We start from the raw sequence: 144,179 nt of genomic DNA on the forward strand, positions 1-144,179 counted from the left end.
AATGTTTCTGATCATCAAACACATTTAACCATTAGTCAAATATAACACAAGTAAACACAAAATGCAGTTTGTAAATGGTGGTTTTTATTATTTAGGGAGAAAAAAAATCCAAACCTACATGGCCCTGTGTGAAAAAGTAATTGCCCCCTGAACCTAATAACTGGTTGGGCCACCCTTAGCAGCAATAACTGCAATCAAGCGTTTGCGATAACTTGCAATGAGTCTTTGACAGCGCTCTGGAGGAATTTTGGCCCACTCATCTTTGCAAAATTGTTGTAATTCAGCTTTATTTGAGGGTTTTCTAGCATGAACCGCCTTTTTAAGGTCATGCCATAGCATCTCAATTGGATTCAGGTCAGGACTTTGACTAGGCCACTCCAAAGTCTGCATTTTGTTTTTCTTCAGCCATTCAGAGGTGGATTTGCTGGTGTGTTTTGGGTCATTGTCCTGTTGCAGCACCCAAGATCGCTTCAGCTTGAGTTGACGAACAGATGGCCGGACATTCTCCTTCAGGATTTTTTGGTAGACAGTAGAATTCATGGTTCCATCTATCACAGTAAGCCTTCCAGGTCCTGAAGCAGCAAAACAACCCCAGACCATCACACTACCACCACCATATTTTACTGTTGGTATGATGTTCTTTTTCTGAAATGCTGTGTTCCTTTTACGCCAGATGTAACGGGACATTTGCCTTCCAAAAAGTTCAACTTTTGACTCATCAGTCCACAAGGTATTTTCCCAAAAGTCTTGGCAATCATTGAGATGTTTCTTAGCAATAATTGAGACGAGCCCTAATGTTCTTTTTGCTTAACAGTGGTTTGCGTCTTGGAAATCTGCCATGCAGGCCGTTTTTGCCCAGTCTCTTTCTTATGGTGGAGTCGTGAACACTGACCTTAATTGAGGCAAGTGAGGCCTGCAGTTCTTTAGACGTTGTCCTGGGGTCTTTTGTGACCTCTCGGATGAGTCGTCTCTGCGCTCTTGGGGTAATTTTGGTCGGCCGGCCACTCCTGGGAAGGTTCACCACTGTTCCATGTTTTTGCCATTTGTGGATAATGGCTCTCACTGTGGTTCACTGGAGTCCCAAAGCTTTAGAAATGGCTTTATAACCTTTACCAGACTGATAGATCTCAATTACTTCTGTTCTCATTTGTTCCTGAATTTCTTTGGATCTTGGCATGATGTCTAGCTTTTGAGGTGCTTTTGGTCTACTTCTCTGTGTCAGGCAGCTCCTATTTCAGTGATTTCTTGATTGAAACAGGTGTGGCAGTAATCAGGCCTGGGGGTGGCTACGGAAATTGAACTCAGGTGTGATACACCACAGTTAGGTTATTTTTTAACAAGGGGGCAATTACTTTTTCACACAGGGCCAAATAGGTTTGGATTTTTTTTCTCCCTAAATAATAAACACCATCATTTAAAAACTGCATTTTGTGTTTACTTGTGTTATATTTGACTAATGGTTAAATGTGTTTGATGATCAGAAACATTTTGTGTGACAAACATGCAAAAGAATAAGAAATCAGGAAGGGGGCAAATAGTTTTTCACACCACTGTAAATCCCACTGCTGACACCATGTAACTATGAGCAAGTCACTTCACCTGTCTGTGCTCCAATTGGAAAAACAAAAGAAATGGAACCAATCATATCTCAGATATTGTAAATCCTCTTTGATAAGGGCATTGGTCCAATAAAAAGTAAACAATATGATGCCTTTAAAGAGATTACAGTACACCCCCAAAATTCACAGGGGTTACGTTCTTAGAGCACCTGTGAATTGTGAAAAACCGTGAATTTTGGATGTGGTTAAAAAAATGCCTATAACTGCCTATTTCTATAGTTTAAACCCTAAATATTCCCCTCAAACATTTTCATTTTATTTTAAACTTAGCTTAATACATTACAATAGAAGAAAAAAAAAGAATGTACAGGTAAACCCATATACTATACAGTACTGTACTGCTATGTCTCCTGCAGTGCTAGAATGTAAAATACCGATGTTACCGCTATACGGTATGTACTGTAATTCATGCAAGCGCATTTTCTTTGGTATGCGCTGTTGTTTTTTTTGTTATAAGTAGGGTAAATACATAATGATTTAATTTAATTTAATAAAAATACAGTAAAACAAAACACAGAGAGGAGGAGAAAGCAAAATAGACAATACACAAGACAGCAGCTATTCATCTCAGTCCATAAATAAGCTAAATAAGCTGTGTAGTTGATGTGTAAACTGGTGTCTTTACACCATCATCCACTTCTCCTGATCATCTTTGACCTAGTGAAGGCATTTCACAGTATTTTGCACAAACTTTTTGGAATATCTTCTGCAAACTTTGAGTTCCACCAAAACTGACTGGAATTACAGTATTTGTGCCTTAAGCAAAAGCATGAAAAGCCAAATCCCGTTCAGGTAAAGAGTATCCTCTACTTTTCGCATCAAGATTGGTGTCAAACAAGGCTGTGTCCTCACTCCTATCTTATTTTTTTTTGCTGTGGTCTATTACTGCACATCTAAGGAAAATATTCCTCCACTCCCCTTAAGAACCCAAATGTCTACAGGTGAAGACAAAGATGGCTGTGGTGGGAAACACTAACATGCAGAACACAGATGATAACACAGTTTGTGGTCATTTGAGGGTTCATCTTAGTCTACACTCTTCCACCATGCACTAGGTGATGAAGCTCATGATGAACTCATCACAATGCAGGACACCCCTTTGGAGCTGGTCTCATATTTTCCTTACATTGGCAGCATCTTTCATCATCCATTGATGGAGACATCAGAAACTGGATACATTTTGGCCACCAATTGTTTGGGAAGATATCCACATTTCTAACCGAGAATGCTAAACCGGATGGACGCAGGGACATCCGGCCATGGGCCGTAGCCGCAAAAAGACGTACTGCGCAGGCGCCCCAAGAAATGAGGCGCCGCGAGAGGCGGACAAGACCTCAGAAAAAAGGAGTGAGCACAGAAAAAAGGAGTCAAACGCAGGCGACGCACACAGCGCCACACGAGCAAAAACACACACACAAGCAACGGACGGGACACACACAAAGAGGACGATTCAACAAGCCCCTGGCACACAAAAAAAGAGCCCGCAAACCCCCCCCCCCACACACACACACACAAGCAACGGACGGGACACACACAAAGAGGAGGATTGAATCCCATTGCACACGAAACGGGACGCACACAAAGAGGAGGATTCAACAAGCCCCTAGCACACAAAAAAAAAAAGAAGCCGCGAGCACCACACAAAGCCCATTGGACACGAAACGGGACAGACTACGGACATAGCACACGAAACGTACACAAAAACGACGATTCAGACCCTCGACCACAGTAACATAAATAACAAATGACACACAAAGCCCCATTTCTAAATGAACCGTCCGTATTAAACATACGTCATCTCAATACGTTCACACTATGCAGCATAGGTAGATCTCATTACAATGAGGCACTATTAACTGTTCAACCGCAGAAAAGGCTCCATATTAACAGTGAGTGCGATCCTCCTTATTACTTATCCATATTTCTCGCGCTCAAGAACAAACAAGTCATGAATTCACAATCACAGGTACAAAACGATGCCGCTCGGATAACGGGACCAAACACAATTCACACTATGCAGCATAGGTGGATCTCATTACAATAAGGCACTATTAACCGTTCAACCGCAGAAAAGGCTCCATATTAACAGTGAGTGCAATACTCCTTATTACTTATCCATATTTCTAGAAGAAAAAATGTCTCGGCTCCAAAAACGCAAAGCTCAACTAAAGCTTCTAACTAACGATGTACCTAAAAGTAAAAACTTTATGAACTGCATTAGATCCTACAATAGTTCATTTGCTTTTGCATATACCAGAGTAAATATCAGGCCACCAAAAGGCAATGGCCCATACTGCTTTCGCATATGTGCACAAATACTGCATCGCATTGGAACAGTGCACCCTGAAACAAATCAACAACGCAAATATGCACAAATCTACATCCTAGATCCACATGACGCAATCTATCAATCAAAGTGCTGCATCGCAACAGACACGGATTCAAAACGAAACACCTCCCGTCTCAGACATACGATAACGGCAAGGAAGGCTACAACGGGCTTCTCACACAGCACAGGCAAATCGATTACAGCTCCAAAACAACACGTCCCAAATACTACACATGCAACAACGCGCATCTCAAACAGCACAAGCAAAACATACACCAGGAAAATTCATTCGGATTAATGACTGTCATTTGCAATCATTGTCATTCAGTTCACTTCCCTGAAGAAACAACTGGCAATACAAGTTATACATTTACACGTTGTTGTCAAAAGGGTCAAATTAGACTGCCTTCTTTACATTCATATACTGAATATCTACAGAAGCTTCTAACTAACGATGTACCTGAAAGTGAAAACTTTATGAACTGCATTAGATCCTACAAATCGGTATCCACTATGAACATTAACGGTGGCACTGCACATGACATCCGTCTTGCAAAAATGTTAATTATTGATGAATGTACAATGGCATCCAGTCACTTACTCAACACCATTCATAAACTTCTACAAACGTTTATGAATAATAATATTCGATTTGGATGAAAGGTACTTTTATTAGGAGGAGATTTTAGACAGTGCTTAGCTATTCTTCCACATGCCATGCGCTCAGCTATTGTTCAGTGCACCTTAAAATATGCAGACAATTGGCATCGCTTTCAAACAATACAGTTAGTACAAAACATACGATGTCCAGAACCAGATCATAACAATTGCTTATTACAACTGGGAGATGGTACACTCACCAATACAGATGGACTTCACCCATATATTATTACAATTCCTCAAGCCTTTATCTGCGACGACTTAGTTACAGACAGATTTGGAACAGCAATCTCATTAGACCAAATGCCCCTTTTAACACAACGCACTATATTATGTCCAAAAAATATTAATGTGGAAAACATAAATACCCAAGTCATTCCATTACTTCCTGGAGAGACACAACTCTTTCTAAGCTCTGACAAACTTGACTCTGATCACAACAATAACCATCTTCATTGACATTACAAGTTCTGACCTGGAATTACCTTTTACACTTAAACGGCGTGTACAAAGAAATTTTCAAATAAACCTTTACACTGTGCCACACACTTTATTGTTTGCTTTCTATTTGCATCATCTACACCTTCACACTATTCTATATCTCATTCATACATCACGCTCTTTGTCATTCCCAACACCAGGGGTTGGTGAGCGAAGCGAGCAGGGGGCAGAGCCCCCTAGTATCAGAGAATTCATGAACTATGCATTGTGGATAGAGACAAAGCTTGCAGTTTACCATTCGATGTTCATCAGAAGGACATATCCCTAACTTGACCAGTAATGAGATCATGATTGTTTGGTACCAGCTCCAGTGGGTCTGATATGTGACTTCCGAAAACTTGTGCTCTTTTCTATCTATCTATCTATCTATCTATTATATAGTGCCTTTCACATCTATCTATCTATCTATCTATCTATCTATCTATCTATCTATCTATCTATCTATTATATAGTGCCTTTCACATCTATCTATCTATCTATCTATCTTTTATATAGTGCCTTTCACATCTATCTATCTATCTATCTATCTATTATATAGTGCCTTTCACATCTATCTATCTATCTATCTTTTATATAGTGCCTTTCACATCTATCTATCTATCTATCTATCTATCTATCTATTATATAGTGCCTTTCACATCTATCTATCTATCTATCTATCTATCTATTATATAGTGCCTTTCACATCTATCTATCTATCTATCTATCTATCTATTATATAGTGCCTTTCACATCTATCTATCTATCTATCTATCTATCTATCTATCTATTATATAGTGCCTTTCACATCTATCTATCTATCTATCTATCTATCTATCTATCTATCAACAATAACTGACCACTTTATTAGGTACACCTGTTCAACTGCTTGTTGCCTTAAATATCTAATCAGCCAATCACATGACAGCAATTCAATGGTCAATTCTCCTTAACTATGAGAATATACTATAGATCATTTCACAACTCTCTGTTTATTTCATATACTGTCTTTTATATTATTAACCTTTCTATTTATCTGTTTTTATTTGTTTGTTGTTTTGTACATTTCCCTTGTGTTTATCTATTATATAGTGCCTTTCATATCTATCTATCTATCTATTGTTCATTTAATTTCCTCCTAACCACTCAACAAATCAATTTCTTACTGTATATAGTGCCTTTCAGATATTTTCAACTTCTGAGTTTTATTGAGCTTGCATACATTAAATGTTTTAAAGTTAAAAATACTATATGAACACCCCACCGCCTACTCTTTAGTTCAGAAAGCTTTGTGAACAAAAAGCCCTTTTATAAGACAGCTGCTCACGCGTACTTAAACATCAAAAGAATTACTGAGCAGAAGCAGAGGCCCAGCAGGCTTGTTTTTGAATGGCACTAAAGACTTCTTGTTAAACTCTGAAGAAGCTTTGCACTGTTGCTTTCTTGGAAAATTTCCACTTTTCTCCTGTAATAGATAATATAAGACTTTGCTTTCCCATTCAGTTATGGATTGTGAGTTAGGATTCCTGCAGTTGACTAAATAACTTCAGCACGCGAGTAATGTAGTCAGTGAGATGAAAGTAGATCTTTCATTGCATAGTTCTGTGCTGCCAGGCATTAATTGAAATGATGCTCTTAAGTGATTATAAATGACTGTGAATCCAACACATATTAGTAAATATTTTCCAAAGTGCAGTGCAATCCCAAAACACTTGACCTACTGGTTCATTGTGTTTGTCATGGTTGACAGGTATCATACTTGTGGAATAAGCGCTCTATAGTGCCCCGTTGAACCCACCAGACAGACGTCCCAGACACACGTGTAAAAGCACAAGGAGATTCTTTAATATTTCCTCTTCAATAAAGTGCACAAAGCACCGCATACTCCACAATTCATAATACTCAATAATAATCAATAATCACAATCCTCCAACTCCTAGCAGCTCCGTCACACTCCCACCCAACTCCAGCTCCCTCTGCTGGGGTTTCCCACAGTCCTTTTAAAGTCTATAACCCAGAAGTATTTCTTCTCCGCGTCAACACCACATCTCACTTTATCAATTGTCCCAGAAGTACTACAGGCTTCTGTCCTCGTGACCCTGGAGTACTTCCAGGGTGGTGTAATTGTAAAAGTCCCCGGGATCATGGTGAGCTCCCCCTGGTGGCACCCACAGCACCCAACAGGGGTAAAGAGACGGACTCCATGTCCCATGGTGCCCTGCGGGAATCCGAGGAACCATTTCCATCCAGGGGAGCTGCCATCTAGCGTCCCGGGGGATGTAGTGCCCTAAAAAAGCTGTCTTCCTTTGTTGAGGGACATCCCGGCCGGACTGAAACACCGGCTGTCCATCACATACTTTAAACAGATTTATTTACTGTAAATGTGCATAATGCACAGTTTTAGCCTGAATTACACCATGATTTGCACAGGTTGAGGAATAATGTATCTCTCTGTCTCCTTCAGGCTGTTAAATCCCTCACTGTGGAGGGTCTTCTTCTCCATTCACTTCTGTCTGCCAAAACTTCTGTTCTGAGATGGAATGCCTTCATAACTTTATTTACTTCATCCATCCATCTTATGTTTGTCATGCAGGGGCACGTAGGAGGACTTTGTATGGACCAAGCAAAGATAATTCCATGCCAGACCAGGGGGTGATGGGTTGCACTAAACCTTCTCCTGTTATCTCTGCAGACCAGCTGCGGGAAAACCTGTCTGACTCAGCATTGATGACGTCACTTCCGGTTCCGGCGTCTTGACTGATGTCAGAAGATGGTCACTTCCAGTTCCCTGATGTTACTTCCGGTCTGATCACTTAAAACTGCCATCTTTCTAACCCTTCATCAGTTCATGTCTGGACTCCAACAGAGACACATCTCTCTAAAAAAACAAACCCATTGCAGCCAGGGATAATATACGGGTGGCTGCCCCAAACCTTTTTAACTGTGTCGAGTCTGATCCTTTCATATGTTCTATGTTCCACAGCTCTGGTGTCCATATTTCTTAAACTTCATAATCATCTTGACCTAGTCACTTTCCACTTTGCCCTGCAAATGATCAAACCAGCTCATTCGTGCTTCACGTGTCTGTAATACAGGCAACGTCAATAGTGCTGCCAATCTCCTTGTTCCTTTTCTTTTCCTTCAGCGATACTCCTTGAATCCACTTCAGCACCCTGATTTTGTTTTTTGTCCAGAAGTGCCTCCTATTTTCTTCTCAATGCCCATGTTCCTTCTCTGTAACTCATCACAGGTCTAATCGCTGTTTGGATTAACTCTGATTGGCATTTTCTTCTCACACAGAACTCCAGTCAGATCTTTCACTTCTCCAACCAGCATTAACCTTGAAATTCACATCCACTTTACATGCTTCTTTAGCACTAAAAACCGATCCCAGATATTTAGATGTTTCCACTTGTTTCTGTGTATTTGCTCTGCAGTCGATGGTTGTTATGGGATTTGTCAATTTTTAATACTGTTTGCTATCGGTTGAACCAAAATAGAAGTTTAATGGTGAAATGTTCTGCTACAGTCAGTCCGTCAGCATATAGCATGTGCCATGGAACTTCTCTTATTTATTTTTATTTATTTATTAATGCTATTTCAGCTTATTAGTATCTATTCATTTACCTATTATTTATTTAAATATTTATTTATCTAGTATCATATAGTATAGAGACCTGAGACCTGTTAGCTTGATAGCTGATAGCTGATAGCTTCCCAGGTCCTCCCAGTGTGGAGTTTGCATGTTCTCCTCGTGTCTGCGTGGGTTTCCTCCCACAGTCCAAAGACATGCAGGTTAGGTGCATTGGCGATCCTAAATTTTCCCTAGTGTGTGCTGTGTGTGTGTCCTGCGGTGGGTTGGTGCCCTGTCTGGGATTGGTTCCTGCCTTGCACCCTGTGTTGGCTGGGATTGGTTCCAGCAGACCCCCGTGACCTTGTGTTAGGATTCAGCGAGTTGGAAAATGGATGGATGGATGGAGTATAGTATAGTATAGTATAGTATAGTATAGTATAGTATAGTATAGTATAGTATAGTTTGTTACTTGTCTTGTGTCCTGTGTTTATGTTGTGGCCTATAGGGGGCATCTTGTTACCCCTGACACCAACCCAGGAGTCCAAGATAACAAAAAAAACAATGGCTTTAATAAGAAAGTCTCAATAAGTGATACAGGAAAACAATAAAGTCCAACCAAAACAGAAAATAATCCACCTAGGCCTAACTAAACAATGGCAACCCCTATCTACTTTATGAATACGTTTCCCCTGCTCACTTTCCACTACTTGGGTCTCCTTCCTCCCTCTCTCCAGCTGAGCTCTTGTTGCACACTGCCACTGAGTTTGCTTCTGAATAAATATATTATTAGTTGCTCAAATGTATATTGCTTGGCTCTAGTTCAATCAGACCCATTCTGGAAGATAAGGCAGACAATATGACATAGTGGATTAAGACTCTAGACTTCAAGCCCTGATGTTACATGTTTTAATCCCACCTCTGACACCATGTAGAGCAAATCACTCTACATGCCTGGGCTCCAATTGAAACAATTAAAGAACTGTAACCAATCATATCTCAGATGTAAATCCCCTTGGACAGGGGCATCAGTCGAATAATAAGTAAACAACATGAAGTCTTGAAAGAGATTGCAACAACATTAGAAAGAGATCTTGTAAAATACAGGGCTATTCAAAATGAAAGAGCAGATTTCAAAAATGCATTTGAAACAAACTGTATAGGGTGGCACAGTGGCGTAGTGGTAGCGCTGCTGCCTCGCAGTAAGGAGACCTGGATTTGCTTCCCAGGTCATCCCTGTGTGGAGTCTGCATGTTCTCCCTGTGTCTGCGTGGGTTTCCTCCCACAGTCCAAAGACATGCAGGTTAGGTGCATTGGCAATCCTAAATTGTCCCTAGTGTGTGCTTGGTGTGTGTGTTCTGTGGTGGGCTGGCGCCCTGCACCAGATTTGTTTTTGCCTTGTGCCCTTTTTGGCTGGGATTGGCTAAAGCAGACCCCCGTGACCCTAAGTTAGGATATAGCAGGTTGGATAATAGATGGATAGATGGACAAACTTGTATAAGACAGAAACACATTCCACACATCACTGGATAGAGGAAAGTTCAAAGTTTGGTCCTATGGTCCTTGAGGTTGCATTCACTCAACATGAGCACCACGTCTAGTGCGACAAACCTCAAAACGGTAGACCATTTCTTACCACACACGAGTCAACTGGTCCCTAGTTACTGAGTTCACAGCTTCCTCAATTCCATGTCGCAAATCTTGAAGATTAGTGGGTGGAACAAACGCTCTTTCTTTAATCTACCTCCATAGATAAAAATTTCAGGGGGTAAGGTCTGGAGACCTGGGAGGCCATAGACAATGAGCAAGATCTTGTTGTCCACCTCTTTCAATCCATCGTCCTGGAATGGTGTCATTCAGGTAACGCCGGACCTCCAAGTGGAAATGAGGCAGGGCACCATCTTGCAAGAAAATGAAGTCAGTGCTCGGTGGCATACACTGCTGCTTTTAGATGGGCTTTTAAACTTTAAACTTTCCTCTATCCAGTGATGTGCGGAATGGGTTTGTCTTATACAGTTGGTTTGAAATGCATTTTTGAAATCTGCTCTTTCTTTTTGAATTGTCTCACATATCATGCTTTTCAAACCAAATTCTCAATTTTAACACCTTTTATCTCAATCATTTCTTGTGTCTCCTTTCTGTCTGAAGCTTTTTCTACAAAGAAGTTCAAGGAGAAACATCTGTGACAAAGTTGATTCTTAAATGAAACATAAATGAGAATCTCTTTAAAATCCCATCAGCCATCAAAGATCGATCAACCTTACAGCAGTAACATTTTCCTATGTGACTACAGAGGTGTACGCAAAGGGCCAGATTGGTTGTCCTGCCCAGTATGTCTATGTGCCAACAACACATTGCCCTCTAGCTGTCTGGGGAACCTCAAGCCTTGTAATAGGGCTTATATTATGACCTTCATGATGTAGAGGTAAGGGTAGCATCCTCTGCTGGTCAATAAGGGTACTGCATTAACATCATAATGTTTATGTTGGGTGGATGGCGCAGTGGTAGTGCTGCTGCCCCGTAGTTAGGAGACCTGGGTTCGCTTCCCGGGTCCTCCCTGCGTGGAGTTTGCATGTTCTCCCCATGTCAGCGTGGGTTTTCTCCCACAGTCCAAATATATTCAGGTTAGGTGGATTGGCGATTCTAAATTGGCCCTAGTGTGTATTTGTGTGTGTGTCCTGCGGTGGGTTGGCACCCTGTCCGGGATTGGTTCCTGCCTTGTGCCCTGTGTTGGCAGGGATTGGCTCCAGCAGACCCCTGTGACCCTGTGTTCGGATTCAACGGGTTGGAAAATGGATGGATGGATGTGTATGTTGGTGTTGCGGTCCTTGTGAATGTTATTTTCATACAGTGTGAGGATGGTATAAGAATAAAGTCTCTTGACTTGACCAGAGTTGACTATCTGAAGTGTAGCACTTGTTTAAAGAACAGCAACACACTTTCCATAAATAGGCCACCAAGAGTCTGGTGACAAAAACACTTCTATCCATCCATCCATCCATCCATCCATCCATCCATCCATCCATCGTCTCCCGCTTATCCGAGGTCGGGTCACGGGGGCAGCAGCTTGAGCAGAGATGCCCAGACTTCCCTCTCCCCAGCCACTTCTTCTAGCTCTTCCGGGAGAATCCCGAGGCATTCCCAGGCCAGTCGAGAGACATAGTCCCTCCAGCGTGTCCTGGGTCTTCCCCGGGGCCTCCTCCTGGTTGGACGTGCCCAGAACACCTCACCAGGGAGGCGTCCAGGAGGCATCCTGATCAGATGCCCGAGCCACCTCATCTGACTCCTCTCAATGCGGAGGAGCAGCGGCTCTACTCTGAGCCCCTCCCGGATGACTGAGCTTCTCACCCTATCTTTAAGGGAAAGCCCAGACACCCTGCGGAGGAAACTCATTTCAGCCGCTTGTATTCGCGATCTCGTTCTTTCGGTCACTACCCATAGTTCATGACCATAGGTGAGGGTAGGAACATAGATCGACTGGTAAATTGAGAGCTTCGCCTTGCGGCTCAGCTCCTTTTTCACCACGACAGACCGATGCAGAGCCCGCATTACTGCGGATGCCGCACCGATCCGCCTGTCGATCTCACGCTCCATTCTTCCCTCACTCGTGAACAAGACCCCGAGATACTTGAACTCCTCCACTTGGGGCAGGATCTCGCTACCAACCCTGAGAGGGCACTCCACCCTTTTCCGGCTGAGGACCATGGTCTCGAATTTGGAGGTGCTGATTCTCATCCCAGCCGCTTCACACTCGGCTGCGAACCGATCCAGAGAGAGCTGAAGATCACGGCCTGATGAAGCAAACAGGACAACATCATCTGCAAAAAGCTAGAAATAATAACACTTCTAGAAATAATTTATTTACCCTAAGTTCTTGTCTATAAGCCGTGGCTTATCTAAGGAAAAAAGTTGTGAAAATGAAAAAATAGAATATCGGTTTATACATAAGTCCGGCTTATACAGTAATCCCTCCTCCATCGCGGGGGTTGCGTTCCAGAGCCACCCGCGAAATAAGAAAATCCGCGAAGTAGAAACCATATGTTTATATGGTTATTTTTATATTGTCATGCTTGGGTCACAGATTTGCGCAGAAACACAGGAGGTTGTAGAGAGACAGGAACTTTATTCAAACACTGCAAACAAACATTTGTCTCTTTTTCAAAAGTTTAAACTGTGCTCCATGACAAGACAGAGATGAGAGTTCTGTCTCACAATTAAAAGAATGCAAACATATCTTCCTCTTCAAAGGAGTGCGTGTCAGGAGCACAGAATGTCACATAGATAGAGAAAACAATCTCTAGCAAACAAATCAATGGTGCTGTTTGGCTTTTAAGTATGCGAAGCACCGCGGCACAAAGCTGTTGAAGGCGGCAGCTCACACCCCCTCCGTCAGGAGCAGACAAGAGAGAGAGAGAGAGAGAGAGAGAGAGAGAGAGAGAGAGAGAGAGAGAGAGAGAGACAGAGTTTGTTTTTCAGTCAAAAATCAATACGTGCCTTTCGAGCTTTTAAGTATGCGAAGCACCGTTCAGCATGTCGTTTTAGGAAGCAGCTGCACAAAAGAATAGCAACGTGAAGATAATCTTTCAGCATTTTTAGACGAGCGTCAGTATCGTCTAGGTGTGCGAACAGCCCCCCTGCTCAATCCCCATACGTCAGGATCACAGATAGTCAGCGCAAGAGAGAGAGAAAAGTAAGCAATCTAGCTTCTCAGCCATCTGCCAATAGCGTCCCTTGTATGAAATCAACTGGGCAAACCAACTGAGGAAGCATGTACCAGAAATTAAAAGACCCATTGTCTGCAGAAATCCGCGAACCAGCAAAAAATCCGTGATATGTATTTAAATATGCTTACATATAAAATCACAATTTAAATGACCGCTACGCGCGCGTGTTGACTCGGCGACGCCCAGAGCAGAAAGAACGCGCTCCGGCCGCTCCAACCGCGCCATGCGGGGAGTGAGAGAGACGCCAATATCTCACACTCTCTCCCCCCTTAAATAAATTAAATGGGTGCGTGTGAGACCACTGACCTCCCTCCCTTCTATTAGTTACAGGTTATAGTACGTTCGGCTTATCTATGAGTCCGGCTTGTCTATGATAAGATTTTATTTTAAAAATTCGTATGATTTTTGGTCTCCGGCTTATACACGAGTCATGGCTTATAGACAAGAACCTAGGGTATTTATTTATTTTATATTTTATTAATTTTATTGTAATCATTCCCTACCAATAGATCAATTTTTACAAAAAATAGGATTGAAAACAAATCAAACCCCACCCCTGAGAAGGAGAGCATGGCAAAAGGAGTAATACTTAAAGCTTGTAAACATACCTAAATTGTTGAGTTTAATAGGTCAATAAAGATAAATGGAGAAGGAAAAGAAATGCGGAGATAATTATTTCTTCTTATTCTAAAATATTATTGATTACATCCTGCCAGGTTTTGAAAAAATTCTGCACAGATCCTCTAACTGAGAATTTGATTTTTTCCAATTTCAAATAATATAAAACATCGGTTTCCCACTGACTTATAAGAGGAGAGTTAGGATTCTTCCAATTTAACAAAATAAGTCGGCATGCCAAAAGTGTAGTGAATGCAATCACCGTTTGCTTGTCCTTCTCCACTTCAAGTTCGTCTGGAAGAACACCGAACACAGCTGTTAATGGGTTAGGAGGGATTGTGACCCCAAGGCTGTCTGAAAGACACTTAAAAATTTTGATCCAAAATGATGTTAGTTTGGTGCAGGCCCAGAACATGTGACCCAGTGAGGCAGGAGCTTGGTTGTAGCGTTTGCAGGTTGGATCCTGCCCTGGAAACATTTTGGACAGTTTTAAGCGAAACAGATATCCTCGATATATAATTCTGGGTTGAATAATTCTATGCTTTGCGCCTATGGAGCTCGAGTGAATTCTCTGCATTGCTACCTTTCACTCCTTTTCTGATATATTAATTAAGAGATCTTCTTCCCAATGTCCTCTTGAATCTTTGAAAGGTAGGGACTCTAATACAATTTTATATATTGCAGAAATGGTGTCTAAGTCCTTGAAATTGAGCAGTATTTTTTCCAGCATGGTGGAGGATACGAGATGAGGAAAATCGGGCAGGTTCTGTTTAACAAAGTTTCTAATTTGAAGATAGTGAAAGAAATGTGTAGCTGGGAGGTTAAATTTGGAATGTAATTGTTCAAAGGATGCAAATATGTTGTCTATATAAAGATCTCTGAGCAATTTAATCCCAAATCTTTTCCAGATATTAAAAACTAGATATGTTTGCGAGGTTTGAAAGAGGTGGTTCTCCTGCAGAGGTGCCACAGATAAAAGATTTTCCATCTTAAAATGCTTTCTAAATTGGTTCCATGTTCTGAGTGAATGAAGCACAATTGGGTTATTAGTATATTTGCGATAACTTTCATTTATTGGAGAGCAGAGCAGGGAATATAAAGAAGTACTACAGGATTTTACTTCTATTACAGACCAAGCCTGTGTGTGTTCATTTATTTGTGTCCAGGTTTTTATAGCTTGTATGTTTGCTGCCCAGTAATAAAACTGAAAATTAGGTAAAGCCATGCCACCTTCTGCCTGAGGTCTTTGTAGGGTTGCTCTTCAGATACATGGGTGTTTTGAGTTCCAAATAAATAATGGATAGGTTAAGGCTGGATTATACAGTATGTACTAGGCACCAGAGCAGAACATCATAGCACCTCCATCTGACTTGTTTAATTACTTTGTTTAAATGTAGGTTCTGAAGGCATCTACTGGGGGCCACACTAGAATGTTTAAACCAAGGGGGACTGAATGTGATTACAAGCACACAGCACAAAGAGAATAATATCTGAATACATTTGGAGATTTCAGTCTATGGCAGATTACTACAAAACTGGTCTAAACTGGGAGAAATTCAAAAAAAGAAAATGTCATCAGAAATTATAACATCCAAACAAAAAAAAAAAATAAAGCAAGTAGTGGTGAACTTTCCAAAAAGTCACCAAGCTGTAACTGCTGCAAAAAAAGGGCTTTTTATAAGCCACTTAGTGCTTACTCAGCCAGCTCATTTCAAAACAGGCATTTCCTTTTCTCTATTTTTTGCATAAATGATAACCCCATTCAATCACTCTTTGTTACACAGTGCCCTCCATAAAGTTTGGGACAAAGACACATTGCTCTTGATTTCCCCCTCTGCTCCACAGTTTAAAATGACCAATCAAACCATTCAGACATCGTGATTAAGGTACACATTGCAGACTTTTATTCAGTGGCGTAGCTAGGGACGGGCGGAGGGGTCGGTCGGCATTATTGGGCAAAAGGCTCAGTACAATTAGTGTGTAAGCAGCCGGGTTCGGAAAAATATCACTCATGAATGCAAAAGTAAAGTTCTCTGATTTTTTATCCACAAATGCTTCAAAAATAATTTTCAGACTGTCCTTCTGTGACGGCATCAGACACAGAAGTTGACATGTATGAGGGAATAACAGAAATAAACATTACACCGATAATAATTTCTAGGAAGATGAACAACTAATTTATAATTTGTAATTTCATTTCGTTATCAATCCGAATGCGTTCTTGCTCTGCGCAGAAAACATCCCCACATATCATTTGTACACTACACTGGTGCTGGTTTTCGAAGCGTAATTATATTAAAATAATAATTAGAAAACGGCTTATCAGTGCGTCTATACTATATTCTTGTCTAGTTGATGCTTATAAATAATTATATGTTAAAAATGATTGCTGTTTTTCTATATATGAATAAATCTATGCAAAATGTATCTTAATTTTTCTCCATACGTCATTTTAATTTTCTATTTAAATAGCTTAACATATTCAGATACGTTGGAGGGCGGCAAATTGAAGCCACGCCCCATCTCGAGCGGCACGAACTCGAGCTCTGCCACTGCTTTTATTGCAGATATTTCGTTCATTCGACACTTTTTCTACGTGATTCCTCCCATTTCAGGGCACCATAAAGTTTGAGACACAGCAATGGCAGGTCTATTAAAGCCGATGTCATATTTAGGACTTAGTCGCAAATCCCACAGTGACTGCTTCAAGTCTGTGATTCATAAATATCACCTGGTTCTGGGGGTCTTCTCTGGTGATGCTCCGCCACCTTTATCTCAGCACAGGGGGGAATCAAAGGAAAAAATGCCTTTGTCCCACATATTATGGAGGGCACTGTACAGTATGGACCAGTGCCGGACTGACGTTTACAATATGCGGGAGCTTTCCCGGTGGCCCGCTGCCTGGCCTGGCCTGACATTCAGAGCAACCAGTGAAATAAACTAATGGTGAAAGTATATGATGCTTTTATACTGGAAACAAGCAGGCGCTATTGTTCTGTAGTGGGCGCAAATCCTTTCGGTTTAACGTTGGTGGGTTTCTTTTATGGTTTCTTATTTTTGTTCACGTCAGGTTTTGACTTCACGCGCGTCTCGCGCTCTGACAGTTAAACAGGAGCGCAGTGATGAGAGGTGCTTTTGTGATTAAAGTTATATGTGAAGATTGTTTAAAACTTAATAATATTCTTTGAATTATATTTGGAAGTTGTATGGGTTTTGGTCTTTGTTAATGTGTATTTATTTTGTTTTATTTTCGTGTCAAATTTTGATGAAGTGTAGCGTATGGTCACATTTTTAACTTTTTTTTCCTTTTTTCCTCAGATTGAATAGGCTACACGAAATCTATCCATCCATCTATCCATTATGCAACCCGCTATATCCAAACTGGGGTCTGCTGGAGCCAATCCCTGCCAACACAAGGCGCAAGGCTGGAAACAAACACCGGGCAGGGCGCCACACCCACACACCAAGGACAATTTAGGATCGCCAGTGCACCTAACCTGCAATCTTTAGACAGTGGGAGGAAACCCAGGCAGACACGGGGAGAACATGCAAACTCCACGCAGGGAGGACCCAGGAAGCGAACGTGCCGCGCTACACGAAATATTTTTTTTTATTATTATTATTATTAATGAAACACGTATGTGAGTGGAATGATTTGCGTTTTTAAATGTACCTGTTGTTCTTTATTTCATGATAAGTTTGTTAATGAACGTGTCTTGTTTTTACTTTATTTAAATATTTTTAAAATGAGTCTGTTAGCGCTATGATGAGAGAGGGACTGAATAAACCACACGAAATGTTTCATAGTGCATTCTTAAAAAAATGCTTGACAGAATTCTGCGGCACTGAGACATTTTTTGAATCTTTTGTCTATTGAAGAAATTCAAAGTGGTTTTTTTTTTTCGACCAACACTTCAAACTTTGTGAAAGAGTATTCAGCGCGAAATTGCAAACATAATCTCTGCACTGCGGAGTCCGCTGACAACTTTTTGTGGTTCAGTGCTTTTAGCACCTTTGTTTTTTACATAAATATTGTAGCGGGGCAACATAGTTAGTGTTAAATGTCAGTTCTGAGTGCGTCTCGTTTCATTGTCCCGTTTACTGTTTGTGTACCAGTTAATGCCGTCCCCGTAAAGGGGGACGGATGATGAAAGGAGACCACAGCCACAAACCTGGAAAACACCTGTTTACAATTAATCAATCCCAGCCGTCACAGGATTGTTTAAGCCAGCAGGAGGAGAGAAGGAGATTTTTTTTTTCCACAATCACGACCACACTGTACCTGTTATTTTCCATATCGCGCTTAGCCATCCAGTTTGTTTTTCCATCTGCCGAATTTACTTCAAGGACCTCACCACGAGAGACCCCGGGGTAGGACTTAATCATCCACCACACACACGAGGATTCACGGTGAGGCTGTTCCATTTTTTCCGGGGAGAATCAAACAACGCAATTTCACTAATTCAGTCATCCGCTTTCAGGACAGTTTCTTTATTACCGGACTCACGTTCTCATTCATTTTCAGTTTATCAGTCATTGTTGTTATTCGTGTTGTGTGTTTATTTGTTACAGGGACAAGGGAGGGTTTTTGTTGTATATATATATATTTGGTGGTGTCTTGTTATTGCTGGGGTGGAGGGATATTTATATGTTTCTATTTTTTGCATGTCTTATTTTACTTAATACATTTAATCCGTTTAAATTTTACATCCTGTTTTGTGTACTTATCTTTTCACCGTCGATTGTGGGGAAAAAGTTTAATTGATTAGAAGTACGGCTTGATAATTTAGATTATTTCTCAGTCAATCATCCAAGCCACAGGTCTTGGGAGTGTAGCTGCCGGCTGGATAAAAGGGGTCGGCCGTTACAATATTATAGAACTACATGGTTTATTTATTTATGAAATGTTTACATTTATGAAGTGTTGTTCCACATTTTATCAGAGGTTGTCTTGAGACTAATATTTAAGAGTGAAATGTATGTGTAAAAGCTGAATCTACGGTCTCCTCGGTCATAAGAAATTCCAAGACAAAATGTTGTTTGTTGGTTTTTTGGGTCTGTGCCTGTACAAGAAAACTGATGCATATTGTGTGGCCTGGCCTGGATCAGATTTGGGATTCCAAGCCTGATAGGCTTTTCCAGTCCGGCCCCGTCTACAACCACATATGAGAGTGACTTAAATCGGATTTGAACAGATCAGATTTTTTCCCAGAAAACGTAACATTTATGTCACATTAAAGCAAAGAATTGAGTCTGCGTTCACTTCAGATTAGTAATGTGAACACAATCATAAAGACAATACAGTAGAAGTGATTATCCATCTGCTGACTGGATGACGTGAAAAACACTGAGGGCTGAATAACGTATTTATGTGCAGATGTAGGATATAGCGGGTTGGAAAATGACTGACTGACTGCTGTACACTACAAATTTCAAATTCAAGTCAACTGAAAGCAATAGATCACAATTTAGAAAGTTTAGCGTTTGACCAGAGCCGGCCCTAGACAATTTCGGGCCCGATGCAAACTGATACCGAGGGCCCTGACCCCTGCAGCTAGGGGGTCCGGGGCAGAGTCCCGGCCGCCAAGCGATTTCCTGCATTCTGAGCTGCAGAAATGCGTTTTCCCGGCATCTGCAACCATCACTTTTTGACGATTTCCGTTTGACACTGACAACCGTAACCGTAACCGTAACACACTGACAGGAGCCAAATTCGCAGGCTGTCAGCGCAGACTGTCGTACAAGGCCCTGAGTGATGGAGGTCGGAGTGGGCCCGCATAAATGTCTTTAGTGACGACTTTGGGCCTAACTACTATCTACAAGACGTCGTTTCTAACAAAATGGAAATATATTGATATGAAGGAAAGTGATGGCTTTACGAAGAGAAGGGCCCCTTTTACGCTCTGTCGAGAATGCAGTGCAGCGGAGCGGCCCTGACTGAAGCGTAAGTGGCCGCCTACTGAGGACAGATGAGCCGTGGAGAAGGCAACAGGCGCGCGGGCCTGAGTGAAGCGTAATGAAGACTGGAGTGCCGAGTGGAGATGTCCACGTGGAGTAATTAGGTGATGGAATATGTTGCCCGTGAATTATATATATAAAAAAATAGTAACAGAGGTTGGAGTGAAGGAGTCTGTTGCTCCATTGGGCCCTCCGCAGCAGCGTCGCATCACAGGAAAAATAAAACCTTGCGCAGTTGTGGGCCCGAAGCGGTCGCTTCACCCTATAAGGCCGGCTCTGGTTTGACTGAACTCTACGTGTATCGTGACGTGTGCGAACAGGGAACATTCCAGAATGTGCTACACTGGGGCTTCAAACGGAGGTCCAAAAGAAAGAAACAAACATAAACGGGGGTTGAAACTTTATTATTTTGTTGACATTTTTTATTGAAAACACGAAGTGCTAAATGCAAATAAGTACTCCTTATATGCACATTCCAATCCTAATCATGTTAAAAATGAACTCTTTCAATTTACAGAATTGGTTTAAAACGTCAATTTCTCGTGACATTGCTAAGTGCAGCATTCCGCAGCTGTACGGTGTTTCTCTGAGGTTTTTATAGTAAACGAAGCGTACAGAAAAAAGATTTATTACCATCGTCAACTGTCTTTTGACCCTGGATCACCAAGTGTTTACGGTATATCTTTATGCAAATACACACGTAAACAAGCAAATCAATAATTACAAAGTAAACTGTAAAGGACAGATGATGGGGAAAGCTGAGGAAAGGAAAATTAAAGCAGAGTTTTTCATTTGAGCTCGTCCGCGCACTGCAAAGCGCTGTTGCAACAGTCTGTTTCAACATCTCAGAGTCCCTGTGGGAATTATGGAATGTACTTTCTTCCGCTGCTATATTTCCAAAATTTTGAGAAACAAATTTAGGCAGAAGTAATGAACTCCAGCTCTTGAGTCTCTCATATGTACAGTTACATAAAAGATACCACCGAAGGGTCAGCTGTGTTTGAAATCAGTTTGTGCCTCCGCGTTATGTCCGAGCGGGCAGCCTCACATCGAGGAAGATGTCACTGCAGTCCTTGGACTTGCCGGGGTCATTGATCACGCTACCAAATGAGAACGTGTACTTACTGTAATAAAGGAAATTCCAGGAATCCCATGACAGCTGACTAGAAACAACAGCCACTTGTATAAAGAAAAATTCTTGGTGTAACTCCATAAACAGTTTGGGGTATGCGGGCAAGCGATATGAGCAAACTCCCCTCGGATGTTAGTAAACGTTTGCACTGAACTGGCACCCATGTTGGTCCTGCGCGTCTTGGTTTTAAAATCTGATAGCAACTACTCTTGAAATTGCACAAGCACTGCCGCACGCATACTGGACACCGTCCACGTTTAAAGGAGTTTAGTCTGATAGCTCGCCATTAAATATACTGTACATGCTAAAATTGTATTAAAAAGTTTATTAAAATAGTTTCTTAATTTGACAGTAGATACTATTTACATTGTAATACATGAAGAGAAACATAGAAGTAAAGATTGCCACTTTGTTAATTAATATGGATAATTCACCATAGAAATTATGGGAGATTCTGCAGAGATCCTCCTCCCATCACGAAATGGAAACGGTTGCTTTCGTCTTCATCTGAAATGTTGTGAAAGCACATTCACAATATGACTAGGTGGTCGCTGGGGTCATCGTTACTGTCACCATCTGTAAATATTTAACACTTTTGTTATTCTGATGATCTGAAAAACACTGAGATAAAATAAAGAACATCTCTGCCAGTCTTACATGATAGATAGATATATAGTGCCTTTCCTATCTATCTATCATATAGTGCCTTTCATTTCTATCTATCTATCATATAGTGCCTTTCCTATCTATCTATCAATTATATAGTGCCTTTCCTATGTATCTCTATCTATCTATCATATAGTGCCTTTCATTTCTATCTATCAATTATATAGTGCCTTTCCTATCTATCTCTATCTATCTATCATATAGTGCCTTTCATTTCTATCTATCAATTATATAGTGCCTTTCCTATCTATCTATCTATTATATAGTGCCTTTCCTATCTATCTATTATATAGTGCCTTTCATTTCTATCTATCTGTCTTTACTAAAATTAACATCTATCTATCTATTAATTATATAGTGCCTTTCCTATCTATCTATCTATTAATTATATAGTGCCTTTCCTATCTATCTAATTAATAGATAGATAGATAGAAATGAAAGGCATTATATAATAGATAGATAGATATTTTGACACACACTTTGAGCAGCCTCCCCTTCACTATTTCTTCAACATCACAAAGAGCTATCAGTTCTTGGAAAACAAAATGGCTACTCCAGCACTAATATTCGAACCATTACTGAAATAAATGTCCCCTTTCCAATCCCTACTCCACTCCCATTGATTTGTGCTGTCTGTATGAGTTTCCTGTACAAAGATAACTTTTAAATCTTTTTGCTTTATGAATTCAAAAAAAGCCAACCTCTTATTATTTCTTCCACCATTAATATTCAAGCTTCCTACATTAAAGCAAGCCATGTTAACAGAAATTATAAAAATATTCAAGACAAACCACAGATCCCAGTATATACAGGACCTTGTAAATGTTCCAGTTGCCCTCTCCATTATTGCTTATTTTGTTTTAACTGTTTCTTCAGTCTGCTTGACAGATTCTTTAATCTGAGAAGCTCTTTATCAGTAAACAGGACAGATGAGGACTTTTCTTTTCTTAGGCTTTTGAATTGATGAGATAAAAAGTTCCACATCAGGAAAGTAATCGGTCACATCTACTCCCCTTCTGCCCTCAGTTTCCGTCACAAAAGTTCTAATACTTTGTGCACTGTACCCCCCTCTGCCTTTACATTCTTGCCGGTCAGACACAGTTGAACTATCCGACATTTCCTCCTCCGCCTCCTCATCTTCCTCACTCAGCCCAGCCGCGTTTTCACTGTCTGCCTCAGCTTGGGCCGCGTACCTGCCCTGTGTAACCGGTGGGGCTGCAGCAGGACCCTCGCCTTCCTCAGCAGCACAAGCCGTAACATTACTGCGTTTTCGCGCGGTTCCTTCCTCCTCCCCGGCTTGTCTTTTTTTAGCAGGCCGTTTAAACCCATCGTATTGCTCAGGGGCGTTTTCGTCCCCTTCCTCCATTTCGATCTCTCCCCACACACTTCCCTGTGCTGTACCAGAATCTTGTGCAGCACTTTCATCCCCGGCAACTCTCATCGATACTGGTCTGTGCATCTCCCCATTAAGCAACTCATTTTCCTTATTTAAAAGTTCAGAAACATTGACACTCTCCTCGGCCCGCGCTTCCTCTGGTACTTTTGGTTTTTCATTACCATTGAGTACTAAAGGTCGATCTTGTAAATCGTCATGAGTTACATGTAGGTTATCAAGAGCAACTGCTCTGTTCACTTTGTCTGGACAATTTTTAACCAAATGCTCCTCACTTCCACACCCAAAACATTTCATTTCATCCGAACTCAGGAAAATCACATAATCGAAACCATCAATTTTAAACCTCATAGCAACATTTAAACTTTCGTCCATTCTGTTGAGTACCATGTAAACTTGTCTCCTAAAAGACATTACATGTTTTAACTCCGGAGACCTACACCCCAAAGGAATATAGCGGATTTTTGACACCAAACGACCGTGACGCACTAATTCCTTTTCTATCGTCTCATTTCTCAAAAATGAGGGGGGACATTTGATAAAGTTACTTTACGTGCCGGCGCCGCCAACGGAGACACCTGCACGAATGAGCCATCGATCACTACGCCCTTCTCTACAATTGTCTGCACCAGATCGACAGAACTCAAAAATAATACGATCGAGCCGTTCATTCGTGAGGCGGACTTAATATTCTCACAACCGATCACAGTGCCTACCGCCAACACCGCACTTTCTTAGGGGAAAAAAACATCACAAAGAAGTTTTATCCCATGGCGGCGGCCCAACCGTTCTAAATTCGCAGCCATTACGGCTGCTGTGGCCAGATGCCACTTCACACAAAAGTGAAAACCTTGCAAACAATTCACCAAGAAAAAGAAAATGAAAAAGTTAGGAAATAGAAGGGAAAAATATTCAACAAAACACTGCACTCACCAAACTTAGAGCCCACCACCAGCACTCGCGCCAGAGCAATCACCCACCATGCACTGCGACAGTGAAACAGGAAGGAAGCAGATAGATAGATAGAAATGAAAGGCATTACGTATATGATAGATAGATAGATAGATAGATAGATAGATAGGAAAGGCACTACATAATAGATAGATAGATAGGAAAGGCACTATATAATAGATAGATAGATAGAAATGAAAGGCATTATATAATAGATAGATAGATAGATAGATAGATAGATAGGAAAGGCACTATATAATAGATAGATAGAAATGAAAGGCATTATATAATAGATAGGAAAGGCACTACATAATAGATAGATAGATAGGAAAGGCACTATATAATAGATAGATAGATAGATAGATAGAAATGAAAGGCATTATATAATAGATAGATGTTAATTTTAGTATAGATAGATAGATAGATAGAAATGAAAGGCATTATATTATAGATAGATAGATAGATAGATAGATATCATGGTCTGAAGTCACCCCAGAATCGGACTTGGCATTATGGACTACCTAACTTTCTTTTCTTTTCACTAAAATCAGTAGCACATGGTAGATTCGTTCAGTCCTGGCCAACAATAAATTAATTTGTTGCATTTTTGAAATTTACTTTTATCCGCAAGTTAGCAGATGAATGAGCTTAACTTCTTGACTTTAAGAATATTCTACACTACGCTGATAAATATATGTATAAGTACGGGTTTTAAGTGCTTTCCTGGTTAAAAACAGATCCAGTTGTCGTATCATTAACATGGCTCTTATCCACAAGCTGTGAAGTGAATGAACTTCACTTCTTGACCTGAAGTGTGGTCTGCATTGGCCTGATAAATATGCCTTAGTTTGCTTACAGTAAATAAGGTCTTGGTGAGCTGCTGGGAAATGATCATTACTGTTGCCCTTATGCTGTACATTTATGTTGCATTTTTATTTGTATGAGCTTCAATAAATACCACATTTATGTTGTTATGGTATTTTCTTTGCTTTATTCAATAATTTCCTATCTATTAACCCTTCACTTAATCTTATCAGCTATACAGCTGCATAATTCCCTTTCCCCTATGTAAAATAAAAATTAATTTTAATTGAAAACACATGTACAGAGATTCTGTGTAAATCTCCAATTTGTTCCTCCCTCCCACAGTCCACAGATGTGCAGGGCAGGTGGAGTGACGATGCTTAACTCTCCTTAGTATGTGTGTTGTGTGCGTGTGTTCACACTGAGATGGACTGACTCCTTGTCCAGGGGATTGATCATTCCTGCCTTGTGCCCAGCAGGATTAAGCCGGCTTAGATAATGGTATTTTATGGTATATTCTGTAAGTGTTTAAAAACATAAAACCTGGTAACTGTCAGATCCTTCTGTGTCCTCAATCTGCCTCCTTCATTACAGACAGGAAACAAAGCCCTCTGAGACACTGAATGCAAACATGTGTCCTGGAGAATAAATCAATCATCTCTTGAAACCTGCAGACTGCTTACATTAATTTTGTTCAAACATACCATGACAAACTATAAAAAGGAACTAATTTATAGAGGAATTCATAGGACCCTTAAGACAATTTAACTAACTAATGTACAGGAGTAATTTACATTTAAAGAATTCTATCATGGCCTAATAATTTATTATCTAAACACATTTTTACATTCCTTCTGTATTGTACCAGTAACTTATAATTTTAATGCATTTGTTTTGTTTTTCAAGGAATTTGTGGCCCTTTTAGTTAAAATGTTTTATAACTTACTGGTAAAAAGAATGGAGACAGTAACAGATTTTGCAGATATGCACAGAATCAAAGCTTGTGGGCAGAGCCTTCAATCACCAGGATAGCTAGCCAATCACACGTGTGTAATGTCACATGTCCCAGCATCCCACATGTTATTTTTCACATAAATAATGGCCCATCTGTAGGTCCGAGAGAACAATGACACAGCAAGTGATGTCAGAGACCGAGACACATCAGAAAGAAACAGGAAAAACTTGATCATTTCTGGACGTCGAAGAACGTAACTCATGCTGAATCAAAAAGCCACCCAGGACAACATCCACCCTTGACACTGTTGATTTTCAGCTTTTTCTATGACTGTACATATATCCAGAGTACCAATTTTATTTTCTATTATACTTTTTTCTATTGGTATTATTATATGTTAATACGAGTTCCATCCAAATAGGAACTGAAATTCTTAAATAGGACGCCAACACAGCAGAGATGCGTGTAGCATCGGCCTTGACCTTTAAAATCCTTACTTGCTCAATCACACCACATCAATTGGTCATCGAGCACAATTTTCAATGCATTTTGTATCAAAGCATTTCAAATGTATTTACAGTTTAGTTCACATAGTCTACTGATGTGGTGCATGTGTTAAGTGTTTTGAAAAAGGGGACATGGCATTGAGACAAGTCTGAAAACAATTGTAAAAAACTGGAAGCCACATGCAATGTTACAAATGGTGCCAACATTTCAAAAGTGGGCAGTGATGACGTTGAGATAGTATGTGTTTTGACTTGTGAAAATCATTGGGGTAACTGTCCGTGAAATTGCTGAAGAAGCAGACATCAGTATAACTCCATGTCGCACAATTTTGGCTGAAAAACAGCAGATGTATCGTATTGCTGCAAAATTTGTGTCACAGTCAGTCAGGAGTTGCTGGATTGGTCGTAGGCGGATGAAAACTTTTGAAAACATTTCATAACAATTGATAAAAGGTGGGTGTATAGCCCCTCTGGAAGTTGAAATCCATCCTGAAAGGTTGCCAATTTCAAACAATTGAAGATTTTCCACAGGACCTGCATGACATTCCATAAACCAAAATCCAGAATGCTTTCCAGAAATGGAAAAACTGTTGGGAGCGGCACATAAATAGAGGAGGGAAACATTGTGAAGGAGACAAGTCTAATTGAATTCTAAGCAAAATAATTAATTTTTTCTTAAAAATAAAAGTTTGGTTTCTTTTTGGACAGACCTACCATATTGTGTTTACATTTCTATACTTGGTCTTTTATCTGGAGTGACTACAGTAATAAAGTAAATATTAGCACACCTGGTGCAGGGAGGACTGCCATTTGCTCATCCCATAGGGTGAATCAAGGCTGAGAGGTTAAACCTCAATAGGAAGAACAAGTGCGGTAGAAGTAAGACACCCTTGGTTGGTACGTGTCATAAAACCAAAAGGTGAATGATCCCCCATGTGTCTTAGGGACACCCGTACGTTGTCAGTGGCAGAGACAGAGAGTCCATATGTGGTGTACTGTGGAGTGACAGGCATTGTGGGCAGCCATACTCATATATACAGATGTGAATATATGTTTTGGTACCCCTCAGCGAAAAAAGAAGATCCCACAGTTGTCTCTGTAATAACTGGAAACTGACCAAACAGCACCCATCACTCTTTATTGCGTATTCAACAAAAATCAGACTTTGCTTTAGAGTTTGGATTCAACACAACATTTCTAATAACCAATAACACAAATGAAAATTGCATGGACAAAAATGATGGGACCCTTAACCTCATGTTTTGCTGGACAACTTTTAGATTCTGCAATCACTGCCAACAAGTGATACTTGGAGCTCTCCATGAGATGTCCACACTTGTCCACAGGTAGTTTGGTCCACTCTTCCTGAACAAACCGCTCCAGCTGTGTTAGGTTTGAAGGGGGTCTTCTCCAGTCTGAATGTTTCGGTTCTTTCCATAGATGTTTGATGGGATTCTGATCAGGGCTCAAAGAAGGCCACTTCAGATTAATCCAATGTTTTGATCTTAGTCATTCTTGGGTGCATTTAGCTGAGCGTTTTGGCTCATTATCCTGCTGGAGGATCCATGACCTGTGACTGACACTTTCTGACACTGGCACTACATTCCACTCCAGAATGTCTTGATACTCCTGAGATTTCATTGTTCCCTGCACAGACTCAAGGCGCCCTGTGCAAGCAAAGCAAAGCAGTCCGAAAATATAACCGAGCTTCCTCCATGCTTCAAAATAGGTCTGGCGTTCGTTTCTTTGAAAGCTTCAGTTTTTCATCTGTGGACGTCGAGGTGATGTGACTTACCAAAAAACTCCAGCGTTGTCTCCTCTGTCCAAAGGACATTCTCTCTGAAGCATTATGGCTTGTCAATATGAAATTTTGACAAATTCCAGTTTGGCATTTTTATGTGGTGTCCTCCTGGGTCTTCTTCCATTGAGCCAACTGTCACTCAAAAAGTAATGGATGGTACGATCAGACATTGATAGACCTTGACCTTGGTGTTCAGGTTGGATCTCTTCTTTATTTTTTGGCTTTTTGTCTAATATGCTCACTATCCTTCTGTCCTTTTTTCCTCTTGCGGCTGCATCCAGGGAAATTCGCTTACAGTCCCATGGACCTTAACCTTCTCCATAATATTTGCAACTGTTGTCACAGGAACATCAAGCTGCTTGGAGATGGTTTTCTATCCTTTGCCTTTAACATGCTGGTCTATGATTGTCCTCCTGATCTCCTCAGACGACTCTCTCTTTTGCTTTCTCTGGTCCATGTTCAGTGTGGGACACACGATGACACCAAACAGCACGGTGACAACTTTTCTCCATTTAAATATGCTGAATGACTGATTGGAGACACGTGTGATTATGAATTCAGGAAAACAGCTAGTTTGAAAAATCACTCCAATCTATCCAGTCATTGTCCATGTTTGATTACCTTTGTTATTGTTTGCTAATTTTTATTTATTTTTTGGATAGCATGGATATCCAAAGATGGGAGAAAGGACTTGCACTCACATGCGACAATGACTGCTGGACCTATTCCCTTTGTCTACCAGACACTGTGTGGTTCCACTGCCAAAGAAAGGGCTTTCCAGTAGTCTCAAGGACTTCAGACTCCTACATTATACATTCTGAAGACCTTTGAGAGGCTGGTCCTAAAACAGTTAGGGCCCCAGGTTCCGGAACATTTTGATCCTCTGCAGTTTTCCTACATGCTGCGCCTGACCTTACTACCACTTGGACAAAGTCACAGCCAGGATCATGTTCTTTGATTTTTCCATTGCCATTAACACCATTCTGCCTCACTGACTGAGGAAAAAGCTCAAGGCTTTGCATCTCGATGCCCCTACAGACTCCTGGATCATGGACTACCTGACCAACAGTCAGCAGTTTGTGAGGTTCAGGAACTCTGTGTCAGAAATGGTGTTGTGTAATACTGGAGAACCTCAGGGACCTGTCTTGTCACCCCTCCTATTTACCTTCCACATAATGGATTTCCAGCATAATACCAGTGTTTGCCATGTACAGAAATTCTCGGATGACTCCTTCATCAGAGGCTGCATTAATAATGGAGGTGAGTCAGAGTACAGAAAGGTTGTGAAGGACTTTGTCTTGTGGTACAAGGACAACAACTTGCAACTCAACATTAGCAAGACAAAAGAGCAGCTGGTGGACTTCCAACATGCTAAGAAGCCTCTGAGACCAGTCACCATTCAGGGAGAAGACATGGAAGTGGTGCAGAGCTACAAAGACATGGGTGTTCATATAAACGACAAACTGGACTTCTGTCTGACAACACAGTGGGGCTGGACAAGAAAGACCAGATCAGACTGGACTCCCTGAGGAGACTCAGGCCTTTTGATGTGTGCAGCAAGCTACTTGAAAAGTTCTATCTGTCCATAGTATTCAGTGTGATGTTCTACGCTGTGGTCTCCTGGGAAAGTAACCTCAGCTCAAAAGATGCACAACTCCTGAACAAACTTATCAGGAAAGCCTGGACACACTGGAAGCTGTTGTGAAAAAGATGATGGTGGCAAAATTGGATGCCATCCCCTCCAGGGGGCGCTTTCTTGGAGCACTTTTAGCCTGAGGTTCATTCCACCACAGTGTGCTAAGAAGCACCTCTGGGGGTCTGTTATGCCCACGGCTATCAGGCAATTCAATGTTTCCTCCTGATGTACTCTAAGTTCAAGATTGATTGATTGATTAGCTGTAATTTTTTTTGTCCTGTCAGTCTGCATTCTTGTTTAATATGTTTCTGCTGCTGTATGTATTGGGATTAATAAAGTTTATCTAATTTAATGTAGGGTGGCGCAGTGGGTAGCACTGTGTTTGCTTCCCGGGTCCTCCCTGCGTGGAGTTTGCATGTTCTCCCCGTGTCTGCGAGGGTTTCCTCCGGGTGCTCCGGTTTCCTCCTACACTCCAAAGACATGCAGGTTAGGTGCATTGGCGATCCTGAATTGTCCCTTGTGTGTGCTTGGTTTGTGGGGGTGTCCTGCGGTGGGCTGGCACCCTGCCCAGGGTTTGTCCCTGCCTTGCGCCCTGTGTTAGCTGGGATTGAATCCAGCAGACCCCCGTGACCCTGTAGTTAGGATATAGCAGTTTGGAAAATGACTGACTGACTAATTTAATGTAATAAATTTAATTTAGTAAATGGAGGGATGGATAGTCATAAATAGGTGATGCTGAAGTTGATAAGCTGAAAATGAATGGATGCCCACAATTATATTTACATGTATTTGTTCAACAGATAGTTTTCAAATGGTTCAAGAGAAATGCAGGTACTAACACAAGAAGAGAGCAACGTGAAAAATTATAGCAACCATGAAACTGCAGTGAAGCCAGATGAATTGGTGGCCATATTGTGAATTTGTTTTAATTGACATTCAAGCCATACTTCCTGTATAGAAGGCAACCTACCATTCCTCCATAAGGCTACAGGAGGCTTATGACTGACAGGTGTCATGTCGCTTGTGACAGCCTGGTTTAAATGTATGCTCCTTTGTTTTACTTACCTGAGTTTTGATGGATTTCAGTCCAATAATTGCAAACACAGACACTGTGACCTGTAGAATTACTCCTCCTCCAACGGTGATGAACATGACGATTGCTATGCTGTAAAGTACGTCCTGGAGAAGAAATGGTAAAACATGGAATTTTCATTTGAAGTAATATGTGAAGTCAATCACACAGGTCTATTAGATAAGGAGTATAGCTCACCAAATGGATGTCCCAACAGAGACCACTGCACAGTTCCTCTCCGTTGAGCCCAATAGCTATATAAAGTACCTTTTGAAACTGATAGACGAGGTCACTGGTATTCACCACTGCCCCAATGATATTCAAAGCTAAGCAGGTTATCACCTAGGGAAATATCATAAACTTAACATAAACTAAGGACGCATAATTCATAAGAACATTGAGCATTTAAGTAGATTGAAAGACCTTCCTGGAAACAGATTATCATACGGCAAAGACTCTGTCATAATTTTATACATTCCATAGGAAAAAAGACACCTGAATGGGACTGCCAGGGCTAAGACAGAACTGTTAAATCCAAGTTTGAACAATTCTGACTCTAAATAAGAGAATGCTTCCTTACTGATGGTGGGAATTGTGGGTTATTCTCTTGCTGATGTAGAAAAGTATAGGCACAACAATATACTGCACAATAATCCCAATGTTCTCCAGCCAAGATGACCTCAAAGGTGAAGTCAAATATTTTCTTCCTATTTCACACCTGAATGACTGACACAGCTAGTGTGACAATTTAGTGATCTACTGCCTTGGTCAGACTGGGCATTACAAAGAAAATAACAAAGCAAAAAAGACTCACCATTTTTTTAGTTGGTTTGCGTTCAGATACTATGCAAAGGATTCCTGATAGTACCAGCTACAAAAGTAAGCAGAAAGAAATTGCAGTTGTACCATCAAGTTGATAATGAAAATGTACAATTCAGTTATGACAGGACCAACCATTTTTTGCTTCATTTTACTAAACCAAATGAATCAGTGATTAGGAAAATAGTTATTTTGTACTTATCTTGGACTCTGAACAAATGTACTGGTACAGTGACATTAAAGAACGAATCTTGTCGAGGCGTACGTAGTGCGTGGTACGTTTTATATTGCATTTAGCAACAGTCCGAAGCTATCATCTTAACTTTACTTAAACGATTGTTGTCTTTGAGAAATGGCCGATTAATAAAGTATCTATCTATCTATCTATCTATCTATCTATCTATCTATCTATCTATCTATCTATCTATCTATCTATCTATCTATCTATCTATCTATCTATCAGTTATCTGCTTCAGCAAGACAGCTAGCCAATAACTGACTTGGCAGATAACACCAAGCACCTCCCACTGATCAGTTCACTCTGACTGAGTGACTATGACCGTCTCACTACACTGATTGATTGAATGAACCAGTATGCCCCCTACTGATCTGGAGAACGACTGCAATTTAATTCATGGACTGCAGACAAGAGACTCACAGTAAATTGAATCTCAGTTCAGTTCACTGATGTTATATGTATGGGAGATTGCATCAGACAGGACTGGATTTTAAAGAAGGAAATTGTGGGAGATTAATCCAAAATTGAAATCAATTTTATTTAGTCATATTTCAGTGTTCTCATAGTTTTATCATGGTGTGTGCACCATTCTAAGTTTCTATTTGCATAATTGTTTTTTTTTTCTATTTATTATTGAAATTTTATTTATTCTCAAAATTCAACAAATTATTATTATTATTATTATTATTATTATTGTTATCTTTCTTTAAGTGTGTGATGGTTCATTTGATGGATAAAGTCCTCCTCCTCCTCCTTATTATTATTATTATTATTATCATCATCATCTTTCCTTAAAGTCCTGTTCTATTCACTCATGAAGCCGAGTCCATTCCTTGAGCTTAGGGTTACCATGAGGATGTGATGGTTCATTTGATGAATAAACTTCTTCTTCTTCTTCTTCTTCTTCTTCTTCTTATCATCATCAACATCACCTTTCCTTAAAGTCCTGTTCGATTCACTCATGAAGCCCAGTCCATTCCTTGAGCTTAGGGCTACCATGAATGTGTGATGGATAAAGTCCTCCTCATTATTATTATTATGATTATGTATGAATTACTTATTTTGTTGCTTGCTTTTTACATTGTTTTGTATTGTTTGGTGGTTAAAGTTGTTACACTGTTATGATGCTATTCTAGATTTTAAACTAGAATATGGCCTGTATTGTTATTGAAGTAAATGAATCAGTGATTAAAGATTCAAATCACTTTATTAAACTGAACAAAATTAATCTAATCACTAAAAAGAATAATTTTGCACATTACTAATGTAAATGCTAAGCCACCTTTTTATTTGCAGCCACTACTAAGCATATCTGAGCAACTTCAGTGGCACCAAACCTGCAAAATCAGTGAGCCACAAAGAAAATGTTACAAATTGACAAAGAACAGCTCTCCATGCTTGTAAGGCATTTAAATGGGAGGTCTGCTTTTTTGTTCTACATACATACAGTACATGAGCAAAATTATTTTTCGTGAACTGTCCTAATTTTCTGAAAAAAAAAGGCATAAAGGTAAACAAAACAGTGTCTGTCACTCCTGACAGAGATCTGCTCATGGTTGAACAACACACTAGTTTTAACTTGCATGTTCCTCCAACACACTACATGTCACTTGCACCGTGATCAGTAAGTACTAATCACTAAATGTATACTCACATGTATGCAGTATAGTGTACACAGTAACATGAAACATGTACTTGCATGTCTCCTCAGAACAGCTGACAGCAATACAATATCAAGAAAAAGATACAAACAAAAAAACAATTCATGGCATGCAATACCTAAATACAAGTATATCCAACTGGGGGTCTTCACCTCCGGCCCTGAAGCACTACTGTGACTGCAGGTTTTCATTCTAACCCATTTCTTAAATAGTAACAAGTCTTTGCAGTTAATTAACAACTTTTAACTTCATTTTAATTGATTTGTTTTTAAGATTCAGTCCTCCGAATTGCTTCATTTTTTTTATAAAGATAAATAGATAGATAGATAGATAGATAGATAGATAGATAGATAGATAGATAGATAGATACTTTATTAATCCAAAGGGGAAATTCCCATACTCCAGCAGCAGCATGCGGATACAAAAAACAATATTAAATTAAAGAGTGATAATAATGCAGGTAAAAACAGACAATAACTTTGAATAATGTTAACGTTTACCCCCCTGGGTGGAATTGAAGAGTTGCATAGTGTGGTCGAGGAACGAACTCCTCAGTCTGTCAGTGGAGCAGGATGGTGACAGCAGTCTGTCGCTGAAGCTGCTCCTCTGTCTGGAGATGACACTGTTTAGTGGATGCAGTGGATTCTCAATGATTGACAGGAGTCTGCTCAGCGCCCGTCTCTCCACCACAGATGTCAAACTGTCCAGCTCCGTGCCTACAATAGAGCCTGCTTTCCTCACCAGTTTGTTCAAGCGTGAGGCGTCCTTCTTCTTTATGCTGCCTCCCCAGCACACCACCATGTAGAAGAGGGCGCTCGCCACAACCGTCTGATAGAACATCTGCAGCATCTTATTGCAGATGTTGAAGGACGCCAGCATTCTAAGGAAGTATAGCTGGCTCTGTCCTCTCTTGCACAGAGAATCAGTATTGCCAGTCCAGTCCAATTTATTATCCATCAAAAGCTTGGCTCGAGGGCTAACTTTCAATAGATCGCAGCAAGGGAGCTGCTCTGCTACGTACGACACCCCGACCCAGAATCAGGTCGTCTACGAATAATTTAGCACCGAGTTCCCCACGAACGTGCGGTGCGAAAGAGGAATAGGGAGCGGCTACTCATCCGCGCTGCTCCCCGGCCCCGTCTCGAACGTATCTAAATGGCACTCAAACAGAAATGAGATGTGATGTGATGTGAGCCAATAGATGACCGGCTAAATCAGGGCCTCAAACTCCAACCAGTTCCTTAATTAGAAGGTGATTCTTTTTGTTAATGAAACCTGTTATTTAATTCCATGGCTTGGTGCTGCTCTCACTCTACCACAACAAACAGATCCAAAACTGTTGGTTTTCTTTTTTCTAAGACCACCAACAAAATGTTTTGTGGACTTGAGCAGGCCTTCAGTTTTTTTAATTTTTATATATCGTATGATGGACACTGAATAGCTCGTTTTATATTTCATTATTATTTGGCTGCTAATTAAGAAAAAAAGAAACACTTAAGATGACTCAATCTTAAATAACAAGTCGATTAAAGTTAAGGCAAAAAACGTTAATTAGCAGCAAAAGCTGGTCTTGTGTAGAGAGAGAGAAAGAGAGAGAGACAGAGAGGGAGTGATACACCAAGGGACATCACAGGCCCCACTGCTGAAAAATTACTAAATAGAAACACATTTTTGAAGGGATAAAGGAATATCCATCCATCCATCCATTTTCCAACCCGCTGAATCCAAACACAGGGGTCTGCTGGAGACAATCCCAGCTAACACAGGGCACAAGGCAGAAACCAATCCTGGACAGGGTGCCAACCCACCACAGGACACACACAAACTGGCCAATTTAGAATCGCCAATCCACCTAACCTGCATGTCTTTGGACTGTGGGAGGAAACCCACGCAGACACGAGGAGAACATGCAAACTCCACGCAGGGAGTACCCGGGAAGTGAACCCAGGTCTCCTAACTGCGAGACAGCAGTGCTACCACTGCGCCACCGTGCCGCCCAATAAAGGAATATTATTATTAAAATTAATAGCAGTTTTTTACCAACATTAACCTAACTTGGAATTGTTATGATGCGAAGTGTCAACTCACCAATACAGCAGCAATTATCGGTGCCAACGACAGGTTGTCAGAAACAAGATTATCTGTCCAAATGGATACTGAGAAGAAGAAGTTGGTTACACCCAGCATGAAGATGGCAATCTAGTGAGACAGAGACATCAGGGCAGTAAACGTGTTTTGCTTTTAACGCATCATTAATTTCAACTGTGGTCTTTGCCACTAATTGTACTAATTTTCTTGATCACCTGTCAAGCTACCATTGTTTATACACAGCATTTTGATTAAACTATTCTTTTTTAAAAATATTTTATTAATTTTATTAAAATCAAATAACATTCCATACAAGCAAGTCAAGTTTAACAAAACTAGGTTCGAAACAAATCGCTCGCCACCCATGAGAAAGAGAGCTAGGTCAGCAGATTTAAACTTTAACAAGAGTAAAAATATGTAAATAAATAAATGAATAAAAATAAATAGAATAAAAAAGAGGGGAGAGAATCTGCTTCCTCAATTTAAATGCTTATTCTAAAATGTTATTGATCAGATACTGCCAAGTTTTGAAAACGTTTTGTACAGATCCTTTAAATGAGAATTTGATTTTTTCCAATTTTAAATAATATATAACATCTGTTTTCCACTGACATAAAAAAGATGTGAGTTAGGATTCTTCCAGTTGAGCAAGATAAGTCTACATGCCAAAAGTGAAGTAAAGGCCATTACAGTTTGTTTGTCCTTCTCCACTTTAAGCTCATCTGTGAGCCCACCAAACACAGCTGTTAGTGGATTAGGAGGAATTGTGACACCCAAGGCTGTCTGATAAGAATTTAAAAATTTTGGTCCAGAATGATGTTAATTTGGTGCAGGCCCAAAACATGTGGCCCAATGAGGCTGGAAATTGATTGCAATGCTCGCAGGTTGGATCTTGCCCTGGAAACATTTTGGACAATTTTAAATGAGACAGATGCACTCTCATATAATTTTAAGTTGAATAATTGTATGCTTTGCGCATATGGAGCTCGAGTGAATTCTGTGTAATTGTTTTTGCATTGTTAGACATCATCGCCCCTGTAGCAGGAGCCCTATCTAGGTCTGGATTTAAAACACAATTAAAGTCCCCAGCCATTATAATTTTATGAGTGTTCACATTGGGAATGGATGCAAATATGTTTTGGATGAAGTCCCTATCATCTACATTGGGTGCATAGATATTTATCAAACTCACTTTACAGTTAAATAAATCACCCATGACAATCACATATCTCCCTTCAGGATCAGATACTACAACTGTTACTACAAATGTTATTGTTCTTTGTATAAGAATTCCCACACCTGGAATGGAATATTTGGCCAGTCCAGTCTCTGTGCAGCCAAAACTGATCCTTGCTTAATAAAGGGGTCTTCTGTAAAAAATACTATTTTAGCGTTTAGACCTGTTAGGTGGGAGAATATTTTCTTTCTCTTTAATTCGTGATTGAGTCCTTTAACATTCCAGCTCACAAAGTTAACTGTTTGCTCATGAAGATATTGCTTCTGAACTTTTGCTGTAATTTTGTAGTCTTAACTTAAAATAAGACAGCTTTGACCTTAATTTTCTGTTTTCCCAGAAGTTATTGCCATGAAGCTTAATGTTACATTGGCACTTATAATTATAAGGATTAAAACTATAGATTAGAAATAGCTTGCTCTTTTTCTCTCCCCCCTATTAAACTATTTCGTCTACTATTCACCCCAAATGTCTTCTTCTTTTCAGACCAGGTTCTTTGTTGGTGATATCCCACTGAAAATTAATTTTAGATTATTGATCAGGGAAAGCAGGAAATTTAGATCACATCTCTTTGGGGGGTCCCTATAACATGAAGTAGTTTTTTCATTTTGTTGCAGTCTACCATTCATGATGTGCTCTTCAGGGTGTAATGCAGTGACTGGCTTCATCTCCCATCTTAGGTAGTTAAAAAGCAAATGGTTGTATGTTGTTTTGGAATCTTGTCTTCAATTGTGCGCTTTCCCCTGCCTTGGTTACTTCATTTCCTTCCCCCTTTGTATTTTTAAATCCATTTAATCCTATTCAGTGTTACAGGGTTCGGGGGTCTATCCTGGCAAGATGGAGCTCAAGGCAGAAACCAAACCAGGACAGTGTGCCAATCCGTTGCAGGGGACACTTAGTGCACACATGCACAATAAAATGCCCTGGGAGAGTTTAATGTTGCCAGCTCTGCTAAAATGTACATGTTTAGAATGTGACAGAAGAATTTTGTCAAGTCAAGTGGCTTTAATGCAGAGATGATAGAGACACACGCAGTCACAGTCACTTTAAACTGTGCTGTGGTAGTGTTGTCAACTGATTATATGGTGAATACCAGGCCAAAGAACTTTAAATCAAAATTCACAAACATCCATTTGTGGAAATGGAAAACATGACGGTTTATGACATATTTGGTGTAACACAGTGACATGAAACTGCAATGAGCTGGATGCAATTTCAGCTATCAGTTGTATTCATTGTAACTGTAATCTGTGAGGGACGTTCAAAAAGTTTCTGCACTTTTGTAAACTCTATTAATTAAGAATTTCAAAAACAAATTACATCTCTTTTCTACATAGTCATCTTTATTTGTGATGCAATTTTCCAAATATCGTACCAACTTTTTAATGCCCAATTACTACTCCTCCTCCCGCTTTTGCTGTTTCCAACGAAAATATGAAAGTGTGGAAACTTTTTGAACATCCCTCATACAATGTATCTAAAAGCTGGATTAACCTGTGTTGCTTACTCAAACCTGCAGTATGCAGTAAGATATTTTTAATTTGATTGAAATCCACTAATCTTGTCTCAACCTGCTTTAAGAATCACCACCCTAAACATCTGTGCAGCCAAAGAGATCCAGCATTTTTAAAGCAGGGCTGTGGAGTCAGATTTGGAGTTGGAAGCAATTATTGGGTTACAGGAGTCAGAGTCGATCAAAATGTATTGACTCTGATGAAACGTAAATTGTAAAATATTGTGTTAAAATTTCCAGTTTCACCTATATTCAATTAAACTATTTTTCCTTCTAGCCTTTTGGTAAAAATACAGCCTCTTTTTTAACTTTTGACATCACTACAGCCTTTAAACCTGAACTTTAACAGGTTAGTGTGCTGAAAAGTGGTCTGATGATTTATGATGGCAGCAATGAAGTGCCATGTGTCTTGTATGTTGTGTTCTTTCTAGCAACATAGTAACTGCATTAGTCTAATTCGTCAAATTGAGGGATTGGGGTTGAGTCGGAGTCAATGGTACAATAAATTAAGTATTTGGATTTGGTGGTACTATACTGAAGAAGCCGAACTGAGAATTAGGAATTGAAGTTGGTGGTACTATTCTGTAAACTGAGTAATCAGAGTCAGTGGTACAATAAATCGAGGAATAGGAGTTGGTGGTATTATGAATTGAGGAGTCAGAGTCAGTGGTACCATAAATTAAGGGGTCAGAGGTACAATAAATCAGGAGTTGGAGTCAGTGGTACCACAAATTGTGGAGTCGGAGTTGGTAGTACAATAATTTGAGGAGGAGGTGTCAGAGGTACTATGAATTGAGGAGTTGGAGTCGGAGTTGATGGTACTATACTGTAAATTGAGGACTCTGAGTCAGTGGTATAATAAATTGAGGAGTTACGGTTTGTGGTATTAAAAATTGAGGAGTCAGAGGTACAATAAATTGAGGAGATGGAGTTGGTGGTACTACAAATTAAGGAGTCAGAGTTGGTGGTACCATAAATTGAGGAGTAGGAGTCAGAGGTACTATGAATTGAGGAGGAGGTGTTGGAGTTGGTGGTACTATACTGTAAATTGAGGATTCAGAGTCATTGGTACCATATATTGAGAAATCAGAGCTTGTGGTAATAAAAATTGAGGAGTCAGAGGTACTATGAATTGAGGAGTAGGAGTTGAAGTTGGTGGTACTATACTGTAAATTGAGGACTCTGAGTCAGTGGTATCATAAATTGAGGAGTTACAGTTTGTGGTATTAAAAATTGAGGAGTCAGAGGTACAATAAATTGAGGAGATGGAGTTGGTGGTACTACAAATTAAGGAGTCAGAGTTGGTGATACCATAAATTGTGGAGGAGGTGTCAGAGGTACTATGAATTGAGGAGGAGATGTCAGAGGTACTATAAATTGAGGAGTAGGAGTTGAAGTTGGTGGTACTATACTGTAAATTGAGGATTCAGAGTCATTGGTACTATAAATTGAGGAGTCAGAGGTACAATAAATTGAGGAGATGGAGCTGGTGGTACTACAAATTAAGGAGTCAGAGTTGGTGGTGCCATAAATTGAGGAGTAGGAGTCAGAGGTACTATGAATTGAGGAGTGGGAGCTGGAGTTGGTGGTACTATACTGTAAATTGAGGATTCAGAGTCATTGGTACCATAAGCTGAGGAGTCGGAGTTGGTGGTATTACAAATTAAGGAGTTGGAGTGGGAGTCGGTGGTACCATAAATTGAGGACCTTGAGTCAGAGTCATTGTCCTAGGTTTTGTGTACCGACTCCACAGCCTTGTTTTAAAGCTTCACTAAATTTATAGGCATAAGCTGTTGAGCACCTTCTCAATTGGCCCACTGCAACTGTGATGTGAACATTTTATTTCCAAGCTTCTCACTGTTAGCAACGTATCCCTCAGCTTCAACTCACCCCAATACACATTGGTTCTCCTCGTAGGAAGATATAGAGTTGCTCTCCTCCAAGTTTAACCACTTGATTTCTGTTTAGCTCCGGGGTACCTCCTTGGTGCTGCTGTGGTGGTGATGGTGCAAGTTCTGCCATTGTTGCAACTGCCAGAGAATAAAATACAGAAACAAATTAGTGGTGCTGTTTCTCAATCACATGGCCCATCACATGTATTATGTTTTACTCAGCGGAGTGGGTGGCATTGCCACCTCACAGGTCCAGAGTCCTGGGTTCAACTCCTCCAGACAGTCATTATCTGTGAGGAGATGTGCGCATTCTCCTCAAGTCTGCATGGGTTTTCCCTCTGGGTACACCTGTTTTTTTCCCCCATTCCCAAAGACATACTCTGGTTAATTGACAATTCCAAATTAGCTCTGGATGACTGGGGAAAGGGGTGGGGGATGAGTGGGCTTTGAGGTGGACTGGCACTCTGTCCATTGATATTTTTTGCTGTGTGCCCGATTTTGCCAAGATAGGCTCCAGCATCCAATAACCCTGAATTTAAATAAATAGCAAACAAACTGACAATGGGCCAGTGTACGCCCAGTTTGTGCAAATATATTGGTCCTAAGTGGGCAGCCAGTAATGTCCCAATTTGAATTTGCACCTTGGAACAACACTGCTCCAGTGAGGGCAAACAGAAATTTCATTATGAACTTGAAAAATGTCCAAACCTTTCATTTTATGTACTCACTTATGCAGGGTAGGGTTTTACTGGGCACCTGGAGCCTACCCCAGCAAACAGCAGGCTCAGCAGGAACAACCCCAGGACAGGGCAGCAGCCCATCAGTGGGTGAAAATAATCACACACAGAGCATAGGGCCAGTTTAGCACCACCAATCCACAGAACCTGCATGATTATGGACTGTGGGTGGAAACCAGAGCCCATTCAGAAAACCAACATGAACCCAGGGAAGACATGTAAACTCCACGCAGGGTGGACCCAGAATGTGAACCCTGGTCTATTTATGATGAGGCATACAACTGCACCACCCCTTACTGGTCCATCACTTGAAACCCTTTTAGTGTTTAATTGATTTTTATCAATTAAACCATGTGTATTTATGAAGATTTGTTTATTTTTATTTAATAAGAGATAGTAGGGTGTTGTACCATGTTAGCCATTATGGAAGTAGTGAGAAGTCAAGCAAAATGACACCTTTTATTGGCTAACTAAAAAGAATATTACAATATGTGAGCTTTCGAGGCAACTTAGGCTCCTTCTTCAGGCAAGATGTAATCAATCAATCTTCTTGTCTGAAGAAGGGGCCTGAGTTGCCTTAAAAGCTTGCATATTGTTTTATTACAATACATTAAAATACATGTATTATAATAGTTATTCTTAAAATAGTCTTCCACATGGAATCAATTAATTAATATTGACTGCTTAATAAATACTGCTTAAATGTACGTCTACAGTACATGCATTTGTCTGTTCAGAAACATTGGTTTACCCGTTTTTTGGATTACAGTTTTTTACTGTAAAACTATAAATGTACAGTAATGTATTTTACAGGATCTTTAACAGTGCACCCCACCCATCAATATAATAAATCAAATAGCAGAAATAATAATAATAATAATAATAACTGACAAAAGTAAAAACAATGCTTCAACATTTATTGTATAGCTTTTTTACTGCATGCACTGCGAGGTATTTAACAACATTCAACATTCACGCACACTAGTAAACCAAAATTATTTTTCCAATTTACTGAAAACGTGTCATAAATTAAACTACGCTTGATGAAAAACAAAAGCTAGACGAAAATGAAACGAATACTGACTCCCTGGCACGACACCACCAAACTCCGTTATGTACAGTACGTCAGTGGCGCATCAAGCAGGAGGCTGCTGAGCAATTCAGGACTTCCACTAAGTTTAGCAGGCGCTATAATCTTCGTCTGTTTTTCTTTGAAAGCGATAGCGCCGAGGTAAGCATCCAGTAAGAAGAGAGCGACAAACACAAAGGGGAGTCTCACCGCGTCGCTAGTCCGTTTGCTGTCCTCCGTCGTGGCGTCCACTCCGCTCGATTTGGATTTCATCGGGTAAAAACGCGAGTCCACTGGGCTGCGCCTCGGGGCGGGGCTTCGAGAGGGGCGGAGACACCATACTTCAAAAGAGAACCACAGCGCCAGGGTTACTTACTACTCACGTTTTCTTTTACCAGGACGGTCGCTCTCTTTCGCCAATACAATAAGCGTCAAGGCGGATTTTCATAACCAATACAATTGTCTGGGTTTTCATTGAAAAATTATTAATTTCTGAAGGATAAGATAACATGGGCGCTAGGAATTTATTTAGTTTCAAGAGGTCGTGCCACCCGTAGTCGTTCCGCATCCCTGGTGCTGCGCAATCCTGCTAGAATTCGGTTCTATCCATACAAAGCGGATGCAAACCAAACAGCAGCCACCGTTAACGTGGCGTGATCTGCAGATCTGAGCGCCTTTTAGATACTGTAAACTTCTGTAGGAATGATAGCGAGATTTCGGAGCCACAGGAGGATTTCTGGTGTATGTAATTTTACGGGGACAAACTTAAAAAGAAATATAGCTGTTTTCGAAATGGCCGTAAAGAATTCGAGACGGTATGCACCGTTTGTAGTGCACGCACGTTTGTTTCAGCTGCAAACAGAGGTCCTCTGTGGATCTTGAAATAACGTGCGGAAACAGCAAGACGTACAAATAAGTGAAAATAGATTGTCACAAACTTCATCGTGCACCCTGGATCCAATGAGGAGATCATTCGTGCAGCTGGAGGGACTTCAACATTTAATTGTGGAAAACATCACAGCAGCTATAAATCAACAGACCGTACAAGTCCTCTAATGAAAAACATTTCAAGTACACACAGAAAAACAGAAAAAAAAATCAGTAAAGTCTGTGATTTTCTCCTCATGCAGTTAAAACTGTACAGTATTCGACAGAATGGCAGGCATTTATTTTTGTGGTTTGGCTGCTGAGGCACGCAATTATCTTGCAGTCAAGATGTTTCATCCAACGATTAGGCATTTTGATAGGGAAAGTTGTGGAATACACACTAAACTTCTGGACATTCAAAGAAAACCAAACGAGACAGTGCGAACTATTTTAGATTATGTGTTTATCTCATTCACAAAGTTTGGCATTGCAAAAACGGTTGCTTTTTCAGGTGATAATTAGAAATTCATGGGTGTACAAATGGGGCATGCTAATAAACCCCCAAATTATGGGTGCAAATACATGGCCGGGAGAGGCTGTTCCCTCTGTCCTTCCACAATAATGCCTCCTGGCCAGGAAAGGCACCTGCAACCAAATTGGCCGGGATCAATGTCATGCCCAATTGGGCTATTTTTAATTGAAGAAAATGAATCCTATTTTTTTGTAAAAATTGATCTATTTGTATGGAATGATTACAATAAAATCAATAAAATAAAAAAAAGAAAGAAAATGGCGTGTGCGTGAGTGACTTTTCATTTTGGGCTATTTTACTTGACGTTGTGCTTGATTTTGTAAAGACTAAAAATGTTGCCATGCATCTTTATTCCTACGAAAGCACGTCATTTTCTTGCCTCTCTGAGGCCCTGAAATGCCCAATATATTCTGTGGATCTCCAGAGCTACACTCCATAGAGGAAGCTGTCACTTTATATTATTTGTGTCAGTGATAACCTCTGGCTACTCTATGATTAGGGTTAGAGGTGGGCTATCGGACTCCAGTCAAGTAAAACAAGTGACAAAACCCTGAAATCCAACTGGCTGCCCAGCGGTGCTGCGGAGGTCTGCAGCTGAATCCATCTCGAAATGTCACTCAGCCGTCTTCACTTAAAGTTTAAAACTTGTCAGTTTCATAGATAGTTACATGTCATGAAGTCAAAGACCTGTCAGTCACAGTTATTTCTACCCAATTGTCGAAAATTTGGACATTGCAGTAGGGATCGACCAATTCCAGCTGATAAAACAGTTTGTCTAAAAAGCAGAAACACTAATGGGTGTTGAAAACGGGAATCCCGAAATGGGATAACCGCAGTACAGAAGATAAGTTAATGGTAGCGCTAGTGTTGTTGCACCAGTTCGTAAACATGTGGGAACAATATAAAACATATTGCAAAAAATATAAAAGTATTAAAATGAAGGGAAGATAATGATAATGTAAAACAACTGATCATTTGTTTTATTTGAGACAATACGAAGGTTAAAGCCATGTGGCATATTTAGTAAGTAGTTCTTTATTATTTTACTGCAATTTAAAGTGATAAATACACGTATGAACAAAGTGTGTCGGGTTCCATCATCTTCTTTTTCTTTTTCCTTTTCTACTTCCATGTGGTGTCGATATTTCACTGATTTCGGCGTGAAGTTTGTAACTACATTGCTTGAGTTTAGCGGGGTCGTGTCTTTCTGATATGGAATAAATAAAGGTTATATTCATGCTGAAGAAGAAAAATATTAAAGAGACCTTGACATATCTGTAACACCTTATGAAGGCTCTAACAACCGAAACGCGGTCTCTCTTGCCTAATTTCCCTTTTAGCCAAATAACATTTTTGCACAATCACCCTAACGCAACATTTCATTACCTGTTGTGATGTCTCACCTGAAATGTTCAAATGGACTCTCGTCACATTTTTTTTTTCCTACCGTTCGTGATAACTATTTCAAGAAAAATATTTAAAGCCCTGCGGTGGGCTGGCACCCTGTCCAGGGTTTGTTTCCTGCCTTGTGCCCTGTGCTGGCTGGGATTAGCTCCAGCAGACCCCCGTGACCCTGTAGTTAGGATATAGCGGGTTGGATAATGGATGGATGGATGGATATTTAAAGCCTCCGTTCTGTGAGTTGTATCCTCGCATCTCAGCCTTTGGAGAAAGGCCCGCCTACTCATGCAAATTAAAATCCAAGTGGCCAATCCGAGACGTGAGCGTCAGGGATATTTACAGCAAGGAGTGGGGGGAGGTGATTGCTTGAAGTGGACCAATCACTGTTGGCCTAGAATTTGTAGGATTGGGCGGGATTTTGACTGTCTTTGAAGTCTTTGAAGTGTCTGTCATCATTGGCAACCTCGGGCACAGCGCCAGCTCCATCGCTGGGTCTACGAATATACAGATTAGAGCAACTGGTATGACTACTACAGCTTCTAAAATGTACATATGAGCGACTACACGGGGCTTGTAACTACAGAAAACGGTGCCGGTGCTAAAGGAATGGACGCACTTTAATGCGATCCATACTGCTTACTAACACGTCAATTTGTTTTGATTTGGCCAGTTACGCATGAGTACTAATCACTTCAGAAACTTTTCAGAGTGAGAGCCCAAGAGTGAAAGTGAGAACCGGCAGCACTTAACACTGGAAGAAAGCCGAGTGGCCATTGCGACACACAGCGAGCCGTTGCCATGGTCGAGAACTTTGTGTACAAGAAGGCGACACGGGTCAGTGCCATCGTTACTACGCTTTTTTATTCCTCTTTCTATCACCCTGCCTTTTTCGTTAATAGTATATATATATAGGCCTATATATATTTACCGACGAACAATTATCCAGAAAATCGGGATGTTCTAGTCATCCTTCTGACACCCATTTTTATGTTTCTGAGGTCAGGTAGGCTTTAGTACGATTTTGGAATTGGCAAATTTACTAAAGTGATTGATGGATTTGTAACAACACATTAGGAACGACATGCTCAAAATAGTGGAATGGAAGAGCAATGTATCATAATATCTAAGTCGTGTTTATTGGCCAAGAATGCACGCTTACAAAGAATATGGCTCTGTTTTTTTGTTTTTGTTTATGACTCACCACGTGTAGTTACACATCAAAACATACACAGGATGCAAAACAAGGAGTTTAAAACATGCCCGCATAATGCAAGGTAGACCAAGGAATCTGGAACAATTTTTTTTTGTTATACTTTGTTAATCCCTGAGGGACAATTGTCGTTTTGCATGCCTTTTCGCGGTCAGAGCGCTCGCAGTTTTCAGATTAAGGGCCTTGTTCATGCACCCCATCTCAGTTCAGCGCGGCTCATTATTGCTAACATCTATACAGGTCTGTAGGCAGCCTTGGGGTGTTGATCCATGACCAGCTCTCCTTCATTGCACCACATTGCAACTGTGTCTCGGTCTTGCAGAATCATTCAATACAACATCCGCAAGATCTGAGAGTTGTTGTCAGCACAAATTCTGGTCTGAATGCCACTCTCCGCAGGTAGGAGTACTGGCATGTGCCACCGAGACACCTCAGAAGATTAAAAATGCAGTGGCACGTCTGTTGTTCAACCAGCTGAGGTGGGCACATGTCACTCTTCTTTTCAAATCACTACATTGGCTCCCTGTAGCAGCACATATCGAGTTCAAATTATTGATGCTTGCCTGCATTCTTACCAATTCTTTCTTTAATTTGTTCTTTAATGGCACTATATGGCTCTTTACTGGGTTGTGTGCTTCCTTCTAGAACTGTCATTTCATTATTTCATTCTGGGAAGGGTTCTTTGCATACAATATTCGTTCTTTGTGCTTTGAAAATCTTTCCAGCAGGGCCGGACTGGCCATTAGGACATTTGGGCTATGTCCAGTGGGCCGCGGACTCTGGTCTGGTCATGGGCCGGCCATTTCATGAAATAAATTTTATGTACTGGTTACTGTTTGACATTAAAATTAATTTTCTAAACTACTAAAAATTATCTGTCCGGTACTGCGATTTCTATAGTCCTATATAATATACCGTATTATGTCATCAAGTTGTTTTAGTTGTCAGTACACAACGTTGCAACGCAAAATTTGGTCAAAACTGCCTTTTGCCGATTTCTATTTCAATACCACTACATTTAGGTTAGAATATACATTATTGCAATTTATTTTATCTCATATCTAGTAATTCTTTGGTACTAATAATTAGTTTAGATTATGTATTATGCATTTTATTTTTCTCTGGTCGTCAGCGTGAGCGATAATTAGTGGTTTTGAGCTGCGATTACTAATATGATGAAGTAAAGTTATAAAGCACAGGACAGGATAGGAAATTTTCATATTAGGACGGAATATTTATAGTTTATCGTTAAGTTAATGGAACATTTCAATCATGTGAGATTATCGTTATAACGTTGGTTATAATTTATTCCATTGTAAATGAGCAGCTACTAGCCAACTTGGGTACTGGCACTTGGACATGACATTGACATCAAATTTTAAGCTGTGTCTAAACAACAGTGTACAGATTAAATTTGGCAACAGTTTAGATAGAGTTCATATCATAGGCTCATAGCAAGTAGTGAGCCACGTAGTCATCACAAATTTTATGAAAATTACAATGAATAATGGGGGTCGACCTTGTCACCTCACTCGTTGAAGGATGCCCGAGCCGGTTTTGAGACCCAATCCGCCCCTGCTTTCCAGCACTCGTGTGTTATAACCCCACCACAGGCACAGAAAAGGAAAAAAATTCATTTTTTACATTCGTTTATTTACAAAACAAAAACAAGAATACATAAAATTTGATTTTTAAGTACTTTTGAAACATGACTTCTGTTGCAAAGTTTCTAATGTTGTTAAGTTTAACATTGAAAGGGTCATCACCGTTGAGCTTAGAGAAGCACTATCTGGCTTGAGTGGCAGGATTATAACACACGAGTACCAGCCTTTCCAATATGTAGAAAAAACATGAAATTTTTAATGTATGGTAACCCTAACCCTAACCCTAACCCTCTATGATACTAACAGATAAGGAAACCTGGACTTGGCCTGTGTTATGATATTGTCTGTAGCCGTAGTTCTTTTAAAATGAGGAACCCATTGGTATTTCGCAAATCTGTCACCTTCTCTTCGTTGTCATTTACTGTTTGGAATCTGTTACACATCTAAATAAAGAAAAGACTCTTTCTGGAACCTTCATGTGAATGAGTCTTATGGGAACCAAAAGTAGTTCCTCTGTGGCACCTCTTTTACCATCTATTCATTGTTATTTGCTGTATGGAGCCTGTTACGGATATAAATAAATAGTTTTTTTCTGGAACCTTCATGTGGATGGGTGTTTTTGGAAACCAAAAGTGGTTCTTCTATGGCATTGCTCTGAAGGACCACACTGGCATCTTTATTTATTACTAGCTGTGTAAGCTCGTGCTGTAAAACACCCAGGCTCCTAGAGACTATTGAAATTGTCAGAAAAAAATTTGAAATGCAGAGTCGGCAGTTTCATTTTGCAATCTCACTTTAGCGACGGAGTTGCTTTCTTTCAGCTTCATGCTGTAGTCTTAAAATTCTTTCTTCTTCTGACTCGTTAACTTGGGGCCGCTTTGCCGGCTCTTTGAGCTTCATGCTATAGCCTCGCACTTCCAGACTGGACAGACAGACACACATACACTTCCACACATAGACATTTATATATAAGTAGAGTGTACAGAGTAGTCAACAGGTCAGCACCGGTGTATACGGAGACACTTGTAAGGTCCTATGCTCTTTCTGCAGGTCTGCTGGTGAAAGGCCTCTCTGCATGGCATCAAATCTCAATCCGGAGTCTTTTCGTGTGTAGCTCCTCTTCGTGAAACAAGCTGTCGTCCTCCATTCGAAAATCCCGACTCCCTCAAAGTATTTAAGAAGAGTGTGGAGTCTCTTCTGTTTGATGAATTTAGCTGTTAGGTTTTTGTAGAAAGTGTAACTCATTTGCATTTCGTTGTGAGCTCTTCACTTGTGATGATCGGTTTTGTCCCATCACACTTGTTCCCAAGACTGATGCGTGCTTGACTATGTTAACCTCTTTTGTGGGGTCGCTTTGAATAAAAGCTTCTTCTTAGCAAATAAATGTGAATCTGATTGGAAGTAAGTGAGGTAGGAGTCGAGGGATGTACCGTGTTAGCCATTTATGGATGCTTACATGAAGAAAGGGCCTGAGCTGCCTTGAAAGCTTTCATTTTGTGATCTACTAAGGCAGGTGGCATTTTGCTTCACTTCCTATTGGAGTCGACATGTCTGACAACCTCATCTCCTCTGCTTTTGTTGTGTCCTTCACAGAAGTCGAGTGAAAAATGGAAGAACATCCTGGAGGAGCCCAGCATCTTAAGAAGCCCCATGTGCCCAAATCTGAGAAGAACACCTCTCTGATGAAGGTTGAATTTTTTTTTTTGTTTGAGGGAGGACTTGTCCCGATATATATTTTGTATATTTTCCAGGAATCTTTTAGACAGGATGACACTCAAGACAGATAATTAAAAGTGGTCTGTGATCATTTCATTCTTGCAAGAGCCACACTGAAATCCAAACTGGTCAGGATTGTGTTGTGTTATACCTGAATTAAAAAAAAAAGATGGAATCAAAGCTTCTTATTATTAAGGTGTTTTATTATTGACACACCTTGTGTGTGAGGTCATCATCTAGTCAACTTGTTGGTTTCCATTGTGTAATTCGAAAATGCCATTCCATCAGCACTTCCCATTCTTTAGTACTCTCAAGGCTCTTCAACTCTTTCAGGGTGGATGTTGACTTCTGTGAAATGAAGGTGGCAATCAACTGTAAATGGTGACAAGACACACCGTTACGTTTTACTTGTACTCCAGTTGCTAAGCTTAATTGGTATGATGGAGATTCCCTGTGCGTGCATGATTAGTGAGGAGAAAACGATGGTGAAAACGGTATCAACCTCTGGCAAGAGATCGAAGCGAATCCATAAAGCAATATACTCCATGGACGACGCTTTGCATTTTATCTCTGAATTGGACTCTGACTTGTCAGACTCTGAATTTTGATACAAGCGATCAAAAGTGAACGTGAGGTACCAACATCAGCTGATCACAGTGCTGAACAGGTTTGTGTAGCTAATGCACCTATGGCAACGTTTGCCTGGTAGGACCACCACTTACAATGACAAGAGGTACAAACCCTATCACGACACACTATGACTGCATACGGCTCCAGCCGGGCACGCATTCCTGACGAACTGGTGGCCACAGCATGTAGCAACAAACATTTTATGTTGATATCTGTGTGAAACCACTGTTTAGGGTGCTTTTGAGAAAACTGTGTTTTTTTGGAAAACAATATTCAGCCTTCAAAGAGTTAATGGCATTTTATGGTCCTTTACTGGGTCACATGGTCCCTTGTTGAACCATTGTTTGACCAAGCACCATTTGATTCTGGGATGGGTTCATTGCATACAAAGATGGTTCTTTGTGCTTTGAGAAACTACCAAATACTGTATGTGGAAGAAACCTGAAATATTTAATGTTTGATGGGCTACCTAGCTCAACACTAACAGATTAAGAAAACCTGGCTTGTGTTTGTTGTATGCAGCAAGTGTTGTATGAAAATCATGACCCATTGGTACTCCACAAATCTGTTACGATCTATTCTTGGTTATTAACTGTATGGAGGATAAATAAGTGAAGGTTCTTTCTGGAGACCATCATGACCCATTGGTACTCCACAAATCTGTTATCATCTATTCTTGGTTATTAACTGTATGGAGGATAAATAAGTGAAGGTTCTTTCTGGAGACCTCGTGTGGATGAGTCATTTGGGAACCAAAATTGGTTCCCCTATAGCATCATCTGAAGAGCCACTCCGGCACCTTCAATTTCAAGAGTGAGTGCTTTGTCCAGCAATAGTTCATGGTTGCTTACTTTATATAGCCTGTTACGGATTTAAATAAATTAAGGTTCTTTTTGGAACCTTCATGTAGAGGGTTCATTTGAAAATGAAAAATGGTTCCCCTATGGCATTGCTGTGAAGAACCGCTCTGGCACCTTTAATATTTAGGAGTGTGGGGCCAATTTAGTGATGCAGATCCTCCTAACCTGCACGTCTTAAGGACTGCGAGAGGAAACCGAAGCTCTCTGATGAAGACCACACATAAAACCTACACAGCCAATATCAGTTAAAGACAAGCAAGAGACTCTTCAAACACGGGGAGTCCTTTTCATGTAGAAGATGGTTCTTTTGGAGGTACACTTTTGAAAATGTAGCGTCGACATAGCCATAGCTGGACAAGGATACGTTACTAGCTTGGTGCAGCTTGGTAAACAGGTCAGACTGGCGAGCACTGCTGCACCCACCACATCACAAAACAGCTCAGGATCCTGGTTGGCAACCCCTACAGGCAGACATGCAGTCCAATCCCACCCTCCGGAAATGACCCTCTATCTGCCGCAGCCAGGTGTTATGTGGATATACCCTTGGCCTGGTCCAGCCACTCAAGTCCTCAACAATTGAGGGTCCTGTGAGCCTGATCACCCTCGGGGAATCCCGCCACAAGGTTGTAGTGCCGTAACTGACGCTCCCTCACAATGCTGGTAATGTGCCTCATTCGTGACTCCATGAAAAACACAAAGTCAAACCAGCAGTACCCAAACATTCTCTAAAGAGACACAGTACCGAAGGAGTCCAGTCTTCATCTCAGGCCACTGGATAGCGCCCACATCTCACAACCACATAGCAAGACAGGAAGGACCAGGACTCTAAAGACTTGGACCTTCATCCTTTTGCACAGATATCGGGTGCTCCACACACCCCTTTCAAGCGACCTCATGACCCCCCCATGCTCTCCCAATCTGTCTACTGACTTCATAGGAAGAGTCACCAGAGACATGAATGCCACTGCTGAGGTACACCGTCTAATTTAATTTTGGAATCAATTTTGTTGTTACCCCATAGTCCAAACCTCCAAGATCAGCTACATTATATAGTTGAGAATGAGTGACTTTCCAGGTTAAAAGTAACCGCTAGAATTAAGAGTTGATATCAAAATGTCAGAAATTTCTGTTTTAACAACTTCTTTGTTTTTGGTTTAAAGGGCTTAACCCCAGGTCAGAAGAGATACCTCTACAGTGTGATGGCAGTGTATGAGACCAAAGGTCAACTTCAAGCACTACAGAGGAGATATCTTCATAGCCTTCAAATGCACAGACAGCTGGGTAGGTTACACGTTGTTCATCATCATCATCATCATCATCGCTGGTTTAACCATCATTTTCTGGGTTGACCTACGCTCTTAAAAATAACAGTCCAAGAAGTGGTTCTTCAAAGTGATGCCACAGGGGAGCCATTTTTGGTTTCCACAAGATCCATCCACATGAAGGTTCCAGAAAAAACCTTTGCTTATTTATCCTCCATACAGTTACTAACCAAGAATAGATATTAGCAGATTTGTGAAAAAAAACCAATAGGTCATGATTTTAAAACGACTCTTACTGCATACAACAATACAGGAGAAGTTCAGGTTTTCTTAACCTGTTAATGTGCTCCTAGGTAGCCTAACAGACATTAAAGATTTGAGGTTTCTTTCTTCCTATTAGGAAGTTTGTTGAAGCACAAAGAACCAACTTCATTCGCAAAGAACCTATCTTGGAATGAAAGGGTGCTTTGTCGAGTAATGGCTCGATGAGGAACCACACAACCCAGTAAAGAACCATTATTTTTTTGAAGAGAGCAGGTTGGCCTGATAAAAGACCAACTCCCAAGTCGTTTTCCTCCACTCACTTTGGTCCCGGATATTCTTTTGAGGTGAGGGCCATTATTTCAATCTCATCTGACAACACTTCCATCCACATCTCCTCCACCTAGGTCTATCTTGCACCTCTTCACCCATTGAGGTTCATTGTTTCAATATCATCTGGCAGACAACATGTCCAACCACATTCCCTCTGCCTCCACCTCTGTATGTTCTGCTCCATATGCCCAAATCACTTTAGTCAGTTACTTCTCAGCACAACACCTGTCAACCTCGCCACCAAGTCTTTCTCGCACCTGTGACGCTCAACACATCCATCTTTAGTCTCCTCTGCGTTCTTTCCATCTTTGCTTCTTGTTGCACCTCCATTGGCCATACCTCACTTCCACAGAGCATACTATTCCTTGCCCAGCTTTAGTAAGCTTTACCCTTCATCATCAGCGAGACTTTGACCAACATGTATACTGTATACTAATATATATATATATATATATATATATACATATATACTAACATGTATACTAATGTCTTGTTGCTCTGCTTGATAATTTTGAAGCATTCCCATCATTCTCTTGTCATTATGGTCCATATTGTTTTCCACATCTAGACAAGCTTATCTAAGAACAAAGCTTATCTTAGAAAAAATCAGTACTGAGGAGCACACCATCACTTCCTAAAGTTGTCCCCAAGGCCATGTCTCATTATATGACTTTTCCTGTTGTAGCCTTCACTTAGAAAATCTTAATACATCAGTAGGCAGTCAGCACTGTACTCCGGTGTCCTGCAGTCGAGTAGAACATATCCAGTGAGTTGCTCAGACAACATGAAACAGATTTTTATTTTGTTTTTAGATGAAGAGGGGATACTCTGTGTACATGAGGGTGGACAACTGATGAATGCTCATCTGGAAGTACAGTGTGTATAATGCAGTGATGAGGAATAAGAAACACGTGTTTTGGACCTCACAAACAGAAGAGAATCCCGTCTGTCTGATGTCTTGTGTTTTATGTACCGCGACCGAAATGAAAAAGAAATTAAGGGCTGAGATTGCAGAAGAACTTGCCATACTTGTTAACCTTTCATACAGCACTGGCTCGATCAGACGGCAATCAGATAGTATTGGCTTTCAGAGCAGAAGACGAGAACAACCTTGTTGAAAAGTAGGCACGTGGTCGCTGACTCGCCCAGTGGTTTCTAGTCATGTAAATTATTGTGGTCTGGCAACGAGATCTGTGAGGGCAGTCTCCAACCATGACATATCCTATGACAAGACAACATGTAATTTGACATCGGCTTAAGTTCTCTTTAGATTGTGGCATGGCGTGATACACTTATTGGCATGGTTGAGACCAAATCAACTCCTTTTCTTACCGTTAAAGCACTGGCTTCTCAGAATGGATTATGGGGTACACAACTTGTCACACTTACGTTATTGCTCCAAGCAATGAATCTTGCTGTTATTCACTTCTGCACATTAAGGCCATTATTATTTTCCCTTCATTTTTTATAATGCATACACCATTTCCCCCCCGAGGGTGATACAGCTCATAAGATCCTCATTGTTGGGGACCCGAGTGGCTGGGCCAGACCAAGTAACACCTGGCTGCGGCAGATGGAGGGTGGGACTGGACTGCGTGTCTGCCTTTGGGGTTGTTTTGCTGTGTAGTGGGGTGCATGCTCCCTAACTTGACTTGACTTGATACACCATTTCCTCTAAGTGGGTAGCACTGTTGTTCTGGGACCTGAATAGTGTGGGCCCTGCTGGTCACTGATAGTGAGTGTGGATAGAGTTTTCCAGGTCTTCCACAGTTGTCTAGGGAAGTACGGGCATTGGTGAGCTGTCTTTTTTACAGACCAGACATGTTACGCCCACTTAAGGTCACAACAAGAAATTTTAAGTTGCTCACCTTCCCTACAGTATCTGTTCCATTGTAAATGCCTTCTGGTTCCTAAGGGCCAGGACCAGCTCCTTGGTTTTGCTTACACGTTCCAATTGTCATCCTGGCACCACTCTGTCAGAAGGCATAACTACTTGTTCCCTAGATCCATCGCCAACAAAACTAATAAAGAGCTCAATGGATGTTCTTGTAGCACCTGTTGTTAACATTATCGATGGGTCATTATTGAATGGTGCAGCTCCTCATGAACTAAAAATGTCAGTTACCACACTTTTGTTTAAAAAGTCAGACCTAGACCCACATACAATTATAGACACATTTCAAACTTACCTTTTCTCCCTAAAATGCCTGAAAAAGTAGTTGCCAATTAGCTTCAGTAACACCTTACACATCACAATTTCTTTGAGAAATTCCAGTCTGGTTTCTGTACCAGTCATAATACAGAGACAGCGCTAACAAGTTCCCTGTGTGGATAACGCTTTGAGTACTGAGAAAAGCGCTATATAAATGTAATGAATTATTATTATTATTATTGTAAATGACTTTCTGATATCCTTTGATGTCAGTAATTCCACTCTAATCCATATTACTAACCGAGAATGGTAAACCGGAAGGCATGGACGCAGGTACACGGCGATGGGACCATGACACGTAGTGCGCAGGCGCCTACAGCGCGCGTCTCATAAACCGCAAGCGCGAAAACGAAGGAGTCACAGCCCAAAAACGAAAGAGCTCAACTAACGTGAATGAGAAATGAAGCAACAATGCGCCCATCGCTAATGACTAACGACACAGCCACACAAAAAAGCGGATTCTCCGCTGCACCCCAAAGTCAAACGGAAGAGGCTACGGAGGCCCCACAGGTCCACAAAGATAGTACGGAAGGCGCGTGAAAGTACGAAAGGCGCATGCGCCTACAACGCGCTTCTGAACTAAATGGCCACACAAACGCTCCGTATTAACAGTAAGTGCAAATATCCATATTTCTAACGGTAAACAACTTATAAGCAACGGAGACACGGTCACGGCTCCATGTACTCACGGAAAATACAAACAGAAGAGGCTTTGGCGTCCCGCCCCACAGTCAAACCAGACAAAGTATGGAGTCCCCAAACGTCCACAAAGCACAGCATAGTCACACCCGAGATAGTATGGAGGGCACATGCGCCTATACACCACGGCTCAGAAACGAAAGAGCTCAACTAACGTAAATAAGTGATTTTAACAGTAAATGCAACACAACATATGTGAATCACATTACAGTAATACAATATTAACAGTACAACCACAGAAAACACAGGCTCGACACCAGATGGGTAATAGGAATAAACGAACGCTCCGTATTAAACATACGGCATCCTCACACATCCAAAATACACAACGTTTGTGAATCACATTTCGGTGATGCATTACTAACAGTACAACGACAGAAAACGCTCCGTAGTAACAGTAAGTGCAAATATCCATATTACTAACGGTAAACAACGTATAACTAATGGAGACACGGTCATCCTATGTACGTCATCTACACCTTTACACTCCAATATATCTCATACATAGATCTGCGCAAACTCAAAAAGACATTCTATACTTGCATAACCTAACACTTACACTGCTATTCTCATTTACATATATTACATAGACCTACAGATATCGTGACAGTGGACATGATACATATGTAACAATTACCGAGACAGACAGTAATCTCTTTCAAATGTATTTCGGGTTACCCAGGACCAGGGGTTGGCGAGCGAAGCGAGCAGGGGGCAGAGCCCCCTAGTTATGTAAGATTTAAGTGCGGTGTTTGACACCCTTGACCATTCTATTTTACTACAAAAGGCTTACAGGCACTATCCTTGCCTGATTTAGTTCTTATTTATCAAATTGATTCCATTATGTGCAGACGTGTGCTGACAGTACTGCATCATTATACATAGAAGTTAAATATGGTGTCCCGCAGGGTTCAGTACTGGGACCTTTACTGTTTTTCACTTTACATGCTTTCACTGTGAACTTTTATAAGAATGCAATGTCAATTCTCACTCATATAGCAGAGGACACACAATCATACCTGTCTGGAGTCTGGTAGCTAAGTTGTCAAAATTAAGTTGTAGAGGGTGGCACTGGGTCTCCAGATGCTTGGTGACAAGCCTTGATTGTAAAACCATGTTAAACTGCTTTTGTATATAAACCGTACTATGAGAGCAGTTTTAAAATTATCCAGGTGTACCAGGATGGTACAAAGTGCAAGATATATGGATATGTGACAAGTACAAATTAAAGCTCCGTCATGTATTATATGTTTCCAGGTCACCTAACTGCAGAGGAAGAAAAACAATTTGCTTGCCGGATACAGTCGTCACAGACCAGAGGCGGCAGCTCTCTGAAAGACAAGAAGTAAATAACTTTGGGTACAAAAGAAGATGGAAACTGTTTAATCAAGGGAAGATCACAGAAGATTTAGCTGAAGCAAATATCCAGAGGGTTGAAGTGTAACCTTGAATTGTATTATGTTGTTTGGAAATAAATTGAAAAGTGCAAGCTATGATCAAAAAATATGTTGAGTGGGCAGATGTTTTATTGAAAACAAACATGTTGCGCTCGTTGAACTGATAACGCAGCAAACATAACCAAAACAAATCAGCAGGAACAGTAGCTATTTCATTACATGAAAACATTGTGCTTTTTCCCCCCCCTAAAACAATTCCAAATAATGCAGTCCTTTCTTTATATGGCTAGGTATCTAGATTGCATTAGCTGAACGAACAGAAAATGTACATCCTGAACACAAATTTAAATGACTGCATTTTCCTTCCATTAGTTTGTTTCAGTTGCGTTTCTCATTTAGCTGAAAGGCGCCGGTTTGTTATAAATGAACATACTGGAATGTGAGCGCAGACACAATACAAACACAATAGTAGCACCACTTACAGGTCAGGATGGGAGTACGGAACTTCTTACTCTTCCCTGCAAGTTAGTTCTCTCTGTGTGTGTGTGTGTCAGAAGTTGGCAGTGTCTTGCTCACTGCGACTTGATGTGGGATGCTTCACAGTGAGAATACCAAGCACCATGTTGAAATAATGGCAGATCTGTGCTACTCACTTGGGTGCCACTTCTTTGTGGACAAATATCAGAGGGCCCAGCTGTTGTAAAGAAAGCCTCGTCCTCGATCTCTTGATCATCTACATTCTCAACAGGTCGCCATTTCTCTCTCCTCTCTCTCTCTCAATGCCTCTGCTCCGTGGCAATAGCCGATACCCCTTTTCATTAAATACCCAATGTCTTTTGCTACCCAATGTAGATGCGATGAAAATCGTTAGCTCCAAAGGCAGCGTTGCACTTGGGACACTTGCGCTGGCGTGTGTCGTAACGGGTCTTCACACACTCAAAACAGAAGACGTGGAAGCACTTGGTCAGCACGGCATCTTTTACTCGGGAATTACAGCAGGGGCAGGTCAGTCGCGTCTACAAGGAAGAAAGATGACAATAAAACAATACACGTGGAGAAAGAACGCAAACCTACAAAGGGAGGATTGGTTGGCGGGGGAACACACCTTGAACTCTTTGATCTCCTCATTCAGGATATCATCACAGTTGGGTACAGTATCAGGCTTCTTGGTCTTCTCAAGCTTCCGTCGCAGTTTGAAGATGTCTTCCTGTGTGGGATTATACACAAAAAAATGCCTTTTAATTCTGCTATTGCTATCTGCCTACATCCTGAAGTTTATAGCAATTACATCTGATGGATTTCTGCTAGTTTCCAGCACAGTGGTTAGTGTAGTTGGCTCAAGACTCTAATCAATCCACATCCTGTGTTAAGTGCACACATTCTCCCCGAATTTCTTTAAGCACTTCTGCTTCCTCGTGTTAAGATAATTGCTGATTCTAAGCCAGTGGTCCCCAACCTTTTCCATGTGCCACATCCCTAGAAAATGTTTGATTTATGTTCCTAACCTCTACAACATTAATATCACTTTTGCAGATGAAAAAAGTTACATTTCTAATTTTTGAACCACAAAATAAACCACATAGAGTATTGTGGGTGAATAAATTGAACTAAACAAAAATAAGCTTTTAATTTAATGCATAAAATTTAAATACTGTATAAATTGAACAATTTACCTTTATGAATCTCAGTCTTGCAAAATGTCTTCCCTATGAAGCTTAGACACTTGATCAACGAACTGGGAGTCGGGGCATCCCGCAAAGCATCAAGCGGCGTGAGGAAAATGACAAGTGATCAATGATCGAGGGGTTTGGGGGATTGGAGCCCCCCCCCCCCCCCCGTAAAGCAACAGGTGCTGCTGTGCTAAGCTAAGCAATGAAACACAGTCGGCGAGCTTTCTCCCCCCGATAACACTGCACTTCAAAATCAGATGTCGCACAGCTAAAATGGCTGCCCTACTGCCGGGACCCCCAGCAGGAGAGACGGGTCGAGAGTAAGTAGCAGATGTTCCATCCAGTTCAGCCTCCCTTATTGTAAATGTCAAACCTCAAAATCGGCGCTGTTTCACGATCAGGGCTTGTACAGAAATCACTACTAGACCTTGTCCAGGTTATTCCATCCATCCATTTTCCAACCCGATGAATCCCAACACAGGGTCACGGGGGTCTGCTGGAGCCAATCCCAGCCAACACAGGGCACAAGGTAGGAACCAATCCCAGGCAGGGTGCCAACCCACCGCAGGCCCAGGTTATTGCAAGGTTCAAATTGCATTCTCTTAAAAAAAGCTATTTGCTATTACAGGAGAAGCAAAATGCGCACTCATCGATTATTTGAAGAAACAAAAACAAAAAAAAGTTAACACAATACTTCTATTATTTCATATTTAAACTTCTTGTTAAAAAAGTGTTTGTCAAATTGAATAAAGTCTTGGGGTAGTGTGGGGGCTGCCAGAATGATACATTAATTCTGTCCCTCACTAGAATTCCAAAAATTCCTACACCTGCTTTAGGCAAATTTTTGTCATAGATTATGTCCGATCACAATTGCTGATCTTGTTGCTGTAGCATGTCAGATTACACAACTGAAAATCGCAGCCCATATCAGATTCACCAAATGACTGCCGATTTTCCAGCACAGTTGTGCTCACCCCATTTTCTGACAGTCAATAGCGCGTTCCCGGACGGAGCCAACACTTTACGTAGTATTAACAGCTGCAGCAGATTCAGCAGCAATCTCTGCCCTTTATTTGTTTTTGTCCATTCTGTTACGATATTTAAAATACAAGATATCAAACAGACAGGCTTCCCTTCTGCTTGTGAAGTCCACAGACCCCATGTTGTCTAACTGAGCTAGTGCTTTGTGATGGGTTAACAGCTATACTGCATTTAGCCTCCTTGTTGCTACATTGTGTGATTTGTGCTGGTATCTGGAAGGCTGCTGGTTCAAATCCCGCTATTGCCAGAAGGGGTCTTACTCCATTGGGCTCTCGAGCAAGGCCCCTTAGCCTTAAAATTACTCCAGGGGAGCTGTAAAATGGCCAAGCCTGCGGACATGCAAAGACAACTTCCCCTTGGGGACTAATAAAGTACAGTGGAACCTCGAGATACGATCACCTCTGTATACGAGAAATTCAAAATACGAGGAAAGTATGAGCGAAAAATTCAGATCTAAATGCGAGCATTGGCTCGCGTAACGAGCCACGAGCTAGGCTGTGGGTATAGCTCGCGGCTTAGCGAGGGGGCGTGGTAGCAGTTGCGAGCCGCGATCTGCGGTGTCTGCGTTTCTCACTTAAGTGCACAGATGGGAAACTGCCAACATCCATGATTGTTCCTGTGGCTGATGGGCTGCAGCTGCCATGTCCTCCCCGCATATATAGAGAACTGCGAGCCGGTTAAGGGGGAGAAGAAGTAAAAGAAAAGAGAGGAGAGCGCAGGCAGGCAGGCAGGCAGTGCGGGAGAGCGAGCGAGCAAGTGAAGGCTCGCGTGTAGCTGAACAGTGAGCTGAACAGGCGAGCCAAACAGCTGAAGCAGGACGGTGTAGAGAAGGTCAGCTGCATTAAGAGTGTCTCACCTGTTGCAGAGCCCGCAGGTGAGACGCTAACAGAGAAGAAGCACCGGGGATTGTCATCTGTTTTTTAAAGACTGCATCCTTTTCACGTTTTAACCTCATGTTAAAGGATTGTTATTCTTGTGTATTTTAAACCTCCACTTCACAACTGTTTTAAGGATTATTTATTTAAAGATTTATTGAATGCTCTACTGCACTTTGGACACCAGTTTTGATTCTTTTAATAATCAGTTATATTATTTACCAGTGTTATTTATTAAAGGTAGACTACAGTATATATAATTTATCAGTGTTATTTGTTAGGAAAATTGATTTTTATGTTAATATGTTTGGGGTGCGGAACGGATTAACTGGCTTCCATTTTTTTCAATGGGGAAGTGTGTTCTAGATACGAGAAATTCGCTATACAAGCTCAGTGCTGGAACGAATTAAACTCGTATCTAGAGGTTCCACTGTATATCAAATCAAAAAAAACGATTGGTTCTCAAGTCTCAAATGCAAAGAGCCCACCCTGAGACCAAAGATAAAATCAGACCTGAAAATTAAATGTCAGCATTTATGAGGTTGGTCTGATGAGGTTGTACACATGCCATCCCAGAGCATTCTGATGACAATCACCATATCTACAGACTATGCCAGCACTAGAAAATGGCAGTGCCCATGAAAAAAATCAAAATGTCAACTTCTCAAAAACGTTTTTTAGAAGGAAATAAACATTGGAATCAGATTTTTCAGAGTTAAAAAAAAATTAAATGCATACTTTGTCTTAATAAAACACTAGAAACACACAAAAAATAAAGATAAACACCAATGATAACACCTTGTAATGCTGTGCATGCATGTGTAGCACCATTGCCTTTTGGCCGCTCCAGGACAGCGCCATCGTTTTCTGAGCTACTTCCTGCTTATCTTGAACCGTGAGTCACTTTGCTATGACGCATGTTTACGTACGTGTGTGCATTTTTGATAATGTCAATATAACAAGGCTGAGTGATGACTCTTGAGCTGAGGATCTGCGCTAATATCAGTTCAAAACCAATTACTGCCAGCAGGGATTCTGCTCCATTGGGCCCTTAAGTAAGGCCCTTAACCTGAAAACTACTCGTGCTGTACATTGGTTGACCCTGCACTCTGACCTCCAAAGGTCATGCAAAAGGACAATATTTCCTCAGGGATTAATATAGAATACCAAAAAAATGCAAATAGTTATGCTTGCACAAAGTGCATTGGAGGAAAAAGATTTGTGAGCAACTGGCTAACATGGATAAACATAGAAAATGGACGTTAAACTAGTGATGAACAATGGCCAAAATTATCATTTTTGGTTGCATCACCCACCCCTACCTGGTATATAGAAAAATTTCATTTTCAAATCTAGAATTGTTTTTTTTTTTTTATCTTTAATGGGAGCCAATCAGTTACATGTTTAGTTTTAAGAGGAAAGACAAATAAATCCACAAAATATGTCCTTCCTTTCAATTCACTCTTAGCAGCGATATATTGTACTGGTTTTGTCTTCAAAGCATTTTCAGAGTCTTTGAAAACTGGATGACTCAGGTTAATTTCTACCAAAGTGCTAACACTTAATTTATAATATCAAAATGCAGCAGGCGTTTGTAAGGAATACTGAACAAGAGTATCTGCGGTAGTCCCAGCTGCCAGTCTTACCTGAGCTCGACGGGAGTTAAAGGCTTCCTTCTCACGCGAGACACTATTTTCAATAATCTCCTCTTGCATGCTTCGTAATTTGGACTGTATACTTTCCAGCTGGGATTTGATTTCATCAGCCAATTGTGTGGCGTCTGCTGCCTGAAGATTTAAGTAAGTTTAAACATTAGAAATGCGTTTTATGAACAAATGTGAGAAGTGTAACAATTGGTCATTAGACCAAAATGTTTAATAACAAGAGCAACATACCCAAATAGCTGGAGTGCATTCATAGCAGAACATTTACTCAGCTACTTACAAGAGCAAGAATATCAAATATTAGCACAAACTAAGACAGTATTTCCCAACATGTGGGCCAAAGTGAAATGAACAAAGGAAAATAAACACAAGAATGATAATCCAATATTTAACTGGTACTAAAACAAGCTTGTAAACAATAGTGGGAACAGTTGAAATGCAATGGCTGCTGATTTCTGAACAAAATTAAAGCCTGCTTAGCAACATCTTAGGAATATGAAATAGAAAGAACTGCAATGATCTTGCGATTAAGTTATGAATGCATGCATAAATATTTCAGTCAGAGCACAAAGGAAGAAGGAATGTAATCAAGAAATGTTATAAAAATGAAGTACAGAATTAGTATCAGATTCAAATGAAAGAGAGCGGTCAAATTGCTGTTCTGTAAATGTGGGCTGCACGCATGGTGGCACAGTGGTAGTGCTGTTGCTTCGCAGTAAGGAGACCGAGGTTTGCCTCTCGGGTCCTCCCTGTTTTGAGTTTGCATGTTCTCCCCATGTCTGCATTGGTTTCCTCCAGATGCTCCAGTTTCCTTCCACAGTCCAAAGACATGAAGATTAGATGCACTGGTGGTGCTACACTGGCTCTATGCTGTGTGATTGTGTTCACCTAAATTGCCCCTTCTGTGTGTGTGTGTGTGTGTTCGCCCTGTGATGGACTGGCACCCTTTTCATGGGGATTGTTCCTGCCTTGTGACTTATGCTATCTGAAATAGGCCTCAGCACCCTGTGTGACCCTGTTCAGTAATTAGTGGGTTAGAAAATGACCAACTGTTCTTTAAATTTGATAATACGGAATAGCATCACACCTTGCGTTTATTCATTTCCAATGCTTGACTCCGCAAGGACAAGTCCTTCTCGGCTGTCGTGATGGTGTTCTGCAGCAAGTGTTCCTTTTCCTCTAGCTTTCGCACCACTTGCAACTGAGCATCCACCTATTGGGAAATACAGCTGGTTAATGTGGATTTAAACATCTTATTAATAAACATATAAAATGCCAGATATTTTTAGTGTTCTTCATAACATTTAGATAGACAGCAACAAAAAAGTAAAATTCAATAGACAGACAGATATTTATTTGTCCCCAGGGGGAAATTTGGCTTATAGAAGCTCTTTATATAAATGAATACATCAATAAATATACACAAGCTTTGGTGTGAACTCAACCCAGAATGACTATAAAAGAAGAAAATTAAAAAGAAAGAAAAAGTCTGACTTGGTTGTCACAGCCACAGTGAGGCATTACGCAGGCATACTGATGTTTAAAAATGAAAATATCTTAGCTTTCACTACATTACAACATTAAAACAATCTAGACAAGAACAGGCCATTCAGCCCAACAAAGCTCACCATTCCTATCCACTTCATTCTTCTAAAATAACATCAAGTTTACTTTTGAAAGCCCTTAAAGTTCTACTGTCCACCACACTACTTGGTAACTTATTCCATGTGTCTATGGTTCTCTGTGTAAAGAAAAACTTCTTAATGTTTGTGCGAAATTTACCCTTAACAAGTTTCCAACTACTGTATGTCCCTGTCTTCTTGATAAATTCATTTTACAGTCACAGTCTCAAGCCACTGGACTAATTCCCTTCATACTTTTCAATCATGTCTCCGCTTAAACAGCTTTTGCTTAAACTGAAAAGGCTCAGCTATTTAAATCTTTCCTTATAACACATCCCCTGTAGCCCAGGAATCAGCCAAGTCGCTCCTCTCTGGACTTTTTATAGCACTGCTATGTCCTTTTTGTAGCCTGGAGACCAAACTGCACACAGTACTCCAGATGAGGTCCAACCAGTTTGTTGCATTTTTGTAGAGTCCTCACCTGTGTTTTAAGTGTCAAGACTTGGTCAGCAAGTTCCTCTTTCTCTTCCTTTAGCAGCTTGTGGATCTGGTTGGCTTTGATCCGCTCACTCATTAGTTTAAAATTGGCATCATCTTTCTCTCGCAGCTGCTGCATAAGACGAATGTTCTGCTCTTGCATGTCCTCAAAGGCTTGGCCTGTGACATCCATTTCTGACAGCAAAGCTTCCTCTTCCTGTGTAAAAAATATACACAGAAACGTTTTTGGGGTGTTCTGAGCTATAGGTGGTTCCTATTTAAATAAATGTTACATTCCAAACTATATGAACATCAAAAATCTATCAAATCTATAGTTTAATTTGTTCACTTTTAATAATAGTTTTGGAAATACATCTTGGAAGTTAACACATTTCAGCCTACACTTGTAGGAATAAATGACCAAAGTATTTAATGCTATTATTATCAGGCTCAGTTATTTTCCTACATTAAACTATAGAAATAGTGAAAAGTCAGTAAGCAGTAATGCTACAGTTGATTAAAAGGATGAAAGTATTCCCACGTGCAAGACAACGGTTAAAAATCTAGCAGTGCAGTAAATAAAATTAATATCTAATGTGACCAACCTTTGCCCAAAAAAAGCAGCAGCAATTCTTTTAGGTACACTTGTATGCAATTCCTAAAGGCACTTGCTTCGTTGATATATCTACCAACTTAATTTTCCAAGGTTTGAATGAGTAAATGAGTAATAAATACCCCTTCAGAAAGTGGGAATAAACTGATGGGAAAGCCCATAAACTCCCACCTTATGAAGCGGCTCAAAGATCAACAGGACAATCCACAAAACACCAACCTTAAAGAAGCAGTGTTCAGAATAATGGAAAAAGCCGACACTGGTGAAGTTAGTTGATTGGAGGAGGTAATAAAGTTCTGTATTTTAAGAGTCCAATGATGTGGTGCATTAGATGAGGTAATGGTAATTAGGAAAAGTATAAAAGCAGACAAATTATTTAATTGATTGCTCACTCCATGAGCTGAGACATTTGTGCAGAACTCTGTGCAAATAAAGGAACGTTCTAAATTCTGGGCTCTGTGACTACCTTCTATGAAGATGGAGGATAATTTTCTCCACGACACTTGCTGCACTGTTGGCTGCAGACATTCATTCAAGTACTGTTCTCCAAACATTTGGTGGAAAAACTGCTTTCTGTTACAGGCAAAAAATTCAAATTTGGACTTATCAGGCCTGAGCACTTGGTGTCATTTTTCTGCACCCCAGGCCTTGTGTTTTTGTGGGTTTCATTCTGAGGAGTTGTGGACATTTAAATAACTTATGGTATTGCTATTTTTTTGCAAAAAGAATGTTTGGAACTCTACAATAGAGTTTTGCAATGACACACTATTCAGGAAACCATAAATTAACAACGTACAGTATTATTATATTGTTGTGAACCATTCTAAGTGCCTGTGACTTTTGCACAGTAGTGTACAGTATATGCAAATTTGCGCAAGAAAAACGGTGCTGGAAACTAACCTGTTTGGCAATGGATAATTTTTTGTGAAGATTCTCCATTTGCTCCTCTACACTCCTCATTTTTCTTAGGGCTTCTTCATCTGCCATTTTTTTCCCTTCCTTTTTTTCCCGCTCCTCAAGTTCACGAAGTCTTTGTCGCAGATCCTCCACCTGCAAATCAAATCTACTTGTTTTAAAAAGTTTTGTTTTTTAAATTTTTTTACATTTTTTTTTGTGTACACTTCTACAAAAACAAATATTTGATTTTTGACATCCATTCACTCAATTCTATCCCCTGCCATGCTTGCCAGATGTATTCCTAGTGAGAATGTGCAAACATTACAAACACTAACTCAAAGATATTACACAGCTCAAAATGCCCAAGATCTAAAAGACGTGGAAAGACAACCAATACAAACTCTGCACTTTTATGGTCTGGGGTGGGGTCATAATTTTATGTTTTTTGAAATACAAAACTACTTGACACAAAAGCTAACTAAGGCAAAATTTCTTTCTTTTTTAGATGGGTTTTGAATATTCATTTCAATTTCAGAAAACACAACATTTTCTGTAAATCTTTTTTTTTCTAAAGTTTAAATAGAAATTTAAAAAGTATGAACTCAAAAGTAAACTTGAGGTTTCTCATCAGCCAGCTGACCGCTACAAAACTAAATTTTCAAAATTAGTGAGGGGAAAAAAAATGCAGCAAACAAAAAGTGTTTTAGCACAAAAGCTGGTCTGTAAATTTGATACATAATAGCACACTGTTAAGGGGTAAGCTCAGAGATCAGCCATTGGATGAGCCTATGGTGTCCTGGATCATGAACTATCTGTTGGGCAGACTGTAGTTTGTGAGACTCAAGGAATGTGTGAATAATCCTGGAGAACCACACCTGTCTATAAATTTAACACCGGATCAAGTCACTTGCAGAAATTCCTAGATGACTCTGCATTTATGGGGTATATCGATAAATGGGATGAGACAGAAGAGAGAAGTCAGATAGAGAACTTTGTTTCTTGGTTCAAAGAGCACTGTTTGTAGCTTATGATCAGCAAAACCAAGGAACTGCTTATTGACTTTCACCACACCAAACCGGCCCTAAGCCTGGTCATAATCCAGGGAATGGCTGAAGAGGTGGTGCTCTCCTAACAGGTACTTGGGAGTCTACATTAAGAGGCTGGACTGGTCTCAAAACAGAGGAACTATAGAATAAAGAACAGAGCAGGCTTTTTTTTTTAAGGAGAGTATGTTCCTTTAATGTGGGAAGTGATATCACATCTTCTTTAACTTTGTGATGGCCAGTGTACAGTGTGCCTGGCTGGTAACATCACTTCAAATGAGGCCCACCAAATTAGCAGGCTAATTAAAAGGGCAGGCTCAATTACAGGACACACTCTGGACACCCTGGAGGTAGCAGTAAAGGAGTGAATTAAAACAAAACGGAGTGCCATTATGAATAATGCTGCACATCTTTTCTCTGATATTCTGACAAGGAGGACTTTCAGTCAATGAATCATTCAGCAAACATGACTGGGGCTCCACAGTACCTACATCAATTCGCCTGCATAACGCCACACTGAGATTGGGACTGCCAAGTCAGAAATTTTCTTTTCTTTCTTTTTTGGGGAAATGTCAGCTACTAATGTGAATGATAGATCAACTTTTAGCTTTTTATGAGTAAACTTATTTAACCCATAGGGTGCCAGTCTTACTAGGAGCTTAACTAAAACAGTGGCATGAAAACGGAGTAAGATGTACATCTGGGAAGTTGATTAATGCTTTCAATTAAATAAAGTTATATATTTTAAAACATTCTTGTTTATTATGGCACAAAATAGTGATGGCACATTAGTCAGACATTTAAGTAAGAATTCCACTATACTCTATACATGTTATACTATTATTGCTTCATGAATTTTTCATTAAGGCATCTGTGTGGTTTCTTGATATGTACCTCTGCTTTAGATTTCCTTTCAGCTGCCATAAGCTGAACTTTATCACGCTGTTCCTTTGGCGCAGAACGGTACATATCCAACAAAAGTTTCATTTCCTTTTGTGACTCTTGGGCTTTCCTGCAAAACATTATGAGCAGCTGTTAAGCTATTTAAATAAAAAAAGGGAATATTCCTTTAAGCAGGCTGTACTCAATTACTAACTTTAGCTCAGCCCGCAGTAGCTTAAGCTGTTCCATCTCCTTTCTCTTTGTCACCCCGCCAGGCCGCTCCGACTCCTCAGATTGGATGGATGCAGATTTTTCTCTCTCACGTTCCTCCTTTACAGATCGGGTACTCACAGAGATTCGCTCTCTTTCTTTTTCTCTCTCTTTTTCCTCTTCCTTGACTAGTGGCTGCAGTGGCTCCTCTTCTTCCTCTGCTGCAGCAGGGGGCTCAATCTTGACAGCTGCCGTGCTAGATATGACTTAGGAAGACGGCCACATTAAGTGTCACACTAGATTAAGAACATACATTTTAAAGGAAAACAAAAGAGGACCAAAAGAAATCACAATTCCTCTTTTTTACCTCCTGTGGGAGCAGTTAGGCTTACAGGAGTGGATCCAGCCTCTGACTCTGTCTTGACAGAATTATCAGTAGGGACAGAAGATGTAGGCGTCACAGGTGAAGTAATGCAATCCTCTTTGGGTTCAAGTTCAGTGCTGGACTGTGGCTGGAGGAGCATGGAGCCACGTTGGAGGCGAGCCTGTAGAATGGTACAAAAGAGACAAACAAATACAAGATAAAGAATACATTGATAAAGATGTATAAAAAAGACTAGGCTATTTCAGATAGATCCTCAAAACATTTGTTAATTGTAGTAGCTTAAAAGGTAATACAATTCAAAACAAAACAAAAATCTTCGATTACTGATTACAATTTCATCCATATAATAGGAAAATATTCCATCATGAACTATTTCCTATTTTGGCTTTTTCCTCTATTAATGCAAAGTTTAATGTGTTCTGCATTTCTAGCTCAGCAAAGAAGTTAAGCTAATGAAACAAGTTTATTTAATTTCTAAGGCTGGGATAATTGGAAATATTCTTCTTGAAGCCTAAAAGAATGAGAAAGCAAAGCCACCACCTGAGAAAAGTCTCAACACTGGTGGTGCCCAGATCCTGAGCCATGAATAAAGAATGGTACCAAAACATCCTCTGAGAGCAACTTCGCCAAACCATCCAAGAACAGTTTGTTGACCAACAATGATGGAACACCGGGCCATAAGGCAAAAGTGAGAGCTAAGTAGTTTGGGGAACAAAACATTGAAATTTTGGGTCCATGGCCAGTAAACTCCCCAGATCTTAATCCCATTGAGAACTTGTGGTCAATCCTCAAGAGGTGGGTGAACAAACAAAAATCCACAAATTCTGACAAACTCCCAAACATTGACTATGCAAGAATGGGCTGCCATCAGTCAGGATTTAGCTCAGAAGTTGATTGGGGTGAATTGCAGAGGTCTTGAAAAAGAAGGGCCAACACTGCAAAAATTGACTCTTTGCATAAACGTAATGTAATTGTCAATAAAAGCCCTTGAAACTTATGAAATGCTTGTAATTCTACTTCAGCATACCACAGAAACATCTGACAGAAAGATCTAAAAACATAGAAGCAAAAAAAAAAAAAAAAATAAAACTTTGTGAAAAGCAATACTTGTGTCATTCTGAAAACTTTTGGCCACGACTGTACTTTAACCTGTTTATCTGTCTTTCTTCCATATACAGTAATCCCTCGCTATATTGCGCTTCGACTTTCGTGGCTTCACTCTATCGCGGATTTTATATGTAAGCATATTTAAATATATATCGCGGATTTCTGCGGACAATGGGTCTTTTAATTTCTGGTACATGCTTCCTCAGTTGGTTTGCCCAGTTAATTTCATACAAGGGAAGCTATTGGCGGATGGCTGAGAAGCTACCCAACCAGAGCGGGTATTACGTATTAACTAAAACTCCTCAACTATATTGTGAGCACGGGGGCTGTTCGCACCCCTACAGGATACGGCCGCTCCTCAAAAAATGCTGAAAGATTACCTTCACATTGCTCTCTTCCTTGCTGGGCTTACACATGGCTGCTTTATCAAGCGATATGCTTCCCGCACTGTGCTTTGCATACTTAAAAGATCGAACAGCACGTATTGATTTTTGATTGTTTGCTTTTCTCTCTCTCTTGCTCTGACATTCTCTGCTCCTGATGGAGGTGGTGTGACCAGGGGGGCTGTTCGCACCCCTAGACGATACGGAGGCTCGTCTAAAAATGCTGAAAGATTACCTTCACGTTGCTCCCATCTGTGCAGCTGCTTTGTCAAGCGACATGCTTCCCACACGGTGCTTCGCATACTTAAAAGCTCGAAGGGCACATATCGATTTTTGATTGTTTGTTTTTCTCTCTCTCTGACATTCTCTGCTCCTGACGGAGGGGGTGTGAGCAGAGGGGCTGTTCGCACACTGGCCTAGAGGATACGGACGCTCTTCTAAAAAAATGCTGAAAGACTACCTTTACATTGTACATCCTTGCAGCTGCTTTGTCTGGCGGTGCTTCGCATACTTAAAAGCCAAACAGCCCTATTGATTTTTGTTTGCTTTTTTCTCTCTCTCTCTCTGACATTCTCTGCTCCTGACGCGCACTCCTTTGAAGAGGAAGATATGTTTGCATTCTTTTAATGGTGAGATGGAACTGTCAATTCTGTCTTGTCACGGAGCACAGTTTAAACTTTTGAAAAACAGACAAATGTTTACAGTAATCCCTCCTCCATCGCAGGGGTTGCGTTCTAGAGCCACCCGCGAAATAAGAAAATCCGCGAAGTAGAAACCATATGTTTATATGGTTATTTTTATATTGTCATGCTTGGGTCACAGATTTGCGCAGAAACACAGGAGGTTGTAGAGAGACAGGAACGTTATTCAAACACTGCAAACAAACATTTGTCTCTTTTTCAAAAGTTTAAACTGTGCTCCATGACAAGACAGAGATGACAGTTCAGTATCACAATTAAAAGAATGCAAACATATCTTCCTCTTCAAAGGAGCAAACAAATCAATAGGGCTGTTTGCTTTTAAATATGCGAAGCACCGCAGCACAAAGCTGTTGAAGGCGGCAGCTCACACCCCCTCCGTCAGGAGCAGAGAGAGAGAGAGAGAGACAGATAAAAAAATCAATACGTGCCCTTTGAGCTTTTAAGTATGCGAAGCACCGTGCAGCATGTCGCTTCACGAAGCAGCTGCACAGAAGGTAGCCAACGTGAAGATAATCTTTCAGTATTTTTAGACGAGCGTCCGTATCGTCTAGGTGTGCGAACAGCCCCCCCTGCTCAATCCCCCTACGTCAGGATCAGAAAAAGTCAGCGCAAGAGAGAGAGAGAGAGAAAAGTAAGCTGGGTAGCTTCTCAGCCATCTGCCAATAGCGTCCCTTGTATGAAATCAACTGGGCAAACCAACTGAGGAAGCATGTACCAGAAATTAAAAGACCCATTGTCCGCAGAAATCCGCGAACCAGCAAAAAATCCGCGATATATATTTAAATATGCTTACATATAAAATCCGCGATAGAGTGAAGCCGCGAAAGGCGAAGCGCGATATAGCGAGGGATCACTGTATTTGCAGTGTTTGAATAAAGTTCTTGTCTCTCTACAACCTCCTGTGTTTCTGTGGAAATCTGTGACCCAAGCATGACAATATAAAAATAACCATATAAACATATGCTTTCTACTTCTTGGATTTTCACCTTTCGCGGGGGGTTCTGGAACGCAACCCCCGCGATCGAGGAGGGATCACTGTAATGATGACTCTAATCAGCTTGCTATAACAATTTTGCTCTGATGCATCCTTTGTTCATGATGTGCAAAGAGCAAACAAGCCATCTTCAACTGAAAGACTTTCTGAAGCATTTAATTCCAGCATCCTCCCAGTGCACATTGTGTGATTACACCACACTGCATGTGGAGATCAAATGACGATGTTTTCGGCCTAAAACCTTGAAAAGTTGCCATACTTTCTGTAAAATGTCAAATAGCTTAGGCTCCGTCAACACTTCTATGCTTTCATTTAAAAAGGCAGACATTAGGGAAGCTCTGAAAATGCAGAGTCTGATCACACTGTAAATGTTTGTACCTATTACATGGACTTTTCCTGATTGGATCTTGCTCATTATATTTTCTCCGGCACTTTGCTTGCCTTATACTTATGAGTTACTGTCAACAACAATCACACCTTACTGTAAGAACAAATAAAACTTTTTTTTAAAAAAAATCATATTTCCCCATTGCTGTTCTCCACCTAAACCACAGAGGAATGTGTAACGTGGAGGACACTGAGCCACCCCACCCCAATGCACACATGCCCAGTGTAGGTGAATGACTACATCATACGTGCTTTAATGTCATTTCAGAGCAGGCATGGAGATACTTTCGTAAATGATGTGAAAAGGCTAGTGTGGACAGATCATTTTCATTTAAAAACACTGTTGAGTTGAATCCACTCTCTAAAACTCACTCTGCTTGCATCTGTTAGTGAAGCTCTAAGCTTTCAAAATTTAGCTAATGACCTTTCCCTTACCATTACATTCATGCTATATGTTTTCTTTTACTGGCTAACCTATCTCTCTCTCATTTTTCCTAGGGCACGAAGCAGAAGCGGAAGCAGAAACAGAAGCGGACAATGGCCGATAGTGAGGTGAATCGCGTTGAAATTGTAGTCGAGGAACTCCAGGCACTCGATGAACAGATTCAGAAACTTCTGTCCAGACGAAGATACCTCAGAGATCTGAAGGCTCGGCTGTTGGATAAACCGACCTCGCCATCTGTTATCAGCGTAACATCAACCCCGCGTTGTGCCGCTCAAGTCACCTTCACCCCCGCGCCTCGTAGGAGCAACACCGATGATGACCTCGGTGTATTTCAGCAATGCAGGCGGGGGTTCAAGGCCAGAACACCTCCATCGGCACAGGCAAGCATCGTAACGCAGAACCGGTTTGACCCTCTAAGCGTCCCCAGTTCGCCTTCAGCTCCTAGTGATGTAATAGTGGTAGGTGATTCTATTGTTAGGAACCTCAATATCACTTGCCCTAATAGAAAATCTTTTGTTTCTTGTTTTCCCGGTGCTCGTGTCCGAGATGTGACGAGACGTGCGCCGGCGATCTACAAGAACAGGGCAGTTGGAGCAATTGTTTTACATGCTGGCGTAAACGACATAAGGCACCGACAGTCCGAGATCCTCAAGGCAGACTTCACTGCATTAATTAAAGACACAAAGGAGAGGACCCCATCGGCAAAGATCTTCATCTCGGGTCCACTCCCTCTCGTCAGACGATCAAACGAGTACTAGTCGTCTGCTTGGTTTAAACAACTGGCTGCAGGGCTTCTGCAAGAATCAAGACATCAGTTTCATCAACAACTGGGACCTCTTTTGGGAAAGACCGCATTTTTTCAAGCGAGATGGCCTGCATCCGAATAGCTTCAGCGCCCGGGTCCTCTCCGAAAACATATCCAAGGTAATTCGTTTATCTTGACTATCTATCTCTGCTTTTAACCCCTTCCGAAATGCCACTCCTGTGCTTGGTCATGATAATTGTTTAATAAAATCTTCCATAAAAGTGCACAATATAAATACTGTAATAACCAATCTTAATGCACATAGAAAATCTAGGCAATACGGCATAAACACCAATAATTTAATTAAAGTTACTACTTTAGATGAACAATGTATTAAAACTATAAAAACATATCATAGATTAAACAAAAAATACACGCAGAGCGGCGCTAATAAAAATAACTTAATTCCTGTTCCATATGTCAGTAACACACATAGTATTCATCTCTGCTCCTCCGAAACATTGAATATGGCACTATTAAATGTTAGAGCTTTAACTAACAAGATGTTTTTTATCAACGATCTTATTAGTGATAAAAAAATAGATTTTATTGCACTAAGTGAAACGTGGCTTAGCTCAGATGGCGCAGCTGTTTTAATCGAATCTGCGCCTCCAGATTACAGTTTTACTCGTGCTGATCGCCAAGGAAAGAGAGGTGGAGGGCTAGCAAACATTTACTCGAGCAGGTTAAAATGTAAAAATATCAGTTTTGGTAAATTCAAGTCTTTCGAGTATCTCGCCATTATTATTCAGGGAGATTCTCACGTTCTAGTATTATCCGTGTATAGACCTCCAAAATTCAACGCGTCTTTTTTTGAGGAATTCTCTGACTTGATGTCAATCTTAATTACGAACTATGACACACTCTTAATAGTCGGCGACTTTAATTTTCATATAGATAATCAATGTGACCAGAAAGTAAAAGAATTTATGAACCTCCTGGACTCTTTTGATTTGAGACAGCTCGTTAATCAGCCTACACATAAAGCAGGTCATACGTTAGACTTAGTAATTACTAAAGGACTAAAAGTTGATATAAAGCAGGTCATTGATATTGGTCTATCAGACCATTTTCTTCTACTCTTTAATATAGAAATAATGATAGAAAACACTCATGAGAAGCATATTGTTAAAAAACGCTTCTTTGACTCATCAGCAGCTTTAAAACTTTCAAACATTCTAACCAACTAGGGGGCTCTGCCCCCTGCTCGCTTCGCTCGCCAACCCCTGGCGTTGGGACATGAGAAAGAGTCAGATGTATGAATTAGATATAGAATAGTGTGCAGCTTTGGATGATGCCCATAGAAATAACAAATAGAGTGTTTGTCATATATTAATGTTTTATTGTAATATTTCTTTGTATACAACATTAGTAGTAAAGATGGTGTCTTGTCCTTGAATGAGCCTTCCTTGGCATGGATTATTTATAATTTTAACTTTAACGTCAGATGAACGGCGAACACGTGAGAAGGCAACATAAAGTTGTCCATGTCCAAAAACGGGTTCAGAGAGGTAGATGCCAACCTTGTCCATGGTTTGTCCTTGTGATTTGTTGATGGTCATGGCAAATGCAGGTTTAATGGGGAACTGTCGGCGTTTCAATGTAAAAGGTAATTCTAGCTCAGAACTTGTAAGGTCAATTCTAGGAATGAGAACAGTATTGTTAGCATGTGATCCTGTAAGAACTGTCGCTTGAATAACATTGCGTGTCATGGTGTTGACGACTAACCGTGTGCCATTGCATAAACCCTGTTTTGTGTTAAGGTTTCTTAATAGCATGATTATTGTTCCGTTTTTAAGGGCAAGGTCGTGTTGTGGTAATCCGGCAGGGTTAATAGTGTTCAAATATTCTAAGGGGAAATTTATATGTTCATTGTCGTCATCAGAGTCAACTTTGTCTGAGCTTAGAAAGATCTGTGTCTCTCCAGGAAGTAATGAAATGACTTGGTTATTAATGTGATTAACATTAATATTTTTTGGACATAATATAGTGCGTTGTGTTAACAGGGGTATTTGGTCTAATGTGATTGCTGTTCCAAATATCTCTTTTACTAAGTCGTCTGAGATAAAGGATTGTGGAATGGAAATAATATCTGGGTGAAGTCCATCTGTATTTGTGAGTGTACCATTTCCCAGTTGTATTAGCCAACTGTTATATTCTGGATCTGGACATCGCATGTTTTGTACCAACTGTATTGTTTTAAAGCAATGCCAATTGTCTGCGTATTTTAAGGTGGACTGAACAATAGCTGAGCGCATGGCATGTGGAACAATAGCTAAGCATTGTCTAAAATCTCCTCCTAATAAAAGAACTTTTCCTCCAAAGGGAATATTATTATTCATCAACGTTTGTAGAAGTTTATCAATGGTGTTGAGTAAGTGACTGGATGCCATTGTACATTCATCAATAATTATCAGTTTTGCAAGACGGATGTCTCGGGCATTGCTACTGTGAATGTTCATAGTGGATACTGATGTCTCTGTGATTGGGACCGGTATTTTGAATATTGAGTGACATGTACGACCATTTATTAACAGATTTGCTGCCACTCCGGAGGATCGCAGTCACTGTTAATATGTTTCCTTTTCTGCAGTTGAACAGTTAATAGTGCTTTATTGTAAGGAGATCCACCTATGCTGACACCTATGCTGTCTAGTGTGAAGGTGTTGACGTTCACTTTAGAATATGTGGCTTTGGGTGTCACTTCTTATGGATGTGTGTGTGTGTGGGGGGGGGGGGGGGGGGGGAGGGGGGGGTGAGGATTGTTGTTGCGCGAGCGTCTTCTTTCTTTTTGTGTTCCTGTGTCTTGTTTGAATCCCCCTCTTTGTGTGTGTCCCGTCCGTTGCTTGTAGGGTCTGTGGGGTGGGCTTCGCTCGCCAACCCCTGGTGTTGGGAATGACAAAGAGCGTGATGTATGAATGAGATATAGAATAGTGTGACGGTGTAGATGATGCAAATAGAAATCAAACAATAAAGTGTGTGGCACAGTGTAAAGGTTTATTTGAAAATTTCTTTGTACACGCCGTTTAAGTGTAAAAGGTAATTCCAGCTCAGAACTTGTAAGGTCATTTAAGATGGTTATTGTTGTGATCAGAGTCAAGTTTGTCAGAGCTTAGAAAGAGTTGTGTCTCTCCAGGAAGTAATGGAATGACGTGGGTATTTATGTTTTCCACATTAATATTTTTTGGACATAATATAGTGCGTTGTGTTAAAAGGGGCATTTGGTCTAATGAGATTGCTGTTCCAAATGTCTCTGTAACTAAGTCGTCGCAGATAAAGGCTTGAGGAATTGTAATAATATGTGGCTGAAGTCCATCTGTATTGGTGAGTGTACCATCTCTCAGTTGTAATAAGCAATTGCTATGATCTGGTTCTGGACATCGTATCTTTTTTACTAACTGTATCTTTTGAAAGTAATGCCAATTGTCTGCGTATTTTAAGGTGCACTGAACAATAGCTGAGTGCATGGCATCTGGAAGAATAGCTAATCACTGTCTAAAATCTCCTCCTCATAAAAGTACCTTTCCTCCAAATCGAATATTATTATTCATAAACGTTTGTAGAAGTTTATGAATGGTGTTGAGTAAGTGACTTCATGTCATTGAACATTCATCAATAAACAACATTTTTTCAAGACGGATGTCACGTGCAGTGCCACCGTTAATGTTCATAGTGGATACCGATTTGTAGGATCTAATGTAGTTGATAAAGATTTCACTTTCAGGTACATCGTCAGTTATAAGCTTCTGTAGATATTCAGTATATGAATGTAAAGAAGGCAGTCTAATTTGACCCTTTTGACAACAACGTGTAAATGTATAACTTGTATTGCCAGTTGTTTCCTCAGGGAAGTGAACTGAATGACAATGATTGCAAATGACATTCATTAATCCGAATGAATTTTCCTGGTGTATGTTTTCCTTGTGCCGTTTGAGAGGCGCGTTGTTGCATGTGTAGTATTTGGGACGTGTTGTTTTGGAGCTGTAATCGATTTGCCTGTGCTGTGTGAGAAGCCCGTTGTAGCCTTCGCTGCCATTAACGTATGTCTGAGACGGGAGGTGTTTCGTTTTGAATCCATGTCTGTTGCGATGCAACACTTTGATTGATAGATTGCGTAATGTGGATCTAGGATGTAGATTTGTGCATATTTGCGTTGTTGATTTGTTTCAGGGTGCACTGCTCCAATGCGATGCAGTATTTGTGCACATATGCGAAAGCAGTATGGGCCATTGCCTTTTGGTGGCCTGATATTTACTCCGGTATATGCAAAAGCAAATGAACTATTGTAGGATCTAATGCAGTTCATGAAGTTTTTACTTTTAGGTACATCGTTAGTTAGAAGCTTTAGTTGAGCTTTGCGTTTTTGGAGTCGAGACATTTTTTCTTATGGATGTGGGGGGGGGGGGGGGATCGTTGTTGCGCGAGCGTTTTGTTTCTTTTTGTGTTCCTGTGTCTTGTTTGAATCCCCCTCTTTGTGTGTGTCCCGTCCCTTGCTTGTAGGGTCTGTGGGGTGGTTTTGTGTTCTTTTTTTTGGTCTTCCATGGGCTTGTTGAATCCCCCTCTTGGTGTGTGTCCCGTCCCGTCCCGTGCCTGTAGGGTGGGGGGGGGGGGGGGGGGGGGGGTATGGTCGTGCCTTGCTATTGTGCGCTCGTCTGTTCTTTTTTTTTTGGTGTGTTTAGTTTCGTGTGCAATGTGTTTCGTGCTTTCCCCTCGTTTGAGTACTCTTTAATGTTTTTTTTTCCTTATTTTGGTGCTTGTTGAGCCTCATTTTTGTGACTCCTTTCTGTATGTGCTCACTCCTGTTTTCTGTGCTCTTGTCGGACTCTTTTTGCGCCTGCGTCTCTCGCGGACCCTCATCCGCTTCTCTCGCCCTCTTTTGTCCGCCTTTCTCGGGTCCTCAGCCGACTCTCGCGGACTGTTTGTTGCGCCGGCGCAGTACGTCTTTTTGCAGCTACGGCCCATGGCCGGATGTGCCTGCGTCCATCATCCGGTTTAGCATTCTCGGTTAGTAATATGGATCAGTCCGTTTATAGTGCCAACTATAATAGCGAGGAGAATGTAAATAGTAAGGTGGAAAGATTTAATACTAAAGTGAGGGCTGCTGTTGACTTAGTTGCACCTGAAAAGACAGTTAAAAAATCTTCTAGCATTGTTATACCATGGAAGACCCAAAGAGTGTCTGATTTAAAGAGAACATGCCGTAGAGCTGAGCGTAAATGGAGGAAAACTAAACTAACTATTGACTATGAAATATTAAAAGTTAAAATAACAGAATACAATAACACAGTCCGTCTTGAGAGGCGCTGCTATTTCTCTAAGCTTATAAATAACAATGCTAGTAATCCCAGAGTCTTATTTTCGACAATTGATCATCTGTTAAACCTAGGTAACTCAAAGGAATGCCTCCTAAGTACTTCCAGTAAAACCTGTGAGGCTATCGCTGTATTTTTCAATCAAAAAATTAATGATATTAGAAATAACATAGTGTATCTCCCCAATACTAAGGATCCTCCTAAACCCCAGTACCCCATAATAAACAAATTAAAGTCTTTCACTAGGATAGATTTACCTGATTTACATAAAATAATTTCTCAAATGAGACCCTCCACCTGTGCCCTTGACCCAATACCAACAAATTTTTTCAAAGAAGTATCGGGCGTGGTTAGTGATAATGTTCTTGACATAGTAAATTCGTCATTAGATACGGGGGTCTTCCCAGACTGTCTTAAGACTGCGGTAGTTAAACCCCTACTTAAGAAAAATAATCTCGATCCCTCTGCTCTTGAAAATTATAGACCCATCTCTAACCTGCCTTTCTTAAGTAAAATTCTAGAGAAGGCAGTCATTATACAGTTAAATGAGCACCTCAATAAACATGCTATTCTTGATAAATTTCAGTCAGGTTTTAGAACAAATCACAGCACAGAAACTGCACTCGTTAAAGTAGTAAATGACTTGCGGGTAAATGCAGACAGAGGCCATTTATCTGTTCTCATCCTCTTAGATCTGAGTGCCGCATTTGACACCATTGATCATAATATTCTTAAGAATCGCCTTAGTCAATGGGTAGGCCTCTCTGGCAGTGTCTTAAATTGGTTTGAATCCTACCTGGCAGGGAGAAAATTCTTTGTTAGTTGTGGTAATTATAACTCAAAGACACATGATATTCTATATGGTGTTCCACAAGGCTCTATCCTGGGTCCACTGCTCTTCTCAATCTACATGCTTCCATTAGGTCAGATTATCTCAGGGCACAACGTGAGCTACCACAGCTATGCTGATGACACACAGCTGTATTTATCAATAGCACCTGATGACCCCAAATCTTTTGATTCGCTAACACAATGTCTAACTTGTATCTCAGAATGGATGAATAGTAACTTTCTCAAATTAAATAAAGAAAAAAATGAAATCTTAGTGATTGGCAATAATGGATACAATGAGGCTATTAGAAATAAACTGGATGCATTAGGATTAAAAGTCAAATCGGAGGTAAAAAGCTTAGGGGTAACCGTTGATTGTAATCTGAATTTTAAATCGCATATTAATCAGATCACTAGGACAGCATTTTTTCACCTAAGAAACATAGCAAAAGTTAGACCTCTTATATCATCGAAAGATGCAGAGAAATTAGTTCATGCGTTTGTTTTCAGTCGGCTAGATTACTGTAACGCACTCCTCTTAGGACTACCCAAAAAAGACATCAATCGTTTGCAACTAGTGCAGAATGCAGCTGCTAGAATCCTTACCAGGAAAAGAAAATCCGAACACATTTCTCCAGTTTTGATGTCACTACACTGGTTACCTGTGTCATTCAGAATTGACTTTAAAATTCTGCTTATGGTTTATAAAGCTTTAAATAATCTCGCCCCGGCTTATATATTGGAATGTCTGACACCTTATATTCCAAATCGTACCCTCAGATCCTCAACTGAGTGTCTCCTTAGAATTCCAAGAGCAAAACTTAAAAGAAGTGGTGAGGCGGCCTTCTGCTGTTATGCACCTAAAATCTGGAATAGCCTGCCAGTAGGAATTCGCCAGGCTAATACAGTGGAGCACTTTAAAAAACTACTGAAAACACATTACTTTAACATGGCCTTCTCATAACTTCACTGTAATTTAATCCTGATACTCTGTATATCTAATTCATTATAATAACTATTCATTCAAAATCTGTACTAACCCCTACACTCTCTTCTGTTTCCTTTTCCGGTGTCCTGTTGGTGGTGGCGTGCGCCACCACCATCTACCCAAAGCACCATGATGTTCCAACAATGATGGATGGATTAAAAGCCAGAAGTCTGTATGACCATCAGTATCAAGTGACTCCGTGAAAAGCCCGAACTACAAAGAGGACTATTTCATTTATGTTAGGTAGAATGCCCAAAGGGGACTGGGCGGTCTCGTGGCCTGGAACCCCTACAGATTTTATTTTTTTCTCCAACCTTCTGGAGTTTTTTTTTGTTTTTTCTGTCCACCCTGGCCATCGGACCTTACTCCTTTCTATGTTAATTAATGTTGTCTTATTTTAATTTCTTATTTTGTCTTTTATTTTTCTTCTCTTCATTATGTAAAGCACTTTGAGCTACTTTTTGTATGAAAATGTGCTATATAAATAAATGTTGTTGTTGTTGATATTGATTTTCAGAGATAATCAGCTGACCTTACTGCCCTCATTTTAGCTTTTTGAGACTTCCTCCTTCTAATTACTTAAGTTGCCTTGACCCATGCTGAGGAATGGAAAATACAATGATTTCCAGTTAACAGGGAATGCAAGTTCAAATATCTGACTGGGTGATTTGAGGTCTTTAGATGGGTGTATCACAGTCAACAATCTGGCTAGTGAGAACTGGAAGGCTCATTTCTTGGCTGTATCTTCTCTTTATTACAAATGAAGTGGCACATTTCCAAAATTTGATTTCTTCTACAACTTACCTATTCCCAGGTTATTTTATTGTTGGTACCATACTATTTGTCTGCTGTATTTCTAGTACTCCAAACACTGTTTAGCAGGTTGTTCATAAACTTTTATTATTTTTAGACCAACATTCCTGAGGGCATATGATTCAAATATAGTGGAGTTTTTTTAAACTAAGAAATGCCCAGTTAGCACAACAATGCACACTCACGATAATGACGTTTCATATATCAAGACAGGAAATTACAATATTAGCTGTCCCTGTTATCTGCTACAAAATTAATGTTTTTTGATTGCTGGGTACCTTTACCCAAAAGTAACAATGCAATTATAAACAAATAATAGTAACCTTAGCAAGCTCTGCTTGGGCCTCCCGGAGACGACGTTTACACTTCTGAACCTCTCCTTTCATCTGGTGGTTGTGGTTTTGCAAACTGCTGATAAGGTGGCGCATCTCCCTATTGATAGGACCTAGACGAGGAGACAATGACCCAAGTTTTAACATTTTCATTTCCATACACAATTGAGATATTGATATGAAGAAGGACAAACCTGCTTGCTCATTGGCTGCCAGTGTCTGCTCAAACTCAATCCGAAGCATCTCATACTCCTTGCGTACTTGTGCGAGAGTATCTTCTAACTGGATTACTTCTGTTCGAAGCTTTTTCTGAAGAGCAATCTCATCATGCTTTTGGAAAAGGAGAAACAAAATATAAAAATTTCCTTCACCTTAAAAGAGAGACATTTACAGCTCTTTGCTCATAACACAGCAGCTAAATTAGGAAGGTCATGAATATATCAGAATATTGTACGTTAATCTTAAAAAAAAAAAATCTGCCAATGTTGTTAAAAATATTCCTTCTGTTTATCCAATCGTCAGGAAGTCTTTAGTCAGCGTGAATGCCTTTTAAGGTATTCAATTCACCATACCTCCATATGATCCAGCTGTCGCAGCCTTGCTCCTCTGGTTCCATGAAGCCTTGCTCTGGCTTCATCCAGATGAGATTTCAACTGCAGAGACTCATTGTAAAGCACAGAGAACTGGGACTGTAAGCACCGATACTCTGAAGAGTCTCTCACTGCAACCTCAGCTAAGTTTCGAACTTCCACCTATCAAATCATCAATGACATATTACTTTAAAAAAAAAAAAAACATAAAGAAAAAAATGTCTAGACACAAGGGTGTCTACCAAACGTACCACCATCCTTTCATTCTCACTGTTGACTTGCTGCAAATCCTGCTTTAGCTTCTGCAGTTCTGCTAGGCGATTAGCAGCCAGTTCCGTGTTCTCCTCCAGCTCTGAATTCATTTCTTCAAACTGTCAAAACATAAGTAGGTAAGCCATACTGGCCTTAAATAATTGTTCATTTTTAAAACACAACAAAAGGATTTTAATGTATGGATAGACAGCAGTTATCTAGGACAAATGTGTTAAAACATAAACTCTATTTTAACCAGGTCCAGCCCTAGGCCTAATTTAGTTCAGATTTTTGATGCCATCACTGTCTGGCAATTTGGTTATTGCTAACCATAACTCAGAAGAGGAATACTCACAAGGTCCTGGCTGCCCCGCCAAGTTAACTTAAAGTAATTAAATGAGGTACCATGATACAATGAAAACAAAGCCATCACACACTGCGGAGAACCTGCTGCAGGTGCAGTAAATTTAACCAACCAATGTATGCAAGAAGACATAAAACATGGCGTATTTTATGAGTTTCTTTCACTATAAACACTAATCTTTATTAGATCTAGGGGTGTGAAATATTGGCAAAAAAATTCTATCTTGATATTCTCTGGGACATTCACGATAACGATAATTACACAATATTTTGCATCCTTTTAATACGTGTTTGCCTTAGTCTTATTGACCTAGCTTGGTCTTGATAATAGTATATTAACTATAGCATACTAATGAGATTAAAGGAACATTCAGTTACGGAAAACAGGCCTTATTTATTTACTTAAAACTGAAGTAAAACAACACAAAAACAATAAAATCACCAGTTAAAGTATTACGGAGATCAAACAGTGCAAGTACGAGTAAACCATTTCAAAGTGGCCTACAGGATTTATACAAAAAAGTGTGCTAAGACCAACAGAACTATTATAATGAGAGCATTTTAAACAGACACTTAGCCTCAATGTAAGCAAGATATGAATCCAAAGGGAACAAAATACTAACCATATTTGAACTATAGGGCACAAAACATTACAGACTTTGGAATAAAATACTAACCAAAATTGAACTATAGGGCACGAACATTACAGAGTGGATAAATATAGAGTACAGTACTCTATGAGGTGAACTGTGCATCATTCAAACAAGAACAAAAATCAGACATAATGTACTATTGTGTAACAATCCAAAGTTCTGTCAAACACTATATAGGGGAAAAAAAACACTACAGCATTTGTAAACAAGTTCTGTCATATACAGCACTAAGATAGAAAAAAAACAAACCTATAGCATTTTAAAATAAGTAACTAACTCCATTTTCTGTCCAATACTGCACAGAATTTTTTTAAAAATTGTAGAGAAAAGCCAAGCAAAATGACACCTTTTATTGGCTAACTAGAAAGATTACAATATGCAAGCTTTCGAGGCAACTCAGGCCCCTTCTTCAGGCCTGAGTTGCCTCGAAAGCTTGCATATTGTAATCTTTCTAGTTAGCCAATAAAAGGTGTCATTTTGCTTGGCTTTTCTCTACATTCATAATGGCTAACACGGTACAGCACCCTAGTACTACTTAAAAAATTGTAAAATGCTCCTGAGGAAACTTCAAGTTGTGAGACAGAAACACCAGTTTATCCACAGCAACTGGTTTCAGAGCAGCTCAGTTACATTTTACAATATAATACAATTTATTTCTGTATAGCCCAAAATCACACAAGAAGTGGCGCAATGGGCTTTAACAGGCCCTGCCTCTTGACAGTCCCCCAGCCTCGACTCTCTAAGAAGACAAGGAAAAACTCTCAGAAAAACCCTTGTAAGGAAAAAAAACAAAAAAAAAACAAATGGAAGAAACCTCGGGTAAGGCAGTTCAAAAAGAGACCCCTTTCCAGTTAGGCTGAGCATGCAGTGGGTGTCAAAAAGAAGGGGGTCAATACAATATAATACACAGAACAGAACAAATCCTCAATACAGTATAAAAAAAAAAATGTACAAGTATGGAGCAGAATTTAACAGTAGATGATTTTACAACATTTCCTCTGGTGCTGAAAGCTCTCTCAGAAGGGCTGCTTGAGGCGGGGATGCACAGGAGCTTTTTTACAAGTTTCCCCAACTTGGGGAAATGTACTTCTTGTGTTTTCGGCCATTCGAGTGGCTTTACATCACTGTCCTCCTCAGGTATCATCAAGTAGCTCACGATCTCATTGTAAATAGCAGTGTTTCTAGAGACCCGCCTTCTCTCAATTCCTGTGTTTCCTTTTTTTTTTTTTTTTTTTTTTTTATAGATGCTAAAAGCCTTTTTATTGCTCCCTGCATTGTGTCATCACAGAGTGACGAGGAGGTGGGATCTGTACTAGTGTTTTAAATAATGAAAGTTAAAAAAAAAAAGTACTTTGGAATCGACTGCTTGCAAAATAAAATGTGCCCAAATGGCATATGCTTCTTAAGGAAATAAAAATAATCTGTTTGAACGAAATACATTATTTGTCTGAACATTTTTTATTTTTGCATGACACCACTAGGCTCCGTAGTAGATCAATTTCTCTTTATAGATTGTGAAACAAGTTAGATAGCAAGCTGTCTTTAATGGTAAATGACTTATGACATAGGTTGCAGATTGCCGTCTTTTAAGCAACATCAGCCTTTAAAAAACCAAACCACTTCCAAGCAAGTGAGGATGATCCACGTCTTGCAACTAAATCCATTGACATAGATTGCGAGGCTGTTTATCCCCTGACGCTGTTTGATCACTCAGCTAGCTTCACTTGTGATGCGCTGACCACGCACGCCCACGCAGCAGTCTAGGCTGTTATGTTACATTACAGAGTGAATTGCATGGGCTCTAATGGTGCATTTTTGATTGTTTTTTTGCAAACTGAGAGACATACTCTGTAATTTTAGCTCACACATAGTTAAAACAACAATTAAGATATCATCGTTGACAATATGTATCACACACTCCTAATTAGACTATTTAACATATAAAGGTTTCAGTGGATAAATGGAAAAAAGCTAAGGAAACATCAAGGAAATAAAAGCCACAGACTGTGAAAAAACAAACATAATCAATCTAAGGGGAAATCTCACCTTTCTCTCATTGATTGTGATTGTCCCACCGTACAAACTGCTTGCACCTCCATATACTTTGTAGCCTTTGCTGTTGACCTGATAAAAAAAATATAAAAGTTCAGTTATACCTCAAAGAAAGACGAAACGATTAAAATGGGAAATAATTGTAACACCTGGTACAAACCTTCTTCATCAATAATTAAAAAGTGGTTTAACATTACCAATTAAAACGAACAATTGTTTTATTCATGTGTCTTCTTTTATTATAAAAAATAAGTGCAAAATTTTTAAAATGGAGATTATTAAAATGTGATTATTAAATGCAAATTATTTCATACCAAAATATGCCACGACTGGAAATGTCAAACAATAACTGAAATGTGAAACTAAATCTATTTTCTTAACACTTCTGAAAGTCCAGTATCCACCAATCTGTTTTCAGATTTAATTTTTTTCATTAAAATTTCACAGGAACCCAACTCATTAAAAGCACATGGATTAAACAGTATAAAATTAATATTGTCCATCTTAGAGCAAATGAAAGTGTAATCTGCACTGAATTGGTCCTAAGAGTTAAAGACAAATCTATTTACAGACTCACCCTCTCAAGCACTTCAGCCAAGTGCCTGTTAAGCCTTTGTTCACGCTTACGGATCTTGTCAATGTCCCACTGCAGATCTTCAATTTTACTTTGTAGCTCAGAAACTCGGGAATCAGCCTTTTCAACCTTCTTGCCTAGAACAGAAAACTGTAAAGAAACAAAATTGTAAGCCTTACAACATAAACACAGGTAGATTAGATTAGGTTAACTTTATTAATCCCATGAAGAAGTAAATTTAATCCATAGCATGATACTATGCTTCTCTATAAATTCTGAAATTCAACACAGTGCAATCAAATGAATCTGTAATAGCTTATCAATTAACTCGTACACACACAAACACATATATACATACACACATATATAAATACATATACATACTGTACATTTTAGTAATTCGGGTGTATGTACATTTATTTATCTATCTATCTAAAGCAGTTATTGCATGCAAGAGATATGTGACAAAGTACTAAATACAACTACTTTACTATACGTGCCATTGCTGTGTCCCAAACATCATGGTACAATGAAAAGGGGGGGGACCATGTAGAAAAAAATGTCACTTCTGCATGGTGTGACGGGAATGTATGCAAATACACATCTGAATGATTTGATTGGTAATTTTATCAAGGAAAAATATGTCATTGAACCAAACATTATGGTGAGCACTGTAATTCTTTAATTTCTTTATATCATAACAACTTCTGCTATAAAGGAGATATTCTTTGATTTGGGGAGACTCAGTGTACTCTTATCAGCCATTATGCACACTAATTCTGTAGAATAGGACATGGTTACTATAAAAAGCTACAACTACAGCACAGGAAAAGTCAACCAACCTCTTTGCTTGTACGCCGATGTTTTTCTTGTAGCAAATCTGCTAGTTCTTGAAGCCGCTGGTTCTCACGTGATAAAAGGCCACTTAGTTCAGTGACCAACTCCTGGAACCTCTCTGGGTCTAACATGAAAAGAAAATAATTCCATAATATGTGGTGTAAAGACACAAGGCAAACAACACAAGTTAAACTTTCAATGATACGTGAGATACAACTGCATAAAATTACCTGTGATGGCACCTTCCAAGCGTTCTATTGTCTCCTGAAGGGAGTCATAGATTTCCACGATTCTCTCAACTGCCCTTTGACTGAATTCTAGCCTCTCCTGCAACTGGGACTCCATCTCTTCACTGCTGCTACTGGCTAGGTTAGCTAAAAAGGACAATGGTGCCTCGCTCTGCCCTAGAGGAAAAATAGAAAGTCAGATTCAAGTCCATATTTGATACAAACAAAGAAAGAAATGAGGCTAAGAAATTAAATGTGGGCAGTCACCTCTGTCTTCCCGCTTGCTGTCCCTTTCTTCTCTCTCCTTCTCTCGAACACTGCTCCTTTCCTGGTTGCTGTCAGAGTCATGCTCAATCTCAGTAGGTTCCAAAGTCCTGCGGTCTGTGATCAAATCACTAAGCTGTGTCTCCAAGTCATACCTCTTCATAATAAGACGTATGTTCTCATCAAACTGAAGGGAAAAAAAAGACAAGGCAAGTTCATAAGCAGCAGTAGATTAAATGAAGAATTAATTTTGGGTTCAACACTACATTTTTGGTCTGAGGAATTGTAATCGCTAACTGTAAATTACTACAATTAAACATTAAAATCTACAGAGTACAATCAGATCCAGGAAGTCTGTTAACTCTAACTTAATCAAATTTAATGTTTTCTCTGAAATAATTTTAGTCTTTGTGAATAGATCAAGCAAGATTTTACTCTAATGAATGGATTGTGATCTCAGTCAACAGGAAAGTCCAAACCTGTTACAACTGTATCAGAATGATTTATATTGGCCGCAGCACGTAATTATCCACCCTTTACTGTATAAATGAAAACCCCTTCATAAATATCAGATTGATAAACTTAGAACTGTGTTACTGTAATAGATAAAAACACTGAGTTTATTTAAAAATATATAAGAACAACTCTATGACTTTTGTCGTATTTACCTGTTAAGAGATTTTGTGAGCAAACTTCAGCTTTAGGAATGTTATCCAACGCATTACTCATTAAGTACAAGGGACATTTTCTGGCCCATTAAGGCCTTGTGTAAGGTTATAGGGTGTTGGACCTGGCTTAACAGCAGTATTCAAAAAACTAAGATAATACCCTGGACGGACACCAGTTCAATGGCAACCACTTTCAAAAATACACCTTTGCACAAACTGGATCAATTGTATATATTAGCTTTTAACTTAAGTGCAACTCTTTAGAAAAGAAATTAAAACTGGAGTTCTAGCGGAAGTCCTATGTTGACCTGGGTAAACATGCAAACTCCACACAGAAAGTGGCCAGGCTACTAAATCAAAGCCTGAACTCGGGAATGATGAGAGAGTAGCTCTAACCACTACATCAGCAAATTGTCTTCTCAATGATAAGTATCCCTTTACTTTTGGATTTGTAAAAATATACAAGAACTAGGGATATATAGTTAACATGAATATTTACTGGATGTTTTTATATATTACCGTCACCATTACTATATACTCTGTACACAAGTGACCTGAGACAGAACAATGACCACTGCTCCATTATCAAATATGCGGATGACACCAGACTCACAGGACGCATAACAGGGGAGGATGAAAGCGACTATCTAAATCAAGTGAACTGTATGGTAATCTGGTCTAATAAAAACTTTCTCACTCTGAACGTAAAAACAGCTGTGAGGATTGAATGGCAGGTGTCCCAGATATCCACATAACCACCATCATCTTCAATTTCATCCATGTGAAGAATGAAAACCAAAAGGACTGATTTAGAACATCTAGGTTAGATACAATACCCAGTGGGGGCTGGGAGGTCTTTTGACCTTGGATCCATCCATTTTCCAACCCGCTGAATCCGAACACAGGGTCATGGGGGTCTGCTGGAGCCAATCCCAGCCAACACAGGGCACAAGGCAGGAACCAATCCCGGGCAGGGTGCCAACCCACCGCTGGACCTTGGATCCCCTGCGGATTTTTTTTTGTTTGTTTTTTCTGTCCTCCTGGCTATTCAACCTTACCCTTTTCTTTGTTACATACTGTATAACACTACTGCCTAATATGTTTGTTTTACATTAACTTCCATTTATTTCATTTTGTAAAGCACTTTGAGCTACATTGTTTGTATAAAAATGTTCTTTAAAATAAATGTTGTTGTTGTGCTTGTTCCTTGTAAACTGCCTACCTTTTAACTGACAATTTAGTGAAAAATGAGTACCTTATTAATAATCCACGCTGGACAGCCAATCTATTCCTATCTTTCTATTATAAAAGAAAATTTTGACACGAGACAAGTCTATTGCCAAGAGATGTTTTCCAAGTAGACCATTGCCAAGTCTCACACTCCTCTTAACCATTTATGATTAACGGCCCATGCCCACGGTCCTCTTATTCTTGTGAATGCTTTTGTCAGACTCTGTTCCTGCGCTCTCAGCTCTTAAAAATTTTTATGTTTTCCTCACTTTAAGTTCCCAATAACAGAAGACTTATTATGTCCAAATCTTATTGAAGAATTTCATCCTGAAGGGTTGTCAACAGATAATGATGAAACAATGAAGTCAAACAAATTAATGTGAAAATTGTCGATCGGTTACACGGCAAATTGTATCAATAGACTATGCTGAAACAGTTGGTGGTGATTGTGCAGAAGATGAAAACATCAACTTACAATCCTGTAGAATATCTACAACCGTTAACACCGTCCGGTCTTTCACCAGCCAAATTACTGCTGAATGAAGGATGTATCGTAATGTTATTGTGTAATTTATGTGTGAGTGATGGGCTATGTAATAGGACAAGATTAGTTGTATTCAAAATTGGTCTAACAATTCTGACATGTAAAATTTTAAACAGGTGACAAGAAAGATAATGTAGTACATCTTCCGTGAATAACATTAGACACCAAAGGAGATCTTGATATGCCATTCGTATTAAAACATTTACAGTTTCCTGTTAGAATAGCTTTTGCTAAGACAATTAACAAATCACAGGGACAAACATTCGAAAAAGTCAGCTTATTTATTACAGAGAAACGATATTCACTCACAGGCAGTAATACATTGCGTTGTCACGATGTAACTCCAAACACAAAATCAAAATTCAAAGCGATGTTGACGAAAAGTTAAATCCAAATATTGTTTTTACTGAAGTTTTTTTGTAAAAGTGTAAGTTTAAAAAGTATTTGTGTGTTAATTTCATAGCCAAACAGAATGGAAACATAAAACGCAACAAATAATTCTAACACAACATGAAACATAATTTTTTCAATTTATTATGTTTTACTATGGTTAATTACTAGCTGTAATGTAAAATAGTTAGGTCTATTATGCATATGTAACAATTCCCATGGAAAAAAAAAACAATCTGTTTAAATTGTACATCCGCTTACCCATAACCGAGTGGCAGCGCCGTGAAGTGGCTAGTGCGGAGCGCCCACACGAGGTTGGTGAGCGAAGTGAGTAGGGGGCAGAGCCCCCTAGTATACCAAAAGGCAACTGAATAAATATAAGCATTCCGCTAAATTTTATTTATATAAATCTGGCAAGAATTAACGACTATAACAATGGTTTCCAAGTTTAGCTCAGGGACACCTGTGGTGGGTTATTGTTGCAGCCAGTTTGGCAACCACCAAGTTATTTTACCTATAATCGATCTCATGATTTAACTGGCTGGTGTTCTGTCCTTTTCTTATTCTGAATTTAAAAAATAGCAGTAGTGTGAGAGATTCACATTCCCATGAATATTTCTAGATTTCTTATTTTTACGTAAGTTTTACATTTTTTGCCATTATCCTTATCTGGCGAGTCTGCTCCATTAATTGTACCCTCACAGTTACAATTAAAATTTAGTGGAACACACACCAGTACACATCACTATGAATGTTCAAAGACTGCAACTACTTCTATTTCTGGCCCATCAGTAAATAACCAGAACACCTGGAAAAGTGGAAAGAAAACCATGCTGATGATGGTGATGGAAATCTTAAAAACTAGAATAAAAAAAAAGTCTGTCCATGTTACATAAAAATGCTACATTCTAATAAAATTTAGCAACCCAGTTTTGAAATATATGGTGTCAAACCTCTCATCATTCATTACAGGATAATTAACAGATGAAAGAAAAAAAGCCACACTTGACACGTTACAGTAACCACCCTATAAACGTATTTAGTGTCATTGTTAGTTGCTTCTATTAAGACAGTATTGAAACAGCTTCATAAAAGGGAGTCTAACTGCTCTGCACATGTTTGTAAGGTTTTCTACAACAGATACCAGTATTTACCAATTTTACACATAGAAAGGAATAAGTTCAATATTTTCGTATATTAACTTCCTTTTCATTAACCCAGAGCGTGACTCGAGTTTTACCACAACTGCAGAGAATTCCAAGTCCGAGTCATGGAAAGTGTTAATGCGGGTGTAATGATCCGCTTGCCCGAATAACTCTCTGGACAATAATTTACTGCCATCTAGTGGCTGAAATAATATCATGCTGCAAAAAACATGAATATTTCTATCCTTTATGCCTCTTTACGGTAACTCTGCAATATTAAAGAGTGGCCTGAAGCCTCCACAGAAAAAAAACAATGGCAAACAAAAAGATGTAAAAGCAGCTTTAGAATGAACTGAAACTGAACCACTGCTTGAATTAAGCAATAGTGCCAACAGTGCGAACTGGTCATCAGACTCTGAAACGAATGCATGATATAGCACTATATGTCTGAACCGCCGTGATATGGCCGGTGAATTTAGTTATAGACGTCCATGGTGTGCCAGTAGCTGCATAACAAAAAAGCAAAATAATTCTGCTCAAGTGCAAGGACAAGCAAGACATTAGGGCCCTCTAAGCACTATTCACAATGCAGAAACTGTCAATGTTCGTACCAGGGTATAGTGAATGGCATTAAGCCTTTCTGTGGTAGCCTGCAAGAACACAAGGGGCATGGTGATTATGTACAAGCAACAGAAAAAAAATAAGGTAAGTTTGCAAAGAAACATTCTTGTACTGTGCAACATAGAGCTATAGGTTGGTGACTGTCCCAAAACACATCACACAAAATACTAAATCTGCGTCAGTACAGATGTTTTCTATCATATTTATGTTGATGTTATGCGTAATAACATTGTGTAATTCAGAAAAAAAAAAATCAGCACTTTTGGCTCGTTTTCCTGGGGTAAACAGATCTCTAAGGAGGCTACATTTTTTATTCTAACTTAATTTGTTGTTTTTTTTTTTTTTTAATTTAAGCCACTGAATACAAATAAGTACTTGGATTGGGGATGAGACGTAAATGGTTTCCCTTCTTATGATTACTTTTGGTACCTGTGTCTGCTCAGTGTTTTACAAAATGACACTAACTGCATACAAATGAGGATGCCAATTATCCAGAAAAACAAGTATTAAAGGAATGCAATGGAAAAAGAAATATTCTTCTGTATTAAATGTTTTGACAAAAATTGAAATTTTTCTAAATTTCTTGCAAAGCCAACTGATACAATCCTCACTTCCAACAGAAGTACAACAGAAAAAGGAAAACTTCCTTTTAGGAGAACAGATCAGGAATAGGCAAAGAAACTCTTTAGTTTCACTTTTAAGACTTCATGCCTAAACTTTATTGATCTAATTATGAAATTAGCTATCAATGTCTGGAAAACATTCGGGATTAAATCACTTAGAGATCTGTACATAGACAACGTCTTCACATCCTAATAACAATTACATTCCAAATTTAACCTTCCAGCAACACATTTCTTTCACTACCTTCAAATTCGAAACTTTGTTAAAAAGAACCTGCCCAATTTTCATCACCTCCCACCTACCTCTATGCCGGAAAAAATATTGCTCAGTCTCGAGCACTCAGACAGCATTTCCTTAATATATAAAGCTATTTTACAGTCCCTACCTTCCAAAGATCCAACAGGACAGTGGGAAAAGGATCTCTCACTCAACATCGCAGAAAAGGAGTGGAAGGCAGCAATGCACAGAATTCACTCGAGCTCCATATGTGCAAAGCATAGAATTATTCAACTCAAAATGATATATCGAAAGCATCTGTCTCGTTTGAAATTGTCCACAATGTTTCCAGGGCGAGAACCAACCTGCGAACACTGCAATCAAGTTCCGGCCTCACTGGGCCACATGTTTTGGGCCTGCACCAAAATCTTTAAATGCCTATCAGACAGCCTTGGGGTCACAATCCCTCCTAATCCATTAACAGCTGTGTTTGGTGGGTTCATAGAGGGGCTTAAAGTGGAGAAGGACAAACAAACTGTCATTGCCTTTACTTCCCTATTAGCTAAGTCACTGGGTAACTGCTGTTATATACTATTTGAAACTGGAAAAAGCATTAAATTTGCACTTAGAGGATCTGTACAAAACTTTTTGAAAACCTGGTAGGATCTAATCAATAACATTTTAGAATAAGAATTTAAATTGAGGAAGCAGGTTCTCTTCCCTCTTTTACCCCATTTATCTTTATTCATTTATTAATTTATCAATTTACTTATTTTTACTAGCATAAAGTTTTACACTGCTGGCTTAGCTCTCTTTCTCAGGGGTGGGAGTTGATTTGTTTCTAACCTTTTTTTGTAAAACTTGAGTTATTTGTATGGAATGTTATTTCATTTTAATAAAATAAATAAAATTAAAAATAGTAATAATAATAATAATTATGAAATTATTGATTTTGTGGCAACCCCTAATGGGCGCAGCCGAAAGAAGAAGTAGAAGAAGATATTTGAACATAACAATTCAAAAAGTACATACCTTTACATAGTGAACAAGGTTAACCTGAGAAATTTAACAACTTGAAAAGCACATAGTACCTGACTCCAGTATCTATTGACTATGAGCAGACTGGCATCATCAGTAGCCTGGCGACGTTCCAGTTTCTCAATGGTGTCCCTCAACTCATCTTCAATGCCCTGGCGCTGATCCAGTGCTTCTGCCAGCTTCCGGTTTTTAGCTACTAAGGCTCGTATATCCTGCTCTTCCTGGGGAATGGGCAGAAAATTGCAATTAGACTTCCACACCAATCTTTCTCGCTCCTACGTGCAAAGAAACAGAAATACGTACCGTGTTAGAGACACCACCAAGTTTAATAACTGTCTCCACAGCTGTACCAGGCTCCTCCCCTTCTCTCCTCTTCTCTGGTGGACCAGAGGTTGAGGCATCATCCAGTGATGGCCGCTTCATCCCTGACATCACTGTTAATCTGAAAGTCAAGGGTCAATCCACGGTTACGGATCTGAAAAAGATGCCAGAACAAAATATTTCAGTAACTTTGATCACAGTAAACAAAATTATAGAAATGAGTTAACCACACATTGATAGACCTATTTACAGACTTTTTATCCAAATTAAAGTACACCTATGGAATTAATATTTTCAAAAAGTACAGGATAGAGTGGGTAGGAAAATGACTGACATAACCTGGGACAGTATGAATTTGTGCTTAAACCATAATGCACGTGTGTACTATACACCTATAAGGCATAACATTAAAACCACCTGTCTAATATCGTGTAGGTCCCCCTTGTGTTGCCAAAACAGCCGTGACCCATTGAGGCATGGACTCCACAAAACCTCTGAAGGAGTCCTGTGGTACTGAAACATTAGCAGCAGATCCTTTAAGTCCTGTAAGTTACAAGGTGGAGCCTTTATGGATTTGACTTTTTTCAGCAACATATCCCAAAGATGCTTGATCAGATTGAGATATGGGGAATATGGAGGCCAAGTCAACACCTTGAACTCTGTCATGTTTCTCAAACCATTCCTAAACAACTTCTGCAGTTGTGGCAGGGCGTATTATCCTGCAGAAACGGGTCACTGCCATCAAGGAATGCCATTGCCATGATGTGACATACATGGTCTGCAATGGTCTTTAAGTAGGTGGTACGTGTTAAAGTAACATCCACAAGAATGCCAGGACTCAAGGTTTACCAGCAGATCATTGCCCAGAGCATTATGCTGCCTCTGTCGGCTTGCCTTCTTCCCACAGTGCATCCTGCTGCCATCTCTACCAAGTAAACAATGCATACACACCCAGTGGTCCACATAATCTAAAAGAAAGTGTGATTCATTGGATCAGGTCACCTTCTTCCATTCCCCCGTGGTCCAGTTCAGACTCTCATGTGCCCACCGTAAGCACTTTTCGGCAGTTGAGACAGGTTAGCATGGGTACTCTGACCAGTCTGTGGCTATGCTTCTCCCATACACAGCAAGCTGCAGTGATGACACCTTTCAATCACAGCCAGCATCAAGTTTATTTGGAACTGGTGCTACAGTGGCTCTTCTATGGGATAAGCCTTCACTCTAGATGCGCATCAGTGAGCCCTGGACGCCCATGACCCTGTTGCTGGTAAACTGGTTGTCCTACCTAACCACAGCATACCGAGAACACACCACTGCCATTTTGGAGACGCTCTGACCCAGTTTCTAACCGTCACAATTTGGCCCTTTGTTAAAGTCGCTTAGATCATAATGCTTGCCAGTTTTTCTTTTTACAACACATCACCTTCAAGAACTGACCGTTCACTCGCTGCCTAATATACCTCACCGCAACAAGATAACTCAGTGCTACTCACTTCACCTAGCAGTGCTTCTAATGTTGTGGTTGATCAGTGTATACGTGTACATTTTTGAAAATAATGTCAACTTGATCATATTTTAACATCAGAATTTTATAACACATTATTGCATGAACTCACAAGGTGCACTTAATAAGAATAAACAGATCTAAGAAACTATGGGCAAAATGTACTCATTATTCTCTTCTGATTTTTAATTATCCATTCATTTACTTAACTTGCGTCATACAATTTTTCAGTCATGTTGCTGACCCGGGGTCTGGCAACCCGCCATGAACTCTCTAACCAGGCTCCCGTCAATCGCAGCACACAATCACACACACTCGGCCAATTAATTGAACATTCAAATCTCTGGGAACTCAGAGGAAACTAAAAGAACTCCAAGTCGATGGAGGAAAAATCCCACACCACACTGACAAGTGACAAGAATTAAACTGGTATCCTGGAAATTGTGAGGCAGCAGCAGCACTAATTACTGCACCACCATTCCACCCTGTATTAAACATGAAATATTACATTTCAATAAAAAATAATTTAGGACTGTAATATTTAAGATCAAGTTTTACTTCTTCTTGTAACCGTCAAGTTACCAGCATTCAAAAAACATAATAACACAAATAAATTTTAACAATATCTGATTATGGAGAAGGGCCTGGCAGTACTACACTCTCTTAACCCATTCATGCACATCAACTGTGGTGGTTCCCTCTCCCATTCCATTTAGATATCTGCAGTCTGTGCTGTACATTTGTCTTTTTTATTAGAACATTAGCAAAATTTTAACAAGAACAGACCACTCAACCCAACAAAGACTGACACAACTTTACATCTAATTTCTCCAAAATAACATCAAGCTGAATTTTAAATGGCCCTAAACTCCAACTCTCTACTATTTGGCCACTTATTCCACATGTCTATGGTTCTCTGCATGTGACATTTATCCTTAAAAGACAAAAGAAAAACTGTATAAATATAGTAAATGTATATTTTAACAGCAAAAAGGAAAATAGTGCAATAAATGATTAAAAAATGAGTAAAACCTACAAGTGCAAGTGTATTTACACTTAAGTAGTGTTTAACTGCCAGCATCAATTAATTGAATCAATTTGTGTGAATATATATATATTAGACAAATGGTGGAAAGTACTTTTCTAAAATAAGCTTTGGTTCAAATAAGTACACTACAGAAGAAATTAAAACAATATGACAGGTTGTAATTATTAGAATCATTTTATTTCTTTAATGCCATTGTATTATGAGTGAATTATAATTATTGTGAATTTCCCATTGGGATTAATAAAGTATCTATCTATCTATCTATCTATCTATTATGGATAAATAAATTCTCTACATTTTTTATTATTTAAAAAAATATGTATTTTTAAAGGAATATTATTCATGTATGTAATTTTATGGTCAGTGAACAAACACCCTACAGAATTTAATTTTGTTCCCTGCTCTGCTCTCCAATAAATGAAAGTTATCGCAAATATACTAATAACCCAATTGTGCTTTACTCACTCAGAATATGGAACCAAATTAGGAAGCATTTTAAGATGGAAAATCTTTTATCAGTGGCACCACTGCAAGGGAACCACCTCTTTCAACCTTCGCAAGTATATCCAGTTTTTAATACCTGGAAAAGTTTTGGGATTAAAATGCTCAGAGATCTTTATATAGACAACATATTTACATCTTTTGAACAATTACGTTCAAAATTTAACCTCCCAGCTACACATTTCTTTTACTATCTTCAAATTAGAAATTTTGTTAAACAGAAATTGCCCGATTTCCCCCACCTTGCACCCTCCACAATGCTGGAAAAAATACTGCTCAATTCCGAGGAAACAAACACTATTTCCGCAATATATAAAATCTTATTAGAGTCCCTACCTTTCAAAGATCCAAGAGGACATTGGGAAGAAGATCTCTTAATCAATATATCAGAAAAGGAGTGGAAGGTAGCAAAGCAGAGAATTCACTCGAGTTCTATATGCGCAAAGCATAGAATTATTCAACTAAAAATTATATATCGAGCTCATCTGTCTCGCTTAAAACTGTCCAAAATGTTTCCAGGGCAAGATCCAACCTGCGAGCGCTGCAACCAAGCTCCTGCCTCACTGGGTCACATGTTCTGGGCCTGCACCAAACTAACATCATTTTGGACAAAAATGTTTAAGTGCCTCTCAGACAGCCTTAGTGTCACAATCCCTCCTAACCCATTAACAGCTGTGTTTGGTGTCCTTCCAGATGGACTTGAATTGGAGAAGGACAAACAAACGGTGATTGCATTCACTACACTCTTGGCACGCAGATTTATTTTGTTAAATTGGAAGAATCCTAATTCTCCTCTTATAAGTCAGTGGGAAACCGATGTTTTATATTATTTGAAATTGGAAAAAATCAAATTTTCAGTTAGAGGATCTGTACAAAATTTTTTCAAAACATGGCAGGATTTAATCAATATTATTTTAGAATAAGAGAAACAACTATTATTGCATTTAACTCCCTTCTCCATCTCTTATTTATATAGATATTTACTTCTCCCCTTCTTTTGTCTAATGTTGCCTTATTAAAAAGCTTAAAGAAATTTTCCTTTAGCTAAGCTCTCCTTCTCAGGGGTGGGGTTTGATTTGTTTTCAAATTTGTTGGGTTATAAATTGATCTGTTTGTATGGAATGATTACAATGAAAATTAATAAAATAAATATTTAAAAAAAAAAAAAAAAAAAAAAAAAAAAAGAATTTAATTTTGTTAATAAAAAAAATGACCAGATAACATCTGTGGTCTATAGTTCCATAATTAAACTACAAGAGTTAACACTTTAATAGAGAACACATGACTTCTTCATGTATGGTTACACAGAACCTATAAAAACTATATATATACACAGTATAAATATATAATAAATATAATAAAATAAATATAATATTTATAATAAAATTATTTTATTTATAATAAAAAATAAAAATATATATAATAAAAATAAAATATATATTATAATAAAAAAATAAAATATACTGTATATATACACACACATTATATATATCTATATACACACACATATAAATACATCTTGCTTATATATACACACATACATACTACTTACAAAAATATACACATATACATGAGACTAATATATACCCATACCATTAAATATGCACACACACAAAATCTTTTATATACAGGCCCAAATATTGATTTGATATACTTTTTTACTGTATATGTGCAGATCCAAATTCTACATATTATTATAAGCAAACAACAATCCCCAAACACACATAAGAAATTCGGCTTGGATATTTATATCAATTTTCAGGAAGAACCGTCACAACGGGCAGGCGCACCATGGCAGCACCTCACTTATTAATCTTTAATAGAAAAGTATTGGTGTAGTTTCTGCAATATTATCTATTAAATTCAATATAAATGAATTTACTTCCAAACACTAATATTTTTGCATACTATTTAATTACAAGGCTGTCTCTACGGTTAAAAAGAATGAAAAGCTTTTAACCAAACTTAATTAAAAGTATGAATTTATAAGTAGTCGTGAATGGATTTCATTAATTTAAAATGATCTGAGTTTATAAGCAACAAAGCATACAGTTTTGCTTTGGATTTATTAGATAATTTCATACTCTGTAAAAATTGAGCAATTTTAAATAGATATCATGCAAAATGTTTATTTACATGCTAACATTGTGATTTTTGAGTGTATATATCCACTGCAGCAATGAAGGAAATAAAAACAAAGTACTGTATGTATACATAAAACGCTCGTCTGAATTACTCTGCAGTCCCATACGCTACGCCGAGACCATTAGTAAAAGTGCTCTAAATCCCGTTCGGGCAGAAAGGGCATCCAGCGCTCAGTCGAAGCACATTTAGGTAACGTGAACTGGGAGTGATGCTAAACTCATGTTCACCTAGTGACGGACTGTCGTCCTGCCCAAGGTGTTGTTCCTGCTTTGCGCCCGATGCTTTCTTTGATCGGCTCAAGCTTCCCCACGATCCTGCTCTGGATAAGCAGCTTTAAAAAGTGACCATGCTTCTGATGCATTTGGTAATTTGTTACTGTCTATTCATTTTTTAACCAGCTGTTGGTACTGCTGGTCCCTCCTGCACAACCCAATTTGCCCTCTGCGATGCCGGGTACAGAACACCACATTACCCGAGGACGGATTGTTATCTCATTCGTAATGTTTACAACGTCGTCTGTGTTTAAAACAAATGTCACAAAGTAAGATGGAAGATCCCCTCCATTTGGTTGGACAAACTAATCAGATGTTTTGTGGAGACTAAAGTTTAAACGTTTTAAGTATTGCAAATTGCACAATCTCGGACTCCTACAAGGCGGGCAGACCAACCAGTACACAATTTTGGCTCTGGACACCGACGTCCATAAAACTGAGGCAACACCTTTGTGACGATCACTTAGCGGGAGTAACTGCTCAGAAATATTCTCATTGAACCGTACTTACCGTAAAGCACAACCGTTTATTTTGTCCTGTCTTTCTTCCGGAAACAGGAATCATAGATATTGACAAATACAAAGGCTAAAGTCTCCCAGATTGGCGGAAGTTAAGCAAGGACCCAGATTACACGCTATCTCCCCCGTGTGGCGGGAGGTTATTAAGGCCTTCATAATACAGAAGACTACAAAATTAAACCGATAAAATTAATTGTGAATAGTTATGCTTATTTGCTTTCATGAAAGCAATAAAATATAATTAGAACGTTTCTATCATGTCACATTTAAGTCCAAAATTGAAAATAAACTTAACTAAAATTTAACAAATTATTCATGTATACAGAATAGTTCCCAATCAGTTTAACATGAAATGATTTAGGAGGAGGTTGGGAGCATGCGCTGATAGCGCGTTGCCACACCCACAATACAACGAAAAACCTGGATTGGGACCCGAGTGCTGTGGGTGACACTTCAGGCTGAAATGACAAGGTGCAGAGGACAGAAAGATATGGAAGAAGATGATCCGCTGTGGTAACCCCTAACGGCAGCAGCCGAAAGAAGAAGAAGAAGAGTCTGCCATCATACTGACATCCCAAAGTCTCTGGTACTTTCTGTCCAAGTTGTTGATATCCTGACAGAATCTTTCACCGTGCTGCTCACTTATCGTTCCAAGATTCCCAAGGACACATTCCAAATGCGGATCCAAAAAGTGAACTATGAGACTCATGTTGCAATCTACGTGCTTAAAATGAACTAATATATTTTTCATAATTTCTATATAATTTGGATCTTTAAAAATATGGAAATTACATTTTTGAATGGTACCCAAGCCACTTGTTTCAGGTCATTCATTACATCATCAAATTCTGCATCAGAAATCCACTTCCTAATAGATATTTATGAAAGACACTACTGTATATGGCAGAAGGGTGGCACGGTGACGCAGTGGGTAGCGCTGCTGCCTTGCAATTAGGAGACCCAGGTTTGCTTCCCGGGTCCTCCCTGCATGGAGTTTGTATGTTCTCCCCGTGTCTGCGTGGGTTTCCACCGGGTGCTCCGGTTTCCTCCCACAGTCCAAAGACATGCAGGTTAGTCTGATTGGCGATTCTAAATTGTCCGTAGTGTGTGCCCTGCAGTGGGCTGGCGCCCTGCCCATGGTTTGTTTCCTGCCTTGCACCCTGTGTTGGCTGGGATTGGCTCCTGTGACCCTGTAGTTAGGATATAGCGGGTTGGATAATGGATGGATGGACTATAGGGCAGATAGATACAGTGGGTATAGAAAAGAATCACTCCTATTCAAAATATTCACATATTTTTTTGCTTTGCACACTGATATGAAGACGAACACAAAAAATATTTTCCAGCTGTATTTGCTCAATGCAACTTATAGCAGCAAAGTGAAAGATGTAACAGCAACAATTTGAAAGTCCCTAAAGTCCGACTTGGTAGCTTACTCCAAGTGTCTATGGCTCTCTGTGTAAAGAAAATCTTCCTAATGTTTGTGTGAAAGCCTTAACAAGTTTCCAACTGTGTCCCCGTGTTCTTGATGAACTCATTTTAATGTCATAGTCTTGAACCACTGCACTATCTATCTATCTAATTCCATTCATAATGTTAAACACTTGAACTGAAAAGGCTCAGGTCATTTCATCTTTCTTCATAATTCATCCACTGTAGCCATGGAATCCGCTGAGTCGCTCTTCTCTGGACTTGTTCTAGTGCTGCTATATCCTTTCTGTGGCCTGAAGACCAAAACTGCACACAGTGCTCCAGATGAGGCCTCACCAGTGAGTTTTGAAGCTTCAGCATAACCTCCTTGAACTTGTACTCTAAGCATCGTGCTGTATGTGGTTGTTGGCATGTTGGTAATGTCACTGCCCAGACGCTGGCACATTACGTCTTTCCCTGACCCGCAAAACGCAGAGGAAATGCACTTAAAAATGCCATGTGATCTTGTGCTCTCAGTTGCAGAGTGCAGCCAGATACACTTAAATGGGGGCGGGGTCTCAACATGTCAGGTGGGAGAGGCAGCTCTGTCAGCCAATGAGGTTCTGCAGCTTTGTGATTACATATGTATGAGGTTGATTAGCTTGCTGCACATATGGATATTTAAGGGGCGATGTTCGAGGCACACTCAATTAAGCATATTTACAAGGTGATTTATAAACTGCCAAATGCTTAAAATGTATGTACACCAGGTTTTATAAATCTGATTTGTTTTGTTGTATGCATGTTTTTTTTTTTTTTTTGCATGCACATATTTTCATGCTTGAATACACACAAAGTTTTATAAATGAGACCCCTGGTAAAGTAAGTATGTGAAATAATCTTTTTTTTTTTTTAACTACATATTTTCCACAAATGTAGATAAAAGCATCAGGACTGTTCACTCCTTTTGATGAAATAATTTGAATGAATTGCCACGTGTAACAAAAAAGAAATGCTTCTGCACTGATCATGTATGTACAAGAGCACTGATCAATAGTTAGGAGATGAATTCCCTGTTCCAGGGTAGTTCTGCCTGACCTGGAATTGCTTCCTGGAGGCAAAGGTTTAGTACCGGAAGTACTCCCAGGGTCGAGTTTAAAAAGAAGCCATCCACTTTGCCTGGGGAGTCAGAGTTGGGAAAGGAGAAGGTTAACACTCGCCTGGCAGGAGTGGAGGAGAAAGAAAAGAAAGAAAATGAAAGGAAAACTTGTTTATAGTGTTGTGCTAAATGGGAGGAAGAAATCTGTAAAGAAGTAAAATAAGTGCATTTGAATCTGGGGCTGCCTCTGGTCTAGCTGTATCGGGGCTCTGCTGTGCCCCCTACAGGTCACAACTATGAAACATATTATATGGCAGTGACAGTAATGTTCCCCTTTCACTACCTGTGTGGGTTTTCGTTTTGACAATCTCACTTGTTCGGCCATTCTAAACTGGTACGGTGTGTGCATCTCCCTTGTACCCAATGTTATTGGAATATGCTCTGGATCCCTGGGTCCCTTAACTGTATTCAGCGACTTGGAGAATGTTATGTTAAATGACAATTACGGTGATAAAGAAGAAAAAAACAATATTAATTTTAACAGCACTACGGGCATCACATGAAAACTTTTATTAATACCAAATGTTTTTTTATCATCTTGATTTTTTAAATTATGCTTGGACGTCAGGTACACCTTACTTATTTTAGAATACTTTCAATAGCTGACAGACTGGTTGCTTTAATGCTCTAATGCAGATTTAAATATAAAAAATAAGATAAACTGGATGAAGTTATGACTGTTGTATAGTTTTTTTAATACCAAGTAATCAGTTTATTAAAGCTAACACACAGCCTGCCCTGTGGATATTGAGTTTGCAGTGTTTGTGCATTTTAATTTTCAGTAAAGGTGCTCTTTAGTCATTTCAGATTTATTCCCCCACATATTCATGTAAGCAGTATAATGCACTTCACAGATAGATAGATAGATAGATAGATAGATAGATAGATAGATAGATAGATAGATAGATAACAACATTTATTTATATAGCACCTTTTCATGCAAACAATGTAGCTCAAAATGCTTTACATGATGAAGAAAGAGAAAAAAGACAAAATAAACAATTAAAATTAGGGAACACTAATCAACACAGAATAAAAGTAAGGTCTGATGGCCAGGGAGGACAGAAAAAACAAACAAACAAAAAAAAAAAAACAAACTCCAGAACAGTGTATTCAGAAAATATTCAGACCCCTTCACTTTCTGCACATTTTATTGTGTTGCAGATTTAATTTGAAATGGATACATTTGCCATTTTTTACTGGAAATGACAAATAATTAACCTGACTGCACAGTTTTATGACAGCCATTGTCATAACCGATGGGCTGAAAACATTCGCTCCAGCAGTATTTTATTTATACCCGTTTAAAACAGCTTTCTTACCGTTCATCACGATACTTAACTTATTGCCTACTTGCTATTAAACTTTCACAATAAAACTAACGATGAAACGCGCTTTACCACGATACTACCACATGTACGCTGAGCGGTCCAGATCAAACCACACCCCTTATTGGAATGGCGGCTTTCGATTGGTTGGGCTAGAACGCGGAAGAGAAGCGCGAGACTTTTCGCCGATACAGGGAGTGAGAAGGGACATACCAGACGACTGCAGTCAGCACTGAGTGAACTAGTACATGATTCTGTAAAGCACGTAGGAGCCATGTTTTTCGAAAAAGGTAAAAAAAAAATTTATGTTTTTAAACATCACCTGTCCTTATAAAAAGAACATCATCCATTAACAAGACTGAAATCAATTGCTCTTCCTGTTTAAGGATATAGTTCTGTTTGTTTCTCTTACATAACTGAATGTGATGTGTGATTGATTGATTGATAGATGGCGAGGTGGTGCCGGAGGGCACATTTTTTAAGAAAGCGGTTTTCAAACTACACGCTGGTTACTAAGTGGATTCTGCGATAAAGTGAGACAGGCGACTTTTTAGACTTTAGAGGTGACAGAGTGCTTTCTTTTCTCCGCCTTCTAAAGACTATCGGATCTTGTCATCAAGCGACTGTCGTAATACTGATGTGGTGTGGTACTGGTTTCTTAATTTATGAAAGCATGAATGTTTGACATGAATGTAAAATCGTGTCACCAGGAAATAAATGTACAATAATAAAGATCGGTTAATTCAAAGACTTAAATAAACGTCGTCTTTAAAAGATTCAAGATAGCTGTCCTTATTTGGGTGAGGAATGTGCCAGTCGCTGTCTGTGGCAAGTACGGTACACACACACACACACACACACACACAACTGAGCTGAGCTCGAACGTTAGTGTTATCAGAACTTTAGGAAGTCATGATTATTTAAATTGCATAATTCTTCCATAAACATTGCCAAGATACTTGGTACAGTCCATTTTTCGAAGACCGCTCATCCTCCATTCCTGGATTCTTGACGTTTACTCAAAGATGTCAAGAGCTGAGATCAGTCTGTGGCCACTGAGCTGTTATTTGCCTCGTCTGCCATATTTTTTTTAATGGTGAGTTCTTGTACCAATTCATTGTATTTGTGTCGTTTAAAGCACAACATTTAAATTCAGGGCTTTTTTTTTTTTTGTTGTTGTTGTTGTTCAGATCAGTTAGTGAGTTTATAGTTTGTTTCTGTCTGAATGTCAGGGTCAAGCTGCCAGTGGGAGTCTTTTATAAGAACTCAGTGTGTGTGTTCAACTTAACAAAATAGTTATTTATTTAGCACATTTTGTGTTCATGAGAATTAATTATGAATGCTTTGAAATTACTCAAGTATGTTTTGCCTTCTGCCTCATTGTAAGGCTCAGTTTTGCCCACAGCTGGCATACTCCTCTTGAACCCAGAGAAAATGAGGACACATTGCTTTTTGCAATCGCCATTCAGCCACTGGCAGTTCACTGTCGAAATGCTTGTGAGGTAAAAGGGATTATCAGAGAAGGACTTGAACAGAAAATTTCACAATATGCAGATGATATGGTACGGTATATATCAGATCCACAAAATACTGTGCCTGCAGTCCTAAAAGTGCTAACAGAATTTCAAGATTTCCTGTCTCAGAGTTAATTTGAATAAAAGTGTGCTCTTTCCAGTGAACTCTCCAGCACACAATATTAGATTGGACATCTACCCCTTTATCATTGCAGATCAGTTCAAATGTTCTTCTTCTTCTTTCGCTGCTCCCGTTAAGGGGTCGCCATAGTGGATCATCTTCTTCCATATCTTTCTCTCCTCTGCATCTTGTTCTGTTACACCCATCACCTGCATGTCCTCTCTCACCACATCCATAAACCTTCTCTTAGCCCTTCCTCTTTTTCTCTTGCTTGGCAGCTCTATCCTTAGCACCCTTCTCCCAATATTCTCAGCATCTCTCCTCTGCACATGTCCAAACCAACGCAATCTCACCTCTCTGACTTTGTCTCCCAACCATCCAACTTGAGCTGACCCTCTAATGTCCTCATTTTGTAATCCTGTCCATCAGCGTCACACCCAATGCAAATCTTAGCATCTTTAACTCTGCCACCTCCAGCTCTGTCTTCTGCTTTCTGGTCAGTGCCACCGTCTCCAACCCATATAACATAGCTGGTCTCACTACCGTCCTGTAGACCTTCCCTTTCACTCTTGCTGATATTCGTCTGTCACAAATCACTCCTGACACTCTTGTCCACCCATTCCACCCTGCCTGCACTCTCTTCTTCACCTCTCTTCCACAATCCCCATTACTCTGTACTGTTAATCTCAAGTATTTAAACTCAACCACCTTCTCCAACTCTACTCCTTGCATCGTCACCATTCCACTGACCTCCCTCTCATTTACATACATGTTCTCTGTCTTGTTCCTACTGACCTTCATTCCTGTCCTCTCTAGAGCATATCTCCACCTCTCTAGGGTCTCCTCAACCTGCTCCTTACTCTCTTTACAGATCACAATGTCATCAGCAAACATCACAGTCCACGAGGACTCCTGTCTAATCTCGTCTGTCAACCTGTCCATCACCATTGCAAATAAGAAGGGGCTCCACCTTGAATGTATCCATCACTCCTACCGCAGACCTCACCACAGTCACACTTCCCTTGTACGTATCCTATACAACTTTTGAGGCACCCTGTCATATTCTTTCTCCAGGTCCACAAAGACGCAATGCAACTCCTTCTGGCCTTCTCTATAATTCTCCATCAACACCCTCAGAGCAAACATTGCATCTGTGGTGCTCTTTCTTGGCATGAAACCATACTGCTGCTCACTAATCATCACCTCACTTCTTAACCGAGCTTCCACTACTCTTTCCCATAACTTCATGCTGTGTTTCATCAATTTTATCCCCCTGTAGTTACAACAGTCCTGCACATCCCCCTTATTCTTAAATATTGGCACCAGTACACTTCTTCTCCACTCCTCAGGCATCCTCTCACATTCCAAGATTCCATTAAACAATCTGGTTAAAAACTCCACTGCCATCTCTCCTAAACACCTCCATGCTTCCACAGGTATGCCCTCTGGACTAACGCCTTTTTCATTCTTCATCCTCTTCATAGCTGTCCTTACTTCCTCCTTGCTAATCTGTTGCACTTCCTGATCCAACCTCTTCTCTCTCTCATTTTCTTCATTCATCAGCCACTCAAAGTACTCTTTCCATCTGCTCAAAACACTCTCCTTGCTTGTGAGAACGTTTACATCTTTATCCTTTATCACCCTAACCTGTTGCACATCTTTCCCAGTTTGCTCCCTTTGTCTAGCCAGTCGGTACAGACAAAGGTCCTTTTCTCCCTCCTTAGTGTCCAACCTCTCATACAACTCATGATGCGCCTTTTCTTTAGCCTTCGCCACCTCTTTCTTCACCTTACACCTTATCTCCTTGTACTCTTGTTTACTTTCTGCATCTCTCTGACTATCCCACTTCTTCTTTGCCATCCTCTTCCTCTGTATACTCTCCTGTACTTCCCCATTCCACCACCAGGTTTCCTTTTCCTCCTTCCTCTGTCCAGATGTCACGCCAAGCACCATTCTTGCTGTCACCATTACTACATCTGCTGTAGTTGTGAATTTCCCCTTGGGATTAATAAAGTATCTATCTATCTATCTATCTATCTATCTATCTATCTATCTATCTATCTATCTATCTATCTATCTATCTATCTATCTATCTATCTATCTATCTATCTATCTATCTATCTATCATATAGTGCCTTTCCTATCTGCTTAAGAAAGGCTTTCTTCTCCCAAACTCACCCAGTATTGCTTACCCAACTTTCTTTACAATTCAGAATCACTATGTACACTGGGCACATTCTGTTTCAACCACTAAGTTACATTGCAATTAGAACTTCATGAAAATGTCCATATCTGGATGCTGTACACCTTTTAATATTAAAGAGTGGATTTCATGCTTCTCCAGAAACAAATTTAGTGAGCTTGTTCTAGAAAATGTCCTGCATTTTACATAGGCGGAACAGGTGATGGCTTGTAGTTCATTTAAGGGAATATACCGTATATACTCATGTTTAAGTTCTCCCGTGGATAAATCGGGGCTTGATTTTACCGTATAATTGCTGGTATTTTATAATGTCGGTCGTATAAGTCAAATGCAGAAAATTCACGCTATTGGTACAAGAGATTACGATATGCTAACGCCCACCTGAGAGAGTAACCATGGAGCACACAGCCTTTTTTTCTATGTATTGTGCCTACGTGACCACACAGTGCTACCCAAACCATTCCGAAGGGGCGTTTGCACTGTTTGTGTTTTTTGTATCTCAAACCCTCATACACCTTTATCGTAAGAGCATCCCTTATCTACGATGGAGCATTCGATCAGAGGAAAATATGAAGCTGGTTTTAAATTAAAAGTCGTTGAAGTGGCGAAAGAAATTGGTAACTGCACTGCTGCAGCAAAATTCAATGCGTCTGAGAAACTGGTGCGAGATTGGAGGAGGCAAGAAGATGTAAAAAAAAAAAAAAAAAATTTATTGTTGTATTTTTGAATGACTGTATATGTCGGGGTATGACTTTATGATCGATTTTTGGGTTTCAAGACTCGACTCCTCATATGCGAGTATATACGGTATCTGTAATATTGGAAACAAAGACCTCTCTCTACTGTGGCAGGATTCATTTTTCTTGATGATCATATATAAAATTTATATTTGTGTGTGTTTTTTTTGGTGATTCCTTTAAAATAAATAATCAGAAGGAGCTAAATTTATTCTTCAGTCCAGTTCATACATTGTCCCATCATTCAACATTCATCTGCACTTTATCTTTTCTTCTGGCTGCCATTCAGCCCCACTCTGTTATTCCACCGTTTAATCTTCTGTGCCTTTGTTCCCCATCTCTCATCTCTTTATCTTGTTTACGACACTTCAGGCACAAGTTGTTTGAAGGCACAATCTGATTCTATTGTTTTTTTTTCCTATTGTCTTTTTTTGTTGAAAACTTCTTTAACTTCTTTATCTCATATATATCTTATCCTACTTTTCTAATTTTTAAACAAGATTTGTTTAGCTTGGCCACACTGACAACCCTTTTGTTAGCTAAAACAGCCCTTGATCATGGGAAAGGCGCTATATAAATAAAATGTATTATTATTTATTTATTTATTTTTGGTGTTTTCCAAATGTGACGCCAATGTTAAAGGTTCTTCAACATACTGTTTACTCAGGGCCTAATCATACCATGGCTTGTCATTCATCCTGTCATCACATTCAGGAAGCCCTCGCCTTAACAAAAGTGGAGATCAACCCTTGACAGGACACCAGTGCATCGCAGAACACACTCAAACATACACCTGTACCTGCTTATGCAGGGCAAAGTTAACAGTTTGGATATGAAAAGGAAAGTGGAGTGCATGGAGGAACACCCTCACCAATTACACAAACTGCACAGAATGTGCTTGGGGCCAAGATTTGAACCCAAGATTCTGGAGCTTTGAGGCAGCTAATGTCTGAATGTAAACTTCCACTACAGAATATTTTTTTCAAAGAATTTCTCAAAATGACTTTTTGGGGCAAATCTTCTTGCACAAAGAAAGTCTGGAATAGTCTAGAATTTATTCTTAGTAGAAAGGATATGTTGCTCATTGTTTTACCTGATGTTTTTTTATTTTCAAACGGTTAGGGTTAGGGTTAGGTGTGCCTCTTACTTTTAGTGATACATCATATGCTGTGCTCACCTGCTATCATATATGTGGTATATACAGTGTATGGAGTTTCCAAGTTGGACATTTCTTGTGAGCACCCTAAAAACTCCGAGCTCCAAGTCGGGCAATTCATAAGACACAAAGCTACCCAAGATCTCTGAGTTGTGATGTAAGTTGTGACCTTTTACCTTACTTAATGGTGTAAAATTAAAAAATATAACCTTGCTCTACCAGAAGTGCCATTTTTTGTTTGAACTTCATTTGGAGTGAAGTGATGCACATTTAATACATTATGTTTTCTCTTTATTTCACTGTAACATAACAGCTTATCTTTAATTGCTTTTTTCTCTGCACGCCAAGTAACAAATCAACAGCAACTCGCGTTACTCCAAAAAATCTGACTGGAAATCCCCGTGAAGACATTGAAGTGGGAGAGGGTGAAATGTCACAAATAGAAACTCCAAATAGTCCAGTGACAGGTGAATGCAGCAAAACACACTAGCAGGAATTCTGCAGACAAAACGTGAGATGTGCCTTATAGTGTCCTGATAAGAAGAGTAATATAGTGCTGATATTTTGAACAAAGACTTGATAACTACATTCTGTGAAGCAATTGTCAGATTTTCACTGCACTATCAGGATTTTTAGCACCACACATTTTAGCACATACACATAAATGGGATAAAATGACTAACCGGGTTAAGGCAGAAACCTGGTTTCTTAAAAGTCCACCTTTAAATGTGCAAGTAGCGTTTTGGAAATTTCCTTTTGTCAAAATAGTTCAACATTATTTAATTGAGCAAAAAAAAAAATGTAAACGTCATCATCAGCCACAGTGACTCCTAAAACACCTATCTAAAACAATCCTGGGTTTTTTTTTACTTCTCCAGTGCTTTTAACACAATCAGACCATCACTGCTGGGGAATAAGCTCACGGAAATGCAGGTGGACGCCCCATTGGTAGCCTGGATTACAGACTATCTAACCAATCGACCACAGCATGTCCGGCTGAAGAGCTGCTGCTCTGATAGCATCCTGAGCAGCACGGGGGCGCTGCAGGGAACTGTCCTATCACCCTTCCTCTTCACCCTCTACACGTCTGACTTCAGGTACAGGTCTCAGTCATGTCACCTGCAGAAATTCTCTGATGACTCTGCCATTGTGGCCTGTATCAGGGATGGACAGGAGGATGAATACAGGAAGGTGGTGAACAGCTTTGTGGAGTGGTGTGAGCTAAACCATTTACAAAGACAAAGGAACTGGTTGTGAACTTTAGGAAGCAGGCTCCTTTTCCCACCCCTGTCACCATCAGAGGAACGGATGTTGAGGTGGTTGAGGACTACAGGTACCTGGGGGTACACATTGACAGTAAACTGGACTGGTCCAAGAACACCAACACGGTTTTCAAGAAAGGGCAGAGCCGGCTTTACCTACTGAGGAGGCTCAGGTCTTTCAATGTCTGTAGGAAAATGCTGACTATGTTCTATCATTCTGTGGTAGAGAGCGTGGTGTTTTTTGCAGCTGTGTGCTGGGGCAGTGGGGTGAAGGCAGCTGATGCCAACAGGCTGAACAAGCTGATTAAAAAGGCTGGTTCTGTCCTGGGTGTCAGACTGGAGAACCTGGTGGAGGTGTCTGAGAGGAGAATGCTGAAAAAGCTTCTCGGTATCATGGACAACCCCTCTCACCCCATGCACGCCTCCTTGATGGGTCATCAGAGCACACACAGCAAAAGACTCATTGCCTCCAAATGCAGAACCAAACGCCACAGGAAATCCTTTCTACCTGTGGCAATAAGACTGTATAACTCTTCCTCATTCTGTAGGTGATCTTTTTCAGAATTTTTGTCATTAGGTCTCATTCGTTTTTTATTTACTCATCTGTATGTTACTGAATGTTTGTTTCATCCCATCATCACATGCTGCTATCTCATTTATTCACGGCACAAACACTAAGTCACTTTTCATAACCACTTGCACTAATAATCTGTAGTTTTATTATATCTGTTATTGTTTTAGTTATAGTTGTTTGTTGCTTTGCACAAATTAGTTATATAGTTATAATACAAACTATTAGTTATAGTTATTTATTACTTTGTTTAGAGTTATCTATCTATCTATCTATCTATCTATCTATCTATCTATCTATCTATCTATCTATCTATCTATCTATCTATCTATCTATCTATCTATCTATCTATCTATCTATCTATCTATCTATCTATCTATCTATCTATCTATCTAATTTTGTTATATGTTTTTAAAATATGTTTTATCCTTCATGTGCTGTGAAGTGAGTAACCTTCATCCCCCTTTATTACATCCTCAACCTGGTAAGAACACCGGTTGCTGCGTCTCCATGTCACACCGTTTCAACATATCTACAGCCAATAGCTGGATTAAAAATCAACTGACATGTTATTAATATGTTTCTGTTACCGGTTTGCACATGGCACAGTCTTCTGCTTGGCAGTGTGATTGAGCTCTGCAGAGGAGTGTTACACAACAAACCACCACAGGATCACAAATTGGGACCCAAGTGCTACCTCAGCACCACACTGGTTAGAATGGAATGAGGTTTTTTTTTTTTTTTTAACAGTGGCTGGAGTGCCAATCCTGAAATCAACCCCTGAGGTTTACCTGCAGTTTGGAGGACCTGCTTGTAGGGTTGGATGTTAGGTTAATGCCATACTCAGGACGACGCAGTTGCAGGTTAACAGCCTTGCTCAAGAGGCCAATGGGGTTGAAACATTTCTGGCATTTGTAGGATTTGAACTGGCAACTTTCCGATTGCCAACACAGATCCCAAGCCTCAGAGCCACCACTCCGCCCAGTACTGCTGCAATAGCAATGCAGGTATTTTTTACTTTAGGTTACACTTTATTTTAAAACCTAATTCGACTACTTAACGCATGTTACTTTTTACACATCACTCTGCTGCTCTCAAGATTGTGCTGCTGAGCTTAGCACTGCACATTTAGCTCATCAACATAAATGTAGCAATTTCTGAAACACTGTGACAGATTATTTCAACCTGTAGAAGGTATAATGCATTTGCTTTAGGAAATTTATCTTGTGGAAACTTCTACCAAGCTAACACATGCACAGGCTAATGGAGTGCAACAGACATGTGCAGGCTACAAAATGTATCCACAGTATTAATACAGTCTAAATACTGCATATCTAATGACATTTACCTGTGAAATGTCATTTTTGTTATTTTTGTTTTTTGTTATGTTTTGCAGCATGGTTGATAGACTTAGGTTTGAATCCCAACCCAGAAAATGCTTGGAGTGTGAATGTTTTTCACAGAGGTGTCCTTTGCCCACTGTGCCTTTTTACACATCACATAGACAGGCATTGTAGTTTAACTTCTAACTCTAACCAGATTCCTTGTGAATGAAAGCAGATGAGGTTTTCTGTCTTTGGGATAATCTTTGGTGGGTTTAGAAATGGATAAAGAGCAGGGTCGTCTTAGCAGCATTATAGGCCCCCCAGCAAAGCAGTGCACTGGGGCCCCTACTTACACAACCACTCAGCAAGTCACAACATACATAGATTAGTGTGGGGTCCCTGCAGTATGTACGTGGGGCCTCTGGGCAACTGCCCAGCGTGCCCATGCATTAAGACAGCCCTGATAAAGGGATGATTGGTAACACTGTGTAAATACAGTAATCCCTCCTCCATCGCGGGGGTTGCGTTCCAGAGCCACCCGCGAAATAAGAAAATCCACGAAGTAGAAACCATATGTTTATATGGTTATTTTTATATTGTCATGCTTGGGTCACAGATTTGCGCAGAAACACAGGAGGTTGTAGAGAGACAGGAACGTTATTCAAACACTGCAAACAAACATTTGTCTCTTTTTCAAAAGTTTAAACTGTGCTCCATGACAAGACAGAGATGACAGTTCAGTCTCACAATTAAAAGAATGCAAACATATCTTCCTCTTCAAAGGAGTGCGTGTCAGGAGCAGATAATGTCAGAGAGATAGAGAAAAGCAAACAAATAAATAGGGCTGTTTGGCTTTTAAGTATGTGAAGCACCGTGGCACAAAGCTGTTGAAGGCGGCAGCTCACACCCCCTCCGTCAGGAGCAGAGAAAGAGAGAGAGAGAGAGACAGAGAAAAACAAACAATCGGAAAATCAATACGTGCCCTTCATGCTTTTAAGTATGCGAAGCACCGTGCAGCATGTCACTTCACAAAGCAGCTGCACAGAAGGTAGCAATGTGAAGATAATCTTTCAGCATTTTTAGACGGGCGTTCGTATCGTCTAGGTGTGCAAACAGCCCCCCTGCTCAATCCCCCTACGTCAGGATCAGAGAAAGTCAGCACAAGAGAGAGAGAAAAGTAAGTTGGGTAGCTTCTCAGCCATCTGCCAATAGCATCCCTTGTATGAAATCAACTGGGCAAACCAACTGAGGAAGCATGTACAAGAAATGAAAAGACCCATTGTCCGCAGAAATCCGCGAACCAGCAAAAAATCCGCGATATATATTTAAATATGCTTACATATAAAATCCGCGATGGAGTGAAGCCGCGAAAGGCGAAGCGCGATACAGCGAGGGATTACTGTACTGCAAACAGGCAGCTCTTACTCCTTCTTCATAACACTTCTAACACATCAGTAGACGGGTTATTCATCTTTGTGCAGTGTGGCATATTGACATGTGGTAAAATGACTTGCTAATATGAATGATTCGCAGGTCTAGTTATACTAAATATGTAATATCAAGAGACCCACGTTTCAGTTAAGCCACCTCAGACCACTCCAAAGTGACGTTTTATTAGTAGGTCACATTGCAGAGATGAATGAACACTTTGCTGATGCTTTGTAGGTGTTATGAAGACCCAAAGTAGTGTATGTTAAAGTCTTGTTACATAATAGTAAATGAGTAATAGATGCATTTTTGCACTACCTGAACTAAAGTGGTGCCGGATGTTTATATATTAGATGAGACAGTTTCATTTGGATAGTGCCAATAGACATCCATTAACTACTTTAGCCACAAAGAGGCGCCTGTGACCTGGTTATCAGTTCAGCTTTAGAAAGCCTTCACCCCATGTGTGTGTGCGTGTGCGTGTGCGTGTGCGTGTGCGTGTGCGTGTGCGTGTGCGTGTGTGTGTGTGTGTGTGTGTGTGTGTGTGTGTATGTGTATGAAGGAGATTTAAAACAGCTTCTCTGTTTTTGAGGGCTTAACCTTACATTTTTTCAGGTGAATCTGTTAATCTCTAGGCTTAAGTTCAGGTAGACTTTATTATCCCAGAGGGAAATATCTGTGCAGGAGGAATGTGCAAACGTAAAATGGCCCCAAAGAAAGAAAAAGCAGGCCAAGAGACAGAAGTTTATATCAATTTTTTTTCTATTAGGAAAACACAGGTAAGAATCCTACAGGTAATAATGTTTAATGTTAAAAATATACTGTAATAATTTAGAGGTCTCCTTGAGCCACTAGAACTTAAAATGAATATATCACTGGGAATAAAAGAGTTTTTAAATGTCACATTTTTGATTTCTGATGGCCTAAGAGAAGGTTTACAAATGTGGTGAGAGAGGACATGCAGGTGATGGTTAAGTAAGTAAGTGAGTAAGATGCAGAGAACAGGAAGATATGGAAAAGGATGATCCACTGTGGCAACCCCTAACGGGAGCAGCCAAAAGAAGAAGATGGCAGCAATTGCATCTTGGGAAACTGAGGAAGGCTACTGTTTAACAGAATTAAGCTGGCATTTTTTTAACAGGCTTGTTCTCTGTTTATAGGCAATGGTGTCTAACTACTGTAAAGCAAACTGATGATGATCATTGCCGACTCCCAACCTACAAGGAACAGTATGGGGCAGTGGAAAAAGCGATTTTTAATTGAATAATCAATTGTTTTTGTTTATCTTGTAGATAGATAGATAGATAAATAGATACTTTATTAATCCAAAGGGGAAATTCATTGTACCATACATTGCCCAATTCATAATAATAATTCGTTATAGATATATTTTGCTTTTCTCACTACTCAAAGCTCTTTACATAGTGAGGGACAGACGCTACTAGATAAGTTCATGTAAACATCAGAGAAGTCTGTACACATACAGGACGATTCTGGTATTCCTCCCTGATAATTTTCATGCCAAAAACCTGAATGTGCCCTATAGTAGACTTACCCCTCGCTCCCCATAAACCTAAGTGGAATTAAGTCAGTTCAGGAAATGGATGAATGGATAGATAAATTTACTATACATAACAGTTATAACACCAATGTAAGTGTATTTTCATGGCAACTCGGGGGCTAAAATTGGAACGTGGAAGCCAACATTGCCTGGGAGTGCTTTTGACTTTTGTACTTCTTGCTAAATATCTCCTGTGTCCTCTTTTGTTTCACAGATCTGCACTGAAGACTTCCTCCCAAAGAAACGTCCTGCAAGAGCCTGATACTGTCTTTTTCACCTGAACGTCATATCAGAAAGATTTCAAATGGCTGGACCTTGAGCTACCTTTGGAAACTTGAGGACAGAAGAACTTCATGGCGCTACAACTGAAAGCCTTTCTACGGCACCACTGCCGTCGTTCAAGTCCCCTGCTTCACATCCTGGGCTTGTCTTCTCTTACTTTTTTAGTGATCTTTCCATTGTTATGTCATAGACTTTTGTACTCATACTATTTCTTTAAGTTTCTTTATTTGAAATCTATGAGTCATGAAGCATTGCAGGCCAGCTTAGCAAGAGGACAGACGGCCCTGCATTACTGGCAGTCCTTTAATGGAACCCCACAACTTCTGCCAGTGGAGCCAGCCAGTCCCCAGATCCTGGTAACCATTGTAACAGCTGCACGACCCACAGATGGCATTCAGTATCACTATGTGCTGCAGGTGGCAGAGCTGCTTGATCATGCCTTAATGGAGTGTGGCGGGTGTGCGGAGGTACTTTTGTGCAATGTGGAAGAGGAGCCAGAGAAAAACGAGGATGTATCGTTGCTTATAAAACGCTTCCCCGTGGTCGAGCGATTCAAGGATCTCGAACGGCAGGCCTCAACAGCATTAAACATTTTTGAGAAGGAGAAACAGGACTACGTCTACTGCCTAAAGCAAAGCTTGGAAATCTTCAATCCCCAAAACGTGCTGCTCTTGGAGGATGACGCCGCCCCAATGCAGAACTTCTTTCCGGTGGTCCAAAATCTAATCTCGCGGAGCTTTTACTCCAACACGCTTTACGTGAAGCTCTTTCATCCAGAACGGCTACACCGCTACTGGAATCCCGAACCTTACAGGATACTCGAGTGGGTGGGCCTAGGCATGACCGGGGCTTCGGTTTTATGTGCACTGTATAAAAGACTGATAGGATTTTCACCCAAGATGTTGCCTTTCCTCTTTTTATTTTTTATGCTGTACACGATGGCGGCTGCTGAGCTTTTTGGGAGACACTACTTGCTGGAACTGCGCAGGCTGTCCCCTCAGCTCTACGCGGTGTCCCCTGCGACCGAGTGCTGCACCCCTGCCATGCTGTTTCCACACTTTTCTGCGAGGCGTGTCATGCACTATCTCAATGAACTGACATGCAAGCCAGGCTTTGCTAAAGATATCGCCCTGTATGACAGCCTCCAAAAAAACCAAAGCGAACGAGCTCACAGTGTAGAGCCCAACCTCGTCTGGCATATCGGAGCCTATTCATCGGTAAGGGCCACCCGCTCACAGCCCAGACTTCTGTAACCCCCCCTGCGGAACCCGTCTTGTTCCTTGAATGCAAGTAAGGAGTTGTGCTCAGATTATTAGGAAGCTCCTTTGAACATCACTACCTCACCAAGTGGCCAAGACTTGAGGGATCCCAATGTGTGGCTTTCCAACCCGCTGACTTTAAGGGGGGAGCACCATCAGTGCCTGTTGTTTCCTAAAAATTTCAAAGCAAATTCTGTAAAGCTGCAGGATGACATGTAATATGATTTTTAGCTCATTGATTGCTTCATCTGCCATATTATTAAAAAAATGATTGCCTTAATATTTTATAAATCTCAGTAAGCTTTGCTTGTCCTTTTAAAAAGCATTGTGAAATGAAGTGTCTGCATCCGAATGCAAACGTGACAAAAGTTGACTCAATGATTGCCTCGGGTTCAGAGTTCAACTGATTAGCTGGTTCTGTTTGCATTGAGTCCCTTAGGCATCTCTGCAATAAAATCAGCAGCCTTAGGTTAGCTATTAGATCACCCAAACATCTGATTGAGTAAGTGAGCCAGAGATTAGGTTACATTTTAACTTGTTATTTGTGCCCGCACTTGGGATTCCTGCAAATGCTGGACTGCTTTGTAAAGTTTTGTTTGTGTGAGCGACTATAATGGAGGGCAGTGAAAAACAGGTTCGCAAAAGTGCACAGCAAAAAGCCAACCTTCTGGAAGCAGATGGAACACGAGTTGCAGTTGTGAACTTGCGACTTTGAACTATCAATTAATTATTAATTGATATTTAGAATGTATTTGTCTACTAGTCGAAACAGTATTGATCTTTGACCAGCAGCCTTTATTCAGCAATCAAGGAGAGGAACTGTGAACTTTGAAACATCAGTTAGTTTATCCATCCAGATTTTCTGCTCAAGGGTTATTAGGGAGAGGAGGATTGTTCCGGTAGCAAGTGATGTCAGGTGTAATGAGGTGAAATATAGAGCCCTCCATAATGTTTGGGGTAAAGACACATTTTTCCTTGATTTACCCCCCTTTGCTTCACAGTTTCAAATTATACATCAAACGATTGAGATTCAGTGTTTAAAGTGCACATTGCAAACTTTCATCGAATGGGATTTGGACACATTTCAGTCGCAAAAGAGTTTTTCTACCTGGTCCCCTCCCATTTCAGGACACCGTAATGTTTGGGACAATTGGTGTTGACAGGTGTTTGTGATTTCTCGAGTGGGGCTCATGGCTTCCTAAGATACCTCGGTTTGCATCTCCCCTCTAGAGTCTAGTTGTCATTGCTCAACATGAGGACAAGAGCTGTGCCAATCAATTGTGTGACTGGCTTGGTCATTCAAGAATGTTCCATTTTTAGCTCTGATTAACTCATGTGTTGCCTCAGCAGTATGTTTGGATTAATATCTTGTTGTAGAATGAAGTGTTATCCAATACGTTGGGAGGCGTTTACTGGAACTTGAGAAGATCAGATGTTTCTACACACCTCAGAATTCACTGTGCCACTGTGAGCAGTTCCATCATCAATGCAGAGAAGTGTGTCAGGACCTGTGTTAGCCATACATGGCCAAGCCATAACACTCCCAGCACCACCATGTTTAACAGATGGAGTGGTCTGCTTTGGATCTCGGGTAGTTCATTGGAGTCATCGGGAAAACCTTAGGATGACCAAAATCAACTGGAATATCATGAAGAAGAAAGAATGCCCTGATGGGCTCAGTAATCACAAAGGAACTGGTAGGGCCAAGGAAGACCTCCACTGCTGATGACTGAAAAATCCTCACTGTATTAAAGAAAAAGCTCCAAACGTTTGTGCGACGGATCAGAAACTGTCCACAGGAGCCTGACGTGGACGTGTCAGAGACAACGATCAGAAACAAATACAGAGGACACACTGCAAGATGCAAACCACAAAAACAGGATGGCCAGATTACAGTTTGGGGAAAAAGGACTTAAAAGAGCCTGCAGTATTCTGGGTAAAGATCTTGTGGACAGACAAGACAAAGATGAACTTCATCAGAGTGATGGCAAAGTGTGGGGACGACAAGGAATTACCCGAGATCCAAAGCAGACCACTCCATCTGTTAAACATGGTGGTGCTGGGGGTGTTATGGCTTGGCCAGGTATGGCTAACACAGGTCCTGACACACTTCTCTGCATTGATGATGGAACTGCTGACAGCAGTGGCACAGTGAATTCTGGTGTGTGTAGAAACATCTGATCTTCTCAAGTTCCAGTAAACGCCTCCCAACGTATTGGATGGCACTTCATCCTACAACAAGATACTAATCCAAACATACTGCTGAGGCAACACACGAGTTTATCAGAGCTAAACAATGGAACATTCTTGAATGGCCAAGCCAGTCACACAATTTAAATCTAACTGAGCAGGCCTTCCATATGCTGAAGAGAAATCTTGAGGGGACAAGTCTCTACAACAAGCAGGAGCTAAAGATGGCCGTATTAGAGGCTTGGCAAAGAATCGGCAGAGAAGAACCTCAGCACCTGGTGAAGTCACTGAATGGCAGACTTCAAGCAGTCGTTGCATGTGAGGGATATGTAACAAAGAACTGAATATGACAACAGCTTTAACAGACCCGCCATTGCTGTGTCTCAAACATTATGGTCCGATGTAATGGTTGGGGGTTTTGGGGACCATGTAGAAAACGTGTTGTGTAACTGAAATGTCTGCAAATCCCTTTAAGTAAAAGTCTGCAATGTGCACTTTAATCTCATCTGAATGGTTTGATTTGTAACTTGAAATTGTGGAGCAGAGTGGGAAATCAAAGAAAAAATGTGTCTTTGCCCCAAACGTTATGGAGGGCACTGTACATTCACAAGGCCAACTTAACAATGTGTCTTTGACTTTCACTATTCTAGTCATTGTATGGTTAGAACCAAACTTTTTTCACTTTCCAACCAACTTATTCTGACTTGAGATAATAATAATAATGATTATTTACATTTATGTGGCGCTTTTCTTACTACTCGCCCACTGCTAATATGCAGCATCCATCTAGATGATGCGATGACCGCCATTTTTGCACCAGTACGCTTACCACACATTAACTATTAGGAGGTGAAGGGGTGAGAGATAGACAGCAAATTAGGGACAGGAGATGATTAGGAGGCTGAAATGACCAGGCCAAGATGGACAATTTAGCCCGAACATCAGGATACCCATTCTAATTTATAAGGGATGCTCAGGGATCTTTTTTGACCACAGAGAACCAGGACCTCAACTTACATCTCGTCTGAAGGAAAATGACAATTTTGCTGCACAGTGTCCCTATCACTGCACTGAAGCATTGGGACCCACATGCAGACCACAGGGGTACGCTACCCCTATTGGCCTCTTCATCACCTCCTCCAGCAGGAACCCAAGCTTTTTCTTAGATGTAAGATCCAAGTACTGGCTGGGTGCAAACACTGCTTAGCTTCAGGATGATCTGTCATTAAGCACTGGTAGTACTGCTGCTGGCCAGAAGTACAATGAGGATCACCCTCCAAGCTTTGTTTTGTATTTTTTGCATTTATTCAATTTTTGTAAAATTCACAGGATGAATTAAAAAAAATTGTGCACCAGACATGGTGGCTTCAGCATCCAGGAAACAACTGGGGAAGAAGACAGAATCCAGTCCTAGGCAGGAACCAATTTCCTTCATCTTTGGTTTCTGTGTCTTGTGAATGCTTTCCTCTTTACGCCAACTCTTTGCTCACAGGTTGTCTCCTAATAAGCAGACCACTACAGGTTGAAGTATCGGGGTACCAGTGGACCAGTTTACATCTGACAGTTCAAAAAAGAATAAGTTCAGTCAACACAATCGCACATCTAAACAAAATAAGATATTCAGAGGACACTCGTAGCTCCTCAGCGTTACCCCATGTAACACGGTTGAAAAGATGACCCAATCAAGCCTGAGCACCCTTTATATAGAGCCTCTCCCGGAAGGGGTGGGATTTGTAAAGCAGTAGAGACGCAGTCATGTGTCTTCCTGGTCTGGGCACTTGGCACTGCAGGTAAAATAAGGAATTCTTTAGGGACAGTGCTTCCTCTTACCTCTTGACAGAGCCTTAAGGGTGATTCCTATGCACACAAGAGAGACAGAGAGTACATGCAGAGTATATGTTGAGAAAATCTGGCAAAAACTTGGCAAGAGTAGAGCCACCACCATGGTGGGGCAGATCAACCTAATATCCAGGGTTATAATTTGCAGGGCTTCACGAAATTCACAAACAGACGCTAACCCAAAAGATAGGCCTGAAGGCCTATGTGAGAACTAGAAACAAATTCAGCCTGACCCCAAAATTGATTAGCAGGCTTAATAACCTACACATACTAAAGGAAGACCTTGGCTCCGACATGTAGGCATACATCTGCTATAAAAACACATAGGTGGCACAGTGGCCTACCTCATACTTCTGGACATCCGGGTTCAAATGCTGACTCGGTTTGCACAGTCTCCCTGTGTCCGTGTAGATCTGCTATGGCTAATGGAGTGTCTCTAAATTAGCCCTGTATGTGTGAGTTTGGATATGCCCTGTGATCAAACTGACATCCATCCCAAGATCGGAAAAAGAATAGGTGAACCTTTATAGTGAAGAACCTTTGTAATGTAACCTTAAATTGTCAAATTCAAATGCATCTTTCCTCACAATCTGAACACAGGCAGGTTTGTTAAAAAAAAATATCAATCAAAAATTCAAGTTCTATTTCGGAAACCTATATTGACGTTCTTAAATGCATAATCAGAGAGGTCTGAATGTCAGTCTAGGGTTTTCTGGTCCAGCCTGATTGTCTACTTACGTACACCATGTCCTCTTGTGAAAGGGAGCTGCAGTGTTGAGCAAAGATTGTAGTTTAGTGATGCCATGTGACTTGAAGCCTGCACAATTCAGACATGTGAGGCACAGCCTCTTAAACAGAGTGTTAAAGGTAAAGTGTGTCCGTCACTTGGTCCTACCCTAGTGCACCATGAAATAGGCCAGCATTTCATATATCCACCCATCTTCTGTACCTGCTTTGTTTAATTCTGACAGGAGTCTATGTTATATTGTACTCAACTTACTTTTTCGTACTTAACTTACTTCTTCATTTTTTGTGTTTTATTTTCCCCGTCACTAAATGATGGTCTGATGCAATATCCACCAATCTCTTTGCATACATGTCCAAAAGTGACATCTGTGTGCCTCAGCAGAAACTGAGATTCATCAGACCAGGCTATGCTTCTGCAGTCTTCGACTATTCAGTTTTGGCGAGCCTGTGCCCACTACAGCCTCAGCTTTCTGTTCTAGACTGACAGGAAACTGACGTGGTCTTCTGCTGTTGCAGCCCATCTGCCTCAAACTTCAATGTGCTGTGCATTCTGAGATGCTTTTCTGCTCTCCATAGTGGTGGTTATCTGAGTTACTGTAACCTTTCCGTCAGCTCTGACCTCTCTCATTAAAAAGGCGTTTCCATCTCCAGGACTGCCACCTCGCTGGATGTTTGCTGTTCTTCACATCATTCTGAGTTAACTCTGGAGAGTTGTGAAAGAAGATCCCAGGAGATCAGCAGTTACATTAATACTAAAACCAGCTCATATAGCACCAACAATCTTGCCATGGCTGAAATCACAGATATTACATTTGTTTTTCCCCCATTCTGGTGTTTGATGTGAACATTAACTGAAACGCCTAACCTATTTCTGCATTCCACTGCTGTCACATGATTGTCCCATTACATAAATGCATGGATAAGCAAATGTACAGACGTTCCTAATTAATTTGCTCAGTGAGAGCATGTCCTGAAAGCTTACCTTGGAAACATCTCAACATCTTGTGAATTTCCCCTTGGGATTAATAAAGTATCTATCTATCTATCTATCTATCTATCTATCTATCTATCTATCTATCTATCTATCTATCTATCTATCTATCTATCTATCTATCTCATTAAGGATAATGAGCACAAGCACAGCACAACCTTGTATTATTTTGCTAGACTGACTCAATCATCTTCTAACCTGCTTAGTCCTGAACAGGGTCGTGAGAGGGGTGCTGGAGCCTATGCCAGACAGCACAGGGTGCAAGGCAGGAACAAACCCTGAACATCACACCATGCTAGAGTATTTCCCTAAAATTAGGGTCTCAAAGCCAGTTTTTGGAGGGTGACAATGGCTTCAGTTTTTTTTACTGCAAACCAGTTATGTAATCATCAGCTAATTCTTGTTGTTAATGACATGTTTGTTTATTTGATTGCATGACTTGGCACATGACACATCAAATATCAGTTTGGGGGACTTTTTAACTGCAAGCCACTTATTAAGTTGAACTAATTTAGGGAAAAAACAAATTTGGTATTAGAATCTTAAAAAGTGAGAAAGTTAAATTCAACGCAACCAATTTTGGAATGGACTGGTATGAAAACACGAAACCTCTGCTGTAAACGAATCAGCTTGATAAAATGAGTCAGCATAACTAGCTTCAGCTAATGGACATCGCATTGTGGAATTGCGGGCTAACACGCACGTACAGAGCACCAAAATAAAGTAGCTGTTAGTAAAATTGTTTCCCAATAACAAAGAAGAAGAAGAACCAGCAGCCGCCACCACCTGACCACCGCCACCTACTGGATACCCGAAACCTCAGCAGGGCGGCAAGACAATACTATCGACGATGCTTTCTATTGGCCCAAGTTAGGGGACGGCCCTACATGAACGACCAATCAGAACGCATATCTCATGTCACCACCCTAAACAGCCCTCTCCGGCCACGTAGGTGTAGAGTTTGTCACAAAAGTTTATAAATACACGTGCTCGACCTCCGGTTCAGCCTGTTTGCACCCAGAGACTGACGTGTTGCGTACTTTGTGACTCCGTCGTGCTTACGAACCCTGCTGCAAAGTAAGTGCCCTCCGTAACGTGAAGTCCGCGTGATTTATTTACCCTGCGAGCATGATGGGGTCTGTCTAGCGCAGAGCATGGTAGGATCTTGCAGACTTGACGAGATGCAACTGGGAGAATGTATTCGGATTTTGTTAGACGCTTTGGATAAAAACGCCTACTGAGCAAATAAACAAAATTGTGAACGTGCTGGGGTTGCAGGCGTGATTGGTCTTGCAAGGTGCATCTCAAAAACACATTTTATTTTATTAAGGGCTTCGTATTCGTGTAACAAAACTTTCAGACGTAGCGAGGCGAGTTGTTTTCTTTGTTGCTAAACCGGTTACTATCGTGGATTTTTATTGGATCGTTGCTCACATATATGCATTTCCAGAGACCCAGGATCTGATCAATTCTTAGCAGAAGTTTCTTTCTTCTGTAATCTAATCTCAATCAACTGCTTGTCCGTGGGGATTAAATCGGGGGGCTGGGCGCCATAACCGCAGTTTGCGCAAGATGTCAAATTCCTGTGCAGTTTGCCCTCTGACTGCGTATGTGAGAAAAATGAAGTCTGGCCAGTAAGTCACAGGTCAGCGGACAGAGTTGTGCCAAAATCATTTGTTGCTTTCTTGCACTCAAATGATATATATGAATACTTAAAAGTATGCATTTTTGTTTCATTTCATTCATTTTCTGACTCCCCTTAGCTGTGGGGCAGCGCTAACAATTAATGTTTGCATGGTGCCCATCCATCAGTCCATCCATCCATTCATTTTGTTACTTGCTTGTTAAATTTGGGATTGTGGCTTTCTGATACCCACTATAAACAATGCACATATTTATATTAAAAAGTCATGTGCAATTTTTAATCCTGCATAATCCAGACAGGGGTTGGAGGTGCTGGATTCTATCCCTGGCAGCATAGGGTGCATGGTAGGAACAAACCTTGAACAGGATGCCAGTTTATTAAAGGGCAAACGGACACAAACAACTACCAAGCAACCCGTATTAAAATAATATTCCAAATAGCAAATGTGGTTTATGCAGGCCAGAATAAAGGCAATAAGCCTTGACCACAAATTTGAAAAGTGTTACTGGTAATAATAATACAGTAATTAATAATAATAATTACATTTACATAGTAATTTTCTCACTACTCATAGTGCTTTACGTAGATGGGGGGAACCACTTCAACCACCACCAATGTGTAGCACCTCCTAGGATGATGCCATTATTGAACCAGTACGCTTATCCCACTTTAGCTATTAGTGGGTGAAGGGGTGAGAGAGAGAGTGAGCCAGTTAGAGACAAGGAATGATTAGGGGGCCAAAATGGATGAGACCATGATGGGCAGTTTAGCCAGAAGGAAGATGCCACAGGGATCTTTACTGACCCCAGAGAGTCGGTACCTGGGTTTTCTGTCTCATTTAATGGGTGGCACCATTTTTACTGCACTGGGATCCACATTCAAACCACAAGGTAAGCGCCCCCTGCTGGCCTCACGAACACCTCTTCCAGCAGCAACCCACACTTTTCCTAGATGGTCTCCCATCCAAGTACTGGCTGGGCCCAAACATGCTTAGCTTCAGGTGGGTAAACTCTTCTGAAGTGCACGTGCTATGGCTGTTGGTAAGGAATCTGCCAATTTTGAAATACTAGTCCATAACAGAGTCTTGCAGGCTGTAGTATTCTACTGTTTATTAGTACTTTTGTCAGTTTGTCTCATATGTCGTACACACAGTGCTGTCCACCTTCTATCAGCGTTCAAGTTGCTATGGCATTTTTATTCGCAAAATACAAAGTACCGTGTTGTTATCAACTACTATTCTGGTGAAAGAAGCACAACATAGATTTTCCTTGACCGTCCATATTGATTTCAATGGAACACGGTCAACTCTGGTGTGACGTCATTCTGAGCTCTGACATCCGAATTCTGAGGTAAATGCAGCATTACTGAATAAACATCTAGAAACAAACATCTGTCAGGACACAGAAAGGCAGCACATCACTGGAGTCTGTGGTTAAGTTTCTTATCTTGGCCCCCCACAGCTGTGTACGTGGAGTGGTGGCTCTGAGGTTAGGGATCTGCATTGGCAGTCGGAAAGGTTGCCGGTTCGAATCCCGTAAATGCCAAAAAAAAAGGGACTCTTCTCTGTTGGGCCCTTAAGCAAGGTCCTTAATCTGCAATTGCTGAGCGCTTTGAGTAGTGAGAAAAGTGCTATATAAGTGCAAAGAATTATTATTATTTTATTATAATTTGGAGAAAACATCAAAAGTCAGAGGGAACTTCATCCCTTCCAAAAGGCACAATGCAAATGTTAAACCGTTATTGGTAAATAACAAGGGGGTGTGAGCTGTGGGATAAGAGGTCTAAATGAATAATTACGAGCTCTGGAGGGTATAGGTGACGAGAACATCTCGATTTACAACTATCGATGGTTCCGGGTTCAAAAAACTCCCAGAAGCAACCGGATCATCGCAAGCTGCTCTTTTATCTTATTTTGAATATACAAGAATTAGCCCAATAAATGAGACAGTTAAACCACACACCCTTACTTACTTACTTTCTCCTGGTAAGTACTTGGTGATAAGAAACATTTTGTGCTTGTCCTTCAGCTACAATAGTTTTTCTATGGATGTTTAAATTTCTAAAGGGCTTATTCTCACAGCTCATATCATCTGATAACAAGTCTTGAATCCAGAGATGAAGGTGCACACCCAGAGCTTGAAACTTGAAGTGATTATAAATTCAGTTTTCTAAACCAGGAAAGGTATCTTCTTATATAATACGCTACTGTGGCTGTTCGTTAGTCTGTCCAGGATTTTAAATCACCTGTAGCTTGCAAATCGTTTCACCTATTGACCTGAAATTTGGTACACATGTACTACGTGACCTCTACTGTCCGCTTTCGGGGTGATGATTTTTATTACTCTTTTTATTTTAATTTTATTTTATTGTAGAATCAACTCTCGGCGACGCATGCGTACGGGCGTCGTTCTCATTCCCTACCACCTTCGCCATCACTTCCCCTACCTCTTCATATCTTAAATCATTCTTGAGGCAGATTTAAGACTTAAGTGCCAGCTTAAATGAATCAGTTTTAACGCGAAAAGATGCCGACGGAAGAAATGAAGAAGCGGGCAGCTAGGGTGGAGAAAAGAAGAGCTGCTCACGAAGCAGTAAGCGCATCAACCTCTGAGCAAACAAATGGTAAACGTACAGAGAGAGAAAAAGTATGAAAACTATAAGTCAAGAGTATTCACTGCACGTAATTGTGCAGTACGCCGTTACTGGTATGGAGATAATTGGGTGAAGGTTGAAAAGCCTTAAAATGGAAATAATGCAGACACACAGGTTTATGTTTACAAAAAAAAAGCTTTTGATGAAAACACACAGTCTGACTGACTTGCTCAAGTCTTAACTTGGCATATTGTTCACACCATTTATGTCAAGGTGTGGATTTCGTTCTTAATATGTATTCTATATCTTGCCGTATTTTTTGCACATACTGCCTTATGGCAGCCCAACGCCACCACAATTTAGAGCAGACAATGATATTGTATTATATATGAGGGAGGACCCAAAAATAACGAGAATTTCTTTCTGGAGGCCGGAGGGACATTAGTAGGTGTGTGTACCAGACTGCCCTCTGCATCATTTGGCCAAGCGGCGTCCTTGGGGAAAGGTTTGTAAGGTCAGTGTAAAATTTTTTTTTTTTTCTTGAGCCTCTGTTATCATCTTCATCGATTTTGTGATGGCAGACTTGAAAGAATAGTGTATTTGCATCAAGTTCTGTTTCCTTTTGGGGAAAACTGCAGCAGAAGTTGTCACAATGCTTCGAGAGGCTTTCAAAGAAGAAGCCTAGAGCCAGGCAAGGGTTTTTACCTTAACTCTTTGAGGGCTGAATATTTTTTCCAAAAAACTCAGTTTTCTGAAAGGCACACAAGGCAGTTGTTTCATGCATACAGTAAATCAACATATAACGTCTCTTGCTGTGTGCTGTAGTTGCTGTCAGGGCCTGTTCACGGTTTCTGGCAGCAGCGTTTGTGTAGGCCCAGCGATGGTAGTCGCAGTGCATCGCAATCTGGTACATTGTAAGTAGCGGTCCTCCCAGGCAAACTTTGCTGTTGCTGGTACCTCACTTTTGTTTTCGATCTCTAACTTCAGATCACTTGCATCAAAATCGGAGTCTGAGAAGTCCGATTCAAAGATAGTACAGAAAAACGTCATCCACGGAGTATTTTGCTTTGCCCATTCGCTTTGGTTTCTCTTGCCATTTTATAGGTGTCTTGCTCTTCACTTCTCCTGCACGCGCAGGGAACCAAGGCCAAATCACGGAAGCTAACTTTCCTTCTAGCAAAGAGAGTCAAACTAAAAACATAACAGCGAGTTTTGTCACAGTTTACAGCTGATTACCGTCCTCTACCCCTGAATTTTGACAAAAGTCGACATCCACCCTGAAAGAGTTAAAGTGCATAAGCTACTGCGTGATGCAGTGTGGAGAAAACAATTCAAGTTGTGGTGGTCAGGCAAGTGGTTTCTGCATCACCACAACACTCCTGCCAACACAAGCATTGAGTGTGTGGCATAGTTTCTCACGAAACTGTTTTCCCCATACACTTCCTAGAACTTGCACCCTGTGATTTTGTTTCTTATTTCCAAGAATGAAGAGGGACCCTAAAGGAAAGGGTTTTCAGGATGTAGAGGAGGTGAAGAAGCAAAGGACGGAGGCACTGAAGGCTATCGTTTTGCAAGAGTTTCACAACAGTTTTGAATAATGGAAAAAGCGGTGGGACAAGTGTATTGCTTCTCTGGGGAGAGTATTTTGAGGGTGATTACATTTTGGAAATGTTCTGAGAAATTTGCGATTAAAAAAAAAAATAAATAAAAATTCTCGTTATTTTTGGGTCCCCCCCTTGTATTGTGTTGTATTGTATGATGTGGATAATGGACTATCTGTTGGGCAGACTGCTGTTTTTGAAACTCAAGGACTGTGTCTCTGGTACAGATGTGAGCAACAAGAAACCGGCCCATCTTCTTTTCTCTTCACTCTGTACCCCTCAGATTATAAATATAACAGCAGGTCAGATGATTCTGCAATTTTTGCATGAGTATCGGTAAGGGGGATGAGAAAGTTGCACATCCTCTCATTGTGATACTTTAAGCCAAGAAATTATTCAGCAGGAGTGTGTCATGGGGCTCTTTAATACCAACAGCAGTATGCTTGTCGAGTTCCTCACTAGGACTGTGAATGTCAAGTCAGCAGTTTTTATGTTTTATGAGTTGATTGTCATTCTGGTTTGTGTTCAGACCATAGTGTGCCTATCTGTTGATTGAGCTTCTGTAAAGAGCCAAATTTCCTCCTGGGAACAAATCAAATCCTTTCCATTGATCGATTTAGCACCCGTTCCTAGTGCAAGCTGAAATGCTGTTTTACGTGTGTGCCAGCTAAATAGTCGCATACATCTGCGAAACCCATTAAAGCATAAATCCGAGTAGAGTGCTACTTATTGATTTTTGTTTGCTGCACGCTTCAAGCTTGACATGTATGCAGAGCAATACAATTGTATTAACTCCAATGTGAGAATTTGCTGATAATGAAGTGTTGTTTAGCCTACAAAAATAGGAAAGGCATAGATTAATATTGTTAATGTAAGGTGTGTGGATAAAACCAGGGTGCAAAAATATTCCGTGGTAGTCAGGGGTCTCATTAGGAATCCACTATTGGCTGAACACTGAAATATCTGGAACTATGGAAAAGAACTTGGTTATGCATAATGTAAGTTGACTATTCATATCATACTAGGATACGAAATGTTCAGGCAAAAGCCACAATACCTTGTACTTCTGAGTAGCATAATTTAGAACAGGCAGTTTTCCTGATACATAAACACTAGGACACTGTGTGTATAATGCTGAAATGGCTCTCTTACTAGTTCAAGTTCAAAGTTTATTGTTATGTGCACAGTAAGCAGACACGTTTCCCTGTACAATGAAATTCTTTCTTTGCTGTCCACACCAAATGACAAAATAAACATATAAAGATGAACATAAATACTAAGTAGCAGATCGATAATAAGTAACAGAGGCAGCATAAAGTATAAAAACAAAATAAAGTATAAAGTGTAATGTGCAGGTAGGTGTGTGATGGACAAGTCAAATACAGTTACAGTTGTGTGAGGTAGATAGAATGAGGTGGCCCATGGTTATAAACTCCACTCAGTTATTTAGAAGTTTAATGGCCTTGCGAAAGAAAGAGTTCTTTAGCCTGGAAGTCCTGTATCTCATACTTCTGTACCTCCTGCCTGAGGTAAGGTGTGAACAGTTCATGTTGGGGGTGGGTGGGGTCCCTGAGGATCGAGGCAGTTCTCCTGCGGACTCTGCAGTTGTAGATGCTCTGCAGAGAGGGCAGTGGGGTCCTGGTGATCTTCTCAGCAGTCTTTACCACTCTCTGCAGGCGTTTGCGGCCCATAGCAGTAGTGTTGCCGTACCACACGGTGATGAAGCTGGTCAAGATGCTCTCAACAGTGCAGCTGTAAAACTTGCCGAGGATCTTAGCTGACAAACCAAACTTCCTCAGCCTCCTCAGAAAGTACAGTCGCTGTTGAGACCTCTTGACCAGCTGTGTGGTGTTGAGTGTTCAAGTGAGGTCCTCACTGATGTAGACACCCAGGTATTTAATGCTGCTCACCTTCTCCACTTCAAGCCCTCAGATGAACAGTGGCTGGTGAGGTCTCCTCTCCTTCCTCATGTGCACTATCATCTCCTTCGTCTTGTCTGTGTTGAGGGTGAGGTTGTTGTCATCACACCATGACGCCAGACTGTCCACCTCCCTCCTGTAGGCTGCCTCATCCCCATCAGTGATGTGTCCTATCACTGCGGTGTCGTCTGTGAACTTTAAGATGATGTTATCTTTGTGAGAGGTGACACAGTAATGGGTGAGTAGGGTGTAGAGGATGGGGCTGAGGACACATCCCTGTGGGGTGCCTGTGTTTGTGATAATGGTGGCTGAAATCCTATTACCAATCCTGACAGACTGGGGCCTGCCAGTCAGAAAGCCTAGGAGCCAGTCACAGAGGGTGGGGTGCAGGCCAAGTGCAGACAGTTTACGAGTGAGTTTATGGGGGATAACCATGTTAAAGGCAGAGCTGTATTCAACAAAATGCATCCTGATGTAGGAGTCTTTGTTCTCCAGATGGGAGAGGGAATAATGTAGTGCGGCTGCGATGGCATCTGAGGTGGACCTGTTGGGCCGGTAGGCATACTACAGGGGGTCCAGAGTGTCCGGTATGCTGCTCTGAATGTGGGCCAGCACCACTCTCTCAAAACACTTCATGATGATTAATGAAGTTACATGACGTGACCCCACAGCCCCAGACTGCTACAGCGCTTTTTAGAGCACAGAATGTTTAAGCAGGTCATTGCACTTCCCCCAGATTACTTGTGGGCTCCCTGTATTTTGCACCTTCATTGTAACCTGGAAATACTGGCACTTGTAAGTCAGAAATGGGTGAGAGGGGCGGGCACCTTGGGAACATAGTGAGAGGCTTTTCGAACAGAGAAGCTAACAGATAATTCTCTATATGCACAACTTAACGGAATGGAGAAGTTTATAGATGATTGTCCAAAGGTCATGGGCGTGTGCAACTTGGTGGAACGGAGAAGCTTGCAGATAATTGTCTGAAGGTAATGGACATGCACAAGTTGGTGGAGAGGAGACACTTCCGATTTAATTGTCTGAAGGTCATGGACGTGCACAACTTGGTGGAATGTAACTCATCATCAGTTAAAATGAAAAGGTTAGGCTGCCTGTCATGTAAAACCTTAAGAAGGCCAGACCCATCTGGACACAGAGATACGGTATCTGATACAGCCTTGTGTTTATCTGATATGGCTGTGATTTGTGCAGGCAGTCTGTTTTACTTGACCAAACTTGATGTTATTTTAGAAGCATGAAGTGGATAGGACTGGCAAGCTCTGTTGGGCTGAATGGCCTGTTCTTGTCCAGATTGTTCCAATGTTCAGAGATTCTAATCTCTAAATAGACACTTGTAGAGCTGAATGCAGCTTTTGTTTTCGTTTTATTCGTGAATGAAATCTGAATCCTTGCGCTCTGATCACATTTGAACTCGTGCCCTAACCGATCCACCAAATATAGTTTTGACTTGTCAGTTCTGTGAAGTGTCATAAAAAATATCTGATCTGTAATTCCGTAGGTTTTAATTTCCACAACTAATTTCAGTTTGTCTCGTCTTCCTGTCAGAAGAGGATTTCAAAAGTAAAAATACAAGTCAACGTGTCCATGCATCAGACAGATGTAATGAAAAATGTAAGTTGCTTTGGATAAAAGTGTCAGCCACATATAAAATAATTGGACGTATTTCAAAATCTAAAAGTAAACCTCCACACCCAAGGCCTAGGGCTAGTCTGTAGTAGATAAACACAGTGCTTTGTTTTTTTTTATGTCCTGAAGATCCTGCTCAGTAAGAATAACAGCTCGAGCTGGGCTAGTAAAGCCTCGCCTTGACTCCTGTTCCTTATCAATGTAGGCGTTATCTTGCCTGAAGGGGAAGGCCGGTTGTCTGAGGACCCAGCAGAAATGTTTCTTTGTGGTTGTCATCACTGGCCCTTTTGTTCTGCTCAGTGTCAATGTCATGCTTTTTTTTTGTCACACTACTCTTTGAAGGACCTCTATAACCCTTCATTCTTTGTCATCTCCAGGATGACCCACCAATTTGTTGCACTCACCCCTGAGCAAAAGAAAGAGCTGTCTAGCATTGCTCAGCGTATCGTTGCTCCTGGGAAGGGCATTTTGGCTGCAGATGAGTCCGTAGGTAAGCTGTGTGTTCATTTTTTATTTTTTTGGTTAAGTTGTTGGAAGCACTGATTACACCGACATGACATTCTCTGGACAATTTTTTTTCTTCATTTTTGTCAGGTACGATGGGGAAGCGTCTCCAGAAGATCAACGTGGAGAACACAGAGGAGCACCGTCGCATTTTCCGCCAGCTTCTGTTCTCTACAGATGCCTCTGTGTCTAACTGCATCGGTGGGGTCATTTTCTTTCATGAGACCCTGTATCAAAAGTCCGATGCAGGAGTGCTTTTCCCCAAGCTGGTTAAGGACAAGGGCATTATAGTAGGCATTAAGGTGAGCAGAGTGTGATGAAGCTTTGGCAGTTACAAGTTGATTTAGAAATAAAACAAATTTGAAAATGTAAGCCTCATTTAAGACTAGTGTACTTTCAGGAACTTGGTTAACTATTTTAAAAATACTCCAACCTTTAATTCTGTTTATTAATGTGTACTTCATCAAAGACGGATGCCACATTTTTTGTTTATTTAATGTTTTTTTAAGAATAATACTAATAATTCTTTACATTACATTTATAATGCCCTTTTCTCACTACTCAAAGCGCTTTTCATAGTGAGGGGGGCGCCACTTCAACCACCAGTAATGTGCAGCATCCACCTGGATGATGCGACGGCAGCCATTTTTGCGCCAATATTCTCACCACACATTTGCTGTTAGATTGGTAAAGTGGTGAGATTGTTAGCCAGTTAAGAGACAAAAGATGATTAGGAGGCCAGACTCACCAGGCCATGGTGGGCAACTTAGCCAGGACATCAGGATACACACTACTCTTTAAGAAAGATGCCCAGTGATCTTTTATGATCACAGAGAGTCAGAACCTCGATTGTACATCTCATTTGGTTCTATTCAATAAGGGCGCGCACAAAAAGGCGAGCTTCAAAAGGGCGACCTCAATTGGGCGCAGTGAATAAAGGCAAACGCTACAAAATTATTACAGAAAATGTATTAGATAAAGGCAATGATTGAACGTATAAAAAGACGAAAGCAAGAATATTAAAACATCCAATTAATTAATGCATGAACTTCTAACGAACTATTTCTAAAGCTCTCTATATTTCGTTGTTTTCTGCTCTTACTCATTGTTGTGTTACAGTTGAAGCTGTAGATTAAATGCAATGCCACATAGATATTTTATTATTATCTACTATTATTATCTATCCATTATTATCTAAATTATCTATGAACGCCTTTATTTGCCGTGCCCAATTGAGGTCGCCCTTTTGAAGCTCGCCTTTTTGTGCGCGCCCTTATTGAAGAATACCACAGCATTGAGATCCACATTCAGACCACAGAGCATGTGCCCTCCTATTCACAACAGTGAAAATTGAATATAATTACATGTATTAGTACAGTGTTGGGGGTCACTGGCTGGGATGCAATCCAGACGCCCAACTGTACTCTTGACCCCCTAGCTGTCTGTTACCAAAATGAACCAGCAGTGAGTTTCAAATTGTCCAAAAGTTCAACTGCATATTTGTTTCCATCTCAAAGACTCCAAGGTGCCATTGTTAATTATTCAATAAACAGATGCTCATAAATAGTGAATTAAAAAAGGGAAAGTCATAACTTTATTAAAATCAGTTCAAACTCCATGTCCCCTTTGTTTCTCCAGCCCACCAATAAAGTGTACTCTCGCACTCCATCCATAAGTAGTGACGCCACCTTCCTGACGATTGCCACAAGCGATAAATTACTTGCCCCACCATATTTAGGGCTTTGTCGCGTATCCCTTGCAAGCAATGACCAGGTGCACAGTATTTAAGATTACCATTGTTGTACTTTGTTTGAGGTGAGGTATTATGGGATAGCATGTAATTTGCAAGTTTGAGTAAGCTGTTTAAAATGCTAACATATTTAATACCCAAAAAGTAAATATCTTTGTGATTTATTTATTTATTTTTTTATATTAAAACAGGTGGATAAGGGCACAGCACCACTTGCTGGAACAGATGGAGAGACAACCACACAGGGTCAGTACCATTTAAAGATTGTGTGCATGCTACCCACGTTTTTAATTGGGCTTCCATCTCCTTGAGTGAAAGACACAAACACCTGCTGAGTGCAGTGGCGTTGACCGCTGTACCGTGATGCCAAGTTTCATTGTGCTTTTTAGCCCAGCGTGCTTGTTATCAACTTATAACAGAAGAATGTTCTTTTTTTGGTCTTCCACATAAAATACGTGAACATTGCGTATGTCAATAGTCCCACATAATGAGAAACATCCATCCATCCATCCATTTTCCAACCCACTGAATCCAAACACAGGGTCACGGGGGTCTGCTGGAGCCAATCCCAGCCAACACAGGGCACAAGGCAGGAACCAATCCTGGGCAGGGTGCCAACCCACTACAGATAATGAGAAACAGAAAGAATTAATTGGTTTATTGTTGATAATACAAGGTATCCGGAAAAAGGATATAAAAAGTGTCATCCTTGGTGAATGTGCTGCTGAAGAGGCAAGACTGTGAACTAGCAATGATATTCACTCATTCGTTTTCTTGCTCCACAAGACATAACTGGTACTCAGAGGTTGGATGATGTTCTGATAACATTGGGTTCATGCCCAGAACAAACCATTGACAGTATATTGCAGTTTACAATTGTACACACACTTCTAGCTGAATAGTTTTTTTCGATGTCCCACATCTTAGTGGGGGTCTGCATGATCTCTGATATCGTGACATTCTAAACTCTAGTAGAATTGTTTTCACGTGCACGTAGTTCAGTGAAATTCTTGTACTTTTAACCAACATAGAAAAAATTACTCCAGGGAGCACTGTACAATGGCTGACACTGCGCACTGACCTCCAAAAGGTTTCCCTTGGGGATTAATAAAGTATATCGAATCAATCAAATCAAACATGCAACATGTTTCCAGTCCGTCTTCCTTGATAAACATCATTTTATTGAATATAGAAAGCTTACCTAAATAGTCAGTGATTCTTCCAGTTCTTTATACCTTTTGGCCAAATCTGGTCTATAGTTACTAGTTTTTATGTAATGAAATAACATTTGTTAGTTTCCAGTTATTCAGAAGCTCTCCAGTGTGTCCAGTGACGTCTGAATCATTGCTTTTGCCTCAGTGATATAAATTAATGTTTGATTGTGATGTATACACAACTGGCGTAGTCCCTCTAACCTGGGACATCGATAGTCACAAAACCAAGATAGACTAGGCAATGAGGAGACTTGCACACAGAAAGATATGTTGTAAACGATGCATTGTGCAGTTTGGTGTTCACAAAGTGCAGTGCAGTTTCAAGAAATAACAAATATTCCATAAATACACAGGCTCTTCTGTGATGGAAAAAAATCAAATACAGAAAGTTCCCATGTATTAAAATCCAAAAGTAAAATCTAGTTATCAATCGGGTTCCCTTTCATCTTTCTGAGTGTTTCTCCCTCGTCTCCTCTGTTCACACCTTTGGGTCTACTCGAGTTGGTGTGATACTGGCAGCTGTGGTCCCTTTTTCTGCCTCTCGCCCCAACCACAAAACTTCACCTTCCGCACGAATGTTTGAAGCTGGACCTTGCCCGTATAAGCATTTTGAGGACCCTAGGTGGCCACTTGATGGCACCCCACTATTCCATTGTTTTCAACAACAAACAATCTGCTCCAGGAGCACTGTTTTTATCGCTATCTTGTGGAACAACTGTCCAACAGCCCTCTCACCACCATGCCGGCTTACACTCAGGATTCTGCATTTCTTTTTACCTTTTCCCTCTTGCCTTCTTGGACTCCTTTTTGTACTCCTGTGGATGGGGTGTCCTAATTGTGACCCACAGAGAGCCATTGAGAACACTGCACAGTGTCACCACTACACTCCACCCATCCAGAGTGCAAATCCCGTCCTCAACGCCAAATGAATTGCCATGGATTCACACTACAAAGCATGTTACTTCAAAGATGTGCACTGTGGTGAACCACTGGTGGTCAGTTGTGAACCAGCAACGTCTGGCTCTGAAGTAGTCTTTTTGCAGCATGACCTAACCTAAGAGATCATCTCTGAAAACTGTGAGCAGAGCACTTGTTGGTGGTGTCAGCTGATCTTTCTCTGTCTCAGCCTCTACCTTTCTCTGCATAGCATCACCACTACAAGTAGCCCAAGACACATTTTGGGGAGCACCTTTCCATAATAGGTTTTTATTTTTTCTGCAAAAGTATAAAATGATAGCATGTATAGATAGAAGATTGCATTGTCCTTAAATGCTAAGTTAGTCTTACCCTTTGTGACATGCGACTTGAGGCATAATTTTAATAAGAGAATTATGTTCTACTAAATCCTTTGGGATAACAAATTCCTAATTTTTGGGCTTGTGCATTTATTTCGGGGAGAGGGATGTCCGTTTTGGAGAACCTAAAGAAATATCGACTCTTCCTAAGCAAATTCCATGTCTGATATATTATCACTCCTAGGCTTGGATGGTTTGGCAGAACGTTGTGCACAGTACAAGAAAGACGGTGCAGACTTTGCAAAGTGGCGCTGTGTCTTGAAGATCTCAGATTCTTGCCCCTCAACCTTGTCTATCATGGAGAATGCAAATGTTTTAGCACGTTATGCCAGCATATGCCAGCAGGTAGGTTTGCACAAATGTGTGAAAAAAAATCTGATAAGTGTTGGGTGGCACATTTTGGTATCATGAAAAACACTATAAATATATATATATTTATCACTACAGAATGGTTTGGTACCGATTGTGGAGCCTGAGATTTTACCAGATGGGGACCATGACCTCAAGCGTTGCCAATATGCCACAGAAAAGGTAGGTTTCCCCTCCTAAAGATGCATCATACACTGCTGTTAGTGTAATAATTCTTGGTATCACAATGTGTTAATAAATATGGTTTGAATATTTAATATGTATAAATAACTGGATAATTACTTTTTAAATCATTGCTTTACAACCAGTGTGCTGCAGCATTTCAGGTGGGCCGTGGCCAACCCTGGAAAAAATAGCATGCTCCCACCTCTCTAATTGCACTCCGTTCACAGCGGCAGCATAGCAAGTGGTGGATCGCGCTGTATTCACTCACAAAGGGGTAACCGAAGGGTCACGAACATACTAGTGTGCCATGACACCACAGGAGTTCGTAAACACTTTTAAATAACTCGTACAAATGTGGAGATAATGTATACGTTTTTATACTGCAGGGCTCTAAAGGATGAGTAAAACCGACTTTTACCCTTGCATTTGGATTCTGCCACATTCTGTTATTCCAGTCATACTGTACAGTAGCAGTAGCGTGGTGGCACAGTGTATGTCCCAGCTGCTTTAAGTGCAAGGAGTTTCCTAAACCTGGTCACTGTATAGAGTTTAATCTTACATTGCAAAACAATTAAGTATGTTAGATTAACCTGCACCACCATAAACTTGTACAGTTTAAAGTGGGCAAGGACCTCATGATGTCCTTTTATTGTAGTGTAAGCCAATCTGTCTTTACCTTCAGTTTCATTGTCTAGTTCAGTGGTCTGACAAGTCAAAATTTTGAAAAGCTCCTGCAGGTTACCAAACATGCAACCAAAGTTATTAAGGCCGATGGAGATGACTTGACAATTGTGTGTCAGTGGGCTAGGCAGTGCTGAAAAACCTAGAACTCATCTTAGCTGATGACATGTGGTGGCTCTGTGCCTAAGTATCTGCTCTGGTATCTTGAAGGTTGACGGTTCAAATCTTGTTACAGCCAGAAGGGGATCCTACTGTGTTGGGCCCATGAGCCAAATCCTTTAAAATAAAAATTGCTCCTGCAGTGCTGTTCAATGGCTGACCCTGTGCATCTGACTTCCAAAGGTCCTGCGAAAAGACAATTTCTCCTCGGGGATTAAAAAAGTACTGTATATCAAATCAAAAAATAAATAAATTACACACAGAACTGAACTTAAGTACATCAGGGAGGAGAGCCATTTTACAGAACCACACAAGTTGTTCCAGAAATTTCCTTATGCCTAGTGCCATTCAACTTTTTAATAAGGAACATCGGAGATACTGTATAATAAAAAGCAATGTAGAATTTTGTATGCGTCTTGGAACTGTTTTACGTTAAAAATTTACTGTTACCAGAACTAGTTAGCCAAGTATTTATTATCAAATTACATAAATATCACAGAAGTTTTGCAACTCTGTAAGCAGTTTGTCTCATTGTTTTTAATTGTCTTGTATTGGATGCAGCTGAGAGTTCAAGTTTCATGTTTCCCTGTGTAAACGGGCCTAAACACTTTGAACCTTTTGAAGCGTTGAGTGTGCCAAGTGATAGATAAACACCACATAAGTTCAGGTTTAGTTTAAGGTTTAAGGCCTTGCAACCACTGCTGGTAAGAAATGTGCTTACTCCTTAACAATCCATCAGTGGAATGAGCATATTCAGTAATGGATGAATAATATAATTTAGAGAAATGTGTTCTGTCATGACAAACATACTAAACATCTCATGTTGAAGATTTTATCTTTCATGATATTAAAAGAAAGAAGGACTTGGACAACAGGCAGGCTTGGGCAGATTTGTGGCAGATGAAATTTAATGGAAGTAAATGTAAAATATTACACATAGGAATTAATAATGTTAGGTTTGAATACACAATGGGAGGTCTGAAAATGAAAAGTACCCCTTATGAGAAAGGATTTAGGAGTCATAGTGTACTTGACACTATCAACTACCAGACAGCATTCAGAAGCCATTAAGAAGGCAAATAGAATGTCAGGTTATATAGCGCCCTAATGTGTGGAGTACAAGCCAAGGAGGTTATGCTGAAGTTTTATAACACACTGGTGAGGCCTCATGTGGAGTACTGTGTGCAGTTTCAGTCTCCAAGCTACAAAAAGGACATAGCAGCAATGGAAAAAGTCCAGAGAAGAGCGACTAGGCTGATTACAGGACTACAGGGGATGAGTTATGAGGAAAGATTAAAAGAGCTGAGCCTTTACAGGAGATGAAGAGGAGACCAGACTGAAGTGTTTAAGATTATGAAGGGAATTAGTCCAGTGTATCACGACTGTGACTTTAAAATGAGTTCATCAAGAACATGGGGACACAGTTGGAAACTTGCAAATTTTGCACAAACTTTAGGAAGTTTTTCATTATACAGAGAACCATAGGCTCCTGAAATAAGTGACCAAGTAGTGTGGTGGACAGTAGGACTTTAGAGACCTTCTAAACTCGTCCTGATGTTATTTCAGAAGAATTTAATGGATAGGACTGGCAAGCTTTGTTGGGCTGAAAGACCATTTTGGAGAACTGTGTATGAACCATCTGTTGCTGTATAATAATGAGGTCTTCATGCATTCCATTCACTATACAGGTACTTGCTGCAGTCTACAAAGCCCTTAATGACCACCATGTTTATCTGGAAGGAACACTCCTTAAACCCAATATGGTGACCGCAGGACATGCCTGCACCAAGAAGTACACCCCACAGGACATCGCTATGGCCACTGTGACTGCCCTGCGCCGCACTGTGCCAGCATCAGTTCCAGGTAGCTCTCTCCATCCATTTGTTAGGGGCAGGTCACTTTTTTGGCAAAAAAATACTGCAGCTTGCACTAGTCCAGAAGATCATGCGTTATAGTTTTGTTTAAAGCCAGTCTTTGACAATAAATCAGTGAATGGTGTTGCATCTCTTTTTGTCAGGTATCTGTTTCCTGTCTGGCGGTCAGAGTGAGGAAGAGGCATCCGTCAACCTTAATGCCATTAACCTATGCCCGCTTCATAAGCCATGGAAACTGACCTTCTCTTATGGCCGCGCCTTGCAGGCGTCTGCACTTTCTGCCTGGGGAGGGAAACCTGGAAATATCGAAGCTTCTCGGAAGGCCTTCTTTGAGAGAGCGAAGGTAAGAAATTGGAGTGGCTGAGTACTGCCATCTGTTTGGATCCTGAAGACTATTTTGGAGATTAGAACTTTGGTTTATAAAATATCTATCTATCTATCTATCTATCTATCTATCTATCTATCTATCTATCTATCTATCTATCTATCTATCTATCTATCTATCTATCTATCTATCTATCTATCTATCTATCTATCTATCTATCTATGCTTGTATATGTGCTAACTTTCGTTTGGTTAGTTTGAAAGAAATATGCAGATCTTTCTATCAGATGAGCTTTTTTCTCCCCCAAAAGTGCACTAAAAGGGGATATTTTTCACAGAATTGGAACCCTGAAATGGTTGGAACAGATAGGAAAAAGTGTTGTGAAACAAAATGTATGCAAATCCCCTTACATGAAAGTCTGCAAAGTGTGCTTTAATCATGATGTCTAAATGGTTTGATTTGTCATTTTAAACTGTGGAGCAGAGGGGGGAAATCAAGGAAAATGTCTTTGTCCAAAACATTATGGAGGGCACTGCGCGCATGTGTGTGTAGTTGTGTGTGTATGTGTGTGTATATATATATATATATATATATATATATATATATATATATATATATGGTTTAGAAAACCTCCAGTGTTCTAGTTTTTCTTCAAATTAAATCAGTTGATTTACAGAAGTGTAAATTTAAAGTTTAGATTAGTGGGTTGGAAAATGGATGGATGGATAGATTAGCAAACATTAAAAAAAGGATATATCAGAATATTACAAATAGGCCTTCTTCAGGGAACAACTGATAGATTACCAACCCACGGATGTTCTGCTGCAGTTAAAGTAAAATAACCCTTGCAAGTTGAAGCAAACAATTTTCACAGGTGTCCCAACAAAAAAAAAACTTGTCTGTCTTAAAGCAGAGTTGGAACAGACTAATACATTGAAACATTGAAATAACACGGTGATCTAAAATGGCAAGAATGGGTTGAGGCTTGCCAATTTACCAAAAGATTAGTCAATGAATAAACCAATATTTTGACTACACTGTTCCCCAAAGACAGATCAGTAGGATTTTTGTATTTCTTCCTCTACAGTGCACAATATCTTTCTATTATAAAAGAAGATCTTGAGAAGAGACAAGACTATTGATAAGAGATTTTTTCAAGTCCCGTTCTCCTCTCAACCATTTCAGGTTAACGGCCCACTCCCACGATCCTCTCACCTCTTATTCCTGTGAATGCTTTTGTCAGACACAGTTCCTGTGCTCTCAGCTCTTATAAATGTGTACAATCATATGGTTAAATGCGTATCAATAGACTATGCTGAAACAGTTGGTGGTGATGGTGCGGAAGATGAAAACATCAACTTACAATTTCCTGTAGAATATCTACAACTGTTAACACCGTCTGGTCTTCCACCAGCCGAATTACCGTTGAAAAAAGGATGTGTTGTAATGGTATTTTGTAATATATGTGTGAGTGATGGGCTATGCAATAGGACAAGATTAGTTGTGTTAAAAATTGGTTGAACAATTCTAACATGTAAAATTTTAACAGGCGACAAGAAAGGTAATGTAGTACATCTTCCGCGAATAACATTAGACAAGAAAGGAGATCTTGATATGCCTTTCATATTAAAACATTTACAGTTTCCTGGTAGAATAGCTTTTGCTATGACAATTAACAAATCACAGGGGCAAACATTTGAAAAAGTTAGTTTATTTATTAGAGAGAAAGAAACGATATTCCCTCACGGGCAGTTATATGTTGCATTGTCACGATGTAACTCCAAACACAGAATTAAAATTCAAGGCTATATTGAGGAAACGTTAATTCCAAATATTGTTTTTACTGAAGCTTTGCAGTAAAAGTGTAGGTTTAAAAAGTATTTGCGTGTTAATTTCAACGTCAAACAGAGCAAAAACGTTTAACGCAACAAATACCTCTAACGCAACATGAGACATAATTTTCTTTCAATTTATTACATTTTACTATTTTTTTTACTATGGTTAATTACTCCCTGTAATGTAAAATAGTTAGTTCTATTATGCATATGTAACAAATAAAATAACAATCTGTTTAAATTGTTCATCCGTTTCCCCATATGCGAGCGGCAGACCCGCGAAGTGCCTGCCTGGGGGTTGGCAAGCGAAGCGAGCAGGGTGCAAAGCCCCCTAGTAATTCAAAAAATCAAGGAATCCAGTCAAAACATTAGTCAAGGTAACATGCCATGCAAAACAGTGTGGTTGATAATGTGGACTTCTGTTTTCCCTAATTCCAGTTGACTGGATGCATGCAACATGCAAGTATGACCTTAGCCACAAAACAAATTAGAAACCAAATATATATTTTCGTGTTTTAATTGAAGTATTGTGTTTCAGGGTGTCAGCTAGTTTGTGTTTTACAAAAAATATTAAGTCACGATTGACTGTTTTCTTTCAGATCAACGGCCTGGCCTCCAAGGGGGAGTATGTGCCCAGTGGGAAGACTGATACACATGCATCCCAGTCTCTCTTCACAGAAAGCTACGTCTACTGAGCAAGCCATTGTCCCAACAAATCTGGACCAAGTGCACCTCATCACTTTAAACATTCATTAAATACCAGTCTCTAGTACCATCCTATTTGGTCAGTGTGAGGCCTGTGCCTTAATAAGGGTGTTTTTTATAGATTTGTGCCAGATTTGATTTAAGTTTATATTTTGCTGGGAACATTTTCAGATCCTTTTTGTATGCATTTCATGCTTTTGAATTTTTGCAATCAGTTTATCTGAAAAATGAAATGTAAAACCATTCTGACAGATAGATACCAAACAGTCATATGTACTGGTAAGGGACGTGGTGGTTTTGTTAATTCCAGTATAGTCCTTTGCTATGTATAGTGCCCAAATACTCCTAATGCTTGCTACTGAAGTTGAAAGGAAGATACAGAAGGTTATTTTAACACTTGTCAAGGAATAAGATGCTGAACATCTACCCGTTTGTCTGGGCCGTCTTTGTCTATAATAAACCGAAGGGCATGACGCAACTTTTTACCTCTTTGTTTTTCCTACCATACTCGTTTCCTTTTTGGAAGGGACCAATTTTAAAGGTTTAAATGTTCAATGTGAAGAGTAACATTTAAAACTGTCAAATGTTTTGCTACTGGATCTGTTTTAATGTGAATCAATACACCAACTGGAAAT

At 40.1% G+C, this 144,179-nt stretch overlaps 4 protein-coding genes and 1 long non-coding RNA gene across 8 annotated transcripts in view; 4 read left to right on the forward strand and 1 right to left on the reverse strand.

The window, feature by feature from the left end:
* The first annotated feature begins 39,328 nt into the window (after positions 1-39,328).
* Positions 39,329-40,312, forward strand: LOC127529370 (uncharacterized). Of its 2 annotated transcripts, none has more exons than XR_007936046.1 (3): positions 39,329-39,425; positions 39,551-39,675; positions 40,106-40,312. It is a non-coding gene; the product is annotated as an uncharacterized LOC127529370 (long non-coding RNA). The 2 variants fall into 2 exon arrangements; XR_007936045.1 differs by having other exon boundaries at positions 39,349-39,446; positions 39,542-39,675.
* Positions 40,313-45,307: 4,995 nt separating this feature from the next.
* Positions 45,308-57,219, forward strand: LOC114659699 (protein FAM216B-like). Of its 2 annotated transcripts, none has more exons than XM_028812307.2 (4): positions 45,308-45,447; positions 49,334-49,428; positions 52,107-52,227; positions 56,971-57,219. In XM_028812307.2, the coding sequence occupies exons 2-4, from the start codon at positions 49,348-49,350 to the stop codon at positions 57,060-57,062; spliced, it is 294 nt and encodes a 97-aa protein (XP_028668140.1). In that variant the 5' UTR covers positions 45,308-45,447; positions 49,334-49,347; the 3' UTR covers positions 57,063-57,219. The 2 variants fall into 2 exon arrangements, with proteins under 2 accessions (XP_028668140.1, XP_051788637.1); XM_051932677.1 differs by lacking the exon at positions 45,308-45,447 and adding an exon at positions 45,832-45,929.
* Positions 57,220-57,351: 132 nt separating this feature from the next.
* rnf20 (ring finger protein 20, E3 ubiquitin protein ligase) lies at positions 57,352-100,253 on the reverse strand. Its single transcript, XM_028812306.2, has 21 exons — positions 100,177-100,253; positions 94,179-94,350; positions 93,929-94,096; positions 87,403-87,586; positions 87,139-87,312; positions 86,914-87,032; positions 86,075-86,221; positions 85,492-85,569; positions 82,429-82,548; positions 82,160-82,339; positions 81,782-81,917; positions 81,579-81,700; positions 68,472-68,649; positions 68,109-68,370; positions 67,907-68,024; positions 65,973-66,122; positions 64,464-64,676; positions 63,448-63,573; positions 62,343-62,483; positions 58,216-58,317; positions 57,352-58,126 (listed from the first exon to the last, which is right to left on the reverse strand). Exons 2-21 carry the CDS (start codon positions 94,305-94,307, stop codon positions 57,950-57,952), a joined length of 3,024 nt encoding a protein of 1,007 aa, XP_028668139.1. The 5' UTR covers positions 94,308-94,350; positions 100,177-100,253; the 3' UTR covers positions 57,352-57,949.
* Positions 100,254-104,268: 4,015 nt separating this feature from the next.
* On the forward strand, positions 104,269-117,772 carry pgap4 (post-GPI attachment to proteins GalNAc transferase 4). Of its 2 annotated transcripts, none has more exons than XM_028812309.2 (2): positions 104,269-104,371; positions 116,174-117,772. In XM_028812309.2, exon 2 carries the CDS (start codon positions 116,313-116,315, stop codon positions 117,492-117,494), a length of 1,182 nt encoding a protein of 393 aa, XP_028668142.1. In that variant the 5' UTR covers positions 104,269-104,371; positions 116,174-116,312; the 3' UTR covers positions 117,495-117,772. The 2 variants fall into 2 exon arrangements, with proteins under 2 accessions (XP_028668142.1, XP_028668144.1); XM_028812311.2 differs by lacking the exon at positions 104,269-104,371 and adding an exon at positions 110,097-110,279.
* A 6,406-nt stretch (positions 117,773-124,178) lies between these two features.
* aldob (aldolase b, fructose-bisphosphate) overlaps positions 124,179-144,179 on the forward strand; it is a 20,026-nt gene continuing 25 nt past the window's right edge. Inside the window, exons 1-9 of the mRNA XM_028812312.2 lie at positions 124,179-124,344; positions 133,046-133,158; positions 133,263-133,474; positions 135,114-135,168; positions 137,616-137,776; positions 137,879-137,962; positions 140,494-140,668; positions 140,823-141,022; positions 143,439-144,179. The exon at positions 143,439-144,179 is cut by the window's right edge and continues 25 nt beyond it. Coding sequence (XP_028668145.1) covers positions 133,047-133,158; positions 133,263-133,474; positions 135,114-135,168; positions 137,616-137,776; positions 137,879-137,962; positions 140,494-140,668; positions 140,823-141,022; positions 143,439-143,534 — 1,095 coding nt within the window. The 5' untranslated portion in view covers positions 124,179-124,344; position 133,046 and the 3' untranslated portion in view covers positions 143,535-144,179. The remainder of the gene's footprint in view (positions 124,345-133,045; positions 133,159-133,262; positions 133,475-135,113; positions 135,169-137,615; positions 137,777-137,878; positions 137,963-140,493; positions 140,669-140,822; positions 141,023-143,438) is intronic.

The sequence above is a fragment of the Erpetoichthys calabaricus genome, chromosome 10 (genome assembly GCF_900747795.2).
Source record: "Erpetoichthys calabaricus chromosome 10, fErpCal1.3, whole genome shotgun sequence".
Lineage (NCBI taxonomy): Eukaryota > Metazoa > Chordata > Cladistia > Polypteriformes > Polypteridae > Erpetoichthys > Erpetoichthys calabaricus.

What these genes read in the sequence shown, in the direction of transcription:
- LOC114659699 (XM_028812307.2), top strand. Translation starts at nt 49,348, where the DNA reads ATGGAAGAACATCCTGGAGGAGCCCAGCATCTTAAGAAGCCCCATGTG. An exon ending in AGAACACCTCTCTGATGAAG is followed by an intron (nt 49,429 to 52,106) that starts GTTGAATTTTTT and finishes TTTGGTTTAAAG; the next exon opens with GGCTTAACCCCAGGTCAGAA. An exon ending in TCAAATGCACAGACAGCTGG is followed by an intron (nt 52,228 to 56,970) that starts GTAGGTTACACG and finishes ATATGTTTCCAG; the next exon opens with GTCACCTAACTGCAGAGGAA.
- rnf20 (XM_028812306.2), bottom strand. Translation starts at nt 94,307, where the DNA reads ATGTCAGGGATGAAGCGGCCATCACTGGATGATGCCTCAACCTCTGGT. An exon ending in CAGCAAGCGGGAAGACAGAG is followed by an intron (nt 87,313 to 87,402) that starts GTGACTGCCCAC and finishes TTTTTCCTCTAG; the next exon opens with GGCAGAGCGAGGCACCATTG. An exon ending in CCTAACTGCTCCCACAGGAG is followed by an intron (nt 68,371 to 68,471) that starts GTAAAAAAGAGG and finishes CGTCTTCCTAAG; the next exon opens with TCATATCTAGCACGGCAGCT.
- pgap4 (XM_028812309.2), top strand. Translation starts at nt 116,313, where the DNA reads ATGGCGCTACAACTGAAAGCCTTTCTACGGCACCACTGCCGTCGTTCA.